General features: G+C 45.7%; 1 protein-coding gene across 1 annotated transcript; it reads left to right on the forward strand.

The window, feature by feature from the left end:
- Positions 1 to 42,362: 42,362 nt before the first annotated feature.
- LDHB (lactate dehydrogenase B) lies at positions 42,363 to 106,051 on the forward strand. Its single transcript, XM_038767632.1, has 8 exons — positions 42,363 to 42,473; positions 56,403 to 56,537; positions 72,011 to 72,128; positions 77,036 to 77,209; positions 83,062 to 83,235; positions 88,957 to 89,074; positions 93,490 to 93,613; positions 105,575 to 106,051. The coding sequence occupies exons 2-8, from the start codon at positions 56,409 to 56,411 to the stop codon at positions 105,740 to 105,742; spliced, it is 1,005 nt and encodes a 334-aa protein (XP_038623560.1). The 5' UTR covers positions 42,363 to 42,473; positions 56,403 to 56,408; the 3' UTR covers positions 105,743 to 106,051.
- Positions 106,052 to 144,179: the final 38,128 nt, after the last annotated feature.

The raw sequence follows: 144,179 nt of genomic DNA on the forward strand, positions 1-144,179 counted from the left end.
CCCCCTTTTCCTGTATATATGTATATATATATATATATATATATATATGTACATATTTATTACTCTATTATTTATTTTACTTGTACCTATTTATTCTACTTATTTTATTTTGTTAGTATGTTTGGTTTTGTTTCTCTGTCTCCCCCTTCTAGACTGTGAGCCCGCTGTTGGGTAGGGACTGTCTCTATGTTGCCAGCTTGGACTTCCCAAGCGCTTAGTACAGTGCTCTGCACACAGTAAGCGCTCAATAAATACGATTGATTGATTGATTCCTCGTCTCCCACTCGCTTCCACATCCCCCTGAATCTCTTCCTTTGCTCTTCCCCCGTCTCTCTGCCTCACGCCACTTATTATGTCCATCTGTCTCATTTTATTTATTTATATTCATGCGTATTTACTTGTATTGATGTCTGTCTCCTTCCACCCACCCCCAAGACTGTGAGCTCATTGTGGAGAAAGATTGTCTCTCTTTATGGCTGTACCATCCTTTCCCAAGCGCTTAGTCCATTGCGCTGCACAGAGTAAGTGCTCAATAAATACGACTGAATGAATGAATGATAATAATAATGGTATTTATTAAGCACTTACAATGTGCAAAGCGGTGTTCTAAGCGCTGGGGGAATACGAGGCGATCAGGTTGTCCCACCTGGGGCTCACAATCTTCATCCCCATTTTCCAGATGAGGTAACTGTGGCACAGAGAAGCTGAGTGTCATAATAATAATAATAATAATAATAATAATAATAATAATAATAATAATGCCATTTATTAAGCGCTTACAATGTGCAAAGCACTGTTCTCAGTGCTGGGGGAATACGAGGCGATCAGTTTGTCCCACGTGGGGTTCACAAACTTCATCCCCATTTTCCAGATGAGGTAACTGTGGCACAGAGAAGCTGAGTGACTTAATAATAATAATAATAATGATGAAGCTGTGACTCAATAATAATAATAATAATGATAATAATGATGACACTTATTAAGCCCTTACTATGTGCAAAGCACTGTTCTAAGCGCTAGTGGAATACGAGGTGATCAGGTTGTCCCACCTGGGGCTCACAATCTTCATCCCCATTTTCCAGATGAGGTAACTGTGGCACAGAGAAGCTGAGTGACATAATAATAATAATAATAATAATAATAATAACAATGGCATTTATTAAGCCCTTCCTATGTGCAAAGCACTGTTCTAAGCGCTGGTGGAATATAAGGCGATCAGGTTGTCCCACGTGGGGCTCACAATCTTCATCCTCATTTTCCAGATGAGGTAACTGTGGCACAGAGAAGCTGAGTGACTTAATAATAATAATAATAATGATGAAGCTGTGACTCATTAATAATAATAATAATGATAATAATGATGACACTTATTAAGCCCTTACTATGTGCAGAGCACTGTTCTAAGCACTGGTGGAATACGAGGTGATCAGGTTGTCCCACCTGGGGCTCACAATCTTCATCCCCATTTTCCAGATGAGGTAACTGTGGCACAGAGAAGCTGAGTGACATAATAATAATAATAATAATAATAATGGCATTTATTAAGCCCTTCCTATGTGCAAAGCACTGTTCTAAGCGCTGGTGGAATATAAGGCGATCAGGTTGTCCCACGTGGGGCTCACAATCTTCGTCCCCATTTTCCAGATGAGGTAACTGTGGCACAGAGAAGATGAGTGACTTAATAATAATAATAATAATAATAATAATAATAATAATAATGGCATTTATTAAGTGCTTACTATGTGCAAAACACTGTTCTAAGCGCTGGTGGAACACCAGGTGATCAGGTTGTCCCAAGTGGGGCTCACAATCTTCATCCCCATTTTCCAGATGAGGTAACTGTGGCACAGAGAAGCTGAGTGACTGAATTATAATAATAGTAATAATAATCATAATAATGGCATTTATTAAGCGCTTACTATGTGTAAAGCACTATTCTCAGCACGGGGGGAATACGAGGCGATCAGGTTGTCGCACGTGGGGCTCACAATCTTCATCCCCATTTTCCGGATGAGGTAACTGTGGCACAGAGAAGCTGACTTAATAATAATAATAATAATAGTCATGGCATTTATTAAGTGCTTACTATGTGCAAAGCACTGTTCTCAGCGCTGGGGGAATACAAGATGATCAGGTTGTCCCATGTGGGGCTCACAATCTTCATCCCCATTTTCCAGATGAGGTAACTGTGGCACAGAGAAGCTGAGTGACTTAATGATAATAATAATGATGATGATGCCATTTATTAAGCCCTTCCTATGTGCAAAGCACTGTTCTAAGCGCTGGTGGACTATAAGGCGATCAGGTTGTCCCACGTGGGGCTCACAATCTTCATCCCCATTTTCCAGATGAGGTAACTGTGGCATAGAGAAGATGAGTGACTTAATTATAACAATAATCAGTCAATCGTATTTATTGAGCGCTTACTGTGTGCAGAGCACTGTACTAAGCGCTTGGGAAGTCCAAGTTGGCAACATATAGAGACGGTCCCTACCCAACAGTGGGCTCACAGTCTAGAAGACTAGATGAGGTCACTGAGGCCCAGAGAAGCTGAGCGACTCGCCCAAAGTCACCCAGCCAACAGGTGGCGGAGCCGGAATTAGAACCCACGACCCGTGAACCCCCCAAGCCCGGGCTCTTTCCACTGAGCCACGCTGCTTCTCATACTCAATCAATCACGCTGCTTCTCATAATCAGCGCTTAGAACAGTGCTTTGCACATAGTAAGCGCTTAACAAATGCCACCATTATTATTATTATCAATCAATCAATCAATCAATCAATCGTATTTATTGAGCGCTTACTGCGTGCAGGGCACTGTACTAAGCGCTTGGGAAGTCCAAGTTGGCAACATATAAGGAATGAATGAGTGACCTGACCTTGTGACTCATCATCATCAATCATGAATCGCATTTATTGAGCGCTTACTGTGTGCAGAGCACTGTACTAAGCGCTTGGGAAGTACATATAGAGTCAGTCCCTACCCAACAGTGGGCTCACAGTCTAAAAGACTCCTAAACTCTCTCCAGCAGGCCATGCTGCCTGCTTCCCGGTAGCTCATGGAGCTGGAGAACAAGAACGAAAGATCATTTTATTTCCTGTTTGGGCTCACCACATATTTCCCACGTTTTTCCCCCTCCTGGGAAACCGGGTCCTTAATTGGGAAGGTTTAGGAGATGACGTGCAGTGGGAATTTTCTTCTACAACGCGATGGCAGAACACTACTGCCCCCTGTTGGACAACTCCCAGAAGCATGCCAGGCCCCGCCATCCCTGATCACTTTTTCTCTTCTTTGTCCTTTTTTGATATTATTTCTCCATAATCATATTAATCCTGGTATCTGTTAATGATAATAATAATATTATTAAGCGCTTACTATGTGCAAAGCACTGTTCTGAGCGCTGGGAAAGTTACCAGGAGATCAGATTGTCCCTCAGCGGGCTCGCAGTCTTAATCCCCATTTTACAGATGAGGCCCAGAGAAGTTACGTGACTTGCCCAAAGTCACACAGCGGACAATTGGCAGAGCCGGGATTCGAACCCCTGACCCCTGACTCCAAAGCCCGGGCTCTTTAAGCTGACCCGCAAACGATGGGATTTGTTAATGACAATGATGGTATTCGTTAAGGGGAAGCAGTGTGGCTCAGTGGAAAGAGCCCGGGCTTTAGAGGCAGAGGTCATGGGTTCAAATCCTGCCTCTGCCGCTTGTCAGCTGGGTGATTTGGGGCAAGTCACGTAACTTCTCTGGGCCTCAGTTCCCTCATCTGGAAAATGGGGATGAAGACTGTGAGCCCCACGTGGGACAACCTGATCACCTTATAACCGCCCCAGCACTTAGAACAGTGCTTTGCACATAGTAAGCACTTAATAAATACCATCATTATTATTATTATTATTATTAAGCACTTACTATCAAGTGCCTTTCATTCATTCATTCATTCATTCAATCGTATTTATTGAGCGCTTACTGTGTGCAGAGCACCGTACTAAGCACTTGGGAAGTCCAACTTGGCAACATTTAGAGGTGCTCCCTACCCAACAGTGGGCTCACTGTCTAGAAGGATCTGGGTTCTAATCCCGGCTCTGCCAATTGTCAGCTGTGTGACTTTGGGCAAGTCACTTCACTTCCCTGGGCCTCAGTTAACTCATCTGGAAAATGGGGATGAAGACTGTGAGCCCCCGTGGGACAACCTGATCACCTTGTAACCTCCCCAGCGCTTACAACAGTGCTCTGCACATAGTAAGTGCTTAATAAATGCCATTATTATTATGATTATCATTTACTTTATCTGTAAATCGGGATTAGCGCAGCGCTTAGTACAGTGCTCTGCACACAGTAAGCGCTCAATAAGTACGATTGAATGAATGAAGCAGTGTGGCTCAGTGGGAAGAGCCCGGGCTTGAGTGTCCCAGGTCGTGGATTCAAATCCCTGCTCCGCCACTTGTCAGCTGTGTGACTTTGGGCAAGTCACTTCACTTCTCTGTGCCTCAGTTCCCTCATCTGGATAATGGGGATGAAGACTGTGAGCCCCACGTGGGACAACCTGATCACCTTGTAACCTCCCCAGCGCTTAGAACAGTGCCTTGCACATAATAAATGTCATTATCATTATTATTATTTTATTATTATTAATGGTATGCAGTGTGGCTCAGTGGAAAGAGCCCGGGCTTGGGAGTCAGAGGTCGTGGGTTCAAATCCAGACTCCGCCGCTTGTCAGCCGTGTGACTTTGGGCAAGTCACTTAATAATAATAATGATGGCATTCGTTAAATGCGTACTGTGTGCGAAGCACTGTTCTAAGCGCTGGGGGGATACAAGGTGATCAGGTTGTCCCACGTGGGGCTCAGTCTTAATCCCCATTTTACGATGAGGTCACTGAGGCCCAGAGAAGTGAAATGACTTGCCCAACGTCACACAGCTGACAAGTGGTGAAGAAGCAGCATGGCTCAGTGGAAAGAGCCCGGGCTTGGGAGTCAGAGGTCATGGGTTCAAATCCCGCCTCCGCCGCTTGTCAGCTGTGTGACTTTGGGCAAGTCACTTCACTTCTCTGTGCCTCATTTACCTCACCTGGAAAACGGGGATGAAGACTGTGAGCCTCCCGTGGGACAACCTGATCACCTTGTAACCTCCCCAGCGCTCAGAACAGTGCTTTGCACATAGTAAGCGCTTAATAAATGCCATTATTATTATTAAGTAGTGGAGCCGGGATTAGAACCCAGGACCTCTGACTCCCAAGCCCGGGCTCTTTCCACTAAGCCTGTAAAGTGTTATGTGTCAAGCACCGTTCTAAGCGCTGGGGGAGTTGCAAGGTGATCGGGTTGTCCCACGTGGGGCTCACAGTCTTTATCCCCATTTGACAGATGAGGGAACTGAGGCACAGAGAAGTGAAGTGGCTTGCCCGAGGTCACACAGCCGATCAGTGGCGGCGTCAGGGTTAGAACCCACGTCCTCTGACTCTCAAGCCTGGGATAATAATAACAATAATGGCATTTGTTAAGCGCTTACTAGGTGCCAAGCACTGTTCTAAGCACTAGGGAGGTTACAAGGTGATCAGGTTGTCCCAAGGGGGGCTCACAGTCTTAATCCCCATTTGACAGATGAGGGAACTGAGGCCCAGAGAAGTGAAATGACTTGCCCAAAGTCACACAGCCGATAAATGGCGGAATCAGGGTTAGAACCCACGTCCTCTGACTCTCAAGCCTGGGATAATAATAATAATAATAATGATGGCATTTGTTAAGCGCTTACTATGTGCAAAGCACTGTTCTAAGCGCTGGGGAGGTTACAAGGTGATCAGGTTGTCCCACGTGGGGGCTCACAGTCTTCATCCCCATTTTACAGATGAGGGAACTGAGGCCCAGAGAAGTGAAGTGACTTGCCCAAAGTCACACAGCTGACGATTGGCAGAGCCGGGATTTGAACTCATGACCCCTGACTCCAAAGCCCGGGCTCTTGCCACGGAGCCACGCTGCTTCTCTGTTAAACACTTACTATGTGTCAAAGTGCTAATTGGGTCGGACACAGTCCCTGTCCCACGTGGGGCTCATGGTCTTCATGTCCATTTTACAGATGAGGGGACTGAGGCCCGGGGAAGTGAAGCAACATGGCTTTGTGAAAAGAGCTCGGGCTTGGAAGTCAGAGGATGTGGGTTCTAATCACGAGAAGCAGCGTGGCTCAGTGGAAAGAGCCCGGGCTTTGGAGTCAGGGGTCATGGGTTCAAATTCCGGCTCTGCCAATTGTCAGCTGTGTGACTTTGGGCAAATCACTTAACTTCTCTGTGCCTCAGTTACCTCATCGGTCAAACGGGGATTAAGACTGTGAGCCCCCCGTGGGACAACCTGCTCTCCTTGTAACCTCCCCAGGGCTTAGAACAGTGCTTTGCACATAGTAAGCGCTTATTAAATGCCATTATTATTATTATTATGGCTCCACCACTTAATAATAATAATTATGGTATTTGATAAGCACTTACTATGTGCCAGGCACTGTACTAAGCGCTGGTGTGGATACAAGCAAATTGGGTTGGACACAGTTCCTGTCCCACTTGGAGTTTGCTGTCTCGATCCCCATTTTCCAGATGAGGGAACTGAGGCCCAGAGAATAATAATAATAATAACAGCATTTATTAGGCGCTTACTATGTGCAAAGCACTGTTCTAAGCGCTGGGGAGGTTACAAGGTGATCAGGTTGTCCCATGGGGAGCTTAAGGAATGAAGACTGTGAGCCCCACGTGGGACAACCTTGATGACCTTGTATTTCCCACCCCACCCCCAGCGCTTAGAACAGTGCTTGGCACATAGTAAGCGCTTAACAAATACCAACATTGTTATTATTATTCTCTGGGCCTCAGTTCCCGCATCTGTAAAGTGGGGATGAAGACTGTGAGCCCCACAGGGAACAACCTGATGAACTTGTACCTAGCCCAACGCTTAGAAGAAGGGAACACAAGAGAAACAGCGTGACTAGTGGAAAGAGCCCGGGCTTTGGAGTCAGAGGTCATGGGTTCAAATCCCGACCCCACCCATTGTCAGCTGTGTGATTTGGGGCAAGTCGCTTAACTTCTCTGGGCCTCAGTTACCTCATCTGTCAAATGGGGATTAAGACTGTGAGCCCCAAGGGGGACAACCTGATGAACTTGTATCCAGCCCAACGCTTAGACGAAGGGAACGCAAGAGAAGCAGCGTGGCTAGTGGAAAGAGCCCGGGCTTTGGAGTCAGAGGTCATGGGTTCAAATCCCGACCCCACCCATTGTCGGCTGCGTGATTTTGGGCAAATCGCTTAACTTCTCTGGGCCTCAGTTACCTCATCTGTCAAATGGGGATTAAGACTGTGAGCCCCACGTGGGACAACCCGATCACCTTGTAACCTCGCCAGCGCTTAGAACAGTGTTTTGCACATGGTAAGCACTTAACAAATGCTATCATTATTATTATTAGAACAGTGCTTGGCACATCGTAAGCGCTTCCCAGACTGAGCCCCTTCCTTCCTCTCCCTCTCGTTCCCTCTCCATCCCCCCATCTTACCTCCTTCCCTTCCCCACAGCACCTGTATATATGTTTGTACATATTTATTACTCTATTTATTTATTTATTTTACTTGTTCATATCTATTCTATTTATTTTATTTTGTTAGTATGTTTGGTTTTGTTCTCTGTCTCCCCCTTTTAGACTGTGAGCCCACTGTTGGGTAGGGACCGTCTCTATATGTTGCCAACTTGGACTTCCCAAGCGCTTAGTACAGTGCCCTGCACACAGTAAGCACTCAATAAATACAATTGATTGATTGATTGATTGATTGAATCCCTATTTTACAGGTGAGGTAACTGAAGCACAGAGAAGTTAAGTGACTTGCCCAAAGTCACACAGCTGACAAGTGGCGGAGCGTCTCTCTATGTTACCGACTTGGACTTCCCAAGCGCTTAGTCCAGTGCTCTGCACACAGTGAGCCCTCAATAGATACGATTGGATGAATGAATGAATATTATTACTATTACTATTCCACCCAACCTCCCACAGCACCCGTATATATGTTTGTACATATTTATTACTCTATTTATTTATTTTACTTGTACATATTTATTCCATTTATTTTATTTGGTTTATATGTTTTGTTTTGTTGTCTGTCTCCCCCTTCTAGACTGTAAAGCCCCTGTTGGGTAGGGACCCTCTCTATATGTTGCCGACTTGTACTTCCCAAGCGCTTAGTCCAGTGCTCTGCACACAGTAAGCGCTCAATAAATACGATTGAATGAATGAATGAATGACCCCAAAGCCCGGGCTCTTTCCACTGAGCCACACTGCTTCTCAGCAAGAAGTGAAGTATTAAATGCACATAGTATGCATTTAATAAATGCCACAGTTATTATTAAGTGACCTACCCAAGGTCTCACGGCAGATTAATAATAATAATAATAATAATAATAATAATAATAATAGTAATAATTCTGCGATTTGTTGAGTGCTTACTGTGTGCCAGGCCCTGTTTTAAGCCCTGGGGGAGATGCAAGATAATCAGGTTGGACACAGTCCCTGTCCCACGGGGGGCTCACAGTCTTATTCCCCATTTTACAGATGAGGGAACTGAAGCTCAGAGAATTTTAGGGACTTGCCCAAATAATAATGATGGCATTTATCATGCGTTTACTATGTGCCAAGCACTGTTCTAAGCGGTGGGGGAGATGCAAGGTCATCAGGTTGTGGGGCTCGCAATCTCCATCCCCATTTTACAGATGAGGCCACTGAGGCCCAGAGAAGTGAAGTGACATGCCCAAGGTCACACAGCTGACAAGCGGCTGAGTCGGGATTAGAACCCACGACCTCTGACTCCCAAGCCCGGGCTCTTTCCACTGAGCCACGCTGCTTCTCACAGCAGACGAATGGCGGAGGCGGGATTTGATTAGAACCTGTTCACTTGATGAGCGATGTGTGGGCATCACTGTTAGATCGTTCTATTCCGTGATTTGATTGCCAAAGAATCTCACCTAATTTATTTAATAATAATAATAATAATAATAATGGCATTTGTTAAGTGCTTACTATGTGCCAAGCACTGTTCTAAACACTGGGGAGGATACAAGGTGCTCAGGTTGTCTCAAGGGGGGGCTCACAGTCTTCATCCCCATTTTCCAGATGAGGGAACTGAGGCCCAGAGAAGTGAAGTGACTTGCCCAAAGTCACACAGCTGACAAGTGGCGGAGCCGGGATTTGAACCCACGACGTTGGACTCCCAAGCCCGGGCTCTTTCAACTGAGCCCTGCTGCTTCTCTAATCTGTAAGCTCATTATGGACAGGGAATATGTTGCCAACTTGTACTTCCCAAGAGCTTAGTACAGTGCTCTGCACACAATAAGCACTCGATAAATATGATTGAATGAATTAATAATAATAATAATAATAATAATGGTATTTGTTAAGTGTATACTATGTGCCAAGCACTGTTCTAAGCACTGGGGAGGTTACAAGGTGATCAGGTTGTCCCACGTGGGGCTCACAGTCTTCATCCCCATTTTACAGATGAGGGAACTGAGGCACAGAGAAGTGAAGTGACTTGCCCAAAGTCACCCAGCTGACAAGTGGCAGAGCCGGAATTTGATCCCACGACTTCGGACTCCCAAGCCCGGACTCTTTCCACTGAGCCGTGCTGCTTCTCTAATCTGTAAGCTCATTATGGACAGGAAATAATAATAATAACAATAATAATGGTATTTGTTAAGTGCTTATTATGTGCAAAGCACTGTTCTAAGTGCTGGGGAGTTTCCAGTGCTTAGTACAGTGCTTTGCACATAGTAAGAGCTTAATGAATGCCATCGTATTATTATTATTATTATTACAAGGTGATCAGGTTGTCCCACGTGGGGCTCACAGTCTTCATCCCCATTTTCCAGATGAGGTCACTGAGGCACAGAGAAGTGAAGCGACTTGCCCAAAGTCACCCAGCCGACGAGTGGCGGAGCCGGGATTTGAACCCATCAATCAATCGATCGTATTTATTGAGCGCTTCCTGTGTGCAGAGCACTGGACTAAGCGCTTGGGAAGTCCAAGTTGGCAACATCTAGAGACGGTCCCGACCCAACAGTGGGCTCACAGTCTAGAACCCATGACCTCTGACTCCAAAGCCCGTGCCCGTGGAATGCCCTCCCTTCTCAAATCCCACTGAAAACTACTCTCCCCCCACTTCAAAGCCTTCCTGAAGGCCCACCTCCTCCTCCCAGAGGCCTTCCCTGACTGCACCCTCCTTTCCTCTTCTCCCACTCAATCAGTCAATCAATCGTATTTATTGAGCGTTTACTGTGTGCAGAGCACTGTACTAAGCGCTTGGGAAGTCCAAGTTGGCCACATATAGAGACAGTCCCTACCCAACAGTGGGCCTCATCCTCATCCTCATCCTCATCCTTCCAAATACTTGCTCCCTTTTCTCTCCCCCTCCCAGCCCCTCACCGTTTATGGACATATCGGTCATTTTATTAATTTGTATCTTTGCCTGTCTCCCCCACCCTAGATTGCTAACTCACTGTGGGCAGGGAATAATAATAATAACGATGGTATTTGTTAAGCGCTTACTAGGTGCCAAGCACTGTTCTAAGCGCTGGGGTTCATTCATTCATCCAATCGTATTTATTGAGCACTTACTGTGTGCAGGGCACTGTTCTAAGCGCTTGAGAAGTACCAGTCGGCAACAAGTCGGTACAAGTTGACACAAGGTGATCAGGTTGTCCCCCGTTGGGCTCACAGTCTTCATCCCCATTTGGCAGATGAGGTAACTGAGGCCCAGAGAAGTTAAGTGGCTTGCCCTAAGTCACACAGCTGATAAGTGGCGGAGCCGGGATTAGAACCCACGACCTCTGACTCCCACGCTCGGGCTCCTTCCGTTAAGCCACGCTGCTTCCCTACGAATGCCGCTGTTTATTGTCGTATTGTACATTCCCAAGTGCTTAGTACAGTGCTCTGCACACAATAAACGCTCAATAAATAGCGGCGTGGCTCAGTGGAAAGAGCACGGGCTTTGGAGTAGAGGGCACGGGTTCGAATGCAGGCTCTGCCAATTGTCAACTGTGTGACTTTGGGCAGGTCACTTCACTTCTCTGGGCCTCTGTTACCTCATCTGTCAAATGGGGATTAAAACTGTGAGCCTCCCATGGGGCAACCTGATCACCTTGTAACCTCCCCAGCGCTTAGAACAGTGCTTGGCACATAGTAAGCGCTTAATAAATGCCATTACTATTATTATTATTAAATACAATTGAATGAATGAATGAATAAACAGACGCATCCCCTGCCCACAGCGAGCTTACAGTCTAGAGCCGAAGGGGCAGGTGAGGTGGTTTGAGGGGCTAGGGGTTATTACCCCCATTTCATAGATGAGGTAACCGAGGCACAGAGAAGTCATTCGACCATTCAATCAATCAATCGTACTTATTGAGCCTGTACCATGTGCAGAGCACAATTTAATGATAATAATGATGGCATTTATTAAGTGCTTACTATGTGCTAAAGCACTGTTCTAAGCGCTGGGGAGGTTACAAGGTGATCAGGTTGTCCCACAGGGGGCTCACAGTCTTCATCCCCATTTTCCAGATGAGGGAACTGAGGCCCAGAGAAGTGAAGTGACTTGCCCAAAGTCTCACAGCTGACAATTGGCAGAGCAGGGATTTGAACCCATGACCTCTGACTCCAAAGCCCATCTTCTTTCAACTGAGTCACGCTGCTTCTCATTTAATAATAATAATGGCATTTATTAAGTGCTTACTATGTGCAAAGCACTCTTCTAAGCACCAAGGAGGTTACAAGGTGATCAGATTGTCCCACAGGGGGCTCACGGTATTAATCCCCATTTTACAGTTGAGGTAACTGAGGCCCAGAGAAGTGAAGTGAGCCCACTGTTGGGTAGGGACCGTCTCTATATCTTGCCAACTTGTACTTCCCAAGCGCTTAGTACAGTGCTCTGCACACAGTAAGTGCTCAATAAATACGATTGAATGAATGAATGAATGAAGTGACTTGCCCAAAGTTTCCCAGCTTACAAACGGCGGAGCCGGGATTTGAACGCATGACCTCTGACTCCAAAGTCCATCCTCTTTCCATCTCGATGGGGATCGAGAAGCAGCGTGGCTCAGTGGAAACAGCCCGGGCTTTGGAGTCAGTGGTCCTGGGTTCAAATCCTGACTCCGCCAATTGTCAGCTGCATGACCTTGGGCAAGCCACTTCACTTCTCTAGGCCTCAGTTACCTCATCTGTAAAACGTGGGTTGACTGTGAGCCCCCCCGTGGGACAACCTGATCACCTTGTATCCCCCCAGCACTTAGAACAGTGCTTTGCACATAGTAAGCACTTAATAAATGCCATTATTATTATTATTATTATTTCCACTGAGCCACGCTGCTCCTCATTTAGCCAATCAGTCAGTCAGTTGTATTTATTGAGCACTTACTGTGTGCAGAGCACTGTACCAAACACTTGGGAGATATATACAAATATCTATATATATGGTTAGGGTGTATATATACACCTGTAAATATGTATATATGTTTGCACGTATTTATTACTCTATTTCACTTGTACATATTTATTCTATTTATTTTATTTTGTTAATATGTTTGGTTTTGTTCTCTGTCTCATCATCAATCGTATTTATTGAGCGCTTACTGTGTGCAGAGCACTGTACTAAGCGCTTATAAGACTAAGAAGTCTCCCCCTTCTAGACTGTGAGCCCACTGTTGGGTAGGGACCGTCTCTAGATGTTGCCAACTTGGACTTCCCAAGCGCTTAGTCCAGTGCTCTGCACATAGTAAGCGCTCAATAAATACGATTGATTGATTGATTGATGATTGATTGATTGATTGAGAGTCCAATCTAACGATATAACAGTCACGCTCCCTGCCAACCACCCCCAGAACGATGGCAGATGGAGAGCGGGACCTTCCGGGAGAGATGCGACCACGGCGTCACTAAGGGTCGGGGACCACTCGACCACATAAGACGCGACCCTGCCCGCAGAAAGCTGACAGTCTAGAGGGGGGGACACATTAATAGAAATCAATAAATGACGGATTTGGAAATTACTGCTGTGGGGCTGAGGGAAAGGTGAAAAAAAAGGGAAAAAATCCAGGTGTAAGGGAGATGCAGAAGGGAGCGGGGAACTCAATCAATCAATCAATCAATCAATCGTATTTATTGAGCGCTTACTGTGTGCTGAGCACTGTACTAAGCACTTGGGAAGTACAATTAAGCGTTAGGTTTGAGGTTTCCTGGGTCATTTAGAATCCCAGACCATCAGCGATGCTTAGTTAGTGGCTAGAGCCCAGGGCTGTGGGTCAGAAGGTCATGGGTTCTAATCCCGTCTCCGCCACTTATCTACTGTCTACTTGTCTACTGTGAAGCAGAGTGACTCAGTGGAAAGAGCCCAGGCTTTGGAGTCCGAGGTCATGGGTTCAAACCCCGGCTCTGCCAACTGTCAGCTGTGTGACTTTGGGCCAGTCGCTTCACTTCTCTGGTCCTCAGTTATCTCATCTGTAAAATGGGGATGAAGACTGTGAGCCCCCCGAGGGACAACCTGATCAGCTTGTAACCTCCCCAGCGCTTAGAACAGTGCTTTGCACATAGTAAGTGCTTAATAAATGCCATTATTATTATTATTATTATTATTACTGTGTGACCCTGGGCTAGTCACTTCACTTCCTTGGGCCTCAGTGACCTCATAATAATAATAATGATGGCACTTATTAAGTGCTTACTATGTGCAAAGCACTGTTCTAAGTGCTGGGGGGGTTACAAGGTGATCAGGCAGTCCCATGTGGGGTTCACAGTCTTAATCCCCATTTTTACAAATGAGGTAACTGAGGCACAGAGAAGTGAAGCGACTTGCCCAAAGTCAAACAGCTGCCAAGTGGCGGAGCCGGGATTTGAACCCAGGACCTCTAACTCCAAAGCCCGGGCTCTTTCTACTGGGCCACGCTGCTTACTCATCTGGAAAGTGGGGATTGAGACTGTGAGCCCCACATGGGACAGGAACTGTGTCCAATCTGATTTGCTTGTATCCCTCCCAGTGCTTAGTATAGTGCCTGGCATATAGTAAGCGCTTAACAAGTACCATAAAAAAGAGCTTATTCATTCAATCATACTTATTGAGTGCTTACTCTGAGCAGAGCACTGTACTAAGAGATTGGGAGAGTACAATACAACAGTACTGTATTGTACTTGGTGGGCTGCTCCTCTGCCTCATTCATTCATTCAATTGTATTTATTGAGTGCTTACTGTGTGCAGTGCACTGTACTAAGCGCTTGGGAAGTACAAGTCGGCAACATATAGAGACGGTCCCTTCCCAACGACGGGCTCACAGTCTAGAAGGGGGAGACAGAGAACAAAACAAAACATGTAGACAGGTGTCAAAATCATCAGAGCAAATAGAATTATGGCTATATGCACATCATTAACAAAATGAATGGAATAGTGAATATTCATTCATTTCATTCAACTCGTTCAATCGTATTTCTTGAGCTCTTACTGTGTGCAGAGCACTGTACTAAGTGCTTGGGAAGTCCAAGTCGGCAACATATAGAGACGATCCCTACCCAACAGCGGGCTCACAGTCTAGAAGGGGGAGACAGAGAACAAAACAAAACATATTAACAAAATAAAATAAATAGAATAAATATGTACACGTAAAATAAATTCATTCATTCATTCAATCACATTTACTGAACGCTTACTGTGTGCAGAGCACTGGACTAAGTGCTTGGGAAGTCCAAGTTGGCAACATCTAGAGACGGTCCCTACCCAACAGCGGGCTCACAGTCTAGAAGGGGGAGACAGATGACAAAACAAAACAAATTAACAAAATAAAATAAATAGAATAAACGTGTACAAGTAAAATAAATTCACTCATTCAATTGTATTTACTGAGTGCTTACTGTGTGCAGAGCACTGTACTAAGTGCTTGGGAAGTCCAAGTCAGCAACACATAGAGATGATCCCTACCCAACAGCGGGCTCAAAGTCTAGAAGGGGGAGACAGATGACAAAACAAAACAAATTAACAAAATAAAATAAATAGAATAAACATGTACAAGTAAAATAAATTCATTCATTCAGTCGTATTTACTGAGTGCTTACTGTGTGCAGAGCACTGTACTAAGCGCTTGGGAAGTCCAAGTTGGCAACATATAGAGACGATCCCTACTCAACAGCGGGCTCACAGTCTAGAAGGGGAAGACAGACGAGAAAAAAAAAACATATTAACAAAATAAAATAAATAGAACAAGTAAAATAAATAGTCATAAATCTGTACAAATATATACAAGTGCCATGGGGAGGGGAAGGAGGTGTGGGGAGGGGGCATAGGGAGGGGGAGAGGAAAAAGGGAGCTCAGTGTGGGAAGGCCTCCTGGAAGAGGTGAGCTCTCAGTAGGGCTTTGAAGGGAGGAAGAGAGCGTGTTTGGCGGATGTGCGGAGGGAAAGAATTCCAGGCCCGGGGAAGGACGCTGGCCGGGGGTAGACGGCAGGATGGGTGAGAAGGAGGCCCAGGGAGGAGGTGAGCGGTGGCAGAGGAGCGGAGGGTGCGGGCTGGGCTGGAGAAGGACAGAAGGGAGGGGAGGGACGAGGGGGCGAGGGGATGGATGGACAGCCTGGAAGCCCAGGGTGAGGAGTTTCTGCCTGATGCGCAGATTGATTGGTAGCCACTGGAGATTTTTGAGGAGGGGAGTGACAGGCCCAGAGCGTTTCTGGACAAAGATAATCCGCGCAGCAGCATGAAGTATGGATTGAAGTGGAGAGAGACATGAGGATGGGAGATCAGAGAGAAGGCTGATACAGTCATCCAGACGGGATAGGATGAGGGATTGAACCAGCAAGGTAGCAGTTTGGATGGAGAGGAAAGAGCGGATCTTGGCGATGTTGTGGAGGTGAGACCGGCAGGTTTTGGTGACGGATTGGAGAACTTATTCACTCCCATGGCTTCAGCAACTACCTCTATGCAGTTGATTCCCAAATCTCCCTCTCCAGCCCTGATCTCTCTCCCTCTCTGCAGTCTCGCATTTCCTCCCGCCTTCAAGACATCTCTCCTTGACTGTCCTCCATCACTTCAAGCTTAACATGTCCAAAACAGAGCTCCTTATCTTCCCACCCAACCCCGGTCCTCCCCATGACTTTCCCATCACTGTAGATGGCACCACCCTCCTTCCTGTCTCACCAGCTCATTCATTCATTCATTCATTCATTCATTCATTCATTCATTCAATTGTATTTATTGAGCGCTTACTGTGTGCAGAGCGCTTGGGAAGTACAAGTTGGCAACATATAGAGAAGGTCCCTACCCAACAGGGGGCTCACAGTCTAGAAGGGGGAGTCTGAGAACAAAACAAAACATATTAACAAAATAAAATAAGTAGAATAAAAATGTACAAGTAAAATAAATAGAGTAATAAATATGTACAAACATATATACATACATATATACATACATATACATATATATATGTGTGTGTGTATATATATATATATATATATATGCATATATATATATATATGTTCTAAACTCTGGGGAGGATACAAGGTGATCAGGTTGTCCCACATGGGGCTCTCAGTCTTCATCCCCATTTTATAGATGAGGTCACTGAGGCTCAGTGAAGTGAAGTGACTTGCCCACAGTCACACAGCAGACATGTGGCGGAGTTGGGATTCGAACCCATTACCTCTGACTCCGAAACCCATGCTCTTTCCACTAAGCCACACTGTCGCTTGTCAGCTGTGTGACTGTGGGCAAGTCACTTCACTTCTCTGAGCCTCAGTGACCTCATCTATAAAATGGGGATGAAGACTGTGAGCCCCATGTGGGACAACCTGATCACCTTGTATCCTCCCCAGAGTTTAGAACATATATATACAATTTAGAACATATATATATAATCCCCATTTTACAGAAGAGGTAACTGAGGCTCAGAGAAGTGAAGTGACTTGCCCAATATCACACAGCAGACATGTGGCGGAGTTGGGATTCGAACTCATTACCTCTGACTCCAAAACCCATGCTCTTTCCACTAAGCCACACTGTCGCTTGTCAGCTGTGTGACTGTGGGCAAGTCACTTCACTTCTCTGAGCCTCAGTTACCTCTTCTGTAAAATGGGGATTAAGACTGTGATTCCCACGTGGGACAACCCGATCCCCTTATATTCCCCCCAGTGCTTAGAACAGTGCCTTGTACATAGTAAGCGCTCAACAAATGCCATCATTATTATTATTATTAAGCGATGAAGCTGGGATTTGAACCCAGTACAGCACCTGGCACATAGTTCAGGGCTCTGCACCCAATAAATGCTCAATAAATACCAAATATGGATTGATCCCTGTCTAAACTGTAAACTACTTAGAGGCAGGGACCGTGTCTTCCTCTCTCAAGCGCTTCGTCCAGTGCTCTGCACACAGAAAGTGCTCAATAAATAGCATTAACAAATACTAGTTATTTTTGATATTATTAGTTTGCCAAAATTTGGTTCTTATTTCAAGTATTCTCTGTGCCTTAAAAAAACAAAAACAAACACCAAAGTTCTTTCCCCTTTTCCATATTTTGTGGCTCAGTGGAAAGAGCACGGGCTTTGGAGTCGGGGGTCATGGGTTCAAATCCCGGCTCTGCCAACTGTCAGCTGTGTGACTTTGAGCCAGTCACTTCACTTCTCTGGGCCTCAGTTACCTCATCTGTAAAATGGGGATGAAAACTGGGAGCCCCCCGTGGGACAACCTCATCACCTTGTATCTACTCCAGCGCTTACAACAGTGCTTGGCACATAATAAGCGCTTAATAAATGCCATTATTATTATGATTATTATTATTATCATTATTCTCTGGGCCTCAGTTACCTCATCTGTAAAATGGGGGTGAAGACTGGGAGCCCCCCCGGGACAACCTGATCACCTTGTAACCTCCCCAGCGCGTAGAGCAGTGCTTTGCGCATAGTAAGCGCTTAATAAATGCCATTATTGTTATTATTATTATTGTTATTCTCTGGGCCTCAGTTACCTCATCTGTAAAATGGGGATGAAGACTGGGAGCCCCCCCGGGACAACCTGATCACCTTGTAACCTCCCCAGCGCGTAGAACAGTGCTTTGAGCATAGTAAGCGCTTAACAAATGCCATCATTATTATGATTATGATTATATTTAAGGAAAAACTTCCTTAAATTCGTTCCCTGAAGGCGGGCCGGGTTAGAGCAAACATTGGCCGCTAGGTGGCGCTGCCTCCAAACGCTTCGCATTCATTCATTCAATCGTATTTATTCATTCATTCAAATGTATTTATTGAGCGCTTACTGTGTGCACAGCACTGTACTAAGCGCTTGGGAAGTACAAGTTGGCAACATCTAGAGACGGTCCCTACCCAACAGCGGGCTCACAGTCTAGAAGTCTAACCTCCCCAGTGCTTAGAACAGTGCTTTGCACATAGTAAGCACTTAATAAAGGCCATTATCATTCCAGCACTTAGAACAGTGCTTTGCTCATTCATTCATTCAATCGTATTTATTGAGCGCTTACTGTGTGCAGAGCACTGTACTAAGCGCTTGGGAAGTACAAGTTGGCAACATATAGAGACAGTCGCTACCCAACAGTGGGCTCACAGACTAAAAAAGGGGGAGGAGGGGGAGAGTCATCCAGCCCTTAGAACAGTGCTTTGCACATAGTAAGCGCTTAATAAATGCCATCATTATTATTATTATTATTATTATTATTATTATTATTATTATTATGTGAGGAGGGAGGGCATTCCAAGCCAGAGGCAAGACATGAGCCAGGGGTTTTGGTGGCCAGATGGGCAAGATGGAGGTATTTGCCCAGAGGCCCAGAGAGGTCACAGGCTGATAAGCTTCAGAGGCCCAGCTGCACATGTTAGCTGGACACCCAAATGTTACATAATAATAAACATTATTGCCCTCATCATTATTATTATTATCTACCCCAGAGCTTAGAACAGTGCTGGCCACATAGTAAGCGCTTAACAAATGCCATCATCGTCATCATCATCATAGTAAGCACTTAGCCAGTACCATCATCGTTATTTTTATTATTATCTACCCCAGTGCTGAGAAATAGTGCTTGCCACATAGTAAGCGCTTAACAAATACCATCATCGTCGTCATCCTAGTAAGCACTTAGCCAATACCATTATTATTATTATTATTATTATCTAGTGCTGAGAAATAGTGTTTGCCACATACAAGTGCTTAGTACAGTGCTCTGCACACAGTAAGTGCTCAATAAATACAATCGATTGATTGATTAACAAATGCCATCATCGTTACCATCATCGAAGTAAGCACTTAGCAAATACCAACATCATCATTATTATTATTATTATTATTATCTACTCTATTGTCTACTCTTATCTATTATCTATTTGGTTATTCAGTAACGATAATAATAATACTGTTGATGGCATTTGTTAAGCACTTACTATGTGAAAAGCACTGTTCTAAGCGCTGGGGAGGTTATAAGGTGATCAGGTTGTCCCGGGGGGGCTCACAGTCTTAATCCCCATTTGACAGATGAGGGAACTGAGGCACAGAGAAGTGAAGTGACTTGCCCACAGTCACACAGCTGACAAGCAGCGAAGCTGGGATTTGAACCCAGTACAGAGCCTGACGCATAGCGTGGGTCAGTGGAACGAACACGGGCTTTGGAGTCAGAGGTTATGGGTTCGATTCCCGGCTCCCCCACCTGTCAGCTGTGTGACTTTGGGCAAGTCACTTCACTTCTCTGTGCCTCAGTGACCTCATCTGTAAAATGGGGATTAAGACTGTGAGCCCCCCATGGGACAACCTGATCACCTTGTAACCTCCCCAGCGCTTAGAACAGTACTTTGCACATAGCAAGCGCTTAATAAATGGCATCATTATTATTATTATTATTATTATTATTACTCCAGCGCTTAGAACAGTGCTTGCCACATAGTAAGCGCTTAACAAATACCCAGACTGAGCCCCCTCCTTCTTCTCCCCCTCCCCAACCCCCCGCCCTACCTCCTTCCCCTCCCCACAGCCCCTGTATATATGTTTGCACAGATGTATTACTTTATTATTTTACTTGTACATATTTACTATTCTATTTATTTTATTTTGTTAATAATTTTTGTTTTGTTGTCTGTCTCCCCCATCTAGACTGTGAGCCCATTGTTGTGTAGGGACCCTCTCTGTATGTTGCCAACTTGTACTTCCCAAGCGCTTAGTACAGTGCTCTGCACACAGTACATGCTCAATAAATACGATTGAATGAATGAAATACCATCATCATTATCATCATCATAGTAAGCGCTTAGCAAATACCATCATCATCATTATTATCATTATTATCTACCCCAGTGTTTAGAACAGTGCTTGCCAAATAGTAAGCACTTAACAAATACCATCTGTGAGCCCATTGCTTGGTAGGGACCATCTCTATATGTTGCTGACTTGTAGTTCCCAAGCGCTTAGTACAGTGCTCTGCACACAGTAAGTGCTCAATAAATACAATTGAATGAATTAATCATCATTATCATCATCATAATGCTTAGGGAAGCAGCGTGGCTCAGTGGGAAAGAGCCCGGGCTTTGGAGTCAGAGGTCATGAGTTCAAATCCCAGCTCCGCCACTTGTCAGCTGTGTGACTTTGGGCAAGTCACTTAACTTCCCTGTGCCTCAGTTCCCTCATCTGTAAAATGGGGATGAAGACTGTGAGCCCCACGTGGGACAACCTCATCACCTTGTATCCCCCAGCACTTAGAACAGTGCTTTGCACATAGTAAGCACTTAATAAATGCCATTATTAATTAATTAATTAATCATAGTAACTGCTTAGCATATCCCATCATCATCATTATTATTATCTACCCCAGTGCTTAGAACAGTGCTTGCCACATAGTAAGTGCTTAACAAATACCAACATCATTATCAGCATCATAGTAAGCACTTAGGAAATACCATCATCATTATTATTATTATTAAATCATTATCTACCCTAGCTTTTAGAACAGTGCTTGCCACATAAGCGCTTAACAAATACCATCATCATTATCATCATCATAGTAAGTGCTTAGCAAATACCATTATTATTATTATTATTACTATCTACCCCAGCTCTTAGAATAGTGCTTGCCACATAGTAAGCGCTTAACAAATACCATCATCGTTATCATCATCATCATAAAACGTTAGCAAATACCATTATTATTATTATTATTATCTACCCCAGTGCTTAGAACAGTGCTTGCCTCATAAGAAGGGCTTAAGAAGTAATAATAATAATAATAATAATAATAATGGCATTTGTTAAGTACTTACTATGTGCAAAGCAGTGTTCTAAGCACTGGGGAGGATACAAGGTAATCAGGTTGTCATTCATTCATTCATTCAATTGTATTTATTGAGCGCTTACTGTGTGCAGAGCACTGTACTAAGCGCTTGGTACCTTGTATGCGTGGCTCTGTGGAAAGAGCATGGGCTTTGGAGTCAGAGATTATGGGTTCAAATCCCTGCTCCGCCAATTGTCAGCTGTGTGACTTTGGGCAAGTCACTTCACTTCTCTGGGCCTCAGTTCCCTCATCTGTAAAATGGGGATTAAGACTGTGAACCCCCCTGTGGGACAACCTGATCACCTTGTATCCCCCCAGGGCTTAGAACAGTGCTTTGCGCATAGTAAGCGCTTAACAAATGCCGTTATTATTATTATTATTATTACAAGTTGGCAACATATAGAGACGGTCCCTACCCAACAGCGGGCTCACAGTCTAGAAGGGGGAGACAGAGAACAAAACAGAACGTATTAACAAAATGAAATAAATAGAATAAATATTTACAAATAAAATTACTAAATAGAGTAATGAATATGTAAAAACATATACAGGTGCTGTGGGTAGGTGAAGGGGTAAGGCGGTGGGGATGGGAAGGAGGAGGAAGAGGAGAAACTGGCTGAAACTTCTAGCCACAATTTCATTCTTCACTCTGGTTTCTGTAGGTGACAAAGGTTTATGTGATCTTGGAACCTGCTTAACTTCTCGGTGCCTCAGTTTCCTCATCTGTAAAATACCTGTTTTCTCTCCCACTGTAGACTATGAGCCCCTCACAGGGTAGGAACTGTATCCAACCTGATTATCTTGTCTCTACCCAGTGCCTAGCAAGGTGCTCGGCACATAGTAAGCACTCAAAAAAAACCCCATCTTTGTAAGCCCTTAGCAAATACCATTATAATAATAATAATGGCATTTGTTAAGCGCTTACTATGCCCAAAGCCCTGTTCTAAGCGCAGGGGGATACAAGGTGATCAGGTTGTCCCACGTGGGGCTCACAGTCTTAATCCCCATTTTGCAGGTGAGGTAACTGAGGCCCAGAGAAGTTACGTGACTTGCCCAAAGTCACCCAGCTGACAGTTGGCGGAGCCGGGATTTGAACCCATGACCTCTGACTCCAAAGCCTGGGCTCTTTCCACTGAGCCCCACTGCTTCTCTGAGCCACGCTGCTTCAGTGCTTGCTTCATAAGAAGGGCTTAAGAAGTAATAATAATAATAATAATAATGATGGCATTTGTTAAGCACTTACTATGTGCAAAGCAGTGCTCTAAGCACTGGGGAGGATACAAGGTAATCAGGTTGTCCCACGTGGGGCTCAAAGTCTTAATCCCCATTTTACAGATGAGGTAACCGAGGCTCAGAGAATCAATCAATCAATGTCGTATTTATTGAGCACTTACTGTGTGCAGAGCGCTGTACTGTACTGAGAAGCAGCGTGGCTCAGTGGAAAGAGCCTGGGCTTTGGAGTCAGAGGTCATGGGTTCAAATCCCGGCTCCGCCAACTGTCAGTTGTGTGACTTTGGGCAAGTCACTTAACTTCTCTGTGCCTCAGTTCCGTCATCTGTAAAATGGGGATTAAAACTGTGAGCCCCCCGTGGGACAACCTGATCACCTTGTAACCTCCCCAGCGCTTAGAACAGTGCTTTGCACATAGTAAGCGCTTAATAAATGCCATTATTATTATTATCATTATTATTACTAAGCGCTTGGGAAGTACAAGTTGGCAACATATAGGGACAGTCCTGGCCCAACAGTGGGCTCACAGTCTAAAAAGTGAATTGACTTGCCCAAGGTCACACACCAGACAAGTGGCGGAGCCGGGATTCAAACCCATAATCTCCGACTCCCAAGCCCGTGCTCTTTCCACTGAGCCACGCTGCTGCTCCAGCGCTTAGAACAGTGCTTTGCACATAGTAAGCGCTTAATAAATGCCATTAAAAAAAAAGTCCCATTGTTGTTATTATTTATTATTCATCAATCGTATTTATTGAGCGCTTAATGTGTGCAGAGCACTGGACTAAGCACTTGGGAAGTCCAAGTTGGCAACATATAGAGGCGGTCCCTACCCAACAGTGGGCTCACAGTCTAAAAGACTATTATTATTATTATAATTACCCAACTGAACAGTGGGCTCACAGTCTAAAAGACTATTATTGTTATTATTATTATTACCCAACTGAACATTATCATCATCGTCAATCGTATTTATTGAGCGCTTGCTATGTGCAGAGCACTGGACTAAGCGCTTGGGAAGTACAAATTGGCAACATCTAGAGACAGTCCCTACCCAACAGTGGGCTCACAGTCTAAAAGGGGGAGACAGAGAACAAAACCAAACATACTAACAAAATAAAATAAATAGAATAGGTATGTACAAATAAAGTAAATAAATAAATAGAGTAAAAAATCTGTACAAACATATATCCATATATACAGGTGCTGTGGGGAAGGGAAGGAGGTAAGATGGGGGGGATGGAGAGGGGGACGAGGGGGAGAGGAAGGAAGGGGTTCAGTCTGGGAAGGCCTCCACTGTGAACAGTGGGCTCACAGTCTAAAAGACTATTATTATTATTATTATTATTATTATTATTATTATTATTACCCAACTGAGGGGATCAGAGAAGCAGAAGCTTGACTCCCTCCACGCCCCTTCACCCCCGGCCTCACCCTGGCCCTGATGCAATGTCAGTTGCCCAACCCTTCGTCGTGGCTATTGGGAAGCCGGACTCCTGGATCCCCCTGGGCCTTCCCGGGGGTGGCCCGGACGGTGCCTCAGTTTCCCCGTGGGGATGCGTGGCTTGGGAGCTCTGAAGAGAGCCATCCCAATCAGACGCGGGGAAACACCTTTTCTCCTCCTCTGCCTTGGAGCCATCCAGGGACCCCCAAACTCCCTCCAAAGGGAGAGGAGACCCACTCATCTCCGGCCTAGACTAGTGGACGGAAGCGGCCACCCGACTACCACTAGCCCCCGGACCGGCCCTGCGACTTGGAGGCGACCGTGGCGGTGCGGACAGAGGCCGGGCCTCCCCGGAGAGGTGAGGAGGCTCGCTTCCTAACAACAATAATAATAATATTGACGACGATGATGGGCCCACTGCTGGGTAGGGACTGTCTCTCTATGTTGCTAACTAGTACTTCCCAAGCGCTTAGTACAGTACTCTGCACACAGTAAGCGCTCAATAGATCCGATTGATGATGATGATAATAATCCACTTATTCACTTATTCATTCAATCGTCTTGGGAAGCAGCGTGGCTCAGTGGAAAGAGCCCGGGCTTTGGAGTCAGAGGCCGGGGGTTCAAATCCCAGCTCCGCCAATTGTCAGCTGTGTGACTTTGGGCAAGTCACTTCACTTCTCTGGGCCTCAGTTCTCTCATCTGTAAAATGGGGATTAAGACTGTGAGCCCCCCGTGGGACAACCTGATCACCTTGTTACCTCCCCAGTGCTTAGAACAGTGCTTTGCACATAGTAAGTGCTTAATAAATGCCATCATCATCAATCGTATTTATTGAGCGCTTACTGTGTGCAGAGCACTGTACTAAGCGCTTGGGAAGTCCAAGTTGGCAACATATAGAGACAGTCCCTACCCAACAGTGGGCTTACAGTCTAAAAGGGGGAGACAGAGAACAAAACGAAACATACTAACAAAATAAAATAAATTGAATAGATATGTACAAGTAAAATAAATAAATAAATAGAGTAACAAATATGTACAAACAGAAGCAGCGTGGCTCAGTGGAAAGAGCCCGGGCTTTGGAGTCAGAGGTCAGGGGTTCAAATCCCAGCTCTGCCAATTGTCAGCTGGGTGACTTTGGACAAATCACTTCTCTAGGCCTCAGTGACCTCATCTGGAAAATGGGGATGAAGACTGGGAGCCCCCCGTGGGACAACCTGATCACCTTGTTACCTCCCCAGTGCTTAGAACAGTGCTTTGCACATAGTAAGCGCTTAATAAATGCCATCATCATCATCATGAGGATGAGGAAAGGAGAGGCTTAGTCAGGGAAGGCCTCTTGGAGGAGATGGGCTTTCAATAAGGCTTTGAAGTAGAGGGAGAGGAGTTGTCTGTGGGATTTGAGGAGGGAGGGCATTCCAGGCCGGAGGCAGGACGGGGGCCAGGGGTCGGCTGCGAGACAGGCGAGATGGAGGCCCAGTCAATCAATCAATCAATCAATCAATCAATCAATCAATCGTATTTATTGAGCGCTTACTGTGTGCAGAGCACTGGACTAAGCGCTTGGGAAGTACAAGTTGGCAACATCTAGAGACGGTCCCTACCCAACAGTGGGCTCACAGTCTAGAAGGGGGAGACGGAGAGCAAAACAAAACATATTAACAAAAGAAAATAAATAGAATAGATATGGACGGAAAAGGTCAGCGGCCCCAGAGGAACGGAGGATGTGGGCTGGCTGGCCTTTTAGACTGTGAGCCCACTGTTGGGTAGGGACTGTCTCTATATGTTGCCAATTTGTACTTCCCAAGCGCTTAGTACAGGGCTCTGCACATAGTAAGCACTCAATAAATACGATCGATGATGATGATGATGAGAAGGAGAGAAGGGAGGTGAGGTAGGAAGGGGCGAGGAGATGGATGGCTTTAAAGCCGATGAAGAGGAGTTTTTGATGCAGAGGTGGGTGGGCATGGATTAATAGGAAGGGGGAAGGACTTACAGGCCAGTGGGAGGATTTGGACAAGGGGTTGGCAGCGGTAAGAGAGACGATATCGGAGTAGAATAAGTAGATTTGTGCTAAACGATTAAACCGTGCAGGTTGGGTTAATAATAGGGGATTAGCAAGGTCTGATAGAACAAGAGCTGATTGAAAACCTTAAAGTGGAGGGTAAGGAGTTTCTGTTCGATGCAGAAGTGGATGGGCAACTATTGGAGGGTCTGGAGGAGGAAGGAGACGTAGACTGAGCTATTTTTTTTCCAGAAAAATGCTCCAGGTCAGCGGAAAGAGCCCGGGCTTTGGAGTTAGAGGTCATGGGTTCAACTCCCGGCTCCACCAATTGTCAGCTGTGTGATTTTGAGCAAGTCACTTCACTTCTCTGGGCCTCAGTTCCCTCATCTGTAAAATGGAGATTAAGACTGTGAGCCTCTAGTGGGACAACCTGATCCCCTTGTAACCTCCCCAGTGCTTAGAGCAGTGCTGTGCACATAGTAAGCGCTTAATAAATGCCATCATTGTTATTGATTATTGTTAAAGGGGAGAGACAGGAGGCAGGAATGTCAGCAAGGAGGCAGGTGAAGTAATGTAGGAAGGGAATGAATGCTTCCATCAGTATCCTCCCCAGCGCTTAGAACAATGCTTTGCACATAGTAAGTGCTTAACAAATAATAATAATAATAATAATGGCATTTGTTAAGCGCTTACTATGTGCAAAGCACTGTTCTAAGCATTGGAAGGATACAAGGTATTCAGGTTGTCCCACGGGGGGCTCACAGTCTTCATTCCCATTTTACAGATGAGGGAACTGAGGCAAAGAGAATTTGATTGACTTGCCCAAAGTCACACAGAAGACAAGCGGTGGAGCCAGGATTAGAACCCATGATCTCTGACTGCCAAGCCCGGGCTCTTTCCACTGAGCCACACAAATGCCATTATTATTATTATTATTATTGTTATTATTATTATTATTATTATTATTATCAGCACAGTAGCATTTTGGATGGAGAGAAAGAACTGGATCCTGGAGATGTCGTTTTACGTTGAACTGACAGGATTTGGCAACAGACTAAACCTGTCGGTCGATTAAGAGAGAGGAGTTGAGGAGAACGCTGAGGTGTTTTTTTTTTATGATGTTTGTTAAGTGCTCACTAGGTGCCAGGCACTGTACTAAACGTTGGGTCAGATGTCTACCTGTTTTGTTTCATTGTCCATCTCCCCCCTTCTAGACCGTGAACCCGTTGTTGGGTAGGGACTGTCTCTAGATGTTTCCAACTTGGACTTCCCATGCGCTTAGTCCGGTGCTCGGCACACAGTAAGCGCTCAATAAATACGATTGAATGAATGAATGAATATAGGGCAATTGGGTCGGATATAATCCCTGTTCAATGGCTCCCAGTACTGAGCACTTTCCAGTAGGCCATCCTGCTTCCCAGCTCCCTTTAACAGCGGGTGCCCCTCATTCCCCGAGACGGGAGCTAATCCAACCCCATCCCGTCACCCACAACTGCCTCCCAAATCTTGCTTCTTGGAGAAACCGTTACTGCTCTTCATGTTTAAATAATAATAATAATAATAATAATAATAATAATAATAATAATAATAATAATAATAATAATGGTGTTTGTTCAGCGCTATGTGCCCAGCACCGTTCTAATAATAATAATAATAATGGCATTTATTAAGCGCTTACTATGGACAGTAAATCTATGTACAGATTTATTACGCTATTCATTCTACTTGTACATATTTACTATTCTATTTATTTTGTCAGTGATGTGCATCTAGACTTCTAGACTGTGAGCCCACTGTTGGGTAGGGACCGTCTCTATATGTTTCCGACTTGGACATCTCAAGCGCTTAGTCCAGTGCTCGGCACACAGTAAGCGCTCAATAAATACGATTGAATGAATGAATGAATATAGGGCAATTGGGTCGGATATAATCCCTGTTCAATGGCTCCCAGTACTGAGCACTTTCCATCCTGCTTCCCAGTTCCCTTTAACAGTGGGTGCCCCTCATTCCCCGAGACGGGAGCTAATCCAACCCCATCTGTTACCCACAACTGCCTCCCAAATCTTGCTTCTTGGAGAAACCATTACTGCTCTTCATGTTTAAATAACAATAATAATAATAATAATAATAATAATAATAATAATAATGGTGTTTGTTCAGCGCTATGTGCCCAGCACCGTTCTAATAATAATAATAATGATGGCATTTATTAAGTGCTTACTATGGACAGTAAATCTATGTACAGATTTATTACACTATTCATTCTACTTGTACATATTTACTATTCTATTTATTTTGTCAGTGATGTGTATCTAGACTTCTAGACTGTGAGCCCACTGTTGGGTAGGGACTGTCTCTATATGTTGCCAACTTGTACTTCCCAAGTGCTTAGTACAGTGCTCTGCACACAGTAAGTGCTCAATAAATATGATTGATTGATTGATTGATTGATCTAGCTTTACTTCTATTGATTCTGATTTGACACCTGACCACATGTTTTGTATTGTTGTCTGTCTCCCCCTTCTAGACTGTGAGCCCGCTGTTGGGTAGGAACCGTCTCAATATTCATTCATTTATTCAATCATATTTACTGAGCGCTTACTGTGTGCAGAGCACTGTACTAAGCGCTTGGGAAGTCCAAGTTGGCAACATATAGAGACGGTCCCTACCCAACAGCGGGCTCACAGTCTAGAAGGGGGAGACAGACGACAAAACAAAACATACTAACAAGATAAAATAAATAGAATAAATATGTACTAAACAAATAAATAAATAAATAAATAGAGTAATAAATACGTACAAACATATACATCTATACAGGTGCTGTGGGAAGGGGAAGGAGGTAAGGTGGGGGGGATGGAAAGGGGGACGAGGGGGAGAGGAAGGAGGGGGCTCAGTCTCAGTCTCTATATGTTGCCAACTTGTACTTCTCAAGCGCTTAGTACAGTGCTCTGCACACAGTAAGCACTCAATAAATACGATTGAATGAATGAATGTGCAAAACACTGTTCTAAGCAGTGGGGTAGATACAAGGTACAAGGTAATCAAATTGTCCCACGTGGGGCTCACAGACTTAATCCCCATTTTCCAGATGAGGTAAAGTGAAGTGAAGTGACTTGCCCAAAGTCACACAGCTGACAAGTGGCGGAGGTGGGATTAGAACCCACGACCTCTGAATCCCAAGCCTGGGCTCTGCATTGGGGTAGATACAAGGTGATCAGGTTGTCCCACGTGGGGCTCACAGTCTTCATCCCCATTTTACAGATGAGCTAACTGAGGCACAGAGAAGTGATTCATTCATTCATTAAATCGTATTTATTGAGCGCTTACTGTGTGCAGAGCACTGGACTAAGCGCTTGGGAAGTCCAAGTTGGCAACATCTAGAGATGGTCCCCACCCAACAACAGTCTAGAAGGGAAGTGATGTCCAGACAGGAGCCTGGGTGGGAAGGCTGAGATTTGGAATTAGCTAATTTCCCCCGGCAGAACTCGGTTTCCTGTTGGGAAACTGAGTCTTCGGGCCTGTGATGTCGTATCCGGATGCAACTTCCTTTGCTTGTTTCTGGCCACCGTATGTGATGGAGAAGGAATGGGGCAATAGGGAGGAGGAGGAGGGGAGAGGAAGAAAGAGGGAAGGGCTACTTCCCTGTCTGCTTCATTCATCCGATCGTACTTATTGAGCGCTTACTGTGTGCAGAGCACTGGACTAAGCTGCCCCCCAGCATCTCCACAACCCCAAATTCATTCAATCGTATTTATTGAGCACTTACTGTGCGCAGAGCACTGTACTTAGCGCTTGGGAAGGACAAGGCGGCAACATTCATTCATTCATTCATTCAATCGTATTTATTGAGCGCTTACTGTGTGCAGAGCACTGTACTAAGCGCTTGGGAAGTACAAATTGGCAACATATAGGGACGGTCCCTACCCAACATTGGGCTCACAGTCTAGAAGGTAGATATAAGGTAATCAGGTTGTCCCACGTGGGGCTCACAGTCTTCATCCCCATTTTACAGATGAGGGAACTGAGTCCCAGAGAAGTTAAGTGACTTGCCCAAAGTCACGCAGCAACACTAAGCCATGCTGCTTCTTCCCATGCTGCTTCTTTATTGAGTGCTTACTGTGTGCAGAACACTGTACTAAATGCTTAGTCCTCCTCCTCTCCACCCTCCATTTTTTTAATTGGCATTTATTAAGCACTTACTATGTGCACAGCACTGTTCTAAGCGCTGGGGAGGTTACAAAGTGATCAGGTTGTTCCACGGGGGGCTCACAGTCTTAATCCCCATTTTCCAGACGAGGGAACTGAGGCCCAGAGAAGTGAAGTGACTTGCCCAAAGTCACCCAGCTGACAATTGGCGGAGCCGGGATTTGAACCCATGACCTCTGACTCCAAAGCCCGGGCTCTTTCCACTGAGGCACGCGTTTTCTAACCAGGGACACCCCACACAGATGGAGAGACAGTGCAGCACAGGGCTCCGAGGCAGGAGACCCACATTCTGCTGTGAGAAGCAGCGTGGCTCAGTGGAAAGAGCCCGGGCTTTGGAGTCAGAGGTCATGGGTTTGAATCCCGACTCCGCCACATGTCTGCTGTGTGACCTTGGGCAAGTCACTTAACTTCTCTGAGCCTCAGTTCCCTCATCTGTAAAATGGGGATTAAGACTGTGAGCCCCACGTGGGACAACTTGATCACCTTGTATCCCCCCGCGCTTAGAACAGTGCTCTGCACATAATAAGCGCTTAACAAATGCCATCATTATTATTTTCATCCCATCTCTGCCTGCCCTGCTGTGTGACCCCAGGAAATCAATCAATCAATCAATCAATCGTATTTATTGAGCGCTTACTATGTGCAGAGCACTGTACTAAGCGCTTGGGAAGTACAAATTGGCATCACAAGGAAAGACACTTAACCTCCTTCCCTTCCCCACAGCCCCTGTATATATGTTTGGACAGATTTATTACTCTATTTATTTGACTTGTACATATTTACTATTCTATTGATTTTGTTACTGATGTGCTTCTTGCTTTACTTTTATTTACTCCGACGACTTGACAGCTGTCCACATGTTTTGTTTTATTGTCTGTCTCCCCCTTCTAGACTGTGAGCCCATTGTTGGGTAGGGATCGTCTCTATATGTTTCCGACTTGTACTTCCCAAGCGCTTAGTCCAGTGCTCAGCACACAGTAAGCGCTCAATAAATACGATTGAATGAATGAAAATGAATGCACTTTACAGTTTTACATTTGAGGAAACTGAGGTACAGGGAAGCGAAGTCACCTGCCCAAGGTTACACATCAGGCAAGCCCCCCATGGGACAACCTGATCACCCTGTAACCTCCCCAGCGCTTAGAACAGTGCTTTGCACATAGTAAGCACTTAATAAATGCCATCCTTATCACCGTAGCTCAGTGGAAAGAGCACGGACTTTGGAGTCAGAGGTCATGGGTTCAAACCCCGGCTCTGCCAACTGTCAGCTGTGTGACTTTGGGCAAGTCACTTCACTTCTCTGTGCTTCAGTTACTTCATCTGTAAAATGGGGATTAAGACTGTGAGCCCCCTGAGGGACAGCCTGATCACCTTGTAACCTCCCCAGCACTTAGAACAGTGCTTTGCACTTAGTAAGTGCTTAATAAATGTCATTTTTATTATTATTATTAAGCCGCGGAGCTGGGATTAGACACAAACACTCTGGCTCCCAGTCCCGGGCTCTATCTACTAGGCCACACAGCAGCCCATGGTTGTTTCATCAGCATGGAGGTAGTGTTTTATACCAATTTCTTGTTATTCATCATCTCAGTACCCAAAGGGCCGTCCACCAAACCACCTCACCTTCCTTTTACATAGACGAAGCGATCACAATGGGTAGCACTTGCTAAAATGGCACTTCTGAGTGGTTGCTATTTTGAAGTGTCCTTTTCAAGAAAAATATCCCATTTCGGCCAATTTTCCTGGTGGTGAAGCGGTGTACTTAATGTAAGCCACGAGTAGAACAACTCACTGGGCAAAATCTCTTTTTTCGCCGGCTTACAACTCAGCGGTGCGTAGGGGAAGAGAGGTATCATCTGGTCACGTCGGAGAGAGATTCCTAGGAAATCTTCTCCCCATTCCCCTGTCCCAACCACGTCTACAGGTAAAGGAGAGGCGGCAGAGTCATTCAAACAAAGCATGTTTTTTTCTACGTGATTCACACGGGCTCACTTTTCCATTTTCATTTCCATTTTCATGCCAACAGACCCCGGTAGGCACAATACTTATTGTATTCGACCCTTATGGTACAGCTCCGGGTTCTTTATTTCCTGCTGAAAGGAAAATGGTCCCCATTACCTGGGCCCAGAAATTGTTGGCTCTGTTCTTCTCCTCAAGTCTCTAATAATAATAATAATAGCATTTGTTAAGCGCTTATTATGTGCAAAGCACTGTTTTAAGCGCTGGGGAGGCTGCAAGCTGATTTTATAACCTCCCCAGCGCTTAGAACAGTGTTTTGCACATAGTAAGCACTTAATAAATGCTATCATTATTATTCTTATTATCAGGTTGTCCCACGGGGGGCTCATAGTCTTAAACCCCATATTTACAGATGAGGTCACTGAGGCACAGAGAAGTTAAGTGACTTGTCAGAGTCACACAGCTGACAAATGGCGGATCCAGTATTTGAACCCATGACCTCTGACTCCAAAACCCATGCTCTTTCCATAGAGCCACGCTGATTCTCTACAATAATGGTATTTGTTTAGTGCTTACTTTGTGCCAAGCACTGTTCTTAGCACTGGGGTAGATACAAGGTAATCAGGTTGTCCCACGGGGGGCTCACAGTCTTAATCCCCATTTTACAGATGAGGTAACTGAGGCCCAGAGAAATGAAGTGACTTGCCCAAAGTCACACAGCTGACAAGTGGAGGAGCTGGGATTAGAACCCACGACCTCTGACTCCCGAGCCCGGCCTCTTTCCACTAAGCCACGCAGCTCCTCCTCTACTCCTCCTTCTCCTTCTCCTGCTCTTCCTCCTCGTCCTCCTCCTCTCCTCCTTTTCTCTCCTCCTCCTCCTCCTCCCCTCCACCTCCTCTTCCTCTTCTCCTTCTTTCCTCCTCCTCTACTGCTCCTCTCCTCCTCCTGCTCCTCCTCCTCCTTCTGCTTCTCCTCCTCCTCCTTCTGCTTCTCCTCCTCCTCCTCCTCTTTTCCTCTTCTCCTCTCCTGTTCCTGCTCCTCCTCTACTCTTCTCCTCCTTTTCTTCTCTTCTCTTTTCCTCCTCTCCTTTGCTCCTCCTCCTCCTCCTCTTTGGTCTTGTCACCTCTCCTCCTCCTCTCCTCCTCTCCTGTTCCTGCTCCTCCTCTTCTCCTGCTTTTCTTATCTTCTCTTTTCCTCCTGTCCTTCACTCCTCTCTTCTTTTCTCTTGTCCTCTCTCTCGCCTCCTCCTCCCCCCTCCTCCTTTTCACCTCTTCCTTTTCCTCCTCTCCTCCTCCTTCTTGCTCTTGTCCTCTCTCCTCCTCTTCCTTTTCTCCTCTTCTCTTTTCCTCCTTTCCTTCGCTCCTGCTCCTCCTCCTCCTTGCTCTTGCCCTCTCCTCCTCCTCTTCTCCTTCTCTCCTCCTTTTCTCCTCTTCTCTTTTCCTCCTCCTCACTCTTGTCCTCTCTCCTCCTCCTTTTCTCCTCTTCTTTTTTCCTCCTCTCCTCTTTTCTTCTCTTTTCCTCCTCTCCTCCTCCTCCTCACTCTTGTCCTCTCTCTCCTCCTCCTCCTCCTTTTCTCCTCTTCTCTTTTCCTCCTCTCCTCCTCCTCACTCTTGTCCTCTCTCTCCTCCTCCTCATCCTTTTCTCCTCTTCTCTTTTCCTCCTCTCCTCTTCTCTTTTTTCCTCCTCTCCTCCTCCTCCTCACTCATCATCTTTCCCCTCTTCCTCCTCCTTTTCTCCTTTTCTCTTTTCCTCCTCTCCTTCGCTCCTGCTCCTCCTTCTCCTTGCTCTTGTCCTCTCTCTCCTTCTCCTCCTCTCCTCCTTTTCTCCTCTTCTCTTCCTCCTCCTCCTTGCCTTGTCCACTCTCTCTCCTCCTCCTCCTCCTTTTCTCCCCTTCTCTTTTCCTCCTCTCCTCCTCCTCCTTTTCTCCTCTTCTCTTTTCCTCCTCTCCTCCTCCTCCTCCTTGCTCTTATCCTCTCTCCTCCTCCTTCTCCCTCTCTTCCCCTGGAGGGTTTGCCAGTAGAGCAGGTGACCTGGGTTATAAATATAAATGGAGATCACAAGTACCAGCCGCCTGCTGGAGCCTTTTCCCTTCCCTCCAGATTAATCTTTCAAGGGCAAAAGCAAACAGCTCCAAAGCTGCTTTTGAAAGCACTCAGGAAGTTGGCCCTGCTCTCATCCGTGCCCCCGAGAACCAGGCCTCAGCAGTTGGCATGAAAGGTGGCACATCTTGGGAAAGTGGTTTTCATTTTCACTTTCTAGTATTTGTTAAGTGCTTCCTCTGCATCAAAAACTGTTCTAAGCTCTGGGGCAGGTTTGAGTTAATTGGATCAGACACTGTCCCTGTCCTGCAAGCGGCTCACAGTCTAAGTAGGAGGGAGAACAGGTAACCCCTTTTACGGTTGAGGAAACTGAGGCCCACAGAAGTGAAGTGACTTCCCCAAGGTCACACAGCAAACACTGGGCAGAGCTAGGATTAGAATAATAAAAATAATGGCATTTATTAAGCACTTACTATGTGCAAAGGACTGTTCTAAGCACTGGAGAGGTTACAAGGTGATCAGGTTGTCCCATGGGGGGCACACAGTCTTCATCCCCATTTTCCAGATGAGGTAACTGAGGCCCAGAGAAGTGAAATGACTAGCCTGAAGTCACACAGCTGACAATTGGCAGAGCCAGGATTTGAACCGCTGACCTCTGACTCCAAAGCCCGAGCTCTTTCCACTGAGCCACGCTGCTTCTCTAATAATAATAATAATGATAGCATTTGTTAAGGGCTTACTATGTGCAAAGCACGGTTCTAAGCGCTGGGGATGATACAAGGTGATGAGATTGTCCCTTGTGGGGCTCACAGTCTTCATCCCCATTTTACAGATGAGGGAACCGAGGCACAGAGAATTGAAGTGACTTGCCCAAAGTCACACAGCTGACAAGCGGTGGAGCGGGGATTTGAACCCATGACCTCTGACTCCCAAGCCCTTGCTCTTTCCACTGAGCCAAATAGTAAGTGCTTAATAAATGCCTTTATTATTACTATTACCTTGACTCTACCCCAGCGTTTAGTACAGTGCTTGGTGCATAGTTAGAGCGTAACACTTCCCGTAGTTCTGGTTATTCTTTATGAAGGGGGTTGTTGGGTGGATGCAAGCAGGGAAGGTGGAACTGAATCAGAGACTACTTCCTGGAAGAGGTGGGCTTTGAGAAGCACTTTGAGGAGAGGGAGAGGTGTGTCTTGGTGGATTTAAGGTGGGAGGGGCTGCCAGGCTTTTTATGACACTCTTTAGGCGCTTACTACAATAATGATGGCATTTATTAAGCGCTTACTATGTGCAAAGCACTGTTCTAAGTGCTGGGGGGGGGTTATAAGGTGATCAGGTTGTCTCATGGGGGCTCACAGTTTTAATCCCCATTTTACAGATGAGGGAACTGAGGCCCAGAGAAGTGAAGTGACTTGCCCAAAGTCACACAGCTAATTGGCAGAGTCGGGATTTGAACCCACGACCTCTGATTCCAAAGCCCGGGCTCTTCCCACTGAGCCAGGCTGCTTCTCTACGTGTCAAGCACTGTCCTAAGTGCTGGGGTAGAGACAAGCTAATCAAGCCGGATATAGCGTGGCTCAGTGGAAAGAGCCCGGGCTTTGGAGTCAGAGGTCATGGGTTCGAATCCCAGCTCTGCCACATGTCTGCTGTGTGACCTTGGGCAAGTCACTTCACTTCTCTGAGCCTCAGTTACCTCATCTGGAAAATGGGGATTATGACTGTGAGCCCCATGTGGGACAACCTGATCACCTTGTATCCCCCCCAGCGCTTAGAACAGGGCTTTGCACATAGTAAGCGCTTAACAAATGCCATTATTGTTATTATTATACTTCACTCGGCTGACCGGATCATTTTTCAACAGACATTAGAATGATGATGGTATTTGTTAAGCGCTTACTCCGTGCCCAGCACTGTTCTAAGCTATGTTACTAAATAAATGATGATGATGATGATGATGATGATGATGATGGCATTTGTTAAGCGCTTACTATGTGCAAAGCACTGTTCTAAGCACTGGGGAGGATACAAGGTGATCAGGTTGTCCCATGGGGGCTCACAGTTTTAATCTCCATTTAACAGATGAGGGAACCGAGGCCCAGAGAAGTGAAGTGACTTGCCCAAAGTCACATAGCTAATTGGCAGAGCCGGAATTTGAACCCACGACCTCTGACTCCAAAGCCCGGGCTCTTCCCACTGAGCCAGGCTGCTTCTCTATGTGTCAAGCCCTGTTCTAAGTGCTGGGGTAGAGACAAGCTAATCAAGCCGGATACAGCGTGGCTCAGTGGAAAGAGCCCGGGCTTTGGAGTCAGAGGTCATGGGTTCGAATCCCAGCTCTACCACATGTCTGCTGTGTGACCTTGGGCAAGTCATTTCACTTCTCTGAGCCTCAGTTACCTCATCTGGAAAATGGGGATTATGACTGTGAGCCCCACCTGATCACCTTGTATCCCCCCCAGCGCTTAGAACAGTGCTTTGCACATAGTAAGCGCTTAACAAATGCCATTATTATTATTATTATACTTCACTCGGCTGACCGGATCATTTTTCAACAGACATTAGAATGATGATGGTATTTGTTAAGCGCTTACTCCGTGCCCAGCACTGTTCTAAGCTATGTTACTAAATAAATGATGATGATGATGATGATGATGATGGCATTTGTTAAGCGCTTACTATGTGCAAAGCGCTGTTCTAAGCACTGGGGAGGATACAAGATGATCAGGTTGTCCCATGTGGGGCAACCTTGATTACCTTGTATCCCCCTCCCAGCACTTAGAACAGCGCTTGGCACATAGTAAGCGCTTAACAAATACCAACAATATTATTATTATTATTTTCCTCTGCTCCTCCTCCCCTCCTGTCGCCTGGACTCACTCCCTTAGCTCTTCCCCGGCCTCCCCACCCACCAGCGCTTATGTATATATGTATACCTATATATTTCTATTCATTTATACTGATGCCTGATTACTTTAATATTTTGAAGTTTTGTTTGGTTTTGAAGCAACATGGCTCAATAGAAAGAGCCCAGGCTTGGGAGTCAGAGGTCATGGGTTCAAATTCCGGCTCCTCCAATTGTCAGCTGTGTGACCTTGAGCAAGTCACCTAGCTTCTCTGGGCCTCAGTTCCCCCATCTGTAAAATGGGGATTCATTCAGTCGTTCGATCGTATTTATTGAGCGCTTACAGTGTGCAGAGCACTGTACTAAGCGCTTGGGAAGTACAAGTTGGCAACATATAGAGACAGTCCCTACCCAACAGTGGGCTCACAGTCTAGAAGGGGGATGAAGACTGTGAGCCCCCCGTGGGACAACCTGATCACCTTGTAACCTCCCCAGCGCTTAGAACAGTGCTTGGCACATAGTAAGCACTTAATAAATCAATCAATCAGTCAATCGTATTTATTGAGCATTTACTGTGTGCAGAGCACTGTACTAAGCACTTGGGAAGTCCGAGTTGGCAACATATAGAGACAGTCCCTACCCAACAGTGGGCTCACAGTCTAAAAAGAGGAGACAGAGAACAAAACCAAACATACTAACAAAATAAAAAATAGAATAGATATGTACAGGCAAAATAAATAAATAAATAAATAAATAGAGTAATAAATGTGTACAAACATATATACATATATACAGGTGCTGTGGGGAAGGGAAGGAGGTAAAATGCCATCATTATTATTATTGTTATTAAGTGACTTGTCCAAGGTCACACAGCAGACAAGGCCCACGTCCTCTGACTCCCACTTGGCACTGAGCCATGCTTCTTCAAAACAAAACAAAACTTCAAAATATGAAGGTAACCAGGCATCAATATAAATAAACAGAAATGTAGAGGTATACATACATACATAAGCGCCAGGGGGTGGGGAGGAGGGAGAAGAACTTCACTTTTCTGGGCCTCAGTTCCCTCATCTGGAAAATGGGGATGAAGACTGTGAGCCCCATTGGGGACAACCTGATTACCTTGTATCTACCCCAGTGCTTAGGACAGAGCTTGGCACATAGGGCATAACAAATACCATTATTATTATTACTATTATCATATCTCCTCCTCTGTCTCCCCCCATCTAGACTGTATGCCCACTGTGGGCAGGGAGCAGCATGGCTTAGTGGAAAGAGCCCGGGCTTTGGAGTCAGAGGTCATGGGTTCAAATCCTGGCTCCGCCACGTGTCTGCTGTGTGACTTTGGGCAAGTCACTTAACTTCTCTGTGCCTCAGTTCCCTTGTCTGTAAAATGGGGATTAAGACTGTGAGCCCCCCGTGGGACAACCTGATCACCTTGTAACCTCCCCAGCTCTTGGAACAGTGCTTGGCACATAGTAAGTGCTTAATAAATGTTATTATTATTATTATTATTATTGTCTCTATTGCTGAATTGTACTTTCCAAGCTCTTAGTATGTGCTCTGCACATAGTAAGTGCTCAATAAATACGATTGAATGAATGCAATACCATAATTATTATAATTGTTATTCATAATAATAATAATGGTGGCATTCTTCAAGTGCTTAACTATGTCCCAGGCACTATACTAAGCGCTGGGGCAGATAATAATAATGATGATAATAATAACGGCATTTGTTAAGCACTTACTATGTGCCAAGCACTGTTCTAAGTACTGGGGGGATACAAGGTAATCAGGTTGTCCCTCGTGGGGTTCACAGCCTTAATCCCCATTTTACAGATGAGGGAACTGAGGCACAGAGAATTGAAGTGACTTGCCCAAAGTCACACAGCTGACAAGCGGCAGAGCCGGGATTAGAACCCCTGACCTCTGACTCCCAAGCCCGGGCTCTTTCCACTGAGCCACGCTGGTAAATTGGGTTGGACACAGTCCCTGTCCCACGTGGGGCTCACAGTCTCCATCCTCATTTCCCAGATGAGGGAATTGAGGCCCAGAGAAGTGAAGCGATTTGCCCAAGGTCACACAGCAGACAAATGGCCAAGCCAGGAGAAGCAGCGTGGCTTAATGGAAAAAGCCCGGGCTTTGGAGTCCGAAGTCAGGGGTTCAAATCCCGGCTCCGCCACTGAGCTGTGTGACTTTGGGCAAATCACTTCACTTCTCTGGGCCTCAGTTACCTCATCTGGAAAATGGGGGTGAAGAATGTGAGCCCCACGGGGGACAACCTAATCACCTTGTAACCTCCCCAGCACTTAGAACAGTGCTTTGCACATAGTAAGCGCTTAATAAATGCCATTATTATTATTATTATTATTATTATAACCTCCCCAGCGCTTAGAACAGCGCTTTGAACGCAGTAAGCACTTAATAAATGCCATCATTATTATTATAACTCATGACTTCTGACTCCCAGTCTTGGGCTCTAATCACTACACCATACTGCTTCTCCTATTCATTCATCCCCCAGCCCAGGCCCACACCACTTATGTCCATATGGGTCGGGAACTGTGTCCACCACAGCATTTAATACCCTGTCTGGAACCTAGGAAGTGCTTAATACACACACCATTGTCTTTATCATTATTATTATTATTAATTATTATCAATTATTTAATAATGATGGCATTTATTAAGTGCTTACTACATGCAAAGCACTGTTCTAAGCACAGGGGCGGTTACAGGGTTACAGGGTGATCAGGTTGTCCCTCTGGAGGCTCATTTTCATTCATTCATTCATTCAATCGTATTTATTGAGAGCTTACTATGTGCAAAGCACTGGTACACTGATTAATAAATGCCATCATTATAATAAAAATTATAACAATTATTATTTATTATTACATAAAAGCACTGATTAATAAATGTCATCATTATTATTACAAGTTGGCAACATATAGCGACGGTCCCTACCCAGCAGCGGGCTCACAGTCTAGAAGCGGGAGACAGAAAAGAAAACAAAACATATTAACAAAATAAAATAAATAGAATGAATATGTACAAATAAAATAAATGAATAAATAAATAGAGTAATAAATCCATACAAACATATATACATATATACAGGTGCTGTGGGAAGGGGAAAGAGGGGGCTCAGTCTGGGAAGGACTCACAATCTTAATCTTACCTCATCTGTAAAATGGGGATTAATTAAGACTGTGAGCCCCCCATGGGACAACCTGATCACCTTGCATCCCCCCAGTGCTTAGAATCAATCAATCAATCAATCGTATTTATTGAGCACTTACTGTGTGCAGACTACTGTCCTAAGCGCTTGGGAAGTACAAGTTGGCAACATATACAGTCCCTACCCAACAGCGGGCTCACAGTCTAGAAGGGGGAGACAGAGAACAAAACCAAACATATTCACAAAATAAAATGAATAGAACAGATATGTACAAGTAAAATAAACAAAAAATAGAGTAATAAATACGTACAAACATATATACATATATAGGACAGTGCCTGGCACATAGTAAGCACTTAATAAATGCCATTATTATTATTAATCTCCATTCTACAGATGAGGTAACTGAGGCCCAGAGAAGTGACTTGCCCAAAGTCACCCAGCTGACAATTGACGGAGCCGGGGGGTCTGAACCCATGACCTCTGACTCCAAAGCCTGGGCTCTTTCCACTGAACCACGCTGCTTCTATTATTATTATTCCGTTATTATTATTGTCTTCTATTATTATTATTATTATTACATAAGTGTTGGCTGCAGGTGTGGGAGGGAAGGAGGGAGGGAGGGAGAGGCTGTGTGGATGCAGGGTTTGGGGGGTCACCTTGAGAGGGGAATGGGGAGATGTGGAGGGGGAGGAGGAGGAGGAGGAGGAGGAGGAGGAGGAGGAGGAGGAGGAGGAGGCTGCAACCTTGAGGTCTTGTCCTTCATGGGGATTGAAGGAGTTTTGGAGGGAGGGGGTTTGAGGGGAGGGGATCAGGGGCAGGGGGCTTTGAGGAGAGGATTTTAGGGGGAGGGGATCATGGAGAAGGAAGGGATCAGGGGGAGGAGGATTTGGGGGAGGGAATCAGGGGGAGGGGATGGTAAGGGGGTTTTGGGGGGAGGAAAGGAGGGGGTTTGGGGAAGGAGACTTTGGGGGAAGGGGCTTTGGAGGAGGGGATTAGGGAAAGGGGATCAGGGGGAGGGGGCTTTGTGGGAAGCTTTGAGGGAGGGGATCAGGCTGGAGGGGATCACGTGGAGAGGGTTTTAGGGGGGATCAGGGAGAAGGGATCAGGGGGAGGGGGTTTGGGGGAGGAGGCTTTGGGGGGAGGAGGCTTTGAGGGGAGGGGGCTTTGAGGAGAGGATTTTAGGGGGAGGGGATCAGGGAGAAGGGACCAGGGGAGGAGGATTTTGGGGTGGGAATCAGGGGGAGGGGATGGGGAGGGGGTTTGGGGGGGAGGAAAGGAGGGGGTTTGGGGGAGGAGACTTTGGGGGAAGAGGGGTTCAGGGAAAGGGGATCAGGGGGAGGGGGCTTTGGGGGAAGCTTTGAGGGAGGGGATCAGGCTGGAGGGGATCGGGGGAGAGGGTTTTAGCGGGGATCAGGGAGAGGGGTTTGAGGGGAGGAGGCTTGGGGGGGCTTTGAGGGAAAGGGGCTTTGGGACAGGAGATCAGGGGGAGAGAATCAGGGAAAGGGGCTTTGGAGGAGGGGATCAGGGAAAGGGGATCAGGGGGAGTGGACTTTGGGGGAAGCTTTGAGGGAGGGGATCAGGCTGGAGGGGATCAGGGGGAGAGGGTTTTGGGGGGGATCAGGGAGAAGGGATCGGGGGAGGGGGTTTGGGGGGAGGAGGCTTGGGGGAGGGGGCTTTGGGGGGAAGGGTATTTGGGACAGGGGAGCAGGGAGAGAGGATCCGGGGAAGGGGATTTGATGGAGGGGATGAGGGGGAGGGGGCTTGGAGGGAAGGGCGTTGGGGGGAGGGGATCAGGGGGAGGGGGCTTGGAGGAGAAGGGCTTTCAGGGAACAGGGGGACGGGGCTTTGGGGGAAGGGGGCTTTGAGGGGGAGGGGACCAATAGCTCTTAGTCTAGTGCTCTGCACACAGTAAGCGCTCAATAAATACGATTGAATGAATGAATGAGGGAGGGGGATTTGGGGGACGGGATGAGGGGGAGGGAATTTGGGGGGGAGGAGGCTTTGGGGGAGGGGCTTTGGAGGAGGGATTTCCAAAGCAGCGAAGGGCGCAGGGGCAGGGCCTGTCTGTCTTCATCCTCCTCCTCCTCCTCCTCATCCTCCTCCTAGTCCTCCTGCTCCTCATCCTCCTCCTCCTCCTCATCCTCCTCATTCTCATCCTCCTCCTGGTCCTCCTGCTCCTCATCCTCCTCCTCCTCCTCATCCTCCTCCTCTTCCTCCTCCTACTCCTGCCCAGACAGACGGATCTCGGCCTCTTCCCCGGCAGGTAATAATAATAATAATAGTAATAATAATAATAATGATAATAATGGTATTTATTAAGCGCTTACTTTGTGCAAAGCACTGTTCTAAACGCTAAGAGCTATGTGCGAAGCACTATTCTAGAGACCAGGCCTGGGGATGGGGGTGTCCGAGAATGGGGGAGAGGGAAGGGATCCAGGGTTTTTTTGGGGGGGTCCCAACCATGCAGGAGGGGACAGTCCGTCAGTCCTATTTATTGAACCCTTACCGTGTGCAAAGCGCTGTGCTGAGCGCTTCGGAGAGGACAGTACAACCATGAACTGGCACAGAGAAAGAAAAATCAATTCCAGTGCCCAAGTCCATTTGTGGGTGTCAATTCTAGATTGTGAGCCCGTTGTTGGGTAGGAACCGTCTCTGCTGCCGACTTGTACTTCCCCAAGCGCTTAGTACAGTGCTCTGCACATAGTAAGCGCTCAATAAATACGATTGAATGAATGAATGAATAATCATTGTGCTATTTGTTAAACGCTTACTATGTGGCAGGCACTGTACTAAGCGCTGGGGTGGATCCAAGCTAATCGGGTCGGACGCAGTCCCTGTCCCCCGGGGGGCTCACGGTCTCCATACCCATTTTCCAGATGGGGGAACTGAGGCACAGGGAAGGGAAGGGACTTGCCCAAGGCCACACAGCAGACATGTGGCAGGGCCGGGGTTAGAGCCTATTTGTTGCTGAATTGTACTTTCCGAGCGCTTAGTACAGTGTTCTGCACACAGTAAACGCTCCATAAATACGACTGAATGACCTTCTTACGACTCCCAGGCCCGGGCTTAATAATAATAATAATAATAATAAATAATAATAATAGTGATATTTGTTAAGCGCTTACTATGTGCCAAGCACTGGCTCTAGCTACTACATCATTAAGCACTTAGTAAGTGCTATTTACTAAGCGCTTACTCCAGTGCTCTGCACACAGTAAGTGCTCAATAAATACGACTGAATTAATGAATGAACCCATGACCTTCTGACTCCCAGGCCCGGGCTTTATAATAATAATAAAATAATAATAATAATAATAATAATAATAATAACGGTATTTGTTAAGTGCTTACTATGTGCAAAGTGCTGCCTCTAGCCACTACGTCATTAAGCACTTACTAAGTGCTATTTAATAATAATAATAATAATGATGATGGCATAATAATAATGGTATTTGTTAAGTGCTTACTATGTGCAAAGCGCTGGCTCTAGCCACTACGTCATCAAGCACTTATTAAGTGCTATTTAATAATAATAATAATGCTGGCATTTATTAAGTGCTTACTATGTGCAAAGCACTGTTCAAAGTGCTGGGGAACTTACAAGGTGATCAGGTTGTCCCACGTGGGGCTCACAGTTTTAACCCCCATTTTACAGATGAGGTAACTGAGGCTCAGAGAAGTTAAGTGACTTGCCCAAAGTCACACTTACTAAACGCTTAGTCCAGTGCTCTGCACCCACTAAGCACTCAGTAAATACGATTGAATGAACGAATGTACCAGGTACTGTCCTAAACGCTGGAGTGGATACAAGCCAATCTCAATCCCAATTTTCTAGACCGTGAGCCCGTTGTGGGCAGGGATTGTCTGTATTTGTTGCCAAATTGTGCTTCCCAAGCGCTTAGTACAGTGCTCTGCATACAGTAAGCACTCAATAACTAGGGGTTGAATGAATTTTCCAGATGAGGGAACTGAGGCCCAGAGAAGTGAGGCGACTGGCCCAAGGTCACCCAGCGGACAAGTAGCAGAGTCAGGATTAGAACCCATGACCTTGTGACTCTCAGGGCCTGGGGTCTAGCCACTAGGCCATGATGGAAAGTGGTTCCATACTCGGGGGGAAGGGGAGGAGAGGACGGGCGTCAAGGTCATCCGGGGAGATCTGGCCTCCCTCCCACCCTTGGTATTTGGGGAGACCCCCGGAGGGTCAAATCTCCACACTCGGGGTACAACCTGATCACTTTGTAACCTCCCCAACGCTTAGAACAGTGCTTTGCACGTAGTAAACGCTTAATAAATGTCATTATTCTTATTAAATCCGGGCCCTGGGAGTGTGGGAGAGGAGAAAACAACACAATAATAATAATAATGTTGGTATTTGTTAAGCGTTTACTATGTGCCAAGCACTGTTCTAAACCCTGGGGTAATAATAATAATAATGATGATGGCATTTATTAAGCGCTTACTATGTGCAAAGCACTGTTCTAAGCGCTGGGGAGTTTACAAGGTGATCAGTTTGTCCCACGTGAGGTTTGTTGTAAACCCTGGGGTAATAATAATAATAATGATGATGGCATTCATTAAGCGCTTACTATGTGCAAAGCACTGTTCTAAGCGCTGGGGAGTTTACAAGGTGATCAGGTTGTCCCACGTGAGGTTTACAGACTTAATCCCCATTTTACAGATGAGGGAACTGAGGCCCAGAGAAGTGAAGTGACTTTCCCAAAGTCACACAGCTGACAAGCAGTGGAGCCAGGATTTGAACCCATGACCTCTGACTCCAAAGCCCGGGCTCTTTCCACTGAGCCACGCTGCTTCCCCAAGGTCATCAGCTTGTCCCATGTGGGGTTCACAGTCTTCATCCCCATTTTACAGATGAGGCCACTGAGGCCCAGAGAAGGGAAGTGACTAGCCCAAGGTCACGCAGCTGACAAGTTTTATTTTGTCATCTGTCTCCCCCTTCAAGACTGTGAGCCCGTTGTGGGGTAGGGACCGTCTCTATCTGTTGCCGACTTGGACTTCCCAAGCGCTTAGTACAGTGCTCTGTATGTAGTAAGCGCTCAATAAATACGATTGAATGAAATAGCATTCATTCAGTCTTTCAGACTGTGAGCCCACTGTTGGGTAGGGACTGTCTCTATATGTTGCCAACTTGTACTTTCCAAGCGCTTAGTCCAGTGCTCTGCACACAGTAAGCGCTCAATAAATATGATTGATTGAAGTAGCAGAGCCGGGATTAGAACCCACGACCTCTGACTCCCAAGCACGGGCTCTTTCCACTGAGCCGCGCTGCTTTTCAAAGCTCGTTGTCTCTAGAGCAGATTGTCCTCTCCCAAGCGCTCAGCACAGTGCCCTGCTCACAGAAAGAGCTCAATAAACCTGATTGAGTGAATGAACACAACGCTGTGTGTTTGTGGTGTGTGTGTGGAGGGGGGCTGGGGATGTGGGGGGAGAGGAAATGTCACAGCATAATAATGATGGTATTTGCTAAGCGCTTACTATATGCCAAGCACTGTTCTGAGGGCTGGATCATACGTATGCATCTGTGTCTGTGTGTGTTTGTGTGTCTCTGTGTATTCATTCAATTGCATTTATTGAGCGCTTACTGTGTGCAGAGCACTGTACTAAGCTCTTATCTGTGTGGGCTGAGGATGCAGGGGAGAGGGACTGTCACAGCATGATGTGTGTGTGCATCTATGTGTGTGTTTGTGTGTCTCCTTGTATTTATGTGGGCTGGGGATGTAGGGGAGAGGGAATGTCACGGCATCATTCCCTTCCCCACAGCACCTGTATATATGTATATATGTTTGTACATATTTGTTACTCTATTTATTTATGTATTTATTTTACTTGTACCTATCTATTCTATTGATTTTATTTTGTTAGTATGTTTGGTTTTGTTCTCCGTCTCCCCCTTTTAGACTGTAAGCCCACTGTTGGGTAGGGACTGTCTCTATATGTTGCCAACTTGGACTTCCCAAGCGCTTAGTACAGTGCTCTGCACACAGTAAGCGCTCAATGAATACGATTGATGATGATGATGATGATCATGTGTGTGTGCATCTTTGTGTGTGTGTGTATCTGTGGGGGCTGGGGATGCTGGGGGAGGAAATGTCACAGCATCGTGTGTGTGTGTGTGTGTGTGTGTGTGTGTGTCTATGTCTCTGTGTGTGTCCGGGCTGGAGAGGCGGGGGAGAGTACGCATTTATTACTCTATTCATGTATTTATTTATTTTATTTGTACATATTTATTCTATTTGTTTTATTTTTTTAATGTGTTTTGTTGTCTGTCTCCCCCTTCTAGACTGTGAGCCCACTGTTGGGTAGGGACCGTCTCTATATGCTGCCGACTTGGACCTCCCAAGCGCTTAGTACAGTGCTCCGCACACAGTAAGCGCTCAGTGAATCCGATTGAATGCATGAATGAATGAAATAAACCTGATTGAGTGAATGAACACAATGCTATGTGTGTGGTGTGTGTGGGGCGGGGAAGGAAATGTCACAGCATAATGATGATGGTATTTGTTAAGCGCTTACTATATGCCAAGCACTGTTCTAAGGGCTGGATCATACGTATGCATCTGTGTCTGTGTGTGTTTGTGTGTCTCTGTGTATCTGTGTGGGCTGGGGATGCGGGAGAGAGGGAATGTCACGGCATCATGTGTGTGTGCATGTGTTTGTGTGTCTCTTTGTATCTGTGTGGGCTGGGGATGCAGGGGAGAGGGAATGCCACGGCATCATGTGTGTGTGCATCTTTGTGTGTTTGTGTATCTGTGGGGGCTGGGGATGCTGGGGAAGGAAATGTCACAGCATCGTGTGTGTGTGTGTGTTTGTGTGTGTCTATGTCTCTGAGTGTGTCCGGGCTGGAGAGGCAGGGGGACAGTACGTATTTATTACTCTATTTATTTATTTATTTATTTGTACATATGTATTCTATTTATTTTATTTTGTTAATGTGTTTTGTTTTGTTCTCTGTCTCCCCCTTCTAGACTGTGAGCCCACAGTTGGGTAGGGACCGTTTCTAGATGTTGTCGACTCGGACTTCCCAAGCGCTTAGTACAGTGCTCCGCACACAGTAAGCGCTCAATAAAAACAATTGATTGATTGATTGATTGATTGATTGACTACTGCATTTATTTATTTATTTTATTTGTACATATGTATTCTATTTATTTCATTTTGTTAATGTGCTTTGTTTTGTTCTCTGTCGCCCCCTTCTAGACTGTGAGCCCACTGTTGGGTAGGGACCGTCTCTATATGTTGTCGACTTGGACTTCCCAAGCGCTTAGTACAGTGCTCCGCACACAGTAAGCGCTCAATAAATACAATTGATTGATTTATTGATTACTGTATTTATTTTATTTGTACATATTTATTCTATTTTGTTAATGTGTTTTGTTTTGTTCTCTGTCTCCCCCTTCTAGACTGTGAGCCCACTGTTGGGTAGGGACCGTCTCCATCTGCTGCCAACTTGGACTTCCCAAGCACTTAGTCCAGTGCTCCGCACACAGTAAGCGCTCAATAAATAGGATTGATTGAATGAATGAATGAGAGGAAATGTCGCAGCCCCATCTGCGCAGGTCTGTGTAGGCGCTGGATCTCTGAGAGACACACACCACAACAACCACAACAACACAAAGACCCAAGGGCCTGCAGTTTTCCCCAGATCCCACAGAGAAAGAGGATCTTTGTGTAGACGTCGGGTGCTTTGGAGTCAGAGGTCATGGGTTCAAATCCCGGCTCTGCCAAATGTCAGCTGTGTGACTTTGGGCAAGTCACGTCACTTCTCTGGGCCTCAGTTCCCTCATCTGGGAAATGAGGATTAAGACTGTGAGCCCCCCATGGGACACCTGATCACCTTGTAACCTCCCCAGCGCTTAGAACAGTGCTTTCCACATAGTAAGTGCTTAATAAATGCCATTATTATTTTTATTATTTATTATTTTTATTGTGAGACTGGCAAATCTCCCTGAGGGACTGAGAAAGGAGCCTGTGTTTTCAGGGAGACAAAATGCCCTTGGCCTGGACATTCCTTTCCTCTCAGTTCGTTCATTCATTCAGTGGTATTTATTGAGCGCTGACCTACGCAGAGCACTGGACTAAGCGCTTGGGAAAGTACAATTCAGCAATAAAGACAATCCCTGCCCACCGTGGGCTTACAGTCTAGAGGGGTTTCCGCTCCTCCTCAAATCCCCCTAGACTACTGCCGTTCTGCATATCCAAGGGCTTAGTAGCATGGCTCAGTGGAAAGTGCCCGGGCTTTGGAGTCAGAGGTAATAATAATAATAATAATAATAATAATAATAATGGCATTTGTTAGCACTTACTATGTGCAAAGCACTATTCTAAGCACTAGGGGGATACAAGGGGGATATTATTACTCTATGATTACTCTATGATTACTCTATTATTACTCTATTTATTATTACTCTATTTATTATTACTCTATTATTACTCTATTATTACTCTTCATTTACTCTATTTACTCTATTACTCTATTTATTTATTATTACTCTATTTATTATTACTCCATTTATTTATTATTACTCTATTATTACTCTATTTTACTTGTACATATTCCATTTATTTTATTTTGTTATGTTTTGTTTTGTTCTCTGTCTCCCCCTTCTAGACTGTGAGCCCGCTGTTGGGTAGGGACCGTCTCTATATGTTGCCAACTTGTACTTCCCAAGTACAAGTGGCAGAGCCAGGATTCGAACCCTTGACCTTTGACTCCCGTGGCCGGGCTCTTTCCACTTGTCAGCTGTGTGACTTTGGGCAAGTCATTTCACTTCTCCGGGCCTCAGTTCCCTCATCTGGAAAATGGGGATTGAAACTGTGAGCCCCAAGTGGGACAACCTGATGACCTTGTATCCTCCCCGGCATTTAGAACAGTGCTTTGCACATACTGCTTAACAAATGCCATTATTATTATTAGTACAGTGCTCTGCATACAGTAAGAGCTCAATAAATACGATTGAATTCCCCTCTCCCGCAGACGCTTTTCACCCCAACATTCCCCTCTCCCCAGCCCCTTTTCACACCCCTATTCCCCTCTTTCCCCAGCCCCTTTTCACACCCCCCCCCAGTCCCCTCTCCCCCTGCCCCCCCCCCCCGTCCTCTCTCCCCCAGCCCCTTTTCCTCGAGGCCTCTTTTCACCCCCCTATTCCCCTCTTTCCCCAGCCCCTTTTCACCCTCCAGGCCCCTTTTCACCCCCCTATTCCCCTCTTTCCCCAGCCCCTTTTCACCCTCCCCCCAGTCCCCTCTCCCCCAACCCCTTTTCACCCTCCAGGCCTCTTTTCATACCCCCATTCCCCTCTTCCCCCAGCCCCTTTTCACACACCCCCATTCCCCTCTTTCCCCAGCCCCGTTTCACCCCCCCCCCCCCCCCCCAGTCCCCTCTCCCCCAGCCCCTTTTCACCCTCCAGGCCCCTTTTCACTCCCCTATTCCCCTCTTTCCCCAGCCCCTTTTCACTCCCCCAGCCCCTTTTCACCCCCCCATTCCCCTCTTTCCCTAGCCCCTTTTCACACACACCCCAGGTCCCCTCTCCCTCAGCTCCTTTTCACCCTCCAGGCCCCTTTTCACCCCCCCATTCCCCTCTTTCCCCAGCCCCTTTTCACCCCCCCTCTTTCCCCAGCCCCTTTTCACCCCCCCATTCCCCTCTTTCCCCAACCCCTTTTCACACCCCCATTCCCCTCTTTCCCCAGCCTCTTTCCACACCCCTATTCCCCTGTCCTCAGCCCCTTTTCCCACCCCCATTCCCCTCTCCCCCAGCTCCTTTTCACACCCTCTTCTTCTCAGTTTTTTTACAACCCATTATTCTTTCACACACCCCTTTCTCCTCTCCCAGACCTTCTATACCCCATTCCTCCTGCCCCTTTTTCACAGCCCCATTCTCCTCCCCTCATCCCTCTAGACTGTGAGCCTGTTGTTGGGTAGGGACCGTCTCTATATGTTGCCAACTTGTACTTCCCAAGCGCTTAGTACAGTGCTCTGCACACAGCAACTGCTCAATAAATACGATTGAATGAATGAATGAATAATTGAATGGATGAATAAATACCATGCCTGGTTACTTGGTTTGATGTCTGTCTCCCCCCTTCTATACTGTGAGCTCGGTATGGGCAGGGATTCTCTCTCTTTTTTACTGAATTGTACTTTCCAAGTGCTTAGTACAATGTTCTGCACACAGTAAGCACGCCTTCCCCTCCCCACAGCACCTGTATATATGTATATATGGTTGTACATATTTATTACTCTGTTTATTTATTTATTTATTTATTTTACTTGTACATTTCTATCCTACTTATTTTATTTTGTTGGTATGTTTGGTTCTGTTCTCTGTCTCCCCCTTTTAGACTGCGAGCCCACTATCGGGTAGGGACTGTCTCTATGTGATGCCAATTTGTACTTCCCAAGCGCTTAGTACAGTGCTCTGCACATAGTAAGCGCTCAATAAATACGATTGATTGATTGATTGATTCCTCCCTTCAAAACCCTACTGACAGCTCACCTCCTCCAGGAGGCCTTCCCAGACTGAGCCCCCTCCTTCCCCTCCCCATTCTTCCCCTCCCCATCCCCCCGCCTTACCTTCTTCCCCTCCCCACACCACCTGTATATATGTATATATGTTTGTACGTATTTATTACTCTATTTATTGATTGATTTTATTTGTACATATTTATTCTATTTATTTTGTTTTGTTAATATGTTTTGTCTTGTTGTCTGTCTCCCCCTTCTAGACTGTGAGCCCACTGTTGGGTAGGGACTGTCTCTATATGTTGCCAACTTGTACTTCCCAAGCGCTTAGTACAGTGCTCTGCACACAGTAAGCGCCCAATAAATACGATTGAATGAATGAATGAATGAATAAATACAATTGAATGAATGAGCATGCAGAGAAGCAGCACGGCCTAGTGAATAGAGCTTGGGAGGCAGAAGGTCATGGGTTCTAATCCCGGCTCCACTATGTGTCTGCTGTGTGACCTTGGGCAAGTCACTTATAATAATAATGATGCGTGGCTTAGTGGAAAGAGCCTGGGCTTGGGAGTCAGAGGTCATGGGTTCAAATCCCAGCTCCATCACTAGTCAGCTGGGTGATTTGGGGCAAGTCACTTCACTTCTCTGGGCCTCAGTTTCCTCATCTGTAAAATGGGGATTAAGACTGTGAGCCCCACGTGGGACAACCTTGATTATCTTGTATCCTCCCCAGCGCTTAGAACAGTGCTTGGCACATAGTAAGCGCTTAACAAATACCAACATTATTATTATTATGGCATTTATTAAGCACTTTGTGCAAAGCACTGTAATAATAATGATGGCATTTATTAAGTGCTTATTATGTGCAAAGCACTGTTCTAAGCATTGGGGAGGTTACAAGTTGATCAGTTTGTCCCACAGGGGGCTCACAGTCTTCATCCCCATTTTCCAGATGAGGTAACTGAGGCACAGAGAAGTTATGTGACTTGCCCAAAGCCACACAGGCGACAATTGCCGGAGCCGGGATTTGAACCCATGACCTCTGACTCCAAAGCCCGGGTTCTTTCCACTGAGCCACGGTGCTTCTAGTCACTCCTTCACTCTCACTTCAGTCCTCAGTTCCCTCATCTGGAAAATGGGGATGAAGACTGTGAGCCCCACGTGGGACAGGGACCATGTCTGATCCAGTTTGCTTGGATCCACCCCAGCGCTTAGTACAGTGCCTGGCACATAGTAAGCGCTTAACAAATACCATTATTATCATTGTTATTACCATTTTTTAAACACCCAAAACCTTCCGACTCGTGCTCAATAAATACCATTTTAAAATGGTAAAATCCTTCTGACGCCCAGGCCTGGGTGCTCTCCCTAAGCAGAGCCCGTTGTTGGGTAGGGATTGTCTCTATCCATTGCTGATTTGTACTTCCCAAGCGCTCAGTACAGTGCTCTGCACACAGTGAGCGCTCAATAAATACGATTGCTATTACCATTTCTTAAAGAAACACCCAAGTCCTTCTGACTGGCGCTTAATAAATACCGTTTTAAAATGGTAAAATCCTTCTGACGCCCAGGCCTGGGTGCTCTCCCTGAGCAGAGCCCATTGTTGGGTAGAGATTGTCCCTACCTGTTGCCGATTTGTACTTCCCAAGCGCTTAGTACAGTGCTCTGCACATAGTAAGCGCTCAATAAATACGATTGATTGATTGATTGATTGATTGATTCCCAAGTGCTCAGTACAGTGCTCTGCACACAGTGAGCGCTCAATAAATACAATTATTACCATTTTTTAAAGAAACACCCAAGTCCTTCTGACTGGCGCTTCATAAATACGGTTTTAAAATGGTAAAATCCTTCTGACGCCCAGGCCTGGGTGCTCTCCCTAAGCAGAGCCCGTTGTTGGGTAGGGATTATCCCTACCTGTTGCCGATTTGTACTTCCCAAGCGCTCAGTACAGTGCTCTGCACACAGTGAGCGCTCAATAAATACGATTGTTATTACCATATTTTAAAGAAACACCCAAGTCCTTCTGACTGGCGCTTAATAAATACCGTTTAAAAATGGTAAAATCCTTCTGACGCCCAGGCCTGGGTGCTCTCCCTAAGCAGAGCCCGCTTTTAGGTAGGGATTGTCTCTATCCGTTGCCACTTTGTACTTCCCAAGAGCTCAGTACAGTGCTCTGCACACAGTGAGCGCTCAATAAATACGATTATTACCATATTTTAAAGAAACACCCAAGTCCTTCTGACTGGCGCTTCATAAATACCATTTTAAAATGGTAAAATCCTTCTGACGCCCAGGCCTGGGTGCTCTCCCTAAGCAGAGCCCGTTGTTGGGTAGGGATTGTCTCTATCCGTTGCTGATTTGTACTTCCCAAGCGCTCAGTACAGTGCTGTGCACACAGTGAGCGCTCAATAAATACGATTATTACCAGTTTTTAAAGAAACACCCAAGTCCTTCTGACTGGCGCTTAATAAATACCGTTTAAAAATGGGAAAATCCTTCTGACGCCCAGGCCTGGATGCTCTCCCTAAGCAGAGCCCGTTGTTGGGTAGGGATTGTCCCTACCTGTTGCCGATTTGTACTTCCCAAGAGCTCAGTACAGTGCTCTGCACACAGTGAGCGCTCAATAAATATGATTATTACCAGTTTTTTAAAGAAACACCCAAGTCCTTCTGACTGGCGCTTAATAAATACCGTTTAAAAATGGTAAAATCCTTCTGACGCCCAGGCCTGGGTGCTCTCCCTAAGCAGAGCCTGTTGTTATGTAGGGATTGTCCCTATCTGTTGCTGATTTGTGCTTCCCAAGCGCTCAGTACAGTGCTCTGCACACAGTGAGTGCTCAATAAATACGATTATTACCAGTTTTGAAAGAAACACCCAAGTCCTTCTGACTGGCGCTTAATAAATACCGTTAAAAAATGGTAAAATCCTTCTGACGTCCAGGTCTGGGTGCTCTCCCTAAGCAGAGCCTGTTGTTATGTAGGGATTGTCCCTATCTGTTGCCGATTTGTGCTTCCCAAGCGCTCAGTACAGTGCTCTGCACACAGTGAGCGCTCAATAAATACGATTATTACCATTTTTTAAAGAAACACCCAAGTCCTTCTGACTGGCGCTTAATAAATACCATTTAAAAATGGTAAAATCCTTCTGACGCCGAGGCCTGGGTGCTCTCCCTAAGCAGAGCCCGCTTTTAGGTAGGGATTGTCCCTATCTGTTGCCGATTTGTACTTCCCAAGCGCTCAGTACAGTGCTCTGCACACAGTGAGCGCTCAATAAATACGATTGAATGAATGAATGACTGTAATAAACTCCCACTCTGGACTGTAAGTGCTTCCTCTGGACTGTAAGCTTGGACTATCAGCTCCTCCTCTAAGAACCAAGCTATTTCAGTTGTCCTCTGGGAGTTTGGAAGGAAAACTGCGGCAGCAAGAGACGCAGTCGTCAAGGGAACCAAGTCCCCTGCTTTCCGAAGGGAGTGGGGCTGATGGGCGGAGAAGCAGCGTGGCTCAGTGGAAAGAGCCCGGGCTTTGGAGTCCGAGGTCGTGGGTTCTAATCCCGGCTCCGCCACTTGTCGGCTGGGTGACCTTGGGCAAGTCGCTTCACTTCTCTGGGCCTCAGTGACCTCATCTGGAAAATGGGGGTTAAGATTGTGAGCCCCACATGGGACAAACTGATCACCGTGTATCCCCCCAGCACTTGCAAAAGTCTCGGCACATAGTAAGCACTTAATAAATGCCATCATTATTATTATTATAAGAGCCCAGGCTTGGTAGTCTAGAGGTCAAGTGCTTAGTACAGTGCTCTGTACACAGTAAGTGCTCAATAAATACAATTGAATGAATGAAAAGGTCATGGGTTCCAATCCCGGCTCCTCCACTTATCAGCTGTGTGACCTTGAGCAAGTCACTTCACTTCTCTGGGCCTCAGGTCCCTCATCTGGAAAATGGGGATGAATAATAATAATGGCATTTATTAAGCGCTTACTATGTGCAAAGCACTGTTCTAAGCACTGGGGAGGTTACAAGGTGATCAGGTTGTCCCATGGGGCACTCACAGTCTTCATTCCCATTTTACTGAGGAGATCATTGAAGCCCAGAGAAGTGAAGTGACTTGCCCAAAGTCAGACAGCTGACAATTGGCAGAGCTGGAATTTGAACCCATGACCAATGACTCCAAAGCCTGTGCTCTTTCCACTGAACCATGCTGTTTCTCTAAGCCACTTCACTTCTCTGCACCTCAGTGACCTCATCTGTAAAGTGGGGATGAAGACTGTGAGCCCCACGGGGGACAACCTGATCACCTTGTAACCTCCCCAGCGCTTAGAACAATGCTTGGCACATAGTAAGCGCTTAATAATAATAATAATAATGATGATGATGGTATTTGTTAAGCGCTTAATATGTGCGAAGCACTGTTCTAAGCGCTGGGAGGGATACAAGGTGATTAGGCTGTCCCACGTGGGGCTCACAGTCTTCATCCCCATTTGACAGATGAGGGAACTGAGGCCCAGAGAAGTGAAGTCTTCTAGACTGTAAGCCCGCTGTTGGGTAGGGACCGTCTCTATATGTTGCCAACTTGTACTTCCCAAGCGCTAAGTACAGTGCTCTGCACACAGTAAGCGCTCAGTAAGTATGATTGAATGAATGAGGGAACTGAGGCCCAGAGAAGTGAAGTCTTCTAGACTGTAAGCCCACTGTTGGGTAGGGACCGTGTCTATATATTGCCAACTTGTACTTCCCAAGCGCTAAGTACAGTGCTCTGCACACAGTAAGCGCTCAATAAGTACAATTGAATGAATGAGGGAACTGAGGCCCAGAGAAGTGAAGTCTTCTAGACTGTAAGCCCACTGTTGGGTAGGGACCGTGTCCATATATTGCCAACTTCTACTTCCCAAGCACTTAGTACAGTGCTCTGCACACAGTAAGCGCTCAATAAATGCAATTGATGATGATGATGATGATGACAGTAAGTGCTCAATAAGTACGATTGAATGAATGAATGAATGAGGGAACTGAGGCCCAGAGAAGTGAAGTGACTTGGCCAAGGTCACACAGCTGCCAAGCGGCGGGGCCGGGCTTAGCGAAGCGTGAGGGAAACCTCCCCGCCCACGCGGAGCCAATGGGCCTTAATAAGTGTCATTATTATTATTATTATTATTATTATTATTATTATTATTATTATTATTATCATCATCATCATCAATCGTATTTATTGAGCGCTTACTATGTGCAGAGCACTGTACTAAGCACTTGGGCAGTACAAATTGGCAACATATAGAGACAGTCCCTACCCAACAGTGGGCTCACAGTCTAAAAGGGGGAGACAGAGAACAAAACCATCATCATTATAATTATTATGTATTGAGCGCTTCCTGTGAGCAGAGCACTGTACTAAGCGGTTTGGAGAGGACAAGAGAACATTCAGAGAAGCAGCGTGGCTCAGTGGAAAGAGCACGGGCTTTGGAGTCAGATGTCATGGGTTCAAACCCCGGTTCTGCCAATTGTCAGCTGTGTGACTTTGGGCAAGTCACTTAACTTCTCTGTGCCTCAGTTACCCTATCTGTAAAATGGGGATTAAGACTGTGAGCCTCATGTGGGACAACCTGATCAACTTGTATCTACCCCAGCGCTTAGAACAGTGCTTTGCACATAGTAAGCGCTTAACAAATACCAACATTATTATTATTATTGTTATTCACCCCTTTGCCTCTCGTTGCAGGGCATAATGGCTTCCCTCAAAGAGAAACTCATCGTCCCCGTGGTGGAGGAGGCTTCTACAGAGCCCAATAATAAGATCACCGTGGTGGGCGTTGGGCAAGTTGGTATGGCCTGTGCCATCAGCATCCTCGGAAAGGTAGGTAGCCCGGCGGCTAGCGCAGGCCACGGCTTCGGCCAACTGGCGCTTGGGGGTAGGGACGAGTGGAGCGGTAATAATAATAAAATAATAATGGCATTTACTAAGCGCTTACTATGTGCAAAGCACTGGTCTAAGCACTGGGGAGGTTACTAAGTAATCAGGGTGTCCCACCGGGGGCTCACAGTCTTCATCCCCATTTTACAGATGAGGTCACTGAAGCACAGAGAAGTTGTGTCTTAATAATAATAATGATAATGGCATTTATTAAGCGCTTACTATGTGCAAAGCACTGTTCGAAGCGCTGGGGAGGTTACAAGGTAATCAGGGTGTCCCACGGGGGGCTCACAGTCTTCATCCCCATTTTACAGATGAGGTCACTGAGGCGCACTAATAATAATAATAATAATAATAATAATAATGGCATTTATTAAGCCCTTACTCTGTGCAAAGCACTGTTCTAAGCGCTGGGGAGGTTATAAGGTAATCAGGGTGTCCCACGGGGGGCTCACAGTCTTCATTCCCATTTCACAGATGAGGTCACTGAGGCACAGAGAATAATAATAATGGTATTTATTAAGCGCTTACTATGTGCAAGGCACTGTTCTAAGCGAAGGGGAGGTTACGAAGTGATCAGGTTGTCCCACTGGGGGCTCACAGTCTTCATCCCCATTTTACAGATGAGGTAACTGAGACACAGAGAAGTTGTGACTTAATAATAATAGTAGTAATAATAATAATGGCATTTATTAAGCGCTCTCTATGTGCAAAGCACTGTTCTAAGCGCTGGGGAGGTTACAAAGTAATCAGGGTGTATCACGGGGGGCTCACAGTCTTCATCCCCATTTTACAGATGAGGTCACTGAGGCACAGAGAATAATAATAATGGCATTTATTAAGCGCTTACTATATGCAAAGCACTGTTCTAAGCACAGGGGAGGTTACAAAATGATCAGGTTGTCCCACGGGGGGCTCACAGTCTTCATCCCCATTTTGCAGATGAGGGAACTGAGGCCCAGAGAAGTGAAGTGACTTGCCCAAAGTCACACAGCTAACAAGTGACAGAGCCGGAATTTGAACCCATGACCTCGGACTCCAAAGCCCGGGCTCTTTCCACTGAGCCACGCTGCTTCTCTAGTCGGAAGAAGCGACTCGCCCATGGTCACGCACCAGATTGGTCGGGAAGGATTCTCTCACAGAGAAGCAGCGTGGCTCAGTGGAAAGAGCCTGGGCTTTGGAGTCTGAGGTCATGGGTTCAAATCCCGGCTCTGCCAATTGTCAGCTGTGTGACTTTGGGCCAGTCACTTCACTTCTCTGGGCCTCAGTTCCCTCATCTGCAAAATGGGGATGAAGACTGTGAACCCCCCGTGGGACAACCTGATCACTTTGTAACCTCCCCAGCGCTTAGAACAGTGCTTTGCACATAGTAAGCGCTTAATAAATGCCATTATTATTTATTATTATTATTATAAACCCAGAACCTTCTGCCTCCCAAGCACGGGGTCTAGCCGCTAAGCCATCCTTTCTCGTCCCACTCTTCAAGATCCTCCAGTGGTTGCCCACCCACCTCTGCATCAAACAGAAACGCCTTACCCTTCCAACTGGCGGAGGCAGGATTGGAACCCATAATAATTTATAATAATGGCATTTATTAAGCGCTTACTATGTGCAAAGCACTGTTCTAAGTGCAGGGGAACTTACTAGGTGATCAGGTTGTCCCACAGGGGGCTCACAGTCTTCATCCCCATTTACAGATAAGGTCACTGAGGCATAGAGAATAATAATGATGGCATTTATTAAGTGCTTACTATGTGCAAAGCACTGTTCTAAGCGCAGGGGAGGTTACAAGGTGATCAGGTTGGCCCACGGGGGGCTCACAGTCTTCATCCCCATTTGACAGATGAGGTCACTGAGGCACAGAGAATAATAATAATGTCATTTATTAAGTGCTTACTATGTGCAAAGGACTGTCCTAAGCGCAGGGGAGGTGACAAGGTGATCAGGCTGTCCCACGGGGGGCTCACAGTCTTCATCCCCATTTTACAGATGAGGTCACTGAGGCATAGAGAATAATAATAATGTCACTTATTAAGTGCTTACTATGTGCAAAGCACTGTTCTAAGCACAGGAGAGGTTACAAGGTGATCAGGTTGGCCCATAGGGGGCTCACAGTCTTCATCCCCATTTTACAGTTGAGGTAACTGAGGCACAGAGAATAATAATGTCATTTATTAAGTGCTTACTATGTGCAAAGAACTGTTCTAAGCTCAGGGGAGGTTACAAGGTGATCAGGCTGTCCCACAGGGGGCTCACAATCTTCATCCCCATTTTACAGATGAGGTCACTGAGGCACAGAGAATAATGATAATGGCATTTATTAAGTGCTTACTATGTGCAAAGGACTGTTCTAAGCACAGGTGAGGTTACAAGGTGATCAGGCTGTCCCACAGGGGGCTCACAGTCTTCATCCCCATTTTACAGATGAGGTCACTGAGGCACAGAGAATAATGATAATGGCATTTATTAAGTGCTTACTATGTGCAAAGGACTGTTCTAAGCACAGGGGAGGTTACAAGGTGATCAGGCTGTCCCACAGGGGGCTCACAGTCTTCATCCCCATTTTACAGATGAGGTCACTGAGGCACAGAGAATAATGATAACGGCATTTATTAAGTGCTTACTATGTGCAAAGGACTGTTCTAAGCACAGGGGAGGTTACAAGGTGATCAGGCTGTCCCACGGGGGGCTCACAGTCTTCATCCCCATTTTACAGATGAGGTCACTGAGGCACAGAGAATAATAATAATGGCATTTATTAAGTGCTTACTATGTGCAAAGGACTGTTCTAAGCGCAGGGGAGGTTACAAGGTGATCAGGCTGTCTCACGGGGGGCTCACAGTCTTCATCCCCATTTTACAGATGAGGGAACTGAGGCCCACAGAAGTGAAGTGTCTTGCCCAGCGTCACACAGCTGACAAGTGGCGGAGCCAGGATTTGAACCCACGACCATTTGTACTTCCCATGCTGATGCATGTACTTCCCATGTATGCTGATTGTGTGAATGTTGCAATAATAGTAAGAAAAAGCCTGAGGGAGTCACTGCTTTCTATCCTAGACTATTTCTCTTGCATTTTATTCTTTTTTTTTTTTTGCATTTATTAAGCGCTTACTACATGCAAAGCACTGTTCTAAGTGGTGAGGAGATTACAAGGTGACCAGGTTGTCCCACGGGGGCCTCCCAGTCTTCATCCCCATTTTACAGATGAGGGAACTGAGGCACAGAGAAGTGACTTACCCAACGTCACACAGCTGACAATTGGCAGAGCGGGGATAAATAAATAATAATAATGGCATTTGTTAAGCACTTACTATGTGCAGAGCACTGTTCTAAGCGCTGGGGGGATACAAGGTGATCAACTTGTCCCATGTGGGGCTCACAGTCTTAATCCCCATTTTACAGATGAGGGAACTGAGGCTCAGAGTAGTTAACTGACTTTCCTAAGGTCACACAGCAGACATGAGGTGGAGTTGGGATTCGAACCCACGACCTCTGACTCCCAAACCCGGGCTCTTTCCACTGAGCCACTTAGTACAGTGCTCTGCACACAGTAAGCGCTCAGTTAATACGATTGATGATAGAAATACGATTGATGATAGCCACGCTGCTTCTTCTGATCATACAAATGTTGTGAGAATAATAATAATGATGAGGATGGTATTTGTTAAGCACTTCCTATGTGCCAGGCACTGTACTAAGCGCTGGGGGGGATACAAGCAAATTGGGTTGGACACAGTCCCTGTCCCATGTGGGGCTCACGGTCTCAATCCCCATTTCACAGATGAGGGGAACTGAGGCCCAGGAAAAGGAAATGACTTACCCAAGGTCACACAGCAGAGAAGTGATGGAGCAAGAAACTCTATCGCTCTCTCCCCCTCGTCCCCCTCTCCGTCCCCCCATCTTACCTCCTTCCCTTCCCCACAGCACCTGTATATATGTATATATGTTTGTACAGATTTATTACTCGATTTATTTATTTTACCTGTACATACCTATTCTATTTATTTTATTTTGTTAGTATGTTTGGTTTTGTTCTCTGTCTCCCCCTTTTAGACCGTGAGCCCACTGTTGGGTAGGGACTGTCTCTATATGTTGCCAACTTGGACTTCCCAAGCGCTTAGTACAGTGCTCTGCACACAGTAAGCGCTCGATAAATACGATTGATTGATTGATTGAAGCTGAGCTGGCCTTGATTAGCAGGAGAATCTCCTCCCGTCGGCCTCCTCTCTCTACTACAGGAATAGTAATGATGGTATTTGTTAAGCGCTTACTATGTGCCAAGCACTGTTCTAAGCACTGGGGGAGATACAAGGTCACCTATTTTGATGCTGTTGACGTCTATCTACTTGTTTGGTTGACATCATCATCATCAATCGTATTTATTGAGCGCTTACTATGTGCAGAGCACTGTACTAAGCGCTTGGGAAGTACAAATTGGCAACATATAGAGACAGTCCCTACCCAACAGTGGGCTTACAGTCTGTCTCCCACCTTCTAGGCTGTGAGCCTGTTGTTGGATAGGGACCGTCTCTATCTTAGAGAAGCAGCATGGCTCAGTGGAAAGAGCCCGGGCTTTGGAGTCAGAGGTCACGGGTTCAAATCCTGGCTCCGCCACTTGTCAGCTGTGTGACTCTGGGCAAGTCACTTCACTTCTCTGAGCCTCAGTTACCTCATCTGTAAAATGGGATTAAAACTGTGAGCCCCCCTGTGGGACAACCTGATCACTTTGTAACCTGAACAGTGCTTTGCACATAGTAAGTGCTTAATAAATGCCATCATTATTATTATTATTATCTGTTGCCAAATTGGACTTTCCAAGCGCTTAGTACAGTGCTCTGCACACGGTAAGCCCTCAATAAATGCGATTGAATGAATGAGTGAATCAGATTGTCCCACTTGGGGCTGTCAGTCTTCACCCCCATTTTCCAGATGAGGGAACTGAGGCACAGAGAAGTGAAGTGACTTGCCCAAGGTCACGCAGCTGACAAGTGGGGGAGCCGGGATTAGAACCCACAACCTCTGACTCCCAAGCCCTCTGGAAGAAGCCCTTGTAGTAAAAAGCAGCGTGGCTCAGTGGAAATCAATCAATCAATCAATCAATCGTATTTATTGAGCGCTTACTGTGTGCAGAGCACTGGACTAAGCGCTTGGGAAGTCCAAGTTGGCAACATCTAGAGACAGTCCCTACCCAACAGTGGGCTCACAGTCTAAAAGGGGGAAACAGAGAACAAAACCAAACATACAAATAAAATAAAATAAAAGAGTACAGGCTTGGGAACCAGAGGTCATGGGTTTGAATTCCGACTCCACCACTTGTCAGCTGTGTGACCTTGGGCAAGCCACTTAACTTCGCTGGGCCTCAGTTACCTCATCTGTAAAATGGGGATTAAGACTGTGAACCCCCCATGGGACCACCTGATCACTTTGTATCCCCCCCAGCACTTAGAACAGTGCTTTCTTCTGACTTCTTCTAGACTGTGAGCCCACTGTTGGGTAGGAACCGTCTCTATATGTCGCCAACTTGGACTTCCCAAGCGCTTAGTACAGTGCTCTGCACACAGTAAGCGCTCAATAAATACGATTGACTGATTGATTGATTGCTTTGCACATAGTAAGCACTTAAGAAATACCGCCATTATTATTACTATTATTAAAAAACCTGTCTCTGACATACCCTTTTTAAACCCAAGGCAGAATCTGGGAAGTTTTTCTTCCACACGCCAGCGCTTTGTTTTCTTTCATTCAGTTGTGTTCACTGAGCGCTTACTGTGTGCAGGGCACTGTACTAAGCGCTTGGAAAGTACAATTCGGCAACATACAGAGACAGTCCTTACTAACCAACGGGCTCACAGCGTGGCTCAGTGGAAAGAGCCCGGGCTTGAGAGTCAGAGGTTGTGGGTTCTAATCCTGGCTCCGCCACTTGTCGGCTGGGTGACTTTGGGCAAGTCTCTTCACTTCTCTGTGCCTCAGTACCTCATCTGTAAAATGGGGATTAAGATTGTGATCCCCACGGGGGACAACCTGATCACCGTGTATCCCCCCCAGCGCTTAGAACAGTGCTTTGCACATAGTAAGCGCTTCACAAATACCATCATTATTGTTATCGTACAGTGGCTGGCACATTTTCTAGACCGTGAGCCCACTGTTGGGTAGGGGCCGTCTCTATATGTTGCCAACTTGTACTTCCCAAGCGCTTAGTACAGTGCTCTGCACATAGTAAGCACTCAATAAATACGATTGATGATGATGATGATTTTCTAGACCGTGAGCCCACTGTTGGGCAGGGACCGTCTCTATATGTTGCCAACTTGTACTTCCCAAGCGCTTAGTACAGTGCTCTGCACACAGTAAGCGCTCAATAAATACGATTGATTGATTCATTCATTCGATCATATTTATTAAGCGCTTACTGTGTGCAGAGCGCTGTACAAAGCACATAGTAAGTGCTTAACGCGTACCACGGTTAATTATTATTACCATCTACCCAGAGCAGGATACTATTCATGGCACGTAATACGCATTTTTAAAAATGCCATTAAAAGAAAAAAGGCTTTGGTCTTCGCCCACACACGTCTCTGAGCTGCTTGGGATGCTCGTGAGCACGAGGGCGTCTAAATTCAGAGCTCCGGAGGGATAAAGACGGATCACGTGGGCCTTTTCCTGGCAGCAAAGAAAAAATTTCTTCCTATTGGCGCATTCTCCGAACAAAGGCCCGGGAGCCGAGCTATCCAAACCCACTCCGGATCCCACATTCCTGCCAAAAATAGCACTGCGACATCAGGGATCACCTTGGTGCCGGCGTTTGGGTCATTGCAAACTCGTTCTCGGCTCTGGTCTTCACCTTAAATGATCGGAATAATAATCATGGCATTTATTGAGGCTTTTCTATAATAATAGTAATAATGGCATTTGTTAAGCGCTTACTGTGTGCACTGTTCTAAGCGCTGGGGAGGACACAAGGTGATTAGGTTGTCCCACGGGGGACTCACAGTCTTCATCCCCATTTTACAGATGAGGGAACTGAAGTACAGAGAATCAATCGATCAATCAATCAGTCGTGTTTATTGAGCGCTTACTGTGTGCAGAGCACTGTACTAAGCGCTTGGCAAGTTAAGCAACTTGCCCAAAGTCACACAGCTGACAAGTGGCAGAGCCGGGATTAGAACCCATGACCTCTGACTCCCAAGCCCGGGCTCTTTCCACTGATCCACACTGCTTCTAATAATAAAAATAATAATAATGATGATGGCATTTATTAAACACTTACTATGTGCAAAGCACTGTTCTAACCACTGGGGAGGATACAAGGTCATTTATTAAGCACTTACTATGTGCAAAGCACTGTTCTAAGCGCTGGGGAGGATACAAGGTGATCAGGTTGTCCCACGTGGGGCTCACAGTCTTCATCCCCATTTTACAGATGAGGTAACTGAGGCCCAGAGAAGTGAAGTGACTTGTCCAAAGTCACACAGCTGACAAGTGGCGGAGCCGGGATTAGAACCCATGACCTCTGACTCCCAAGCCCGGGCTCTTTCCACTGAGCCACACTGCTTCTTTATGCTTACTTTACTATGTTTTGGAATAGAAACAGGATAATCAGGTCAGCACGGTCTCTGTCCCACCAGGGGCTCGGAGTAGGAGGGAGAACAGGCTTTGAATTCCTCTTTACGGATGAGGAAACTGAGGCACCGAGAAGTGAAATGACTTGTCCAAGGTCACCCAGCAGACAACTACCTGTGTTGGGATTAATAATTATGGAATTCCTTAAGCACTTACTAGGTGCCAGACATCGTACTAAGCACTGGAATGGATACAAGCAAATCGGGCTGGACACATCCCTGGCCCACATTCATTCATTCATTCAATCGTATTTATTGAGCGCTTCCTGTGTGCAGAGCACTGTACTAAACGCTTGGGAAGTACAAGTTGGCAACATATAGATACTCAATAGCGGGCTGACAGTCTAGAAGGGGGAGACAGACAAATAGGGTTCACATAGGGTTCGCAGTCCTCTTCCCCATTTTCCAGATGAGGGAACTGAGGCACAGAGAGGTGAAGTGGTTTGCCTAAGGTCACACAGCAGACAAAGTGGAGGAACCAGGATCAGAACCCAGGTCCTCTCACTCCCAAGCCCGTTTCCCATTGGCAAATGTTTACCGACCCCTTTCTCAACATAACCGCTTCCCAAATGATCCTGTAAATTGAATCATCATTTCGGGAGACCTCGCTAGGTCTGGAAACCTATCTCATGCACCTGGGAGATTTAAAAGGAGTCAAACATTCATTCAGTCGTATTTATTGAGCGCTTACTGTGTGCAGAGCACTGTACTAAGCACTTAGCTTAGAAAGCCTCAATTATAGCTCTTGCTCTTCCTCCCTTCAAGGACCTACTGAGAGCTCACCTCCTCCAGGAGGCCTTCCCAGACTGAGCCCCTTCCTTCCTCTCCCCCTCATCCCCCTCTCCATCCCCCCCCATCTTACCTCCTTCCCTTCCCCACAGCACCTGTATATATGTATATATGGTTGTACATATTTATTACTCTATTTATTTATTTATTTATCTTACTTGTACATATCTATTCTATTTATTTTATTTTGTTAGTATGTTTGGTTTTGTTCTCTGTCTCCCCCTTTTAGCCTGTGAGCCCACTGTTGGGTAGGGACTGTCTCTATATGTTGCCAATTTGTACTTCCCAAGCGCTTAGTACAGTGCTCTGCACATAGTAAGCGCTCAATAAATACGATTGATGATGATGATGAAATTAATAATAATAATAATAACGACATTTATTAAGTGCTTACTATGTGCAAAGAACTGTTCTAAGCGCTGGGGCAAGGTGATCAGGTTGTCCCACGGGGGGCTCACAGTCTTCATCCCCATTTTTCAGCGTGGCTCAGTGGAAGGAGCCCGGGCTTTGGAGTCAGAGGTCATGGGTTCAAATCCCAGCTCCACCACTTGTCAGCTGTGTGTCTTTGGGCAAGTCACTTCACTTCTCTGGGCCTCAGTTACCTCATCTGTAAAATGGGGATTAAGACTGTGAGCCCCCCATGGGACAACCTGATCACCTTGTAACCTCCCCAGTGCTTTGCACATAGTAAGCACTTAATAAATGCTATTATTATTATTTTTCAGATGAGGTAACTGAGGCCCAGAGAAGTGAAGTGACTTGTCCAAAGTCAGCCAGCTGACAAGGGGCAGAGCCGGGATTTGAACCCATGACCTGTGACTCCAAAGCCCGGGCTCTTTCCACTGAGCCACGCTGCTTCCCAATTAGCCACCCCTCCCACTATTTAAAAACTTCTAGGCATTCAAGGTCAAAAAAACTTGTGATCGACCAAGGTCAAATCCACTAAGGCCTCCTTTCCTCTTCTCCCACTCCCTTTCTTCATCCCCCCTCCCTCATTTTATTTATTTCTATTCATGTCTGTCTCTCCCTCAAGACAGTAAGCTCATTGTGGGCAGGGAATGGGTCTGTTTATTGTTGTATTGGGTTCTGCAGGGGGGTAAGCGCTCAATAAATACGATGGAATGAAAGAATAGTTGAACGAACTACAGTTGAATGAACTGTATATATATATAACTATATGTATATATATATATATATATATATATAACTATAATTCTATTTATCTATTCTGATGGCATTGACACCTGTCTACTTGTTTTGTTTTATTGTCTGTCTCCCCCTTCTAGACTGTGAGCCTGATGTTGGGTAGGAATTGTCGCCATGCGTTGCCGATTTGTACTTCCCAAGCGCTTAGTACACCGTCTCTATATGTTGCCCTATACATACTATTGCTCTATTTATTTATTTATTTTACTTGTACCTATCTATTCTATTTATTTTATTTTGTTAGTATGTTTGGTTTTGTTCTCTGTCTCCCCCTTCTAGACTGTGAGCCCACTGTTGGGTAGGGACCGTCTCTATATGTTGCCAACTTGGACTTCCCAAGCGCTTAGTACAGTGCTCTGCACACAGTAAGCGCTCAATAAATATGATTGATTGATTGATTGATTGCCGACTTGTACTTCCCAAGTGCTTAGTCCAGTGCTCTGCATATAGTAAGCACTCTATAAATACGATTGAATGAATGAAAGAATGCTCTCTGTTCACAGTAAGTGCTCAATAAATAATAATAATGGCATTTATTAAGCACTTACTATGTGCAAAGCACTAAAGATGATTGTGGTGTCTATTAAACTCCATTCAATCGTATTTACTGAGTGCTTACTGTGTGCAGAACACGGGACTAAGCGCTTGGAAAGCACTCCAAAGACCATGCTCTTTCCACTGAGCCACGCTAAGCGCTTACTATGTGCCAAGCACTGTTCTAAGCGCTGAGGAGGTTACAAGGCGATGAGGTTGTCCCACGGGGGGCTCCGCCAACTGTCAGCTGTGTGACTTTGGGCAAGTCGCTTAACTTCTCTGTGCCTCAGTTCCCTCATGAAGCAGCGTGGCTCAGTGGGAAGAGCACAGGATTTGGAATCAGAGGTCATGGGTTCAAATCCCACTTCTGCCAATTGTCAGCTGTGTGACTTTGGGCAAGTCACTTAGCTTCTCTGGGCCTCAGTTCCCTCATCTGTAAAATGAGAATTAAGACTGTGAGCCCCACGTGGGACAATCTGATCACCTTGTAACCTCCCCAGCGCTTAGAACAGTGCTTTGCACATAGTAAGCGCTTAATAAATGCCATTATTATTATTATTATTAATCCCCATTTTCCAGATGAGGTGATCAAGGCCCAAAGAAGTGAAGTGACTTGCCCAAAGTCACACAGCTGACAAGTGGCAGAGCTGGGATTGGAACCCGTGACCTCGGACTCCAAAGCCCGGGCTGTTTTCACTGAGCCTTCTAGACTGTGAGCCCACTGTTGGGTAGGGACTGTCTCTATATGTTGCCAACTTGGACTTCCCAAGCGCTTAGTACAGTGCTCTGCACACAGTAAGCGCTCAATAAATACGATTGATTGATTGATTGATTGATCGACTGAGCCCCCTCCTTCTTCTCCCCCTCCTCATCAATCAATGGTGATTAGCCCATCCCCACCCCCACTCCTTACCTCCTTCCCCTCCCCACAGCACCTGTATATATGTATAGATGTTTGTACATATTTATTACTCTATTTATTTTACTTGTACATATCTATTCTATTTATTTTATTTTGTTAGTATGTTTGGTTTTGTTCTCTGTCTCCCCCTTCCAGCCCGTGAGCCCGCTGTTGGGTAGGGACCGTCTCTATCTGTTGCCAACTTGTACTTCCCAAGCGCTTAGTCCAGTGCTCCGCACACAGTAAGCGCTCAATAAATACGATTGAATGAATGAATGAATGAATAAATACGATTGATGGATTGATTGATTGAATGAATGAATAGTTGAATAAACAAAAAGGTTTTGACCTTGTGTTGGTGAAAGAGAGTGGAGAAGGGCGGAGAGCAGTTAGCCTGGTATTTATTAGGTGTTCACCCTTCACAAATCTTCAGCTACAAGATAAATAAACAGAAATGCAAAATGAACGAAATAACCAGAGAAACCCTCCCTTCCAAACTGGGATAATGGAGCCTCACCTCAAAACTCCAGAGCACCAGTCAATTATGTAATCAGCAATCATCAATTATGCCCCTTCTAGACTGTGAGCCCACTGTTGGGTAGGGACTGTCTCTATATGTTGCCAACTTGGACTTCCCAAGCGCTTAGTACAGTGCTCTGCACCCAGTAAGCGCTCAATAAATACGATTGATTGATTGATTGATTGATAATCCATGATGTAATCGGCAATCAGAGATAACAAAGAAGCTGGATCGAAGTTCTTGGAGGGAGAAACTGGATCAGGGTTCCAAATGGGAAACCTGCTTCAATCAATGATTGAATCAATGTGAATCAATTGATTGAATTGACTGATTGAATTGATTGAATCAATCAATCAGTGTGAATGAATAAATCAATCAGTCGTATTTATTGAGCGCTTACTGTGTGCAGAGCACTGGACTAAGCGCTTGGGAAGTCCAAGTTGGTAACATCTAGAGACGGTTCCTACCCAACAGCGGGCTCACAGTCTAGAAGGGGGAGACAGACAATAAAACCAAACATATTAACACAATAAAATAAATAGAATAAATATGTACAACTAAAATAAATGAATAAATACGTGGCTCAGTGGAAAGCGCCCGGGCTTGGGGGCCAGAGGTCGTGGGTTCTAATCCCGGCTCCGCCACTTGTCAGCTGGGTGACTTTGGGCAAGTCACTTCATTCATTCATTCATTCAATCGTATTTAATGAGCGCTTACTGTGTGCAGAGCACTATACTAAGCGCTTGGGAAGTCCAAATCGGCAACATCTAGAGACGGTCCCTGCCCAACAGCAGGCTCACAGTCTAGAAGGGGGAGACAGGGAACAAAACAAAACATATTAAAAAAATAAAATAAATAGAATAAATCTGTACAAATAAAAGAAATAAATAGAGTAATAAATATATACAAACATATATACATATATACAGGTGCTGTGGGGAGGGGACAGGTGGGATGGAGGGGGGAGGAGGGGGAGAGGAAGGGGGGGCTTCACTTCTCTGGGCCTCAGTTTCCTCATCTGGAAAATGGGGATCAAGACTGTGAGCTTCAAGTGGGACAACTTGATCACCATGTATCCATCCCAGTGCTTAAAACAGTGTTTGGCACATAATAATAATAATAATAATAATAATAATAACAATAATAATGGCATTTATTAAGCACTTACTATGTGAAAAGCATCATTAATAATAATATTATTAAATAGGGACCTACCTTATCCTTGAGAAGTCAGAGAAACTTTACCATCCCCCCCTATACCTCAGCTCTCAGACAAGGTGATGTCAGGGATAAAGCATTGTCCTGGGAGTCGGAAGGTCCTGGGTTCTAATCCCGGCTCCGCCACTTGTCTGCTGTGTGACCTTGGGAAAGTTGCTTCACTTCTCTGGGCCTCAGGGACCTCAGCTGGAAAATGGGGATGGACACTGTGAGCCCCAAGAGGGACAGGGACTGTGCCCAACTGTGAGCCCACTGTTGGGTAGGGACCGTCTCTATATGTTGCCAACTTGTACTTCCCAAGCGCTTAGTACAGTGCTCTGCACACAGTAAGCGCTCAATAAATACGATTGAATGAATGAAGGATTAGCTTTAATTCATTCATTCATTCAATCGTATTTATTGAGCGCTTACTGTGTGCAAAGCTTACTGCTGTACTAAGCGCTTGGGAAGTACAAGTTGGCAACAGATAGAGACGGTCCCTACCCAACAACCGGCTAACCACTCCAGTGCTTAGTACAGTGCCTGGCATGTAGTAAGCACTTAAAAATTAATAATAATGATGGTATTTGTTAAGTGCTTACTACATGCAAAGTACTGTTCTAAGCGCTGGGGAAGATAAAAGGTGATCAGGTTGTCCCACGTGGGGCTGCCAGTCTTCATCCCCATTTTCCAGATGAGGGAACTGAGGCCCAGAGAGGTTAAGTGACTTGCCCAAGGTCACACAGCTGACACTTGGCGGAGCCGGGATTAGAACCCAGGACCTTCTGACGCCCAGGCCTGGGCTCTATCCACTAGGCCATGCTGCCCCTCAATAATTATGCTATTTGTTAAGTGCTTACTATGTTCCAAGGAACTTTACTAAGCACTGGGATGAATATAGGCAAAGCAGGTTGAACACAGTCCCTGCCCCTCTCAGGGCTCACATTCTCAATCCCCATTTGTCAGATGGGAAGCAGCGTGGCTCAGTGGAAAGAGACCGGGATTGGGAGTCAGAGGTCATGGGTTCGAATCCCGGCTCTGCCACATAATAATAATAATAATGATGGCATTTATTAAGCGGTTACTATCTGCAAAGCACTGTTCTGAGCTCTGGAGAAGTTACAACCATCATCATCATCAATCGTATTTATTGAGCACTTACTGTGTGCAGAGCACTGTACTAAGCGCTTGGGAAGTACAATTTGGCAACATATAGAGACAGTCCCTACCTTGTAAGTTACAAGGTGATCAGGTTGTCCCACGGGCGGCTCACAGTCTTCATCCTCATTTTCCATGTCTGCTGTGTGACCTTGGGCAAGTCACTTAACTTCTCTGAGCCTCAGTTCCCTCATCTGGAAAATGGGGATGAAGACTGTGAGCCCCACGTGGGACAACCTGATCAATCAATCAATCAATCAATCGTATTTATTGAACGCTTACTGTGTGCAGAGCACTGTACTAAGCGCTTGGGAAGTCCAAGTTGGCAACACATAGAGACGGTCCCTACCCAACAATCAATCGATCCATCAATCAATCGTATTTATTGAGCGCTTACTGTGTGCAGAGCACTGTACTAAGCGCTGGGGAAGTACAAGTTGGCAACACATAGAGACAGTCCCTACCCAACAGTGGGCTCACAGTCTTAAAGGGGGAGACAGAGAACAAAATCCCCCCCAGCGCTTAGAACAGTGCTTTGCACATAGTAAGCGCTTAACAAATGCCATTATTACACTATTACATTGCATTAGATGAAGTCACTGAGGTCCAGAGAAGTGAAGCGACTTGCCCAAGGTCACACAGCAGACAAGTGGCGGAGCCGGGATTAGAACCCAGGACCTTCTGACGCCCAGGCCTGGGCTCTACCCACTATACGTTAGTTATACTGCACACAGTAAGCGCTCAATAAATACGATTGATTGATTGATTGATTGATTGATGGATGCGGGCGATTCATTTGTCTTCTATTCATTTGCACATATCTATTCTATTTATTTTATTTTGTTAAAATGTTTTGTTTTGTTGTCTGTCTCCCCCTTCTAAACTGTGAGCCCGCTGTTGGGTCGGGACCGTCTCTATATGTTGCCAACTTGGACTTCCCAAGCGCTTAGTCCAGTGCTCAGCACACAGTAAGCGCTCAATAAATACGATTGATTGATTGATCGATTGATTGTTGGGTAGTGACTGTCTCTATATGTTGCCAACCTGTGCTTCCCAAGCACTTAGTCCAGTGCTCTGCACACAGTAAGCGCTCAATAAATACGATTGATTGATGGATCGATTGATTGTTGGGTAGGGACCGTCTCTATGTGTTGCCAACTTGGACTTCCCAAGCTCTTAGTCCAGTGCTCTGCACACAGTAAGCGCTCAATAAATACGATTGATTGATCGATTGATTGTTGGGTAGGGACTGTCTCTATGTGTTGCCAACTTGGACTTCCCAAGCGCTTAGTCCAGTGCTCTGCACACAGTAAGCGCTCAATAAATACGATTGATTGATGGATCGATTGATTGTTGGGTAGGGGCCGTCTCTATGTGTTGCCAACTTGGACTTCCCAAGCGCTCAGTCCAGTGCTCTGCACACAGTAAGCGCTCAATAAATACAATTGATTGATTGATTGATTAATTGATTGATTGATTGATTGATTCTAGAGCCTCACGGACGAGCTCGCCCTCGTGGATGTGTTAGAAGACAAACTCAAAGGAGAAATGATGGATCTTCAACATGGCAGCTTATTCCTCCAGACGCCTAAGATTGTGGCTGACAAAGGTAACTTCCCTCCTCCCCGTCTCCGCTCCACAGTGATGTCAGCTCCTCTCTAAAAATCATAATAATAATGGTATTTGTCAAGCGCTTACTACATCTAATAATAACTAATAATAATAATAACAATAATGGCATTTGTTAAGCGCTTACTATGTGCAGAGCACTGTTCGGATACAACGTGATAATAATAATAATAATAATGGTATTTGTCAAGTGCTTACTACGACTAATAATAACTAATAATAATAATAACAATAATGGCATTTGTTAAGCGCTTACTATGTGCAGAGCACTGTTCGGATACAACGTGATAATAATAATAATGGTATTCGTCAAGCGCTTACTACAACTAATAATAACTAATAATAATAATAACAATAATGGCATTTGTTAAGTGCTTACTATGTGCAGAGCACTGTTCGGATACAACGTGATAATAATAATAATGGTATTTGTCAAGTGCTTACTACAACTAATAATAACTACTACTAATAATAACAATAATGGCATTTGTTAAGCGCTTACTATGTGCAGGGCACTGTTCGGATACAACGTGATAATAATAATAATGGTATTTGTCAAGTGCTTACTACGACTAATAATAACTAATAATAATAATAACAATAATGGCATTTGTTAAGCGCTTACTATGTGCAGAGCACTGTTCGGATACAACGTGATAATAATAATAATGGTATTTGTCAAGTGCTTACTACGACTAATAATAACTAATAATAATAATAACAATAATGGCATTTGTTAAGCGCTTACTATGTGCAGAGCACTGTTCGGATACAACGTGATAGTAATAATAATAATAATGGTATTTGTCAAGTGCTTACTACAACTAATAATAACTACTAATAATAATAACAATAATGGCATTTGTTAAGCGCTTACTATGTGCAGAGCACTGTTCAGATACAACGTGATAATAATAATAATAATGGTATTTGTCAAGTGCTTACTACAACTAATAATAACTAATAATAATAATAACAATAATGGCATTTGTTAAGCGCTTACTATGTGCAGAGCACTGTTTGGATACAACGTGATAGTAATAATAATAATAACGGTATTCGTCAAGTGCTTACTACAACTAATAATAACTACTACTAATAATAACAATAATGGCATTTGTTAAGCGCTTACTATGTGCAGAGCACTGTTCGGATACAACGTGATAATAATAATAATGGTATTTGTCAAGTGCTTACTACAACTAATAATAACTAATAATAATAATAACAATAATGGCATTTGTTAAGCGCCTACTATGTGCAGAGCACTGTTCGGATGCAACGTGATAGTAATAATAATAATAATGGTATTTGTCAAGTGCTTACTACAACTAATAATAACTAATAATAATAATAACAATAATGGCATTTGTTAAGCGCTTACTATGTGCAGGGCACTGTTCGGATACAACGTGATAATAATAATAATAATAATGGTATTTGTCAAGTGCTTACTACAACTAATAATAACTACTACTAATAATAACAATAATGGCATTTGTTAAGCGCTTACTATGTGCAGAGCACTGTTCGGATACAACATGATAGTAATAATAATAATAATGGTATTTGTCAAGTGCTTACTACAACTAATAATAACTAATAATAATAATAACAATAATGGCATTTGTTAAGTGCTTACTATGTGCAGAGCACTGTTCGGATACAACGTGATAATAATAATAATAATAATGGTATTTGTCAAGTGCTTACTACAACTAATAATAACTAATAATAATAATAATAGCAATAATGGCATTTGTTAAGCGCTTACTATGTGCAGAGCACTGTTCGGATACAACGTGATAGTAATAATAATAATAATGGTATTTGTCAAGTGCTTACTACAACTAATAATAACTACTACTAATAATAACAATAATGGCATTTGTTAAGCGCTTACTATGTGCAGAGCACTGTTCGGATACAACGTGATAATAATAATAGTGGTATTTGTCAAGTGCTTAATACAACTAATGATAACTAATAATAATAATAACAATAATGGCATTTGTTAAGCGCTTACTATGTGCAGGGCACTGTTCGGATACAGCGTGATAATAATAATAATAATAATGGTATTTGTCAAGTGCTTACTACAACTAATAATAACTACTAATAATAATAACAATAATGGCATTTGTTAAGCGCTTACTATGTGCAGGGCACTGTTCGGATACAACGTGATAGTAATAATAATAATAATGGTATTTGTCAAGTGCTTACTACAACTAATAATAACTAATAATAATAATAACAATAATGGCATTTGTTAAGCGCTTACTATGTGCAGAGCACTGTTCGGATACAACGTGATAATAATAATAATAATAATGATGGCATGTTTAGACTGTGAGCCCACTGTTGGGTAGGGACTGTGTCTATATGTTGCCAACTTGTATTTCCCAAGCGCTTAGTCCAGTGCTCTGCACACAGTAAGCGCTCAATAAATACGATTCATGATGATTTGTTAAGCACTTACTATGTGCAAAGCACTGTTCTAGGCGCTGGGGGGGGGATACAATGTGATCAGGTTGTCCCACAGGGGGCTCACAGTCTTAATCCCCATTTTACAGATGAGGGAACTGAGGCTCAGAGAAGTGAAGTGACTTGCCCAAGGTCACACAGCAGACATGTGGCGGAGCCGGGATTCAAACCCATGACCTCTGACTCCAAAGCCCGTGCTCTTTCCACTGAGCCACACTTCTACTACTACTAATAATAATGGCATTTATTAAGTATATAAAGTATATTAAGTATATATTTATTAAGCATAATTATTTATTATAATTATGGCAATTATTTATTGGAGAAGCAGCGTGGCTCAGTGGAAAGAGCCTGGGCTTCGGAGTCAGAGGTCATGGGTTTAAATCCCGGCTCCACCACTTGTCAGCTGTGTGATTTTGGGCAAGTCACTTGACTTCTCTGTGCCTCAGTTACCTCCTCTGTAAAATGGGGATTAAGTTTGTGAGCCCCACATGGGACAACTTGAGTACCTTGTGTCTACCCCAGCACTTAGAACAGTGCTTGGCACATAGTAAGCGCTTAATAAATGCCATTAAAAAAAAGTGCTTACTACGTGCCAAGCACTGTTCTAAGCGCTGGAGGGATACAAGGTGAACAGGTTGTCCCACGTGGGGCTCACAGTCTTCATCCCCATTTTACAGATGAGGGAACTGAGGCCCAGAGAGGTGAAGTGACTTTCCCAAAGTCACAAAGCTGACAAGTGACAGAGCCACGATTAGAACCCATGACCTCTGACTCCCAAGCTCGGGCTCTTTCCACTGAGCCACACTGCTTCTCTTATGTGCCAAGCACTGTTGTAAGTGCCCCCAGTAGATACAAGGTAATCAGTTTGTCCCACTTGGGGTTCACAGTCTTCATCCCCATTTTCCAGATGAGGGAACTGAGGCCCAGAGAAGTTAAGTGACTTGCCCAAGGTCACCCAGCTGACAAGTGGCGGAGCCGGGATTTGAACTCATGACCTCTGATTCCAAAGCCTAGGCTTTTTCCACTAACATATATATGTATGGATCTCTTGATGGGTAAAGATGGATCTATTCATTCAACCGTTTTTATTGAGCGCTTACTCTGTGCAGAGCACTGTACTAAGCGCTTGATGGATATGTATGGCTATATGCTATCTCTTAATGTATATATCTAAAGATATAGATGTATAATAAGGATAATAATGATAGTATTTCATTCATGCATTCATTCAATCATATTTATTGAGCGCTTACTGTGTGCAAAGCACTGTACTAAGCTTTTGGGAAGTACTTGTTAAGCGCTTACTATGTGCCAAGCACTGTGCTAAGCGCTGGGGTAGATTCAAGGTGAACAGGTTGTCCCACTTGAGGCTCACAGTCTCAATCCCCATTTTACAGAGGAGGTTACTGAGGCCCGGAAAAGTTAGGTGACTTGCCTAAGGTCACACAGCAGACAAGTGGCAGAGGTGGGATTAGAACCCACAACCTCTGACCCCTGAGCCCTGGCTCTTGCCACTAGGTCATGCCATAAACATATATCTATCTATAGATAGTATCTATCTATCTATATCTATCTATATCTATCGATCTATCGATCTATCTATCTAGATCGATAGATCGATAGATCGAGATAGAGATAGATAGATAGATAGATAGATAGATAGATAGATAGATAGATAGATAGATGGATAGATGGATGGATGGATGGATGGATGGATGGATGGATGGATGGATAGATCGATCGATCGATGGATGGATGGATGGATGGATGGATGGATGGATAGATAGACAGATAGATAGATCGATAGATCGATAGATAGATAGATAGATAGATAGATAGATAGATAGATAGATAGATAGATCATATATAGCGTGTCTCAGTGGAAAAAGCCCGGGCTTTGGAGTCAGAGGTCATGGGTTCAAATCCCGGCTCTGCCAACTGTCAGATGTGTGACTTTGGGCAAGTCACTTCTCTTCTCTGGGCCTCAGTTCCCTCATCTGGAAAATGGGGGTGAAGACTGTGAGCCCCACGGGGGACAACCTGATCACTTTGTATCCCCCCCAGCACTTAGAACGGTGCTTTGCACATATAGTAAGGGCTTAACAAATACCATCATTATTATTATATATGTATATAGATATAGATATCATCATCATCAATCGTATTTATTGAGCGCTTACTGTGTGCGGAGCACTGTACCAAGTGCTTGGGAAGTACAAGTTGGCAACATATGTATATAGATAGATAGATAGATAGATAGATAGATAGATAGATAAGAGAGCTGTAGACTGGATATCTGGATCTACTGATGGATGTGTCATTCCTCTCCATCCCTTTTCCATCTCTCTCCATCCGTCCATCCGTCCGTCCGTCCGTCCTTCCGCCTCTGGGCCGCAGATTACTCGGTGACGGCCAATTCGAAGATTGTGGTGGTGACGGCGGGCGTCCGGCAGCAGGAGGGGGAGAGCCGCCTCAACCTCGTCCAGAGGAACGTCAACGTCTTCAAATTCATCGTCCCCCAGATCGTCAAGCACAGCCCCGACTGCATCATCATCGTCGTTTCCAACCCAGGTCCGGAGCCGGTCCCTGCCCAACAGCGGGCTCACGGTCTAGAAGGGGGAGACGGATGACAAAATAATAATAATAATAATAATGATGGCATTTGTTAAGCGCTTACTATATGCCGAGCACTGTTCTAAGCGCTGGGGGGAGATATAAGGTGATCAAGTTGTCCCACATGGGGCTCACAGTCTTAATCCCCATTTTACAGATGAGGTAACTGAGGCTCAGAGAAGTTAAGTGACTTGCCCAAGGTCACGCAGCAGACGTGGAGGATCTGGGAAACAAAACAAAACATACGGACAGGTGTCAAGTCTTCTAGACTGTGAGCCCACTGTTGGGTAGGGACCGTCTCTATATGTTGCCAACTTGGACTTCCCAAGCGCTTAGTACAGTGCTCTGCACACAGGAAGCGCTCAATAAATACGATTGAATGAATGAATGAAGTCATCAGAACAAATAGAATTAAAGCTAGGTAATAATGATGATAGCATTTATTAAGTGCTTACTATGTGCAAAGCACTGTTCTAAGCGCTGGGGAGGTTATAAGGTGATCAGGTTGTCCCACTGAGGGGGCTCACAGTCTTAACCCCATTTTACAGATGAGGTAACTGAGGCACGGAGAAGTTGTGACTTGCCCAAAGTCACACAGCTGACAATGGGTGGAGCTGGGATTTGAACCCATGACCTCTGACTCCAAAGCCTGGGCTCTTTCCCCTGAGCCACACTGCTTCTCCACGCACATCATTAACAAAATAAATAGAATAGTAAATACATACCGGTAAATTAAATAGAGTAATAAATCTGTACTAACATAAATACAGGTGCTGTGGGGAGGGGAAGGAGGTTGGGCGGGGGGGGATGGGGAGAAGGAGAGGAGAAAGGGGGCTGAGTGTGGGAAGGCCTCCTGGAGGAGGTGAGCTCTCAGTAGGGCTTTGAAGGGAAGAAGAGAAATAATTTGGCGGATGCGCGGAAGGAGGGAATTCCGGGCCCAGGGGAGGACGTGGGCCGGGGGTTGATGGCGGGATGGGTGAGAAGGAGGCCCAGGGAGGAGGTGAGCGGCCGCAGAGGAGCGGAGGGTGCGGGCTGCGATGGAGAAGGACAGAAGGGAGGGGAGGGAGGAGAGGGCGAGGTGATGGATGGACAGCCTGGAAGCCCAGGGTGAGGAGTTTTTGCTTGATGTGAAGTTTGACAGGCAGCCACTTACTGGGGGCAGGCCGCTGGCCTAAACGCTTGGAAAGTACAATTCATTCAGTCAATCAATCAATCAATCAATCAATCAATCGTATTTACTGAGCGCTGTACTCAATAATAATAATAATAATAATTGGCATTTATTAAGCACTTACTATGTGCAAAGCACTGTTCTAAGCGCTGGGGAGGATACAGGGTGATCAGGTTGTCCCACGTGGGGCTAACAGTCTTAATCCCCATTTTACAAATGAGGTAACTGAGGCCCAGAGAAGTTAAGTGACTTGCCCAGGATCACACAGCAGACATGTGGCGGAGTAGGGATTCGAACCCATGACCTCTGACTCCAAAGCCCGGGCTCTTTCCACTGAGCCACGCTGCTTCTCTGCACTCAACACTTAGGAAGCCCAAGTTGGCAACATCTAGAGACGGTCCCTACCCAACAGTGGGCTCACAATCTAGAAGGGGGAAACAGAGAGCAAAACCAAACATATTGACCAAATAAAATAAATAGGATAGATATGTACAAGTAAAATAAATAAATAAATAGAGTAATAAATATGTACAAACATATATACATATATACAGGTGCTGTGGGGAAGGGAAGGAGGTAAGATGGGGGGAATGGAGAGGGGGACGAGGGGGAGAGGAAGGAGGGGGCTCAGTGTGGGAAGGCCTCCTGGAGGAGGTGAGCTCTCAGTAGGGCCTTGAATGGAGGAAGAGAGCTCAGTCATATTTATTGAGCACTTCGTGGGTGCAGAGCGCTGGACTAAGCTCTTGGAAAGTACAATTGGGCAACAAAGAGAGGCAATCCCTGCCCGCAACGGGCTCACAGTCTAGAAGGGGCTGGCTTCGGCTCTCTTCACCTTCCCTCCCCCGGCCCGTGGACTGTCAATTAATAATAATAATAATAATAATCAATGGGGTATTTGTTAAGCACTTTCATTCATTACATTCATTCATTCTCACGCTGGAGAATCAGCATGGCTCAGTGGAAAGAGCCCGGGCTTTGGAGTCAGAGGTCATGGGTTCAAATCCCACCTCTGCCAATTGTCAGCTGGGTGACTTTGGGCAAGTCACTTCACCTCTCCAGGCCTCAGTTCCCTCATCTGTAAAATGGGGATGGAGACTGTGAGCCACATGTGGGACAACCTGATCACCTAGTAACCTGAACGGTGTTTTGCACATAGTAAGCACTTAATAAATGCCATCGTTATTATTATTCATTCATTCATTCATTCAGTCGTCTTTATTGAGCACTTACCGTGTGCAGAGCACTGTACTAAGCGCTGGGGAAGTACAAATCGGCAACATATAGAGATGGTCCCTACCCAACAAAGGGCTTGCAGTCTAGAAGGGGGAGACAGGCAACAGAACAAAACAAGTAGACAGGTGTCAATACCATCAGAATAAATAGAATTATAGCTATATGCACATCATTAATAAAATAGAATAGTAAATATGTACAAATAAAATAGAGTAATAAATATGTACAAATATATACAAGCACTTAGTATGTAATAATAATAATAACAACGTTGGTATTTGTTCAGCGCTTACTACGTGCCAAGCACTGTTCTAAGTGTTGGGGGGATACAAGGTCATCAGGTTGTACCACGGGGGGCTCTCAGTCTCCATCCCCATTTTGCAGATGAGGGAACTGAGGCCCAGAGAAGTGAAATGACTTGCCCAAAGTCACACAGCAGACATGATAACAGATACACTCCCTTATCTGGAAAATGGGGATGAAGACTGTGAGCCCGCTGTGGTACAGGGACAATGTCCAAACCCATTTGCTTGTACTCATTTAGTGGTATTTATTGAGCTCCTACTGTGTGCAAAGCACTGTACTAAGCACTTGGGAGAGTCCAGTAGAACAAAAAACAGATACAATCCCTGCCCACAGCAAGTTTGCAGTCTAGAGATGAGTATCCAGTCTAGTGTCTGTTAATGCAGAGCGGAGATCCACCCCAGTGTTTAGTCTAAGGCCTGGTACATAGTAAACTCTTAATTTACTGCAGGGGGGAACCCCAGGCCTGGGAGTCAGAAGGTTATGGGTTCTAATTCTGCCTCCACCACTTGACTGCTGCGTGACCTTGGACAAGTCATTTCACTTCCCTGGGCCTCAGTTCCCTCATTGGTAAAATGGGGATGGAGGCAGTGAGCCCCACGTGGGACAGGGACTGGGTCCAACCTGATTTGCTTGGTTCCACCCCAGTGTCTGGCATATCATAAGCACTTAAATACCACAATTATTTATTATTATTATTATTATTATTATTATTATTATTATTATTATCAAATACCATCATCATTAAATGGGGAGGACCAGAATCCCAGGGGCTGGGTGGAGGCCCCCCAGGTTGACCCATGTCAACCACGGAGAAGCAGCGTGGCTCAGTGGAAAGAGCCCGGGCTTTGGAGTCAGAGGTCATGGGTTCAAATCCCAGCTCCGCCAATTCAATCAATCAATCAATCGTATTTATTGAGCGCTTACTGTGTGCAGAGCACTGTACTAAACACTTGGGAAGTACAAGTTGGCAACGTATAGAGACGGTCCCTACCCAACAGTGGCCTCACAGTCTAGAAGGGGGAGACAGAGAACAAAACAAAACATATTAACAAAATAAAATAAATAGAATAGTCAATAAAATAAAATAAATAAACAATAATAATAATAATATAATAATAATAAATAATAAAATAGCCAATTGTCAGCTGTGTAACCTTGGGCAAGTCACATAGCTTCTCTGTGCCTCAGTTACCTCATCTGTCAAATGGGGATGAAGACTGTGAGCCCCACATGGGACAATCTGATCACCTTGTATCCCCCCCCCCCGCCCCCCGATGCTTAGAACAGTACTTTGCACAAAGTAAGTGCTTAACAAATGCCATTATATTATTATTATTATTATTATTATTATTATTATTATTATTATTATTATTATTATTATTATTATTATCTGTGCCTCAGTTCCTCATCTCTAAAATGGAGATGAAAACTGAGCCCCTCGTGGGACAATCTGATCACCTTGTATCCCCCGCACTGATGCTTAGAACAGTACTTTGCACATAGTAAGCACTTAACAAATGCCATTATTATTATTCTTCTCTGTGCCTCAGTTCCTCATCTGTAAAATGGAGATGAAAACTGAGCCCCTCGTGGGACAATCTGATGACCTTGTATTCCCCCGGTGCTTAGAACAGTACTTCGCGTTCATTCAGTCGTATTTATTGAGCGCTTACTGTGTGCAGAGCACTGTACTAAGCGCTTGGGAAGTACAAGTTGGCAACATCTAGAGACGGTCCCTACCCAACAATGGGCTCACAAGTAAGCGATTAACAAATGCCATTAGTAGTAGTAGTAGTAGTAGTAGTAGTAGTAGTAAGGATGACACGCAAATTCGTGAAGCGTTTCATATTTTTCTATTTATTCATTTATTTATTATCTATTCTATTTATTTTATTTTGTTAGTATGCTTGGTTTTGTTCTTTGTCTCCCCCTTCTAGACTGTGAGCCCACTGTTGGGTAGGGACCGTCTCTATACGTTGCCAGCTTGTACTTCCCAAGCGCTTAGTCCAGTGCTCTGCACACAGTAAGTGCTCAATAAATATGATTGATTGATTGATTGATAGTAGTAGTAGTAGTAGTAGTAGTAGTAGTAGTAGTAGTAGTAGTAGTAGTAGTAATAATAATGGCATTTATTAAGTGCTTACTATGTGCAAAGCACTGTTCTAAGCGCTGGGGATGTTACAAGGTGATCAGGTTGTCCCACGTGGGGCTCACAGTCTCAATCCCCATTTTACAGATGAGCTAACTGAGGCCCAGAGAAGTTAAGTGACGTGCCCAAAGTCACCCAGCTGACAATTGGCAGAGCCAGGGTTTGAACCCATGCCCTCTGACTCCAAAGCCCATGCTATTCTCCACTGAGCCATGCTGCTTCTCAGTACTAGTAGTAGTAGTAGTAGTAGTAGTAGTAGTAGTAGTAGTAGTGGTAGTAGTACAGTAGCAGTACAGTGCTCCGCACACAGTAAGCGCTCAATAAATATGATTGATGATGATAGTAGTAGTAGTAGTACCAATAGTAGTAGTAGTAGTAGTACAGTAGTACTACTGTAGCAGTAGCAGTACAGTGCTCCGCACACAGTAAGCGCTCAATAAATATGATTGATGATGATAGTAGTAGTAGTAGTACCAATAGTAGTAGTAGTAGTAGTACAGTAGTAGTACAGTGCTCTGCACACAGTAAGCGCTCAATAAATACAATTGTTGATGATAGTAGTAGTAGTAGTAGTACCAATAGTAGTAGTAGTAGTAGTAGTACAGTAGTAGTACAGTGCTCTGCACACAGTAAGCGCTCAATAAATACGATTGATGATGATAGTAGTAGTAGTAGTACCAATAGTAGTAGTAGTAGTAGTAGTACAGTAGTAGTACAGTGCTCTGCACACAGTAAGCTCTCAATAAATACGATTGATGATGATAGTAGTAGTAGTAGTAGTGCCAATAGTAGTAGTAGTAGTAGTAGTACAGTAGTAGTACAATGCTCTGCACACAGTAAGCGCTCAATAAATACGATTGATGATGATAGTAGTAGTAGTAGTAGTAGTAGTAGTAGTAGTAGTAGTAGTAGTAGTAGTAGTATTAATGATGTCCTGGTTTCCTTTGGCAGTGGACATCTTGACGTACGTGACATGGAAGCTGAGCGGTCTGCCCAAGCATCGGGTCATCGGGAGCGGCTGCAATCTGGATTCCGCCCGTTTCCGCTACCTGATGTCCGAGAAGCTGGGCGTCCATCCCAGCAGCTGCCACGGCTGGATCCTCGGGGAGCACGGAGACTCCAGCGGTAAAGGCCCGGCTTGCTTTTCACTGGTTTTCCCTAGTAATAATCATGATCATCATCAATCATATTTATTGAGCACTTACTGTGTGCAGAGCACCGTACTAAGCGCTTGGGAAGTCCAAGTTGGCAACATATGTGATGCGCTTAGAACAGTGCTTGGCAGCGTGGCTCAGTGGAAAGAGCCCGGGCTTCGGAGTCAGAGGTCATGGGTTCAAATCCCAGCTCTGCCGACTGTCAGCTGTGTGACTTTGGGCAAGTCACTTAACTTCTCTGGGCCTCAGTTACCTCGTCTATAAAATGGGGATGAAGACTGTGAGCCCCCCATGGGACAACCTGATCACCTTGTAACCTCCCCAGCGCTTAGAACAGTGCTTTGCACATAGTAAGCGCTTAACAAATACCATCATTGTTATTATTATTGGCACATAGTAAGCGCTTAATGAATACCATCATGATGGTATTAACAAATGCCATTATTATTATTATTATTCTCTGTGCCTCAGTTCCTCATGTATAAAATGGAGATGAAAACTGAGCCCCACGTGGGACAATCTGATTACCTTGTAGTCCCCTGGTGCTTAGAACAGTACTTTGCATTCATTCAGTCGTATTTATTGAGCGCTTACTGTGTGCAGAGCACTGATTGCCTTGTATTCCCCTGGTGCTTAGAACAGTACTTTACTATGTATCAAGCGGTAATAATAATAATAATGATGGTATTTGTTAAGCACTTACTATGTGCCAAGCAGTAATAATAATAATGGTATTTGTTAAGCACTTACTATGTGCCAAGCGGTAATAATAATAATAATAATGATGGTATTTGTTAAGCGGTAATAATAATTCATTCATTCATTCAGTCATGTTTATTGAGCACTTACTGTGTGCAGAGCACTGTACTAAGCACTTGGGAAGTCCAAGTTGGCAACATATAGAGACGGTCCCTACCCAACAATGGGCTCACAAGTAAGTGATTAATCACCATCACCTTGTATCCCTTGTATCCTTGATTAATTACCATCATGATGGTATTCATTAAGCACTTACTATGTGCCAAGCACTGTTCTAAGCGTTGGAGCCCTGTTCTAATACGAATCACAATAACAGGTGTGGCATCGTTGATATGAACGTGAGCCCGTTGTTGAATAGGGACCGTCTCTATATAATGATGGAATTCATTAAGCACTTACTATGTGCAAAGCACTGTTCTAAGCGCTGGGGAGGTTACAAGGTGATCAGGTTGTCCCACAGGACGCTTACAGTCTTCATCCCCATTTTACAGATGAGGGAACTGAGGCCCAGAAAAGTGAAGTGAATTGCCCAAAGTCACACAGCTGACAGTTGGCAGAGCCGGGATTCGAACCCATGACCTCTGGCTCCTAAGCCCACACTCTTTCCACTGAGCTATGCTGCTTCTCTATACGTTGCTGATTTGTACTTCCCAAGCACTAAGTACAGTGCTCTGCATACAGTAAGCGCTCAGTAAATATGGCTGAATGAATGAATGAATAGTAATTAATAATCATTAATATTAATTAATAATCAGTGGAAAGAGCCTGGGCTTGGAAGTCAGAGGTAGTGGGATTCTAATCCCAGCTTCGCCACTTGTCAGCTGTGTGACTTTGGGCAAGACGCTTCACTTCTCTGGGACTCAGTTATGTCATCAGTTATGCCCAGAGAAGTGAAGTGACATGCCCAAAGTCACACTTTGAGACTTTGTCACACTTTGAGTCCCCTTTGAGATTTGGGTCACATTCTCAGGGTCAGAAGGTGCTTGGATTTTGTGAACTTTAACCCTGCAGTTGATGTTTAGTACAACACTTAGAACAGTGCTTTGCACATAGTAAGCGCTTAACAAATACCACCATCATTATTATTACAACGCCTGGCACATACCACGAGAAGCAGCGTGGCTCAGTGGAAAGAGCACAGGCTTTGGAGTCAGAGGTCATGGGTTCAAATCCCGGCTCCTCTGTCAGCTGTGTGACTTTGGGCAAGTCACTTCACTTCTTTGTGCCTCAGTTCCCTCACCTGTAAAATGGGGATTAAGACTGTGAGCCCCCCCCAGGACAACCTGATCACCTTGTAATGATGGTATTTGTTAAGCGCTTACTATGTTCTAAGCACTGGGGTAGATACAAAGTAATCAGGTTGTCCCACGTGGGGCTCACAGTCTTCATCCCCATTTTACAGATGAGGGAACTGGGGCCCAGAGAAGTGAAGTGACTTGCCCAAAGTCACACAGCTGACAATGGGCAGAGCCGGGATTTGAACCCCTGACCTCTGACTCCAAAGCCTGGGCTCTTTCCACTGAGCCACGCTGCTTCTCAACCTCCCCAGTGCTTGAAACAGTGCTTTGCACATAGTAAGCGCTTAACAAATACCATCATTATTACTGTGAGCCCACTGTGGGGTAGAGACCGTCTCTATATGTTGCCAACTTGGACTTCCCAAGCGTTTAGTACAGTGTTCTTCACACAGTAAGCACTCAATAAATACGATTGAATGAATGAATGCTCTGCACACAGTAAGTGCTCAATAAATACGATTGAATGAATGAATGTGCTACCCCAGCTCTCAGAACGGTGCTTGTCACATAGTAAGCGCTTAATTCATTCATTCATTCATTCAATCGTATTTATTGAGCGCTTACTGTGTGCAGAGCACTTCACTAAGCACTTGGGAAGTCCGAGTTGGCAACTTATAGAGACGGTCCCTACCCAACAGCGGGCTCACGGTCTAGAAGGGGGAGACAGACAACAAAACAAAACATATTAACAAAATAAAATAAATAGAATAAATATGTACAAATAAAATAAATAGAGTAATAAATCTGTACAAACATATATACATATATACAGGTGCTGTGGGGAGGGGAAGGAGGAGCAGAGGAAGGAGGGGGGCTCAGTCACTTATCATTATTAATCAGAACCAGTTCCAATCCAACACAGGCAGAAATCTTATCCCCATTTTACAGAAGAGGAAAGCGAGTCCCTGCAAGATGAAGTGATTTGCCCAGCGTCACATAGCCCTAGCCCACGTCCTGCTGCTGGCCTGGAATGCCCTCCCTCCTCAAATAATAATAATAATAATGATGGCATTTGTTAAGCGCTTACTATGTGCAAAGCACTGTTCTAAGCGCTGGGGGGGATACAACGTGATCAGGTTGTCCCACGTGGGGCTCACAGTCAATCCCCATTTGACAGATGAGGTCACTGAGGCTCAGAGAAGTGATGTGACTTGCCCAAGGTCACACAGCAGACATGTGGCAGAGCTAGGATTCGAACCCATGACCTCTGACTCCAAAGCCCGGGCTCTTTCCACTGAGCCACGCTGCTTCTCAGCCACAGACAATTCCTCTCCTCCCGTTTCAAAGCCTGAAGGCCCATCTCCTCCTCCGGGAAGCCTTCCCTGACTGCGCCCTCCTTTCCTCTTCTCCCGCTCCCTTCCGCGTCCCCCTGACTCGCTCCCTTTCTTCATCCCCCCTCCCAGCCCCTCACCGCTTATGTCCACATCTCTCATTTATCGATTTGTATTGATGCTGATTGATTGTATTGATTAGAGAAGCAGCGTGGCTCAGTGGAAAGAGCCCGGGCTTGGGAGTCAGAGGTCCTGGGTTCAAATCCCGGCTCCGCCAACTGTCAGCTGGGTGATTTGGGGCAAGTCACTTCACTTCTCTGGGCCTCAGTTCCCTCATCTGGAAAATGGGGATTAAGATTGTGAGCCCCCCATGGGACAACCTGATCGCCTTGTATCCCCCCCAGCGCTTAGAACAGTGCTTTGCACATAGTAAGCGCTTAACAAATACCATCATCATCATCATCATGTCTGTCTCCTGCCGCCCTAGACCGTGAGCTCGTTGTGGGCAGGGAATTGTTGTATCGTCCTCTCCCAGGCACTTACTACAGTGCTCCTCACATGGTAAGCGCTCAATAAACAATAAATTGAGAAGTAGCGTGGCTCAGTGGAAAGAGCCTGGGCTTTGGAGCCAGAGGTCCTGGGTTCAAATCCCAGCTCCGCCAATTGTGAGCTGTGTGACTTTGGGCAAGTCGCTTCACTTCTCTGGGCCTCAGTTACCTCATCTGGAAAATGGGGATGAAGACTGTGAGCCTCCCGTGGGACAACCTGGTCACCTTGTAACCTCCCCAGCGCTTAGAACAGTGCTTGGCACATAGTAAGTGCTTAACAAATACCATCAAGCGTGGCTCAATGGGAAGAGCACGGGCTTGGGAGTGAGAGATCATGGGTTCAAATCCCAGCTCTGCCAATTAGCTGTGTGACTTTGGGCAAGTCACTTGACTTCTCTGTGCCTCAGTTACCTCATCTGTAAAATGGGGATTGAGACTGTGAGCCCCATGTGGGACAACCTGATCACCCTGTAACCTTCCCAGTGCTTAGAACAGTGCTTTGCACATAGTAAACACTTAATAAATGCTATCATAAATGATCATCTTCTATCCTCCCCAGCACTTAGAACAGTGCTTTGCACATAGTAAGTGCTTAACAAATGCCATCATTATTATTATTATTATTACTATTATTATTATCACCATCATCATCATCATTGTCATCAATAAACACGATTGAATGATTGAAAATGGCAGTGCTGGGATCGATCAGAACCCAGAGGTCTGGTCTCCCGGGCTCAGGGTCCATCCACTATAGTGCTCTGCATGCAGTAAGCGCTCAATAAGTACAAATGAATAAAGCCAGTAATAATAATCAAAATAATGATGGCATTTATTAAGCTCTTACTATGTGCAAAGCACTGTTCTAAGCGCTGGGGAGGTTACAAGGTGATCAAGTTGTCCCACGGGAGGCTCACAGTCTTAATCTCCATTTTACAGATGAGGGAACTGAGGCCCGAACCAATTGTCAGCTGTGTGACTTTGGGCAAGTCACTTAACTTCTCTGTGCCTCAGCTACCTCATCTAATAATAATAATCATAATAATAATGGCATTTATTAAGCGCTTTCTATGTGCAAAGCACTGTTCTAAGCGCTGGGAAGGTTACAAGGTGATCAGGTCGTCTCATGGGGGGCTCACAGTCTTAATCCCCATTTTCCAGATGAGGCAACTGAGGCACAGAGACGTTAAGTGACTTGCCCAAAGTCACACAGCTGACATCTGTAGAATGGGGATTGACTGCCTGTGGGACAACCCGGTCACTATGTATCTCCGCCAGCGCTTAGAACAGTGCTTTGCACATAGTAAGTGCTTAATAAATGCCATCATTATTATTATTCCTATTATCAAGTGACTTGCCCAGAGTCACACAGCTGACAATCAATCAATCAATCAATCGCATTTATTGAGCGCTTACTGTGTGCAGAGCACTGTACTAAGTGCTTGGGAAGTCCAAGTCAATCAATCGTATTTATTGAGCGCTTACTGTGTGCAGAGCACTGTACTAAATCGGCAACAGATAGAGACGGTCCCTACCCAACGCCGGGCTCACAGTCTAGAAGGGGGAGACAGAGAACAAAACCAAACACATTCACAAAATAAAATAAATAGAATAGACATGTACAAGTGAAATAATTTGGCAGAGCCGGGATTTGAACCCATGACCTCTGACTCCAAAGCCTGGGCTCTTTCCACTGAGCCACGCTGCTTCTCTGAGAGGGAGCAGAGTGGGCGGGAAGGTGGGATGGCAGGGGGAAGAGGGACTCAGTGCCTCCCAAACTCACGCCAACTTGTTGGATATTTTCCCCCCGTGTCAGTGGCTGTGTGGAGTGGTGTGAACGTCGCCGGGGTTTCCCTCCAGGAGCTGAATCCCGCCATGGGGGCTGAAGGAGACGACGAGAACTGGAAGGAGGTCCATAAAATGGTGGTCGAAAGGTCGGTGCCGTTGGGGCGTCAAGGCCCCGGGAAGACCCTTGAGTGGGAGGAGGAGGAAAAAGAAGAATTGAAAAAGGCATAATCATAATAACGATGGCGTTTGTTAGGCGCTTACTACGTGCCAAGCACTGTCCTAAGCGCTGGGGGAGATACAAGGTCATCAGGTTGTCCCACGTGGGGCTCACAGGGTTTGTTCTCTGTCTCCCTCTTCTAGACTGTGAGCCCACTGTTAGGGTAGGGACCGTCTCTAGATCAATCAATATCAATCAATCAATCAATCGTATTTATTGAGCGCTTACTATGTGCAGAGCACTGTACTAAGCGCTTGGGAAGTACAAATTGGCAATACATAGAGACAGTCCCTACTCAACAGTGGGCTCACAGTCTAAAAGGGGGAGACAGAGAACAGAACCAAACATACCAACAAAATAAAATAAATAGGATAGAAATGTACAAGCAAAAGAAATAAATAAATAGAGTAATAAATATGTACAACCATATATCCATATATACAGGTGCTGTGGGGAAGGGAAGGAGGTAAGATGGGGGGATGGAGAGGGGGACGAGGAGGAGAGGAAGCTCTTGGGAAGTACATTATTGGCAACAATAGATAGATAACAAACAATAGATGTTGCCAACTTGTACTTCCCAAGCGCTTAGTACAGTGCTCTGCACACAGGAAGCGCTCCATAAATACGATTGATTGATTGATTCATCCCCGTTTGACAGGTGAGGCAACCGAGGCCCAGAGAAGTGAAGCGGCTTGCCCAAGGTCACAGTCCCTTCTAGGCTGCTGCTTCTAGAGCCCGGGCTTTGGAGTCAGAGATTGTGGGTTCAAATCCCGGCTCCGCCAACTGTCAGCTGTGTGACTTTGGGCAAGTCACTTCACTTCTCTGGGCCTCAGTGGCCTCATCTGGAAAATGGGGATTAAGACTGTGAGCCCCCCCATGGGACAATCTGATCATCTTGTAACCTCTCCAGCGCTTAGAACAGTGCTTTGCACATAGTAAGTGCTTAATAAATGCCATCATTATTATTATTATTATTATTAGACTGAGGTCACTGTTGGGTAGGGACCGTCTCTACATGTTGCCGACTTGTACTTCCCAAGCGCTTAGTCCAGTGCTCTGCACACAGTAAGCGCTCAATAAATACGATTGAATGAATGAATGAATGAACACAGCAGATGAGTAGAGGAGCCGGGATTAGAACCCACGTCCTCTGACTCCAAGACTCGGTCTGTGGCCACTGAGCCACCTTGCTTTGATAATAATAATAATGATGGCATTTATTAAGCGCTTACTATGTGCCAAGCACTGTTCTAAGCACTGGGGAGGTTACAAGGTGATCAGGTTGTCCCATGGGGGGCTCACAGTCTTCATCCCCGTTTTCCAGATGAGGGAACTGAGGCCCAGAGAAGTGAAGTGACTGGCCCAAAGTCACACAGCTGACAGTTGGCAGAGCCAGGATTTGAACCCACAACCTCTGACTCCAAAGCCCGGCCTCTTTCCAGTGAGCCACGCTGCTTCCCCCATAGTATTTGTTAAGCGACTGTGGCAGAAGACAGGACGTTCTGGAGAAAATATAAATATAATAATGGTATTTGTTAAACTCTATGTGCCAGGCACTGTTCATTCAATTCAATCGTATTTATTGAGCGCTTACTGTGTTCTAAGCCCTGGGGCGGTTACAAGGTGATCAGGTTGTCCCATGGGGGGCTCACAATCTTCATCCCCATTTTAATAATAATAATAATAATAATAATAATATTGGCATTTATTAAGAGCTTACTATGTGCAAAGCACTGTTCTCAGCGCTGGGGAGGTTACAAGGTGATCAGGTTGTTCCACGTGGGGCTCCCAGTCTTCATCCCCATTTTCCAGATGAGGGAACTGAGGCCCAGAGAAGTGAAGTGACTCGCCCAAAGCCACCCAGCTGACAATTGGCAGAGGCAGGATTCGAACCCATGACCTCTGACTCCAAAGCCCAGGCTTTTTCCACTGAGCCGCGCTGCTTCCCAAGTAGGGGGGATTCATCGTCTGTCGGATATACTGTGCTTTGCACATAGTAAGCGCTTAACAAATACCATCATTATTATTATCATATGCGAGCGCTTAGTATAGTGCTCTGCACACAATAAGCGCTTAGTAAATATGATTGAATGAATACGAGGAGGGAGGGTGTTCCAGGCCAGAGTCAAGATCCATGTGCCAGGGACTGTACTAAGCGCTGGGGTGAATCCTAGTAAGTCGAGTTGGATACAGCCTCTGTCCCAAATGCGGCTCACAGTCTCAATCCCCATTTTATAGATGAGGTCACTGAGGCCCAGAGAAAGGAAGTGACTTGCCCAAGGTCACCCAGCAGATAAGCGCTTACTTTTGAGGCAGCGTGACTTGAGCTTGGGAGTCAGAGTTTGTGGGTTCGAATCCCGGCTCCGCCACTTGTCAGCTGTGTGACTTTGGGCAAGTCGCTTCACTTCTCTGAGCCTCAGTGACCTCAACTTTAAAATGCATTCATTCATTCAATCGGATTTATTGAGCACTTACTGTGTGCAGAGCACTGTACTAAGCGCTCGGGTAGTACAAAGTCGGCAACGTATTGAGACGGTCCCTACCCAACAACGGGCTCACAGTCTAGGAGGGATAACGATGGCATTTATTAAGCAGTTACTATGTGCAAAGCACTGTTCTAAGCGCTGGGGAGGTTACAAGATGATCAGGTTGTCCCATGGGGAGCTCACAGTCTTCATCCCCATTTTACAGATGAGGCAATTGAAGCACAGAGAAGCGAAGTGACTTGCCCGAAGTCACACAGCTGACAATTGGCGGAGCCAGGATTAGAACCGATGCCATCTGACTCCAAATAATAATAATAATAATAATAACAGCTCCATGTTGGGTAGGGACTGTCTCTATATGTTGCCAATTTGTACTTCCCAAGCGCTTAGTACAGTGCTCTGCACATAGTAAGCACTCAATAAATATGATTGATTGATTGATTGATTAATAATAATAATAATAATAATGGTATTTATTAAGCGCTTACTATGTGCAAAGCACTGTTCTAAGCGCTGGGGAGGTTACAAGTGATCAAGTTGTCCCACGGGGGGCTCACAGTCTTAATCCCCATTTTCCAGATGAGGTAACTGAGGCCCAGACCAGTTGTCAGCTGTGTGACTTTAGGCAAGTCACTTAACTTCTCTGTGCCTCAGTTACCTCATCTAATAATAATAATGGCATTTATTAAGCGCTTGCTATGTGCAAAGCACTGTTCTAAGCGCTGGGGAGGTTACAAAGCAGGTTAAGAAGCAGCATGGCTCAGTGGAAAGAGCCCGGGCTTTGGAGTCAGAGGTCATGGGTTCGAATCCCAGCTCCGCCACATGTCTGCTGTGTGACCTTGGACAAGTCACTTAACTTCTCTGAGCCTCAGTTACCTCATCTGTAAAATGGGGATTGACTGTGAGCCCAACGTGGGACAACCTGATCATCTTGTATCCCCTCCAGCGCTTAGAACAGTGCTTTGCACATAGTAAGCGCTTAACAATGCCATCATTATTATTGTGATTATTATTACAAGTGATCAAGTTGTCCCACGGGGGGCTCACAGTCTTAATCCCCATTTTCCAGATGAGGTAACTGAGGCCCAGAGAAGTGAAGTCACTTGCCCAAAGTCACACAGCTGACAATTAGTGGAGCCGGGATTTGAACCCATGACCCCTGACTCCAAAGCCCGGGCTCTTTCCACTGGGCCACATAAAATGGGGATGAAGACTGCGGGCCCCACATGGGACAACCTGATGACCTTGTATCCACTCCAGCGCTTAGAACAGTGCTTGGCACATAGTGAGCGCTTACCAAATACCATTATTATTATGAAATACCATAATGATAATGGCTGTTATTATTAGATGTGATAATTATGGTAACAATGGTGTGCTTACGATGATCAGCTATTGTAATAACAGTGCTCAGCGCTTAGAACAGTGCTTTGCACATAGTAAGCGCTTAACAAATGCCATCATTATTATTATTATTATTAATAAGCATTGTTAGTGCTTAGAACAGTGCTTGGCACCTAGTAAGCGCTTAACAAATCAGCAAGAAGCAGCGTGGCTCAGTGGAAAGAGCCCGGGCTTTGGAGTCAGAGGTCAGGGGTTCGAATCCCGGCTCCGCCAAGTGTCTGCTGTGTGACCTTGGGCAAGTCACTTAACTTCTCTGAGCCTCACTTACCACATCTGTAAAGTGGAGATTGACTGTGAGCCCCACGTGGGACAACCTAATCACCTTGTATCCTCCCCAGCGCTTAGAACAGTGCTTTGCACATAGTAAGCGCTTAACAAATGCCATTATTAATGAAATACCATCTTTATTATTATAAAAAGGGTTTTTATCGATCTGTTTGTCAATTTCACCTAGTGCGTATGAAGTGATCAAGCTGAAAGGCTACACCAACTGGGCGATCGGATTAAGCGTCGCCGATCTGATCGAGTCTCTCCTGAAGAATCTGTCCAGGGTCCACCCCGTGTCTACCATGGTCCAGGTAAGATCAATCAATCAATCAATCAATTGTATTTATTGAGCGTTCTGTGTGCAGAGCACTGTACTAAGCGCTTGGGAAGTACAAGTTGGCAAGAACGAGCACTGTTCTAAGCGCTGGGGAGGTTACAAGGCGATCAGGTTGTCCCACCAGGGGCTCACAGTCTTCATCCCCATTTTCCAGATGAAGTAACTGAGGCCCAGAGAAGTGAAGTGACTTGCCCAAAGTCACACAGCTGACAACTGCAGCGTGGCTCAGTGGAAAGAGCCCGGGCTTTGGAGTCGGAGGACTTGGGTTCAAATCCCGGCTCTGCCATCTGTCAGCTGTGTGACTTTGGGCAAGTCACTTCACTTCTCTGGGCCTCAGTTACCTCATCTGGAAAATGGGAATTCATTCATTCATTCAATCATATTTATTGAGCGCTTACTGTGTGCAGAGCACTGTACCAAGCACTTGGGAAGTACAAGTCGGCAAGATGGCGGAGACCCGTCTATGTTGCCAATTTGTAATAATAATTTAATAATCTGGGTATTTGCCGTGCGCCGAGCACTGTTCTAAGCGCTGGGGAGGATACAGGGTGACCAGGTGGTCCCCACGTGGGGCTCACAGTCTTCATCCCCATTTGACAGATGAGGGAACTGAGGCCCAGAGAAGTGAATCCATTACTTGTACACCACAGCACTGTTATCCTATCAAGCTACCAGAATCAATCAATCAATTGTATTTATTGAGCGCTTACTGTGTGCAGCGGACGAGTGGAGGAGCCGGGATTAGAACCCACGTCCTCTGACTCCAAGATTCGGGCTCTGGCCACTGAGCCACGTTGCTTTGATAAGAACAGTATTTGTTAAGCGATTGTGGCGGAAGACAGGACGTTCTGGAGAAAATACAAATAGAATAATGGTATTTGTTAATCAATCAATCAATCAATCGTATTTATTGAGTGCTTACTGCGTGCAGAGCACTGTACTAAGCGCTTGGGAAGTACAAGTTGGCAACATATAGAGATAGTCCCTACCCAACAGTGGGCTCACAGTCCTCATCATCAATCGTATTTATTGAGCGCTTACTGTGTGCAGAGCACTGTACTAAGCGCTTGGGAAGTACAAGTTGGCAACATATAGAGACAGTCCCTATCCAACAGTGGGCTCACAGTCATCATCATCAATCGTATTTATTGAGCGCTTACTGTGTGCAGAGCACTGTACTAAGCGCTTGGGAAGTACAAGTTGGCAACATATAGAGACAGTCCCTACCCAACAGTGGGCTCATACTCTATGTTCTAATCAATCAATCAGTCGTATTTATTGAGCGCTTACTGTGTGCAGAGCACTGTACTAAGCGCTTGGGAAGTACAAGTTGGCAACATATAGAGACAGTCCCTACCCAACAGTGGGCTCATACTCTATGTTCTAATCAATCAATCAGTCGTATTTATTGAGCGCTTACTGTGTGCAGAGCACTGTACTAAGCGCTTGGGAAGTACAAATTGGCAACATATAGAAACAGTCCCTACCCAACAGTGGGTTCACAGTCTAAGCGCTGGGGTAGATACAAGACACAGTTGGGCTGGACACAGTCGATCAATCAGTCAATCAATCGTATTTACTGAGCGCTTACTGTGTGCAGAGCACTGTACTAAGCGCTTGGGAAGTACAAATTGGCAACACATAGACACGGTCCCTACCGAACAGCGGGCTCACAGTCTAGAAGGGGGAGACAGACAACAAAACAAAACATATTAACAAAATAAAATAAATAGAATAGATATGGACAAGTACAGGGGCTCAGAGGTCACTGAGGCACAGAGAAGTTAAGTGACTGTGTTAAGCGCTTACTATGTGCCAAGCAACGTTCTAAGCGCTGGAACTGTGGGGCTCACAATCAATCAATCAATCAATCGTATTTATTGAGCACTTACTGTGTGCAGAGCACTGTACTAAGCGCTTGGGAAGTACAAGTTGGCAACATATAGAGACAGTCCCTACCCAACAGCGGGCTTACAGTCTCAGAACAGTGCAGCGCTTAGAACAGTTCCAGCGCTTAGAACGGTGCTTGGCACATAGTAAGCGCTTAACAAAGTCACTTAACTTCTCTGTGCCTCAGTGGCCTCATTATTATTATTATTATTACTCCATTTATTTTGCTTGTACATATTCATTCTACTTATTTCATCTTGTTAATATGTTTTGTTTTGTTCTCTGTCTCCCCCTTCTAGACTGTGAGCCCACTGTTCGGTAGGGACAGTCTCTATATGTTGCCGACTTGTACTTCCCAAGCGCTCAGTACAGTGCTCTGCACACAGTAAGCGCTCAATAATTACGATTGAATGAATTAATGAATTATTATTATTATTATTATTATTATTATTATTACGATTTGACAACATACAGAGATGGTCCCTATCCAGCAGCGGGTTCACATTCTAGAAGAGGGACACAGACAACAAACCAAAAAAACCAAGGAGACAGGGATCAATAGAATCAATATGAATTCATTCATTCATGCAATCAATCGTATTTATTGAGCGCTGACTATGTGCAGAGCACTGTACTAAGCGCTTGGGAATTATAAGTCGGTAACATATAGAGATAGTCCGGCTCATGGTCTTCATCCCCATTTGACAGATGAGGGGACTGAGGCTCATTCATTCATTCATTCAATAGTATTTATTGAGCGCTTAGTGTGTGCAGAGCACTGGACTAATCAATCAATCAATCAATCGTATTTATTGAGCACTTACTGTGTGCAGAGCACTGGACTAAGCGCTTGGGAAGTACAAATAGGCAACATAGAGAGACGGTCCCTACCCGACAACGGGCTCACAGTCTAGAAGGGGGAGACGGACAACAAAACCAAACATGGAGACAGGTGGAAATGAAGCCCAGAGAAGTGAAGCAACTTGCCCAAGGTCACACAGCAGACAAGTGGCAGAGCCGGGATTAGAACCCAGGCCCAGGCTCTACCCACTAGCCCACACTGCTTCTACAAGGGCTTGGAGGAGGGGGTGTTAATCAGTCAATCAATTAATCAATAGTAATAATAATATTAATAATAATAATAATGATGGCATTTATTAAGCGCTTACTATGTGTAAAGCAATCAATCAATCAATCATATTTATTGAGTGCTTACTGTGTGCAGAGCACTGTACTAAGCACTTGGGAAGTACAAGTTGGCAAGAACAAGCACTGTTCTAAGCGCTGGGGAGATTACAAGGTGATCAGGTTGTCCCACCGGGGGCTCACGGTCTTCATCCCCATTTTCCAGATGAGGTCACTGAGGCCCGGGGAAGTGAAGTGACTTGCCCAAAGTCACACAGCTGACAATTGCAGCGTGGCTCAGTGGAAAGAGCCCGGGCTTTGGAGTCAGAGGACATGGGTTCAAATCCCGGCTCTGCCACCTGTCAGCTGTGTGACTTTGGGCAAGTCACTTCACTTCTCTGGGCCTCAGTTACCTCATCTGGAAAATGGGGATTCATTCATTCATTCATATTTATTGAGGGCTTACTGTGTGCAGAGCACTGTACTAAGTGCTTGGGAAGTCCAAGTTGGCAACATATAGAGACGCTCCCTACCCAACAGTGGGCTCACAGTCTAGAAGGGAATTAAGACTGTGAGCCCGCCGTGGGACAACCTGATCACCTTGTAACCTCCCCAGCGCTTAGAACAGTGCTTTGCACATAGTAAACACTTAATAAATGCCATTAATCATCATTATTATTATTATTATTAATTTTCAGAGCCAGGTTTCGACCCATGACCTCGGACTCCAAAGCCCGGACTCTTTCCACTGAGCCACGCTTCTTCTCTAGAAGTATTGTTGACCTTCTATGTGCAGAGCACTGTAGTATACTCTTTGGAGAGCACAATGGAGGGGTTGTTTTCTGGTTTTTGTGGAGCATTTATTATGTACTAGATGCTGTTCTAAGCCCTAGGGTTCATAGAAGTTAATCAGATTGGACACAGTCCCTGTCACTCATCATCATCAATCGTATTTATTGAGCACTTACTATGTGCAGAGCACTGTACTCATATATTCTTTCATTCAGTCATACTTGGTGAGCACTTACTGTTTGAGGAGCACTGTATTGCAGTAATGGGGATGAAGACCGTGAGCCCGTTGTTGGGTAGGGACCGTCTCTATATGTTGCCAACTTGGACTTCCCAAGCGCTTAGTACAGTGCTCTGCACACAGTAAGCACTCAATAAATACGATTGAATGGATGAATGAATGAAGACTTGTGAGCCCCACGTGGGATAACCTGATTACCTTATAATGATATAATGATGGTATTAGGTGCTTACTATGTGCCAAGCACTGTTCTAAGCGCTGAGGGGATACAAGGTGATCAGGTTGTCCCACGGGGGACTCACAGTCTTAATCCCCATTTTCCAGATGAGGGAACTGAGGCCCAGAGAAGTACAGTGACTTGCTCAAAGTCACCCAGCTGATAAGTGGTGGAGCGGGATTAGAACCCACAACCTCTGACTCCCAAGCCCGGGCTCTTTCCATTGAGCCACGGTGTCCCAGTGCTTAGAACAGTGCTTGGCACCTAGTAAGCGCTTCACAGATGTCATCATCACGAGAAGCAGCGTGGCTCAGTGGAAAGAGCCTGGGCTTCGGAGTCAGAGGTTGTGGGTTCTAATCCCGGCTCAGCCGCTTGTCAGCTCTGTGACTTGGGGCAAGTCACTTGGTTCATTCAGTCAATCGTATTTACTAAGCACTTACTGTGTGCAGAGCACTGTACTAAGCGCTTGGAAAGTACAATTTGGTAAAATATAGATACGGTCCCTACCCAACAATGGGCTCACAGTCTAGAAGGGGAAGACAGACGACAAAACAGAACATGGAGACACTTCACTTCTCTGTGCCTCAGTTCCCTCATCTGTAAAATGGGGATTAAGACTGTGAGCCTCACGTGGGACAACCTGATCAATCAATCAATCAATCAGTCAATCGTATTTATTGAGCGCTTACTGTGTGCAGAGCACTGTACTAAGTGCTTGGGAAGTACAAATTGGCAGCATATAGAGACAGTTCCTACCCAACAGTGGGCTCACAGTCTAGAAGGGGGAGACAGACAACAAAACAAAACATATTAACAAAATAAAATAAATAGAATAGATATGTACAAGTAAAATAAATCAATAAATAGAGTAATAAATATGTACAAACATATATACATATATACAGGTGCTGTGGGGAAGGGAAGGAGGTAAGACGGGGGGATGGAGAGGGGGATGAGGGGGAGAGAAACCGTGTATTCCCCCCAGCGCTTAGAACAGTGCTTTGCACATGGTAAGCGCTTAACAAATACCATTATTATTATTACTAAGCACTTGGGCGAGTACAATACAACAATTAAAAGACACAGCCCGCACCCACAACGAGTTTATAGTCAGGGCTCACAGTCTTCATCCCCATTTTACAGATGAAGAAACTGAGGCCCAAAGAAGTGAAGCGACTTGCCCGAGGTCACACGGCAGATAAAGGGCAGAGCCGGAATTAGAACCCAGCTCCTTCTGACTTCCGAGCCTGGATTTTATCCACTAGGCCAGTCTGCTCTTCCCTGCCTTCGAGGAGTTTATGCAGAGTATTGGATTGAGCGCTGGGAAGAAGAGAAGCAGTGTGGCTCAGTGGAAAGAGCCCAGGCTTGGGAGTCAGAGGTCATGGGTTCAAATCCCGGCTCCATCAATTGTCAGCTTTGTGACCTTGGGCAAGTCACTTCACTTCTCTGGCCTCAGTGACCTCATCTGTAAAATGGGGATGAAGATTGTGAGACCCCTGTGGGACAACCTGATCACCTTGTAACCTCCCCAGCGCTTAGAACAGTGCTTTGCACATAGTAAGCGCTTAAAAACGCCATCATCATTATTATTATTATTATCCTCTGGGCCTCAGTTACCTCATCTGGAAAATGGGGATTAAGACTGTGAGCCCCACATGGGACAACCTGATCGCCTTGTATCCCCCCAGTGCTTAGAACAGTGCTTGGCACATAGTAAGCGCTTAACAAATGCCACCGTTATTATTAGCATTATTATTAAGACAATAGAGTTAGTTGACTGGATATATGTCCAGCGCTTAGAACAGTGCTTTGCACATAGTAAGCGCTTAACAAATGCCATTATTATTATTATTATTATTATTATTATGTTAGTTACCTGTATATATGTATATATGTTTGTACATATTTATTACTCTATTTACTCTATTACTCTGTTTATTTATGTATTTATTTTACTTGTACATATCTATTCTATTTATTTTATTTAGTTAGTATGTTTGGTTTTGTTGTCTGTCTCCCCCTTCTAGACTGTGAGCCCACTGTTGGGTAGGGACCGTCTCTAGAGGTTGCCAACTTGTACTTCCCAAGCGCTTAGTACAGTGCTCTGCACACAGTAAGCGCTCAATAAATACGATTGATTGATTGATTGACAAGATCCCTGCCCTCAAGGAGTTTACAGATTACCGTGTGCAGAGCACTGTGCTGAGCGTTTGGGAGGGACAAATAGAGTTAGTAAATGTGATCCCTGCCCTCAAGGAGTTTATAATAATAATGATGGCATTTGTTAAGTGCTTATTATTTCTAGACTGTGAGCCCACTGTTGGGTAGGGACTGTCTCTATATGTTGCCAACTTGGACTTCCCAAGCGCTTAGTACAGTGCTCTGCACACAGTAAGCGTTCAATAAATATGATTGATTGATTGATTGATTAAGCACACAATAAGCACTCAATAAATATGATTGATTGATCGATTGATTGATTATTATGTGCCAAGCACAGTTCTAAGCACCGGGGAGGATACAAGGTGATCAGGTTGTCCCCCGTGGGGCTCACAGTCTTAGTCCCCATTTTCCAGATGAGGTCACTGAGGCCCAGAGAAGTGAAACGACTTGCCCAAGGCCACACAGCAGACGAGTGGCGGAGCCGGGATTAGAACCCACATCCTCTGACTCACAAGCCTGGGTTTTTGTCGCTTACTACTGGATCCAGAATAGTGTAGTGACTACTCGGGTGAGGATAATAGAGTCTGTAGACATGATTCTCCAAACATGAGCAGCGGGGCTCAGTGGAAAGAGCCCGGGCTCAGGATTCAGAGGTCGTGGGTTCTAATCCCGCCTCCGCCACTTATCAACTGTGTGACTTTGGGCGAATCACTTCACTTTTCTGTCCCTTGGTTCCCTCATCTGGAAAATGGGGATGAAGACAGCGAACCCCAGGTGGGACAACCCGATGACCTTGTATCTCCCCCAGTGCTTAGAACGGTGCTTGGCACCTATTGAGCGCTTAACAAATACCATCATTATTATCATTATCAATTATGATTCCCGCTTGGGCAAGACACTTTTAACTTCTCTGGGCCTCAGTTCCCTCATCTGGAAAAGGCGGCCACTGTCCGCCTCCTTCGCTCTTATGCTCGAGCTGCCGAACGCTGCTGGCGAAAGTCTAAACACCATGCCAACCTCGTTCACTTCAAGTTTATCCTTTCCTGCCTTAACTCAGCCCTCTCTTCTGCCAGACAAAACTATTTCTCCTCCCTTATTGACACCCATGCCCATCACCCCCGCCAGCTCTTCCGTACATTCAACTCCCTTCTCAGGCCCCCGGTTCCTCCCCCTCCTCCTTCCCTCACCCCCAACGATCTGGCCTCCTACTTCATTAACAAAATTAAATCCATCAGGTCCGACCTCCCCAAAGTCTCTTCCCCCCTTTCTCCAACCCCCCGGCTCTCAACACTCTCTGCTACTCTCCCATCCTTCCCAGCGGTATCCTCAGAGGAACTCTCCTCCCTCCTCTCAAGTGCTACTCCGGCCACCTGTGCTTCTGACCCCATTCCCTCTCATCTTATGAAATCTCTCGCTCCATCCCTTCTCCCCTCCTTAACTTCCATCTTCAACCGCTCACTCTCCACTGGTTCCTTCCCCTCTGCCTTCAAACATGCCCATGTCTCTCCCATCCTAAAAAAACCCTCTCTTGACCCCACCTCACCTTCTAGTTATCGTCCCATATCCCTCCTACCATTCCTTTCCAAACTCCTTGAACGAGTTGTCTACACGCGCTGCCTAGAATTCCTCAACAACAACTCTCTCCTCGACCCCCTCCAGTCTGGCTTCCGTCCCCTTCATTCCACGGAAACTGCGCTCTCAAAGGTCACCAATGACCTCCTGCTTGCCAAATCCAACGGCTCATACTCTGTCCTAATCCTCCTCGACCTCTCAGCTGCCTTTGACACTGTGGACCACCCCCTTCTCCTCAACACGTTATCTGACCTTGGCTTCACAGACTCCGTCCTCTCCTGGTTCTCCTCTTATCTCTCCGGTCGTTCCTTCTCAGTCTCTTTTGCAGGCTCCTCCTCCCCCTCCCATCCTCTTACTGTGGGGGTTCCCCAAGGTTCAGTGCTTGGTCCCCTTCTGTTCTCAATCTACACTCACTCCCTTGGTGACCTCATTCGCTCCCACGGCTTCAACTATCATCTCTACGCTGATGACACCCAGATCTACATCTCTGCCCCTGCTCTCTCCCCCTCCCTCCAGGCTCGCATCTCCTCCTGCCTTCAGGACATCTCCATCTGGATGTCCGCCCACCACCTAAAGCTCAACATGTCGAAGACTGAGCTCCTTGTCTTCCCTCCCAAACCTTGTCCTCTCCCTGACTTTCCCATCTCTGTTGACGGCACTACCATCCTTCCCGTCTCACAAGCCCGCAACCTTGGTGTCATCCTCGACTCCGCTCTCTCATTCACCCCTCACATCCAAGCCGTCACCAAAACCTGCCAGTCTCAGCTCCGCAACATTGCCAAGATCCGCCCTTTCCTCTCCATCCAAACCGCTACCCTGCTAATTCAAGCTCTCATCCTATCCCGTCTGGACTACTGCACTAGCCTTCTCTCTGATCTCCCATCCTCGTGTCTCTCTCCACTTCAATCCATACTTCATGCTGCTGCCCGGATTATCTTTGTCCAGAAACGCTCTGGACATATTACTCCCCTCCTCAAAAACCTCCAATGGCTACCGATCAATCTGCGCATCAAGCAGAAACTCCTCACCCTGGGCTTCAAGGCTCTCCATCACCTCGCCCCCTCCTACCTCACCTCCCTTCTCTCCTTCTACTGCCCAGCCCGCACCCTCCGCTCCTCCACCGCTAATCTCCTCACTGTACCTCGCTCTCGCCTGTCCCGCCATCGACCCCCGGCCCACGTCATCCCCCGGGCCTGGAATGCCCTCCCTCTGCCCATCCGCCAAGCTAGCTCTCTTCCTCCCTTCAAGGCCCTGCTGAGAGCTCACCTCCTCCAGGAGGCCTTCCCAGACTGAGCCCCTTCTTTCCTCTCCCCCTCGTCCCCCTCTCCATCCCCCCGTCTTACCTCCTTCCCTTCCCCACAGCACCTGTATATATGTATATATGGTTGTACATATTTATTACTCTATTTATCTATTTATTTATTTATTTTACTTGTACATTTCTATCCTACTTATTTTATTTTGTTGGTATGTTTGGTTCTGTTCTGTCTCCCCCTTTTAGACTGTGAGCCCACTGTTGGGTAGGGACTGTCTCTATGTGATGCCAATTTGTACTTCCCAAGCGCTTAGTACAGTGCTCTGCACATAGTAAGCGCTCAATAAATACGATTGATTGATTGATTGATTGGAAAATGGGGATCAAAACTGTGAGCTCCACATGGAACAACCTGTTAACCTTGTATCTCCCACAGCGCTTAGAACAGTGCTTAGCACATATTGAGCGCTTAACAAATACCATCATTATTATCATTATCAATTATGATTCCCGCTTGGGCAAGTCACTTTTAACTTCTCTGGGCCTCAGTTCCCTCATCTGGAAAATGGGGTTTAAAACTGTGAGCTCCACATGGAACAACCTGGTAACCTTGTATCTCCCCCAGTGCTTAGAACGGTGCTTGGCATTCATTGAGCGCTTAACAAATACCATCATTATTAGCATTATCAATTATGATTCCTGCTTGGGCAAGTCACTTTTAACTTCTCTGGGCCTCAGTTCCCTCATCTGGAAAATGGGAATTAAAACTGTGAGCTCCACTTGGAACAACCTGTCAACGTTGTATCTCCCCCAGCGCTCAGAACAGTGCTCGGCACATAGTAAGCGCTTAACAAATACCATCATGATTATTATTATTGGATCCACCCCAGTGCTTAGTAATAATGATAGTAATAATAATTATGGTAACTGTTAAGCACTTACTATGTGCCAAGCACTGTTCTAAGCACTGAGCACTGTTCTAAGCGCTTAGTAGCAGCGTGGCTCAGTGGAAAGAGCCCGGGCTTTGGAGTCAGAGGTCATGGGTTCAAACCCCGGCTCTGCCAATTGTCAGCTGTGTGACTTTGGGCAAGTCACTTCACTTCTCTGGGCCTCAGTTCCCTCATCTGCAGCGCTTAGAACAGTGCTTCCAGCGCTTAGAACAGTGCTATGCACATAGTAAGTGTTTAATAAATGACATTATTACTATTATTATTATTATTAAAGTGGGGATTAAGACTGTGAGCCCCCCACCCCACCATGGGACAACCTGATCACCTTGTAACCTCTCCAGCGCTTAGAACAGTGCTTTGCACAGAGTAAGCGCTTAATAAATTCATTCATTCATTCAATGGTATTTATTGAGCGCTTACTGTGTGCAGAGCACTGTACTAAGCGCTTGGGAAGTACAAGTTGGCAATATATAGAGACAGTTCCTAATAAATGCCATTATTATTATTATTATTATTAAAGTGGGGATTAAGACTGTGAGCCCCCCCCCCATGGGACAACCTGATCACCTTGTAACCTCTCCAACGCTTAGAACAGTGCTTTGCACATAGTAAGTGCTTAATAAATGCCATTATTATTATTATTATTATTAAAGTGGGGATTAAGACTGTGAGCCTCCCTCAGTGGGACAGCCTGATCACCTTGTAACCTCTCCCGCGCTTAGAAAAGTGCTTTGCACATAGTAAGCACTTAATAAATGCCAATATTATTATTATTAAAGTGGGGATTAAGACTGTGAGCCCCCCCCCCCCCCCGCCCCCGTGGGACAACCTGGTCACCTTGTAACCTCTCCAGCGCTTAGAACAGTGCTTTGCACATAGTAAGCGCTTAATGAATGCCATTATTATTATTATTATTATTATTAAAGTTGGGATTAAGACTGTGACCCCCCCCCACCCATGGGACAACCTGATCACCTTGTAACCTCTCCAGCGCTTAGAACAGTGCTTTGCACATAGTAAGCGCTTAATAAATGCCATTATTATTATTATTATTATTATCCCTTCTAGACTGTGAGCCCGTTGTTGGGTAGGGACCCTGTTGCCGACTTGCAGTTTCCAAGCGCTTAGTCCAGCACCCCGCACACAGTAAGCGCTCAATAAATACGATTGAACGAACGACTGAATGAATCATCGATCGGTCCGGTCCCGGTGAGCCAGTCATCATCATCATCATCATCATCATCAATCGTATTTATCGAGCGCTTAGTGTGTGCAGAGCACTGTACTAAGCGCTTGGGAAGTCCAAGTTGGCAACATATAGAGACGGTCCCTACCCAACAGTGGGCTCACAGTCTAAAAGGGGGAGACAGAGAACAAAACCAAACATACTAACAAAATAAAATAGAATAGATATGGACGAGTAAAATTAATATATAAATAAATAGAGTAACAAATATGTCCAAACATATATACAGGTCGTTGGGTGGGGACCGCCTCTACATCAATCAATCAATCAATTGTATTTATTGAGCGCCTACTGCATGCAGAGCACTGTACTAAGCGCTTGGGAAGTCCAAGCTGGCAACATATAAAGACGGTCCCTACCCAACAACGGGCTCACACTCTCCACATGTTGCCGACCGGTCCTTCCCAAGCGCTTTGTCCGGGAAGCGCCCAATAAATGCGCCCGAATGATGTAATGGACCCCGACGGGGTTGGTTTCTTTTCGGCAGGGCATGTACGGCATCGACAACGAAGTCTTCCTGAGCCTCCCTTGCGTCCTCAACGCCCGGGGCCTAACGAGCGTCGTCCATCAGAAGCTGAAGGACGAGGAGGTGGCCCAGCTGAGGAAGAGCGCGGAGACCCTGTGGGCCATCCAAAAAGATCTCAAAGACCTCTAAAACCTCCCGCGCTACGACGAGAGAACCGCCAGGCCGCCGCACGTGGAGGCTACTCGGTAGTCGCCACCCGGAGAAGCGGGTGGCCTTAGATTTCTCTCATTTCGGCCCGGATAAAATGCTTGCACCGTGAATAAATAAAATCATTTTCTGCACTGGGCGGCCCGCCTGCACGCCCAGCGCAGGCCGGACAAAACGCTTGCACCGTGAATAAATAAAATCATTTTCTGCAGTGGGCTTCGGTGGTGGAGAACGCTTAGTACAGTGCTCTGCACACAGTAAGCGCTCAATAAATACGATTGATTGATTGGAGAAGATGTTCTGGCGTCGAGTGCTTACGGGGTGCGGGACGCGGGGCTGGGCGCGAGAAGCGGCGTGGCTCAGTGGACAGTCTTTTAGACTGTGAGCCCACTGTTGGGTAGAGACTGTCTCTGTACGTTGCCAATTTGTACTTCCCAAGCACTTAGTACAGTGCTCTGCACATAGTAAGCGCTCAATAAATACGATTGATGATGATGATGATGATGAAAGAGCCCGGGGGTCGTGGGTTCTAATCCTGGCTCCGCCACTGGTCAGCTGTGTGACTTTGGGCAAGTAACTTCACTTCTCTGGGCCTCAGTGACCTCATCTGTCAAATGGGGATGAAGACTGTGAGCCCCCCGTCGGACAACCTGATCACCTTGTAACCTCCCCACAGCTTAGAACAGTGCTCTGCACATAGTAAGCGCTTAATAAATACTATTATTATTATTATTATAGAAGGGATGGCATCTTAATAATAAAATAAAAATTGGGCTTTTGTTAAGCGCGTTCTGCGTGGCAGGCGCTGTACTAAGCGCTGGGGTGGATACAAGCAGACTGGGTTGGATACAGTCCCTGCCCCATATGGGGCTCACAGTCTTAATCCCCATTTGACAGATGAGGGAACTGAGGCCCAGAGAAGTGAAGCGACTTGCCTAAGGTCATTCAGCAGACAAGTCACAGAGCCGGGATTAATGATAATAATAATAATAATGGTATGTGTTAAGCACTTTTTTTAACATTTATTAAGCGCTTACTATGTGCTAAGCACTGCTGTAAGCACTGGGGAGGTTACAAGGTGAACAGGTTGTCCAATGGGGGTCTCACAGTCTTAATTCCTATTTTGCAGGTGAGGTAACTGAGGCCCAGAGAAGTGAAGTGACTTGCCCAGAATCACACTGCTCACAAGTGGCGGAGCCAGGATTTGAACCCATGACTGCTGACTCCAAAGCCCGGGCTCTTTCCACTGAGCCACGCTGCTCCTTACGCACTTATTACATGCGAGGCACTGTACTAAGCACTGGAGTGGATACAAGCAAACCAGGCTGGACACAATCTCTGTCCCACGCGGGGCTCGCGGTCTCAATCCCCATTTTCCAGATGAGGGAACTGAGGCCCGGAGAAGTGAAGTGACTCACCCAAGGTCACCCAGCAGACAAGTGGCAGAGCCGGTATTGGAACCCAGGACCTTCTGACTCCCAGGACCCTGCTCTATCCACTACGCCGTGCTGCTTCTCGAGTCACAAACGCTACAATATTATGAAATTTTAATGTTTTTTTCCACTCATTCATTCATTCATATTTATTGAGGACTTACTGTGTGTAGAGCACTGTACTAAGCGCTTGGAAAATACAATTCAGCAACAAATAGAGACAATCCCTGCCCACAACGGGCTCACAGTCTAGAATGGGGGAGACAGACAACAAAGCGTGGCTCACTGGAAAGAGTCTGGGCTTTGGAGTCAGAGGTCATGGGTTCGAATTCCACCTCTGCCAGTCGTTAGCTGTGTGACTTTGGGCAAGTCACTTCACTTCTCCGGGCCTCCGCGTCCTCATCTGTCAAATGGGGATGAAGACCGTGAGCCCCTCGGGGGACAACAACCTGATCACCTTGTAACCTCCCCAGCACTTAGAACAGTGCTTTGCACATAGTAAGCGCTTAATAAATGCCATCACCATTATTATTATTATCATTATCATTATTATTATTATTATTATTAAGTCACTTCACCTCTCCGGGCCTCAGTTCCCTCATCTGTCAAATGGGGAGGAACACTGTGAGCCCCCCGTGGGATAACCTGATGAGCTTGTAATCGCCCCAGTGCTTAGAACAGGGCTTTGCACATAGTAAGCGCTTAATAAATACCATCATCATCATTACTGGGAGAGAACGATTTAATAATAGACACGTTCCCTGCCCACCGTGAGCTGACTGTGTAGAGGGGGAGAGGGACATTAATAGAAATAATTGAGCAGCGTGGCTCAGGGGAAAGAGCCCGGGCTCGGGAGTCAGAGGTCGTGGGTTCAAATCCCGACTCCGCCACTTGTCAGCTGTGTGACCTTGGGCAAGTCACTTAACTTCCCTGTGCCTCAGTGACCTCATCTGTAAAATGGGGATGAAGGCTGTGAGCCCTACCTGGGACAACCCGATTACCAAGCAGCGTGGCTCAGTGGAAAGAGCCCGGGCTCGGGAGTCAGAGGTCATGGGTTCAAATCCCGACTCCGCAACTTGTCAGCTGTGTGACCTTGGGCAACTCACTTAACTTCCCGGTGCCTCAGTGACCTCATCTGTAAAATGGGGATGAAGGCCGTGAGCCCTACCTGGGACAACCCGATTACCAAGCAGCGTGGCTCAGTGGAAAGAGCCCGGGCTCGGGAGTCAGAGGTCACGGGTTCAAATCCCGTCTCCGCCACTTGTCAGCTGTGTGACCTTGGGCAACTCACTTAACTTCCCTGTGCCTCAGTGACCTCTTCTGTAAAATGGGGATGAAGACTGTGAGCCCCCCGTGGGACAACCTCATCCCCTTGTAACCTCCCCAGCGCTTAGAACAGTGCTTTGCACATAGTAAGAGCTTAACAAATGCCACCGTTATTATCATTATTATTAAGACAATAGAGTTAGTTGACAAAATCCCTGCCCTCAAGGAGTTTACAGTTTACCGTGTGCAGACCACTGTGCTGAGCGTTTGGGAGGGAAAAAGGGAGTTAGTAAGTGTAATATTATTATTATTATTACTCCAGCGGTTAGAACAGTGCTTGGCATCTAGTAAGCGCTTAACAAATACCACCATTCTTATTATTAAATAAATCAATAAATGAGATACGTGGACGTAAGCGGTGTGGGGCTGGGAGGGGGGGATGAAGACTGTCTCTATATGTTGCCAATTTGTACTTCCCAAGCGCTTAGTACAGTGCTCTGCACGTAGTAAGCGCTCAATAAATGCGATTGATGATGAAGAGTGGGAGCGAGTCAGGGCGACGCAGAAGAGAGTGGGAGAAGAGGAAAGGAGGGCGCAGTCAGGGAAGGCCTCTTGGAGGAGATATGCCTTAAATAATAATAATAATAATGATAATAATGATAATAATGATGATGGTATTCGTTAAGCGCTTACTATGTGCCAGGCACTGTATTAGAGCTCAGCGCTTTGAATAGCGCTTGGCACATAGTAAGCGCTGAACGAATCCCATCATTATCATTCCTAAGCAGATCGGGTTGGACACGGTCCCTGCCCTGCATGGGGCTCACGGTCTCCACCCCATTTGACAGATGAGGTGACTGAGGCACAGGGGAGTTAAGCGGCTTGCCCAAGGTCACCCAGCAGACGAGGGGTGGGGACAGGATCAATTAGAACCCAGGACCTTCGGGCTCCGAAGCCGAAGCGATCCAGGCCGGAGGCAGGCCGGGGGCCGGGGGCGCAGGCGAGACGGGCGAGATGGAGGCCCAGGGAGGAGGTGAGCGGCGGCGGAGGAGCCGAGGGTGCGGGCTGGGCTGGACGATGCTAATGGTGGCATTTGTTAGGCGCTTACTATGTGCCAGGCACTGGTCTAAGCGTTGGGAGGGATACAAGGTGATCAGGTTGTCCCACACGGTCTTAATCCCCACTTTCCGGATGAGGTCCCTGAGGCCCAGAGAAGTGAAGTGACTTGCCCAAAGTCTCACGGCTGACGAGTGGCAGAGCCGGGCTGAGAATTCATTAATTGATTAATGACGGCATTTGTTAAGCGCTCACTATGTGCCAAGCACTGTTCTAAGCGCTGGGGGGGATACAAGGTGATGAGGTCGTCCCACGTGGGGCTCACGGTCAATCCCCATTTTCCAGATGAGGGAAGTGAGGCTCAGAGAAGTTAAGTGGCTCAGTGGAAAGAGCCCGGGCTTTGGGGTCAGGGGTCAGGGGTTCGAATCCTGGCCCCCGCCCCGTGTCTGCTGTGTGACCTTGGGCAAGTCGCTTCACGTCTCTGTGCCTCTGTGACCTCATCTGGAAAATGGGGATTAAGACTGTGAGCCCCATGGGGGACAACCTGATCACTTTGGATCCCCCCCAGCGCTTAGAACAGGGCTTCGCGCGTAGCACATAGAGAAGCAGTAGGAAAGAGCCCGGGCTTTGGAGTCAGAGGTCATGGGTTCGAATCCCGGCTCCCCCAAGTGTCAGCTGGGTGACTTTGGGCAAGTCACTTCACTTCTCCGGGCCTCAGTTCCCTCATCTGGAAAATGGGGATTAAGACTGGGAGACCCACGAGGGACAACCTGATCACCTTGTAACCTCCCCAGCGCTTAGAACAGTGCTTTGCACATAGTAAGCACTTAATAAATGCCATCATTAAATTAAATTAGCGCTTAACAAATGCCAACAGTAGTAGTAGTAGTAGTAGTAGTAGTAGTAGTAGTAGTAGTAGTAGCAGTAGTAAGTGACTTGCCCAAGGTCACACAGCAGCCATGTGGCAGAGCTGGGATTCGAACCCATGACCTCTGACTCCGAAGCCCGGGCTCGTTCCACTGAGCCAGGCTGCTTCTCTGGACGGATTAGAACCCATGACCGGGCTCTTTCCTCTGAGCCAAGCTGCTCCTTCTGGAGAAGGAGAGAAGGGAGCTGAGGTAGGAGGCGGCGAGGGGATGGCCGGCTTTAAAGCCAACGGGGATGATGATGACGATGATGATGATGATGGCATTTAGTAAGCGCTTACTATGTGCCAAGCACTGTCCTAAGCGCTGGGGAGATGACAAGGCGATCAGGTTGTCCCACGGGGGGCTCACGGTCTTCATCCCCATTTTACAGATGGGGTCACTGAGGCCCAGAGGAGGGAAGTGACTTGCCCAAAGTCACCCAGCTGACAATTGGCGGAGGCGGGATTTGAACCCATGACCTCTGACTCCAGAGCCCGGGCTCTTTCCAGGGAGCCACGCTGCTTCTCAAGGGAGGAGGTTCTGTTTGATGCGGAGGTGGGTGGGCAACCCCTGGAGTTTCTTGAGGAGGGGGGAGACGTGGACTGAACGTTTCTGTAGAAAAATGATATAATAAGAATAATAATAATAATGATAATGGCATTTGTTAAGCGCTTACTACGGGCAAAGCACCGTTCTAAGCGCTGGGGAGGGGAAACCAGGTAATGAGGTTGTCCCATGTGGGCTCACCGTCTTCACCCCCATTTTCCAGATGAGGGAACTGAGGCTCGGAGAAGTTAAGTGACTTACCCAAGGTCGCACGGCAGACATAATAATGATAGCATTTATTAAGCGCTTACTATGTGCAAAGCACCGTTCTAAGCGCTGGGGAGGTTACAAGGCGATGAGGTTGTCCCACGGCGGGGGCTCACAGTCTTCATCCCCATTTTCCTGATGAGGTAACTGAGGCCCAGAGAAGGGAAGTGACTGACTTGCCCAAAGTCACCCAGCTGGCAATGGGCGGAGCCGGGATTTGAACCCGTGACCTCTGACTCCAAAGCCCGGGCTCTCTCCACCGAGTCTCGAAATGATCCGGGCAGCAGAGGGAAGAATGGACTGGAGCGGGGAGAGGCAGGAGGCTGGGAGGTCAGCGAGGAGGGACTGGAGGAGTCAGTCATTCATTCAATTCCTTCAATCGTATTTATTGAGCGCTTACTGTGTGCAGAGCACTGGACTAAGCGTTCGGCAACATAAAGAGACGGTCCCTACCCAACACCGGGCTAGAAGACTGTTTAGACACAAGATAACGACGTCCCGCTTGGGTCTCCCAGTCTGACCAGGAAGGACCACAGGGATTGAATCTCCGTTTCGCGGATGAGGGAACTAAACCACAGAGAATCAATCAATCAATCAATCAATCAATCAATCGTATTTATTGAGCGCTTACTGTGTGCAGAGCACTGGACTAAGCGCTTGGGAAGTCCAAGTTGGCAACATCGAGAGACGGTCCCTACCCAACAGCGGGCTCACGATCTAAAAGGAGAAGTGAAGTGACAGGCCCAAGGTCATACAGCAGGTAAGCGGCGGAGCCGGGATGGCTCTACTGAGAGCCCTACTGAGCGCTCACCTCCTCCAGGAGGCCTTCCCGGACTGAGCCCCCTCCTTCCTCTCCCCCTCCTCCCCCTCCGCATCCCCCCCGCCTTCCCTCCTTCCCTTCCCCACGGCACCTGGATATATGGGTAGATGTTTGTACGGATTTATTACTCTATTTATTCATTTATTTTATTTGTACGTATCTATTCTATTTATTTTATTTGGTTAATATGTTTTGTTTTGTTCTCTGTCTCCTCCTTCTAGACCGTGAGCCCGCTGTTGGGTAGGGACCGTCTCTATGTGTTGCCGACTTGGACTTCCCCAGCGCTTAGTCCAGTGCTCTGCACACGGTAAGCGCTCAATAAATACGATTGATTGACTGATTGATTGATTGATGGGAATCCAGGTTCTCTGACTCCCAAACGGGTGTCCCTTCCACAAGGCCCAGCTGCTTCTCTAGAGAAGGAGAAGAAGCTGCTCTAGAGAAGCAGCGTGGCTCAGTGGAAAGAGCCTGGGCTTTGGAGTCACAGGTCACGGGTTCGAATCCCGCCTCCGCCAACCGTCAGCTGGGTGACTCTGGGCGAGTCACTTCTCTGGGCCTCAGTGACCTCACCTGTAAAACGGGGATGAAGACTATGAGGGTCCCCATGGGACAACCTGATCACCTTGTAACCTCCCTAGTGCTTAGAACAGTGCTTTGCACATAGTAAGCGCTTAAGAAATACAATCAATCAATCAATCGTATTTATTGAGTGCTTACCGTGTGGAGAGCACTGTACTAAGCGCTTGGGAAGTACAATTGGGAAACATACAGAGACGGTCCCTACCCAACAGTGGGCTCACAGTCTAGAGCCCACTTATAGAAGGGATGGCATCTTCATAATAAAATAATTAAGCGTGTTCTGCGTGGCAGGCGCTGTACTAAGCGCTGGGCTGGATACAAGCAGACTGGGTTGGATACAGTCCCTGCCCCATATGGGGCTCACGGCTTAATCCCCATTTGACAGGTGAGGGAACTGAGGCCCAGAGAAGCGAAGCAGCTTGCCTAAGGTCATTCAGCAGACAAAGTCACAGAGCTGGGATTAATGATAATAATTATAATAATGGTATGTGTTAACCACTTTTTTTAGCATTTATTACGCGCTTACTATGTGCCAAGCAGTGTTCTAAGCACCGGGGAGGTTACAAGCTGAACAGGTTGTCCCACGTGAGGTCACAGTCTTCATCCCCATTTTCCAGATGAGGTCACTGAGGCCCAGAGAAGTGAAGCGACTTGCCCAAGGTCACCCAGCTGACAAGTGGCCGAGCCAGGATTTGAACCCGTGACCTCTGACTCCAAAGCCCGGGCTCTTTCCACTGAGCCACGCTGCTCCTTACGCACTTATTACATGCGAGGCACTGTACTAAGCACTGGAGTGGATACAAGCAAACCAGGCTGGACACAATCTCTGTCCCACGCGGGGCTCGCGGTCTCAATCCCCATTTTCCAGATGAGGGAACTGAGGCCCGGAGAAGTGAAGTGACTCACCCAAGGTCACCCAGCAGACACGTGGCAGAGCCGGGATTGGAACCCAGGACCTTCTGACTCCCAGGACCCTGCTCTATCCACTACGCCGTGCTGCTTCTCGAGTCACAAACGCTAGCAATATTATGAAATTTTAATAATTTTTTCCACTCATTCATTCAATCGTATTTATTGAGGACTTACTGTGTGTAGAGCACTGTACTAAGCGCTTGGAAAACACAATTCAGCAACAAATAGAGACAATCCCTGCCCACAACGGGCTCACAGTCTAGAATGGGGGAGACAGACAACAAAGCGTGGCTCACTGGAAAGAGTCCGGGCTCTGGAGTCAGAGGTCATGGGTTCGAATCCCGGCTCTGCTGTTTGTCAGCTCTGTGACTTTGGGCAAGTCACTTCACTTCTCCGGGCCTCAGTGGCCTCATCTGTCAAATGGGGATGAAGACTGTGAGCCCACTCTGTCAAATGGGGATGAAGACTGTGAGCCCACTGTTGGGTAGGGACCATCTCTATATGTTGCCGACTTAGTTCCCAAGTGCTTAGTACAGTGCTCTGCATACAGTAAACTCTCAATAAATTCAATTGAATGAATGAATGAATGAATGAATGAATGACTGTGAGCCCCCCGTGGGACAACCAGATCACCTTGGGACCTCCCCGGCGCTTAGAACAGTGCTTTGCACCTAGTAAGCGCTTAATAGATGCCATCATTAAGGCTGTGAGCCCCATATGGGACGGGGATCTGATTAACTTGTATCTACCCTAGTACTTAGAACAGTGTTTCGCACATAATCAGCGTGGCTCAGTGGAAAGAGCCCGGGTTTTGGAGTCAGTGGTCGTGGGTTCAAATCCTGCCTCTGCCAACTGTCAGCTATGTGACTTTGGGCAAGTCACTTCACTTCTCTGGGCCTCAGTGACCTCATCTGTCAAATGGGGATGAAGACTGTGAGCCCCCCGTGGGACAACCTGTTCACCTTGTCACCTCCCCAGTGCTTAGAACAGTGCTTGGCACATAGTAAGTGCTTAACAAATACCATCATTATTATTATTACGTAAAAGTGCCATTATCATCATTATTATTATTATTATTATTAACCTGTTCACCTTGTAACCTCCCCAGTGCTTAGAACAGTGCTTGGCACATAGTAAGTGCTTAACAAATACCATCATTATTATTATTATGTAAAAGTGCCATTATTATTATTATTATTCTATTTATTAAGCACTTACTCTAGGCCAACGTACTAAGCACTGGGGTAGAGACAAGCTAATCGGGTCAGACACAATCCCCAACCCTCATGGGGCTCACCGTCTTAAATAGAAGAGAGACGTATAGAATCCCCATTTCACGGCTGAGGAAACTGAGGCTCAGAGAAGTGAAGCGACTTGCCCAAGGTCACACAGAAGACCAAATGGAGGAGACGGGATTAGAACCCAGGTCCTCTGACCCCCAGAAAAGACCCAAAAGAAGACCCAAGCTCTTTCCTGAAGTTACGTCCAATTGCTGCCCTTCCCTTTCATTCACTCAATCATTCAATCGTATTTATTGAGCGCTTATTGTGTGCGGAGCACTGTACTAAGCGCTTGGGAAGTACAAGTCGGCAACATATAGAGACGGTCCCTGCCCAACAGCGGGCTCACAGTCTAGAAGGGAGAGACAGACGACAAAACAAAACATGTGGACAGGGGTCAAGTCATCAGAATAAATAGAAGTAAAGCTAGATGCACATCATTAACCAAATAAATAGAATAGGAAATATGGACAAGGGTATTCCCACACCCTGAAGTGGGCCTGGGACTCAGAAGGTCGTGGGTTCTAATCCCGGCTCCGCCACTTGCCTGCCGGTGTGACCTTGGGCAAGTCATTTCTTGACTTTAGAGAATCAATCAATCGTATTTATTGAGCGCTTACTATGTGCAGAGCACTGTACTAAGTGCTTGGGAAGTACAAATTGGCATCACATGGAGACAGTCCCTACCCAACAGTGGGCTCACAGTCTAAAAGGGGGAGACAGAGAACAGAACCAAACATACCAACAAAATAAAATAAATAGGATAGAAATGTACAAGTAAAATAAATAAATAAATAAATAAACAGAGTAATAAATATGTACAAACATATATACATATATACAGGTGCTGTGGGGAAGGGAAGGAGGTAAGATGGGGGGATGGAGAGGGGGACGAGGGGGAGAGGAAGGAGGGGGCTCAGTCTGGGAGGAAGGGGCTCAGTCTGGGAAGCAGCGTGGCTCAGTGGAAAGAGCCCGGGCTTTGGAGTCAGAGGTCATGGGTTCGGATCCCGACTCCGCCACATGTCTGCTGTGTGATCTTGGGCAAGTCACTTCACTTCTCTGGGCCTCAGTTCCCTCATCTGGAAAATGGGGATTAATCAATCAATCAATCTTTGTGCCTCAGTTACCTCATCTGTAAAATGAGGATTAGGGGTGTGAGCCCCACGTGGGACAACCTGATCACCCTGTATCTTCCCCAGCGTTTAGAACAGAGCTTTGCACATAGTAAGTGCTTAACAAATGCCAAGTATTATTATTATTATTATTATTATTGTTGAAGCAGTGTGGCTCAGTGGAAAGAGCCCGGGCTTTGGAGCCAGAGGTCATGGGTTCAAATCCCGGCTCCGCCACTTGTCAGCTGTGTGACTTTGGGCAAGTCACTTAACTTCTCTGGGCCTCAGTTCCCTCATCTGTAAAATGGGGATTAAGATTGTGAGCCCCCCGTGGGACAACCTGATCACCTTGTATCTCCCCAGCGCTTAGAACAGTGCTTTGCACATAGTAAGCGCTTAACAAATACCATCATTATTATTATTATTATTATTTCACTTCTCTGGGCCTCGCTTCCCTCATCTGTAAAATGGGGATGGAGACTGTGAGCCCTCTGTGGGACAGGGACTGTGTCCAACCTGATTAGTTTGTTTCTACCCCAGCGCTTAGTACAGTGCCTGGCACATAGCAAGTGCTTAAGACCTACCACAATTTATTTATTTATCTTTTTAATTTCTGATTTCTCCCTCCCCCCCACCCGCCACTGAGGAGATTCTGCTGAAATGGCCTCCTTCTCTCCTTTAACCACATCTTCCTGGATAATAATAATGGCATTTATTAAGCACTTACTATGCGCAAAGCACTGTTCTAAGCGCTGGGGAGGTTACAAGGTGGTCAGGTTGTCCCACGGGGGGCTCACAGTCTTCATCCCCATTTTCGAGAGGAGGGAACTGAGGCCCAGAGAAATGAAGTGACTTGCCCAAAGTCACACAGCTGACAGTTGGCAGAGCCGGGATTTGAACCCATGACCTCTGACTCCAAAGGCCGGGCTCTTTCCACTGAGCCACGCTACTTCCTTCCTCCATCAGAGCTGGGGCTGGAGGCAGGGGAGGAGCAGGGGCAGAGATCAACCCGGCAGGATGAGGGAGGAGGGAAGGAAGATTTCTCCCCCTCCCCTCCATCGCCTTCCCAGGCTGGGAAGGAGAGACTCTGGACCAAAAATAATAATAATCAAAACTAATTATGGTATTTATTAAGCGCATATTCTGTGCCAAGCGCTGTACTAAGCACTGCGGTGGACACAAGCAAATCAGGGAAGACACAGCTCCTGTCCCACGTGGGGCTCGCGGTCTCAATCCCTATTTTCCAGATGAGGTCACTGAGGTCTAGAGAAGTGAAGTGACTTGCCCAAACTCACACAGCCGACAATTGGGGGAGCCGGGATTCGAACCCATGACCTCTGACTCCAAAGCCCTGGAAGTTCAAGGTGGATGTGAGTGCCAGGGAAAGAGGGGACGGGAGGATCACTGGGAAGAGCAGAAAGGCCGGGAAGGGATTTTACCCTTCATTCGTTCATTCAAGCGTATTTATCGAGCGCTTACTGTGTGCAGAGCACTGTACTAAGCACTTGGGAGAGTACAATACTGAGAGCTCTACTGAGAGCTCACCTCCTCCAAGAGGCCTTCCCAGACTGAGCCCCCTTCTTCCTCTCCTCTTCCCCATCCCCCCAGCCCTACCTCCTTCCCCTCCCCACAGCCCCTGTATATATGTTTGTACAGATTTATTACTCTATTAATTTTATTTGTCCATATTTACTATTCTATTTATTTTGTTAATGATGGGCATTTAGCTTTAATTCTATTTATTCTGACGACTTGACACCCGTCCACCTATTTGGTTTTGTTGTCTGTCTCCCCCTTCTAGACTTTGAGCCCGTTGTTGGGTAGGGACCGTCCCTAGATGTTGCCGACTTGGACTTTCCAAGCGCTTAGTCCAGTGCTCTGCACACAGTAAGCGCTCAATAAATATGATTGAATGATTGAATGAATACCATAGAACAATAAACAGACGCATTCCCTGCCCACCACGAGCTTATTGTCTAGAGAAGCAGCGTGGCTCAGTGGAAAGAGCCCGGGCTTTGGAGTCAGAGGTCATGGGTTCGAATCCCAGCTCTGCCACATGTCTGCTGTGTGACCTTGGGCAAGTCACTTCACTTCTCTGAGCCTCAGTTCCCTCATCTGGGAAATGGGGATTGACTGTTGAGCCCCACGTGGGACAACCTGATCACGTTGTATCCCCCCCAGTGCTTAGAACAGTGCTTTGCACATAGTAAGCGCTTAACAAATGCCATTATTATTATTAGAGGGGGAGGCAGGCAGTCATTCATTCATTCATTCAATCATATTTATTGAGCGCTTACTGTGTGCAGAGCACTGTACTAAGAGCTTGGGCAACACCTAGAGACGGTTCCTACCCAATAATCATTCATTCATTCAATCATATTTATTGAGCGCTTACTGTGTGCAGAGCACTGTACTAAGCACTTGGGCAACACATAGAGACGGTTCCTACCCAACAACGGGCTCACAGTCTAGAAGGGAGAGACAGACAACCAAACAAAACGTGTAGACAGGTGTCAAAATCGTCAGAACAAATAGAATTAAAGCTAGATGCACATCATTAACAAAATAAAAAGAATAGTAAATATGTACTAAACGTTTTCCAGTGGCTGTTAACGCTGTCCAAATATTTCCTAACGTAGTGTTGCGATGACCCAGCCAAGAGGAAAAAAGCCTCAATTGTATTTTCAACAGTCTTATAGACGTCTCTTAAATAGCTGATGCAGAAAGAAATATTTGATACCACCAGCATCTGAATCTTCCTTGCCCCATAGCAGGGCGTTGGAGAATTTTGTGGTTTGGAGAAAGTCTTGTAAACAGTTAACATAGTCAATGAGTAATAAATATCCTATTAATTATACATACCAGTGTAAAAAAACACACAAGCAAACAAACACTCCGCAGGGAGGGGCAGGGGGTTGGTGAAGAATTTACACTTCATCATCATCATCAATCGTATTTATTGAGCGCTTACTATGTGCAGAGCACTGTACTAAGCGCTTGGGAAGTACAAACTGGCAACGTATAGAGACAGTCCCTACCCAACAGTGGGCTCACAGTCTAAAAGGGGGAGACAGAGAACAAAACCAAACATACTAACAAAATAAAATAAATAGAATAGATATGTACAAGTAAAATAAATAGAGTAATAAATATGTACAAACATATATACATATATACAGGTGCTGTGGGGAAGGGAAGGAGGTAAGATGGGGGGGATGGAGAGGGGGAAATTACACTTAATTACAAAGCTCTGGTACCACATTTGCTCTCACACAGACTTGTTTTCGAAAAAAGAATTAAGCTCAAAAATGAATCTGAATTGCACCCCAGGTGAACGGGATCTGCACCAATTGGAAGATTGAATGGCTCAGTGGGAAAAGCCCGGGCTCTGGAGTCCGAGGTCATGGGTTCAAATCCCGGCTGCGCCCATTGTCAGCTGGGTGACTTTGGGCAATTCACTCAACTTCTCTGAGCCTCAGTCACCTCACCTGCGTGAATAGAAATCAATAAATAAGGGACGCGGATGGAATTGGTGCTGGGCTGGGAGGGGGGAATGGAGAAAGGGAGCGAGCCGGGGGGATGCAGACGGGAGTGGGAGAAGAGGAAAGGGGGGGATTAGTCAGGGAAGGCCTCTGGGAGGAGGTGGGATGAAAATAAGGCTTTGAAGAGCGGAGAGAGGAATTGTCTGTGGGATTTGAGGAGGGAGGGCATTCCAGAGGCGGGACGCGGGCCAGGGGTCGGCCGCCAGATAGAGGAGATGGAAACCCAAAGAGAAGCTTGCCATTACAGGAGCAAAGTACACAGGCCGGACTGTAGTAGATGTTGTCCTCCAGCGGGCTTGGCGTGACTGACTCCATTTTGTGCACCCCGACGGTAACCCTCCATTTTGTGCAGGCCCGAGAGCAACTCCTTTTTGGATTTCACGCAAGGCTCAGCAGCAGAATCATCATCGTTCTCATCATCAGTCGTATTTATTGAGCGCTTACTGTGTGCAGAGCACTGTACTAAGCGCTTGGGAAGTACAGATTGGCAACATATAGAGACGGTCCCTACCCAACAGTGGGCTCACAGTCTAAAGAGGGGAGAATGTCTTCAAGGCAAGTAATAATAATAATAATGTTGGTATTTGTTAAGCGCTTACTATGTGCAAAGCACTGTTCTAAGCGCCGGGGTAGATACAAGGCAATCAGGTTGTCCCACGAGGGGCTCACAGTCTTCATCCCCATTTTACAGATGAGGGAACTGAGGTCCAGAGAAGTGAAGTGACTTGCCCAAAGTCACCCAGCTGACAAGTGGCGGAGCCGGGATTTGAACCCACGACCTCTGACTCCAAAGCCCGGGCTCTTTCCACTGAGCCACGCCGCTTCCCCTATAATAATGGCATTTGTTAAGCGCTTACTATGTGCAAAGCACTGTTCTAAGTGCTAAAGGGGATACAAGGCGATCAGGTTGTCCCACGTGGGGCTCACAGTCATCATCCCCATTTTCCAGATGAGGGAACTGAGGCTCAGAGAAGTGAAGTGACTTGCCCAAGGTCACACAGCAGACATGTGGCGGAGCCGGGATTCGAACCCATGACCTCTGACTCCAAATCCTGTGCTCTTTCCATTGAGCCACGCTGCTTCAAGTAAACAAGCAACACCCGTCTACGCAAGGTCGTAGGGCCGATAATAAGTAAGTCCCGTCTGGTCGGCCGGGTTGGAAGGCCTATAACGGGTAACTTTTGTCCGTACAAATCTGTGATAACGGAGACCGGTGGAAATTCCCAACCATCCCGTCGGTCCTCACTGATTCCCTGAAGTTTCCCATCGCTCGCTCCCACGTTGCTTTAACTCAATAAAAGGACAGTGGGAACGGAACCCGGGGCTGCTTGTCACTCGCACCTCTCTCGGTAGTCGTGGGGCAGCGTGGCTCAGCGGAAAGAGCCCGGGCTTTGGAGTCAGAGGTCACGGGTTCAAATCCCGGCTCCGCCAATTGTCAGTTGGGTGACTTTGGGCAAGTCACTTCACTTATCTGGGCTTCAGTTCCCTCATCTGGAAAATGGGGATGAAGACTGTGAGTCCCTGGTGGGACAACCTGATCACCTTGTAATAATAATAATGATGGCATTTGCTAAGCGCTTACTATGTGCAAAGCACTGTTCTAAGCACTGGGGGGGATGCAAGGTGATCAGGTTGTCCCGTGTGGGGGCTCACAGTCATCATCCCCATTTTACAGATAAGGTAACTGAGGCTCCGAGAAGTTAAGTGACTTGCCCAAGGTCACATAGCAGACATGTGGTGGAGCCGGGATTCGAACCCATGACCTCTGACTTCAAAGCCTGTGCTCTTTCCACTGAGCCACGCTGCTTCTCTAATAATAATGGCATTTATTAAACGCTTACCTTGTGCAAGGCACTGTTCTAAGCCCTGGGGAGTTTACAAGGTGATCAGGTTGTCCCACAGGGGGCTCACAGTCTTCATCCCCATTTTCCAGATGAGGGAACTGAGGCCCAGAGAAGTGAAGTGACTTGCCCAGAGTCACACAGCTGACGTGGCAGAGTCAGGATTCGAACCCATGACCTCTGACTCCAAAGTCAGGGCTCTTTCCACTGAGCCACACTGCAACCTCCTCAGCGCTTAGAACAGTGCTTTGCACATAGTAAGCACTTAATAAATGCCATTATTATTATTATTATTAGTCAACCTTCCTCGTTTACTGCTGTATCTGAACTCATGTTCAGATAACAGAAGCAGCATGGCTCAGTGGAAAGAGCACGGGCTTTGGAGTCGGAGGTCATGGGTTCGAATCCTGGCTCCGCCACATGTCTGCTGTGTGACCTTGAGCAAGTCACTTCACTTCTCTGAGCCTCAATTGCCTCATCTGGAAAATGGGGATTAAAACTGTGAGCCCCCCGTGGGACAACATGATCACCTTGTAACCTCCCCAGCGCTTAGAACAGTGCTTTGCACATGGTAAGCGCTTAACAAACACCATCATCATCATTATTTTTATTATGTCTCCGAGTCATTTTTCTTATCTGCGTCACCACCTTGGGTTCTCGAACCCTGCGGCCGACTTCCACCGGTGAACCTGTTGTCGGGTAGGGACCGTCTCTAGATGTTGCCAACATGGACTCCCAAGCGCTTAGTACAGTGCTCTGCACACAGTAAGCGCTCGATAAATACGATTGAATGAATGAATGAACCTATTTTGCACCCTACTTTTCGATAACAGTAGACAATCGGCAAGGTGAGGCAGGAGGGGAGAGAGAAGGTTGGAGAGAGCAGTAGAAGCAGCGTGGCTCAGTGGAAAGAGCATGGGCTCTGGAGTCAGAGGTCATGGGTTCGAATCCCGGCTCTGCCACATGTCGGCTCTGTGACTTTGGGCAAGTCACTTTACTTCTCTGTGCCTCAGCTACCTCATCTGTAAAATGGGGATTAAGACTGTGAGCCCCCTGTGGGACAACCTGTTCACCTTGTAACCTCCCTAGCGCTTAGAACAGTGCTTGGCACATAGTAAGTGCTTAATAAATGCCATCATTATTGTTATTATTATTAGCATTATTAGAACAAACAAAAAGACGTATTGCCTTCCCACAACGAGGTGACCAGTCTAGACGGGGAAACGGACACGAATAGAAAGAAATAAATGAATGGCAGATCCGGACAGAAGTGGTGTGGGGCTGGGAGGGGAAGATGAATAAGGGGAGCGTGTCGGGGGGACGCAGAAGGGAGTGGGGAGAGAGGAAATGGGGGGCTTAGTCAGGGAAGGCCTCCTGGAGGAGGTGGGTCTTCAGTAAGGCTTTGACTGGGGGAGGAGTCATTGTCTGGAGGATAATAATAATAATAATAGCATTTATTAAGTGCTTACTATGTGCAAAGCACTGTTCTAAGCGCTGGGGAGGTTACAAGGTGATCAGGTTGTCCCACGTGGGGCTCACAGTCTTCATCCCCATTTTCCAGATGAGGGAACTGAGGTACAGAGAAGTTAAGTGACTTGCCCAAAGTCACACAGCTGACGGTTGGCGGAGCCGGGATTTGAACCCATGACCTCTGACTCCAAAGCCCGGGGTCTTTCCACTGAGCAGGACGGCATTGCAGGCCAGAGGCAGGACGGGGGCCAGAGACCGCAGAGTGTAGCCTCTCCCTTCCTCTAGACCATCAGCGCCTTGTGGGCAGGGAAATAATAATCATAATAATGATGGTATTTGTTAAGTGCTTACTATGGGAAAAGCACTGTTCTAATCAATCAGTCAATCAATCGTATTTATTGAGCACTAACTGTGTGCAGAGCACTGTACTAAGCGCTTGGGAAGTCCAAGTTGGCAACATATAGAGATGGTCCCTACCCCACAGAGGGCTCACAGTCTAAAAGGGGGAGATAAGTGTTCTCAGCACTGGGGAGGTTACAGGGTGATCAGGTTGTCCCACGGGTGCTCACGGTTTTAATCCCCATTTTACAGATGAGGTCAATGAGGCACAGAGAAGTGAAGTGACATGCCCAAAGTCACACAGCTGACAGTTGGCGGAGCCGGGATTTGAACCCACAATCTCTGACTCCAAAGCCGGGGCTCTTTCCACTGAGCCACGCTGCTTCTGTTCATTCTTCTATTGCCTCTCCCCGGTGCTTAGTACAGTGCTCTGCACACAGTAAGCACTCAATAAACTCCCCTTCCTCCCCTCCATGCCCCCAGCCTTACCTCCTTCCCCTCCCCACAGTACCTGTATATATGTATATATGTTTGTATGGATTTATTACTCTATTTATTTTATTTGTACATATTTATTCTATTTATTTTATTTTGTTAATGTTTTGTTTTGTTCTCTGTGTCCCCCTTCTAGACTGTGAGCCCACTGGTGGGTAGGGACCGTCTCTATATGTTGCCAACTTGGACTTCCAAAGCGCTTAGTGCAGTGCTCTGCACACAGTAAGCGCTCAATAAATACAATTGAATAAACACGAGTGAATGCATGAAGAAGGCTTTGAAGGCAGGGAGAGGAATTATCTCAGATTTTACTTACTCAGAGGGCTTGGCTGTCACGTCTGGACCAGTTCTGGACCATCTTACCTCCTTCCCTTCCCCACAGCACCTGTATATATGTATATATGTTTGTACATATTTATTACTCCATTTATTTTTTTTATCTTACTTTACATATCTATTCTACTTATTTTATTTTGTTAGTATGTTTGGTTTTGTTCTCTGTTTCCCCCTTCTAGACTGTGAGCCCACTGTTGGGTAGGGACCGTCTCTATATGTTGCCAACTTGTATTTCCCAAGCACTTAGTCCAGTGCTCTGCACACAGTAAGCGCTCAATAAATACGATTGATTGATTGATTCTGGTGAGCCGCGTATCATTTTAAGGGAAAATACCCCCCGCGATAGAAGCACTCTCTACGTAGCTACCAATTATTGTCCGTCTCTCCCTCTTTCTTAAGCTTGTTGTGGCCAGAGAACGTCTCTGCTCGTTCTGTTGTATTGCACTCTCCCAAGCAGTTAGTACAGTGCTCTGCACCAAGTTAGTGCTCAATAAACACCAATCAATCAATCGTATTTATTGAGCGCTTTCTGTGTGCAGAGCACATGACTAAGCGCTTGGGAAGTACAAGTTGGCAACACCCGTGATTGATTGCTTGACTGATCAATTTTCCAGGCCTATAAAATGGTTTCATCAAGAAATCATGAATAGTAGCCCCTGCTGTCCTTGAGGGCAATAATGATAATAATGATAATGATGTTAATAATAATGATGATGTTAATGATAATAATGATGTTGGTATTTATAATAATAATGTTGGTATTTATAATAATAATAATAATAATGGCATTTGTTAAGCGCTTACTATGTGCCGGGCACTGTTCTAAGCACTGGGGTCGATACACGATAATCAGTTTGTCCCAGTGGAGCATTTGTTAAGTGCTTACTATGTACCATGGTATTTATAATAATAATAATAATGGCATTTGTTAAGCACTTACTATGTGCAAAGCACTGTTCTAAACGCTGGGGAGGTAACAAGGTGATCAGGTTGTCCCACGGGGGGCTCACAGTCTTAATCCCCATTTAACAGATGAGGGAACTGAGGCCCAGAGAAGTGAAGTGACTGGCCCAAAGTCACACAGCTGGCAATTGGCGGAGCTGGGATTTGAACCCATGACCTCTGACTCCAAAGCCCGGGCTTTTTCCACTAAGCCACGCTGCTTCTCTATTGAGCACTTACTGTGTGCAGAGCACTGTACAAAGAGCTTGGGAACTACAAGTCGGTGACATATAGAGGCGGTCCCTACCTACTGGGCGCTCACTGTGTGCTGATTGTGGACTCGACTTAGATGAGCAGAATTGGGACACATGATCAGGAGGACGGATTCTTCGGAGAAGACACTGATGCTAGGAAAAGTCCGGGAAAAATGAGGAAAAGTTTAGATCGGCTACTGGACGGAGAGAGACCGGAACAACGGTAACGGAAGAACCGTTAGCGAGGTTATGGATAATAATAATAATAACGATGGCATTTGTTAAGCGCTTACTACGTGCCAAGCACTATTCTAAGCGCTGGGGAAGATATAAGATGATCAGGTTATCCCACGGGGGGGCTCACAGTCTTCACCCCCATTTTACAGATAAGAATAATAATAATAATAATGGCATTTATTAAGTACTTACTTTGTGCAAAGCACTGTTCTAAGCGCAAGGGAGGTTACAAGGTGATCAGGTTGTCCCACAGGGGGCTCACAGTCTTAATCCCCATTTTACAGATGAGGGAACTGAGGCCCAGAGAAGTGAAGTGACTTGCCCAAAGTCACGCAGCTGACAGTTGGCAGAGCAGAGATTTGAACCCCTGACCTCTGACTCCAAAGCCCGGGCTCTTTCCCCTGAGCCACGCTGCTTCTCCAACGGAAGAACCGTTAGCGAGGTTACGGATAATAATACTAATAATAATAATGGCATTTGTTAAGCGCTTACTACGTGCCAAGCACTGTTCTAAGCACTGGGGAGGATATAAGGTGAGCAGGTTGTCCCACGGGGGGCTCACAGTCTTCACCTGCATTTTACAGATAATAATAATAATGGTATTTATTAAGCACTTACTATGTGCAAAGCACTGTTCTAAGCGCTAGGGAGGTTACAAGGTGATCAGGTTGTCCCACGGGGGGCTCACAGTCTTCACCCCCATTTTACAGATGAGGTCACTGAGGCACAGAGAAGGTAAGTGACTTGCCCACAGTCACACAGCTGACAAGCGGCAAAGCCAGGATTTGAACCCACAATCTCTGGCTCCCAAGCCCAGGCTCTTTCCGCTATGTGACAGGCACTGTTGTAAGCACTGGGGTAGAAACAAAGTAATCAGGTTGTCCCACGTGGGGCTCACAGTCTTCATCCCCATTTGACAGATGAGGTCACTGAGGCCCAGAGAAGTGAAGTGACTTGCCCAAAGTCACACAGCTGACAAGTGGCAGCGTCGGGATTAGACTATATCTGTTTATTGTTATATTGTACTCTTCCAAGCACTTAGTATGGTGCTCTGCATATACTAAGCGCTCAATACACACAATTGAATGAATGAATGAATATGTCCAGCTTGATTTGCTTGTCTCTACCCCGGTGCTTAGTACAGTGCCTGGCACATAGTAAGCACTTAATAACCAATATCATATCTCTCTCGCTCATCTCCCTCTCTCTCTCTCCTCTCCCTCTTCTCTCTCTCTCTCTCTCTCTCTCTATATATATACAGTTATCTATATATAGAGAGAAAGAGAGAATATCTAGATAGATATAGATCTATATAGATATATAGATATAGTTATCGATATATATATATAGAGAGAAATCTCCCTCTCTCTCTTCTCTCTCTCTCTCTATATAGATACAGATATATAGGTATAGATATCTATAGAGGGAGAAAAAGAGAGAAGAGAGAGAGGGAGAGGGAGAGGTATATAAGCACTTAGTTCAGTGCTTTGCACACAGTAAGCACTCAATAAATGATTGATTGAATGAATGAATAAAGAGTGGGGGGAGAGAGATACAAATGCCATGTATACATCTATACATGCATATATACACAAATACCATGTATATATGTACACTATATATACATACATATATATACATATATACATATGAAATTTAGATATTTGTTATATGAATATATATGCACATATATACATATATACATATCATATATATTTGTTATATGTATATATGTGCACACATATACATACATATATGCACATATGCATATCATATATATATGTTATATGTATATATGTACATGTATATACATATGTATATATGTGTGTGTGTACATATATGTGTGTGTGTATATATGTGTGTATGTTTACATATATAGATAGATGATAGATAGATAGATAGATGGATAGATAGAGAGATAGATAGATAGATACAGATAGATAGAGAGAGAGAGAGAGATAGATAGATAGATAGATAGATAGATAGACAGATAGATAGATAGATAGGTAGGTAGATATAGATGGATAGATAGATAGATAGATAGATGATAGATAGATAGATAGAGAGAGAGAGAGAGAGATGATAGAGAGAGAGAGAGAAATAGATAGATAGATATAGATGATAGATAGATAGATCGATAGATAGATAGATAGATAGATAGATCGATTGATGGATAGATAGATAGAGATAGAGAGATAGAGAGATAGATAGAGAGATAGAGAGATGATAGATAGATAGATAGATAGATAGATAGATAGATAGATAGATAGATAGATGATAGATAGATAGATAAAATGCATCACCCCTGGATTTCCTTCGGCCGCTTTTCAGAGTCTGAAAAGAGAGCACAGGACTCCATTCTCTTTATTTGGAACTGCAGCTCCTTCGCAACAAACCTCATTGTTTGGCAAAGAATCGGAGCATCCTCCCCCAACTCAGAAAAACCTCCTCTCCCCAGCCCCCGCCTCCAAGAGCCCGCCGACAGAGAAAAGACAAATGTCAAAATGCTCCCCGAAGACCGCGCAGCGGGAAAATAAATTTACAATTTCAGAAAATGTGGGAGATGCATTTCGCCTCCTTTTGTCTCCCTGTGAGTCTCCCTCTACATTGCACCGAAATCAGCCGGAGTCATTTCCTCCCTCTTCCATCCACCGAGTAGCCAAGAAGTTTTGGGGGAATGGATTTTCGATGGGGGTTTCTTTGTGGCTTCTTTTTGACACCCCCGCTTCTCCGACAAAGGAGCAACTCACGCCATTGAGGTTCTAAGATGGTAGAGCTATTTGCTATTGTTGCTGAAATCATTTGTTCTGGGTGTCTTGTCATTTTCTCCGAAGAAAGCGGAACGCATTCTTCGGAGAGCCTTCTGAGGGTCTTTTTCCTGGTGGGTGAGCTCTGATTGATTGCTTGGTGCTTTCCAAGCGCTTAGTACAGTGCTGGAGAGCCTTATGAGAGTCGTTTTCCTGGTGGGTGAGCTCCAAGGTGCTTTCCAAGCGTTTAGTACAGTGCTGGAGAGCCTTCTGAGAGGCGTTTTCCTGGTGGGTGAGCTCTGATTGTTCGCTTGGTGCTTTCCAAGCGCTTAGTACAGTGCTGGAGAGCCTTATGAGAGTCGTTTTCCTGGTGGGTGAGCTCCAAGGTGCTTTCCAAGCGTTTAGTACAGTGCTGGAGAGCCTTCTGAGAGGCGTTTTCCTGGTGGGTGAGCTCTGATTGTTCGCTTGGTGCTTTCCAAGCATTTAGTACAGTGCTGGAGAGCCTTCTGAGAGGCGTTTTCCTGGTGGGTGAGCTCTGATTGTTCGCTTGGTGCTTTCCAAGCACTTAGTACAGTGCTGGAGAGCCTTATGAGAGTCGTTTTCCTGGTGGGTGAGCTCCAAGGTGCTTTCCAAGCGTTTAGTACAGTGCTGGAGAGCCTTCTGAGCGTCGTTTTCCTGGTGGGTGAGCTCTGATTGATCGCTTGGTGCTTTCCAAGCATTTAGTACAGTGCTGGAGAGCCTTCTGAGAGTCTTTTTCCTGGTGGGTGAGTTCTGATTGATCGCTTGGTACTTTCCAAGCGCTTAGTACAGTGCTGGATAGCCTTCTGAGAGTCGTTTTCCTGGTGGGTGAGCTCTGCTTGTTCGCTTGGTGCTTTCCAAGCATTTAGTACAGTGCTGGAGAGCCTTCTGAGAGTCGTTTTCCTGGTGGGTGAGCTCTGATTGATCACTTAGTGCTTTCCAAGCGTTTAGTACAGTGCTGGAGACCCTTCTGAGAGTCTTTTTCCTGGTGGGTGAGCTCTGATTGATCACTTGGCACTTTCCAAGCGCTTAGTACAGTGCTGGAGAGCCTTCTGAGAGTCGTGTTCCTGGTGGGTGAGCTCTGATTGATCGCTTGGTGCTTTCCAAGCGTTCAGTACAGTGCTGGATAGCCTTCTGAGAGTCGTTTTCCTGGTGGGTGAGCTCTGATTGATCGCTTGGCGCTTTCCAAGCACTTAGTACAGTGCTGGAGAGCCTTATGAGAGTCGTTTTCCTGGTGGGTGAGCTCCAAGGTGCTTTCCAAGCGTTTAGTACAGTGCTGGAGAGCCTTCTGAGAGTCGTTTTCCTGGTGGGTGAGCTCTGATTGTTCGCTTGGTGCTTTCCAAGCGCTTAGTACAGTGCTGGAGAGCCTTCTGAGAGTCGTTTTCCTGGTGGGTGAGCTCCAAGGTGCTTTCCAAGCGTTTAGTACAGTGCTGGAGAGCCTTCTGAGAGTCGTTTTCCTGGTGGGTGAGCTCCAAGGTGCTTTCCAAGCGTTTAGTACAGTGCTGGAGAGCCTTCTGAGAGTCGTTTTCCTGGTGGGTGAGCTCTGATTGTTCGCTTGGTGCTTTCCAAGTGCTTAGTACAGTGCTGGAGAGCCTTCTGAGAGTCGTTTTCCTGGTGGGTGAGCTCTGGTTGATCGCTTGGTACTTTCCAAGCGTTTAGTACAGTGCTGGAGAGCCTTCTGAGCGTCGTTTTCCTGGTGGGTGAGCTCTGATTGATCGCTTGGTGCTTTCCAAGTACTTAGTACAGTGCTGGAGAGCCTTCTGAGAGTCGTTTTCCTGGTGGGTGAGCTCTGATTGATCGCTTCGTACTTTCCAAGCACTTAGTACAGTGCCCTGCACACCATAAGCGCTCAATAAATACGATTGAATAAATGAATGATTGGCTGAGGAAATGTGGGTTCTTGCGGAGAATCAGTTCATTCATTCATTCATTCAATTGTATTTATTGAGCGCCTACTGTGTGCAGAGCACTGGACTAAGCGCTTGGGAAGTCCAAGTTGGCAACATATAATGGTAATAATGATAACGACGGCATTTATTAAGCGCTTACTATGTGCAAAGCACTGTTCTAAGTGCTGGGGAGGTTACAATAATAATAATAATAATAATGATGGCATTTATTAAGCGCTTACTATGTGCAAAGCACTGTTCTAAACACTGGGGAGTTTACAAATTAATCAATCCATCAATCAATCATATTTATTGAGCGCTTACTGTGTGCAGAGCACTGTACTAAGCGCTTGGGAAGTACAGGTTGGCAACATGTAGAGACAGTCCCTACCCAACAGTGGGCTCACAGTCTAGAAGGGGAATCAATCAATCAGTGAATCAATCAATCTATCATTGCTATTTAAAGAGCACCTAAAAAACATATCAGGGAAGGAGCACGGCGTAATGGACAGAGCACGGGCCTGGGAATCAGATGGTCATGGGTTCTAATCCCGGCTCCGCTGCCTGTCTGCTGAGTGACATTGGGGAAGTCGCTTCACTCCTCTGCAATCATCCAGTGCTTCGAACAGTGCTTGCCCAAAGTGAAGTGACTTGCCCAAAGTCACACAGCTGACGGTTGGCAGAGCCGGGATTCGAACCCATGACCCCTGACTCCAAAGCCTGTGCTCTTTCCACTGAGCCACGACTGCGATTTGGAACTTTTTATTGCGTTTAATAAATAGCACAACACACTAAGACAATCCAGAGGATTTATTACACCGAGAAATGTGAAGCCGAAGATAACTATAAAACAGACAAATATATAACCCCAAAAGGTGACTGTTTATTCATTCATTCATTCATTCATTCAATCGTACTTATTGAGAGCTTACAGTGTGCAGAGCACTGGACTAAGCGCTTGAGAAGCCCAAGTTGGATTTATGGGCCGTCACATTGGCTTGGGACATCCTGACCAGGACAGGCCCGAGGAAGTGAGGACTTAAGCGCTTAGTACAGTGCCCTGCACATAGTAAGCACTCAATAATATGATTAAATGACTACTAAGTGCTCCAAAGCTGTGCATCCCCTCTATTTATTGCTCTATTTATTTATTTATTTATTTTACTGGTACACATCTATTCTATTTATTTTATTTTGTTAGTATGTTTGGTTTTGTTCTCTGTCTCCCCCTTTTAGACTGTGAGCCCACTGTTGGGTAGCGACTGTCTCTGTATGTTGCCAATTTGTACTTCCCAAGCGCTTAGTACAGTGCTCTGCACATAGTAAGCGCTCAATAAATACGATTGATGATGATGATCCCCTCGCCCCCTTCTCCCTCCCGTCCCTTCTGTCCTTCTCCAGCCCATCCCACACCCTCCGCTCCTCTGCCGCCGCTCACCTCCTCCCTGGGCCTCCTTCTCACCCGTCCCGCCGTCGACCTCTGGCCCGCGTCCTTCCCTTGGCCTGGAATTCCCTCCCTCCGCACATCTGCCAAACTCTCTCTCTTCCTCCCTTCAAATCCCAACTGAGAGCTCACCTCCTCCAGGAAGCCTTCCCAGACCGAGCCCCCCTTACCCTCTCCTCCTCCTCCCCTCCCCATCGCTCCCACTCCCTCCCTCTGCTCTATCCCCTTCCCTACCCCACCCACTCATGTATATTTGTACCTATTTATTATTCTACTTATTTTATTAACGATGTGTATACATCTCTAATCCTATATATCTATTTTGCTGCTATCGACGCCTGTCAATTTGTTCCGTTTTGTCGTCTGTCTCCCCCTTCTATAATAATGTTGATATTTGTTAAGCCCACTGTTGGGTAGGGACCATCTCTATATGTTGCCAACTTGCACTTCCCAAGCGCTTAGTACAGTGCTCAAAATACAGTAAGTGCTCAATAAATTTTGGTAAGGACCGTCTCTATATGTTGCCAGCTTGTACTTCCCAAGCGCTTAGTCCAGTGCTCTGCACACAGTAAGCGCTCAATAAACAAGATTGAATGAATGAATGAATGAATTTATTTATTTTACTTGGACCTATTTACTTCTAGACTGTGAGCCCACTGCTTGGTAGGGACCGTCTCTGTATGTTGGACATATTTAGTCTATTTATTTTATTTTGTTAATATGTTTTGTTTTGTAGTGGAATTGTACTTTCCAAGTGTTTAATCCAGTGCTCCGCACACAGTAAGCGCTCAATAAATACGACTGAGTGAATGAATGAATAAATATAATTGGCGAAATGAATGAAGAGCGGCATCTCTCCGTCCCCAGCCCGTTGTTGGGTAGGGACCGTCTCTATCTGTTGCCAATTTGTACTTCCCAAGTGTTTAATACAGCACTCCACATGCAGTAAGCGCTCCCAGACTGAGCCCCCTTTTTCCTCTCCTCCTCCCCATCCCCCCCCGCCCTACCTCCTTCCCCTTCCCACAGCACCTGTATATATGTTTGTACAGATTTATTACTCTATTCATTTTACTTGTCCATATTTACTATTCTTTTTATTTTACTATTCTTATTCATATTTACTATTCTTTAATTTTGTTAATGTTGTGCATCTAGCTTTATCTCTATTTATTCTGATGACTTGACCCCTGTCCCCATGTTTTGTTTTGTTGTCTGTCTCCCCCTTCTAGACCGTGAGCCGGTTGTTGGGTCGGGACCGTCCCTAGATGTTGCCGACTTGGACTTCCCAAGCGCTTAGTACAGTGCTCTGCACACAGTAAGCGCTCAATAAATGCTATTGAATGAATGAATGAATCTAGCTATATCTCTATTAAAACCTCCTTCCCCTCCCCACAGCACCTGTATCTATGTTTGTACAGATTTATTACTCTATTTATTTTACTTGTACATATTTACTATTCTATTTATTTTGTTAATATGTATCTAGCTTCATCTTTATTTATTCTGATGACTTGACACCTGTCCACATGTTTTGTTTTGTTGTCCGTCTCCCCCTTCTAGACTGTGAGCCCGTTGTTGGGTAGGGACTGTCTCTGTATGTTGCTGACTTGGACTTCCCAAGCACTTAGTACAGTGCTCTGCACACAGTAAGCACTCAATAAGTACTGTTTAATGAATGAATGAATCTAGCTTTATCTCTATTTATTCTGATGACTTGACAACTGTCCCGATGTTTTGTTCTGTTGTCTATCTCCCCCTTCTAGCCTGTGAGCCCGTTGTTGGGTAGGGACCGTCTCTGTATGTTGCCGACTTGGACTTCCCAAGTGCTTAGTACAGTGCTCTGCACACAGTAAGCGCTCAATGAATACTGTGGAATGAATGAGTGAATCTAGCTTTATCTCTATTTATTCTGATGACTTGACACCTGTCCATATGTTTTGTTTTGTTGTGAGTCTCCCCCTTCCAGACTGTGAGCCTGTTGTTGGGTCGGGACCGTCTCTATATGTTGCCAACCTGGACTTCCCAAGCACTTAGTACAGTGCTGTGCACACAGGAAGCGCTCAAAAAATATGATCGAAGGAATGAATGAATCTAGCTTTATCTCTATTTCATTCATTCAATCGTATTTATTGAGCGCTTACTGTGTGCACAGCACTGTACTAAGTGCTTATTCTGATCAATCAATCAATCAGTCATATTTATTGAGCGCTTACTGTGTGCAGAGCACTGTACTAAGCGCTTGGGAAGTACAAGTTGGCAACATATAGAGACAGCCCCTACCCAACAGTGGGCTCACAGTCTAGAAGGGGGAGACAGATGACTTGACACCTGTCTCCATGTTTTGTTTTGTTGTCTGTCTCCCCCTTCTAGACCGTGAGCCCATTGTTGGGTCGGGACCGTCTCTATATGTTGCCAACTTGTACTTCCCAAGCGCTTAGTACAGCGCTCTGCACACAGTAAGTGCTCAGTAAATACGATTGAATGAATGAATGAATCTAGCTTTATCTCTATTTATTCTGATGACTTGACACCTGTCCACATGTTCTGTTTTGTTGTCTGTCTTCCCCTTCTAGACCATGAGCCCATTGTTGGGTCAGGATCGTCTCTATATGTTGCCGACTTGGACTTCCCAAGCGCTTAGTACAGTGCTCTGCACACAGTAAGCGCTCAATAAATAGGATTGAATGAATGAATAACAATAATAATAATAATAATTGCATTTATTAAGCGCTTATTATGTGAAAAGCACTGTGAATAAATACAATCGAACGTGAATTACAGAAGCGATGAGAATTCCCCTCGGATCCCAGAGAGTGTGAACGTAGGGAGGCCCCGGTATCATCCCCTCTCAACATCTGCCTCCTCGAGCATCCCCACATGGGATCCATCCTCTGGACTTGGAATTCCCGGTGGCGGGAAGCACCTGGGCCCAAGCCGGGAGAGGAGCGGGCTTCCTGGGATCCCGCTTCCCGAAGCGGAGTCCGAAGGGGTTGAAGTTGAACTTGCCCCTGGTGAAGCGAAGACGGCAGGAAATCAGGACGCGGCTTCCTTGGACGAGGTAACAGAGACCCGGCCTGGCCGCGGCCTCTTGACCCGACGACTGCCAATCTCTCTTGGCTTCCATGTGGACAACGGGGACATCTGTGTTGGAAGAAAGATGATTGTGGTGTCTATTAAGCTCCATTCAATCACATTTATTGAGCACTTACTGTGTGCAGAGCACGGGACTTAGCGCTTGGAAAGTACAATTCAACAGATGGAGACAATCCCTACCCAAGAACGGGCTCACAGTCTAGGAAGATAATAATAATAATAATAATAATAATACAATAATAATAATAATAGCCTTTGTTAAGCACTTACTATGTGCAAAGCCCTGAAGATGATTGTGGTATCTATTAAACTCCATTCAATCATTTTTATTGAACGCTTACTGTGTGCAGAGCACGGGACTGAGCTCTTGGAAAGTACAATTCAACGGATAGAGACAATCCCTACCCAACAACGGGCTCACAGTCTAGAAAGATAATAATAATAATAATAATAGCATTTGTTAGGCATTTACTACGTGCAGAGCCCTGAAGATGATTGTGGTGTCTATTAAACTCTATTTAATCATTTTTATTGAGTGCTTACTGTGTGCAGAGCACGGGACTAAGTGCTTGGGAAGTACAATTCAATGGATAGAGACAATCCCTACCCAACAACAGGCTCACCGTCTAGGAAGATAATAACAATAATAATAATAAGAAGAAGAAGAAGAAGAATAGTAATAATAGCATTTGTTAAGCACTTACTATGTGCAAAGCCCTGAAGATGATTGTGGTGTCTATTAAACTCCATTCAATCATTTTTATTGAGCACTTACTGTGTGCAGAGCACGGGACTAAGCACTTGGAAAGTACAATTCAATGGATAGAGACAATCCCTACCCAACAACGGGCTCACAGTCTAGAAAGATAATAATAATGATAATAATCGCATTTGTTAAGCACTTACTATGTGCAAAGCCCTGAAGATGATTGTGGTGTCTATTAAACTCCATTCAATCATTTTTATTGAGCGCTTACTGTGTGCAGAGCACGGGACTAAGCACTTGGAAAGTACAATTCAACGGGTAGAGACAATCCCTACTTAACAACGGGCTCATAGTCTAGAAAGATAATTATAATAACAATAATAAAATTTGTTAGGCACTTACTATGTGCAAAGCACTGAATATGATTGTGGTATCTATTAAACTCCATTCAATCGTTTTTATTGGGCGCTTACTGTGTGCAGAGCACGGGACTAAGCACTTGGAAAGTACAATTCAATGGATAGAGACAATCCCTACACAACAACGGGCTCACAGTCTAGAAAGATAATAATAATAATAATAGCATTTGTTAAGCGCTTACTATGTGCAAAGCCCTGAAGATGATTGTGGTGTCTATTAAACTCCATTCAATTGTTTTTATTGAGAGGTTACTGTGTGCAGAGCACGGGACTAAGAGCTTGGGAAGTACAATTCAATGGATAGAGACAATCCCTACCCAACAACGGGCTCATAGTCTAGAAAGATAATAATAATAATAATAATAATAATAATAATAATAGCATTTGTTAAGCGCTTACTATGTGCAAAGCAGTGAGGATGATTGTGGTGTCTATTAAACTCCATTCAGTCACTTTTATTGAGTGCTTACTGTGTGCAGAGCACGGGACTAAGTGCTTGGAAAGTATAATTCAATGGATAGAGACAATCCCTACCCAACAACAGGCTCACAGTCTAGAAAGATAATAATAATAATAATAATAATAATAATAATAGCATTTGTTAAGCACTTACTATGTGTAAAGCCCTGAAGATGATTGTGGTGTCTATTAAACTCCATTCAATCATTTTTATTGAGCGCTTACTGTGTACAGAGCATGGGACTAAGCTCTTGGAAAGTACAATTCAATGGGTAGAGACAATCCCTACCCAACAATGGGCTCACAGTCTAGAAGGATAATAATAATAATAATAATAATAATAATAATAATAATAATAATGGCATTTGTTAAGCACTTACTATGTGCAAAGCCCTGAAGATGATTATAGTGTCTATTAAACTCCATTCAATCATTTTTATTGAGCGCTTACTGTGTGCAGAGCACGGGACTAAGAACTTGGAAAGTACAATTCAACGGATAGAGACAATCCCTACCCAACAAGGGGCTCACAGTCTAGAAAGATAATAATAATAATAATAGCATTTGTTAAGCACTTACTATGTGCAAAGCACTGAATACGATTGTGGTGTCTATTAAACTCCATTCAATTGTTTTTATTGAGCACTTACAGTGTACAGAGCACGGGACTAAGTGCTTGGAAAGTATAATTCAATGGATAGAGATAATCCCTACCCAACAACAGGCTCACAGTCTAGGAAGATAATAATAATAATAATAATAATAATAATAATAATAATAGCATTTGTTAAGTACTTACTATGTGCAAAGCACTGAAGACGATTGTGGTGTCTATTAAACTCCATTCAATCATTTTTATTGAGCACTTACTGTGTGCAGAGCACGGGACTAAGCACTTGGAAAGTACAATTCAATGGATAGAGACAATCCCTACCCAACGGGCTCACAGTCTAGAAAGATGATTGTGGCGTCTATTAAGCTCCATTCAATTGTATTTACTGAGTGCTTACTGTGCGCAGAGCACTGTACTAAGCGATTGGCAAGTGCAATTTGGCAACAGATAGAGATGATCCCTACCCAACAACAGGCTCACAGTTTAGAAAGATGATTGTGGTGTCTATCAAGCTCCATTCAATTGTATTTACTGAGCGCTTACTGTGTGCAGAGCACTGGACTAAGCGCTTGGAAAGTCCAATTTGATAACAAGTAGAGACAATCCCTGTCCAACAATGGGCTCACAGTCTAGAAAGATGATTGTGGTGTCTATTAAACTCCATTCAATCATATTTATTGAGCGCTTACTGTGTGCAGAGCATGGGACTAAGAACTTGGAAAGTACAATTCGACAGATAGAGACAATCCCTACCCAACAATGGGCTCACTTTCTAGAAAGATGATTGTGGCATCTATTAAGCTCCATTCAATTGTATTTACTGAGCGCGCAGAGCACTGTACTAAGCAATTGGAAAGTGCAGTTCGGCAACAGATAGAGACAATCCCTACCCAACAATGGGCTCACAGACTATCACAGTCTAGAAAGCTGATTGTGGTGTCTATTAAGCTCCATTCAATTGTATTTACTGAGCGCTTACTGTGTGCAGAGCACTGGACTAAGCGCTTGGAAAGTCCAATTTGGTAACAAATAGAGACAATCCCTACCCAACAATGGGCTCACAGTCTAGAAAGGTGATTTGTGATGTCTATTAAACTCCATTCAGTTATATCTATTGAGCACTTACTGTGCGCAGAGCACTGTACTAAGCCATTGGAAAGTGCAGTTCGGCAACAGATAGAGACAATCCCTACCCAACAATGGGCTCACAGTCTATCACAGTCTAGAAAGATGACTGTGGTGTCTATTAAGCTCCATTCAATTGTATTTACTGAGCGCTTACTTTGCACAGAGCACTGTACTAAGTGCTTGGAAAGTACAATTCGGTAACAAACAGAGACAATCCCTACCCAACAATGGGCACACAGTCTAGAAAGATGATTGCGGTGTCTATTAAACTCCATTCAATCGTATTTATTGAGCGCTTACTGTGCACAGAGCATGGGACTAAGCACTTGGAAAGTACAATTCAACAGATAGAGACAATCTCTACCCAACAACAGGCTCACAGTCTATCACAGTCTAGAAAGATGATTGTGGTGTCTATTAAGCTCCATTCAATTGTATTTACTGAGCGCTTACTGTGCACAGAGCACTGGACTAAGCGATTGGAAAGTGCAATTTGACAACAGTTAGAGACAGTCCCTACCCAACAATGGGCTCACAGTCTAGAAAGGTGATTGTGGTGTCTATTAAGCTCCATTCAATTGTATTTACTGAGCGCTTACTGTGTGCAGAGCACTGTACTAAGTGCTTGGGAAGTCCAAGTTCGCAACCTATAGAGACGGTCCCTACCCAACAGCAGGCTCACAGTTGAGTAGGGAGAGACAGACAACAAAACAAAACATATTAACAAAATAATAATAATAATAATGGCATTTGTTAAGCGCTTACTATGTGCAAAGCACTGTTCTAAGCGCTGGGGGGATACAATGGGATCAAGTTGTCCCACGTGGGGCTCACAGTCTTAATCCTCATTTTACAGATGAGGTATCTGAGGCTCAGAGAAGTTAAGTGACTTGCCCCAGGTCACACAGTAGACATGTGGCGAAGCCGGGATTCGAACCCACGACATCTGACTCCAAAGCCCGGACTCTTTCTACTGAGCTATGCTGCTTCTCAAGCCACTTCTCTGGGCCTCGGTTCCCTCATCTGTAAAATGGGGATGGAGACTGTAAACCCCACGTGGGTCAGAGACTGTGTCCAATCCCATTTTCTTGTAACCACCCCAGAGCTTTTGCACAGTGCCTGACACATAGTAATCAATGAACAATTACCAGAATTACTATTATAATAATTATTATTTTTATTATTCTCTGTGCCTCAGTTCCCTCAGCTATATAATGGGGATGGAGACTGTGAGCCCCACGTGGGACCTTGTCAAACCCGATCTGCTCGGATCCACCCCGGCGTTTAGTATAGTGCCTGGCACATATAAGTGCTGAACAAATACCATCATTATTATTATTATTATTATTTTATAATAATAATGATGGCATTTCTGAAGCACTTACTATGTATGAAGCACTGTTCTAAGCGCCGGGGGGTTACCAGGTGATCAGGTTGTCCCGCGTGGGGCTCACAATCTTCATCCCCATTTTACAGATGAGGTCACTGAGGCTCAGAGAATAATAAAAATAATTATGATGGCATTTATTAAGCATTTACTATGTGCAAAGCACTGTTGTAAGCGCTCGGGAGGCTGCAAAGTGATCCAGTTGTCCCACAGGGGGCTTACAGTCTTAATCCCCATTTTCCAGACGAGGGAACTGAGGCCCAGAGAAGTGAGGTGACTTGCCCAAAGTCACACAGCCGACAACTGGTGGAGCTGGGATTTGAACCCATCACCTCTGACTCCAAAGCCCGTGCTCTTTCCACTGAGCCCCGCAGAGAAGTGAAGTGACTTGCCCAAGGTCACACAGCATTCATTCATTCATCAATCGCATTTATTGAGCGCTTACTGTGTGCAGAGCACAGGACTAAGTGCTTGGGAAGTACAACTTGGCAACATATAGAGACAATCCCTACCCAACTGTGGGCTCACAGTCTAGAAGGGGGAGACAGAGAACAAAACAAAACATATGAACAAAATAAAATAAATAGAATAAATATGTACAAATAAAATAAATAGAGTAATAAATCCGTACAAACATATATCCATATATACAGGTGCTGTGGGGAGGGGAAGGAGGGAAGGCGGGGGGGATGCAGAGAGGGAGGAGTAGCTGGGAATCACCAGAATTAAGGGCAGGGCTAAAAGCCATCAATCAATCAATTAATCAATCAATCGTATTTATTGAGTGCTTACTGTGGGCAGAGCACTGTACTAAGCGCTTGGGAAGTCCAAGTTGGCAACATATAGAGACAGTCCCTACCCAACAGTGGGCTCACAGTCTAAAAGGGGGAGACAGAGAACAAAACCAAACATACTAACAAAATAAAATAAATAGAATAGATATGGACAAGTAAAATAAATAAATAAATAGAGTAATAAATATGTACAAACATATATACATATGTACAGGTAATAAACAGTATTACTTATTACAATAATAAGTAATAAACAGTATTTACTGAGCACCTACTGTATGCTAAGCGCTGTACTTTTCATTTTGAGTAGGACAGTTCCTTTTTTTATTTTGAGGTACTTGTTGAGCCCTTATGCACCAAGGGACTGTACTAAATGCTGGGATAAAGGATGATGAGGTTGGACCCATTCCCTATCCCATTTTCAGAGAAGAAGCGTGGCTCAGGGGAAAGAGCCCGGGCTTTGGAGTCAGAGGTCATGGGTTCGAATCCCGGCCCCCGCCACTTGTCAGCTGGGTGACTTTGGGCAAGTCACTTCACTTCTCTGGTTCTCAGTTCCCTCGTCTAGTAAAGTGGGGATTAAGACATTGTACTTCCCAAGCGCTTAGAACAGTGCTCTGCACACAGTAAGCGCTCAGTAAATACGATTGATTGATGATTGATTGTGGCGGAGCCGGAATTAGAACCCATGACCTCCAGCTCCCAAGGCCGTCCCAAGGGGACTGTTAGCAACTCCCCTCCTCACCTCCCCACCCCGGACAACTGGACTCTGTCTGATGTTCCACGGAATAAATGGGAATCAATCAATCAATCAATCAATCGTATTTATTGAGCACTTACTGTGTGCAGAGCACTGGACTAAGCGCTTGGGAAGTACAGGTTGGCAACATATAGCACCATAAATAAATAATGATGGTGTTCGTTAAGCGCTTATTATGTGCAAAGCACTGTTCTAAGCGCTGGGGTAAATACAAGGTCATCAGCCAAGCAGCGTGGCTCAGTGGAAAGAGCACGGGCTTGGGAGTCAGAGGTCATGGGTTCGAATCCCGGCTCCGCCACTTAGCTTTGTGACCTTGAGCAAGCCACTTAACTTTGCCGTGCCTCAGTTACCACATCTGTAAAATGGGGATTAAGACTGAGAGCCCCACGTGGGACAACCTGACCACCTTGTATTCCCCCCCCCCCAGTGCTTAGAACAGTGCTTTGCATATAGTAAGCGCTTAACAAATATCATCATTATTATTATTATCAGGTTGGCCCACGTGGGGCTCACAGTCTTTAATCCCCATTTTATCTATTTTATTCTGTTAATATGTTTTGTTTCGTTCTCTGTCTCCCCCTTCTAGACTGTGAGTCCACTGCTGGGTAGGGACCGTCCCTATATGTTGCCAAATTGTACTTCCCAAGCGCTTAGTACAGTGCTCAGCACACAGTAAGCGTGCAATAAAGATGATTGAATGAATTTTACAGATGAGGGAAGTGAGGCACAGAGAAGTGAAGTGACTTAATAGTGATAATAATCATAATAATGATGGCATTTGTTACCACTGAGCCACGCTGCTTTTTCTTTTTTTTTGTTCAGCACTTACTATGTGTCGGGCACTGTAATTGTCAGCTGTGTGACTTTGGGCAAGTCACTTCACTTCTCTGTGCCTCAGTGACCTCATCTGTAAAATGGGGATTAAGACTGTGAGCCCCCCGTGGGACAATCTGATCACCTTGTAACCTCCCCAGAGCTTAGAACAGTGCTTTGCACATAGTAATCACTTAATAAATGCCATCATTATTATTATTATTATTATTACTAAGTGCCAGGATGGATCCAAGGTCATCAGGTTGCCCCACGTGGGGCTCACAGTCTTTAATCCCCATTTTATCTATTTTATTATGTTAATATGTTTTGTTTTGTTCTCTGTCTCCCCCTTCTAGACTGTGAGCCCACTGTTGGGTAGGGACCGTCCCTAGATGTTGCCAAATTGTACTTCCCAAGCGCTTAGTACAGTGCTCTGCACACAGTAAGCGCTCAATAAATACAATTGAATGAATTTTACAGGTGAGGGAAGTGAGGCACAGAGAAGTGAAGTGACTTAATAGTGATAATAATCATAATAATAATGGCATTTGTGACCACTGAGCCACGCTGCTTTTTTTTTGTTCAACGCTTCCTATGTGTCGGGCACTGTAATTGTCAGCTGTGTGACTTTGGGCAAGGCACTTAACTTCTCTGTGCCTCAGTTACCTCATCTGTAAAATGGGGATTAAGACCGTGAACCCCACGTGGGACAACCTGATCACCTTGTAACCTCCCCAGTACTTAGAACAGTGCTTTGCACATAGTAAGCGCTTAATAAATGCCATCATTATTATTATTATTACTAAGCGCCGGGATGGGTCCAAGTTCATCAGGTTGCCCCACATGGGGCTCACAGTCTTTAATCCCCATTCTACTTATTTTATTCTGTTAATATGTTTTGTTTTGTTCTCCGTCTCCCCCTTCTAGACTGGGAGCCCACTGTTGGGTAGGGACCGTCCCTATATGCTGCCAAATTGTACTTCCCAAGCGCTTAGTACAGTGTTCTGCACACCAAAAGTGCTCAATAAATATGACTGAATGAATTTTACAGATGAGGGAACTAAGGCAAAGAGAAGTGAAGTGACCTAATAGTGATAATAATCATAATAATGATGGCATTTGTGAACACTGAGCCATGCTGCTTTTTTTTTTGTTCAGTGCTTACTATGTGTCGGGCACCGTACTAAGCGCCGGGATGGATCCAAGGTCATCAGGTTGCCCCACGTGGGGCTCACAGTCTTTAATCCCCATTTTATCTATTTAATTCTGTTAATATGTTTTGTTTTGTTCTCTGTCTCCCCCTTTTAGACTGTGAGACCACTGTTGGGTAGGGACCGTCCCTATATGCTGCCAAATTGTACTTCCCAAGCGCTTAGTACACTGCTCTGCACACAGTAAGCGCTCAATAAATACAATTGAATGAATTTTACAGATGAGGGAACTGAGGCACAGAGAAGTGAAGTGACTTAATAGTGATAATAATCATAATAATGATGGCATTTGTGACCACCGAGCCACTCTGCTTTTTTTTTGTTCAGCGCTTACTATGTGTCGGGCACCGTACTAAGCGTCGGGATGGATCCAAGGGAATTATTATAAGAACAGATGACTCTACCTGCAAATTCCAGGCGCTTAATGGCGTTCCGGTCTCCAAAGAGGGGGCTACCAATTGCTCCATTTTGGCAAATCAACCCCATGACTAAAAAGGGCAAGATTCTCATCGTGGCCCCGATTCGTCCTTGGAAAAGAAGAGAAAAAGAGAGAGAGAAATGTTACAGGTCAAACCTTTCCTGGACCCCCCACCCCTGATTTAATTCTAGATTTCTTCTAGACTGTGAGCCCACTGTTGGGTAGGGACGGTCTCCATATGTTGGCAACTTGGACTTCCCAAGCGCTTAGTACAGTGCTCTGCACACAGGAAGCGCTCAATAAACATGAATGAATGAATTTATTTATTTTACTTGTCCGTATTTATTCTATTTATTTGATTTCGTTAATATGTTTTGTTTTGTCATCTGTCTCCCCCTTCTAGACTGTGAGCCCGCTGTCGGGCAGGAGCCGTCTCTATACGTTGCCAATTTGTGCTTCCCAAGCGCTTAGTCCAGTGCTGTGTACACAGTAAGCACTCAATAAATACGATTGATTGATTGATTACTCTATTTTATTTGCACATATTTATTCTATTTATTTGATTTCGTTAATATGTTTTGTTTTGTCATCTGTCCCCCCTCTTCTAGACTGTGAGCCCGCTGTCGGTAGGAACCGTCTCTATGTGTTGCCAACTTGTGCTTCCCAAGCGCTTAGTCCAGTGCTCTGCACACAGTAAGCGCTCAATAAATAGGATTGAATGAATGAATGAATAAATATGATTGATTGATTGATTTAATAATAATAATAATGATGGCATTTGTTAAGTGCTTACTATGTGCAGAGCACTGTTCTAAGCGCTGGGCACTGCTCTAAGCACTGGATTTGCCTTCGTGGGCAGGGAATACGTCTTTTTATTGTTCCGTTGAC

This window comes from Tachyglossus aculeatus, chromosome 2, assembly GCF_015852505.1.
Source record: "Tachyglossus aculeatus isolate mTacAcu1 chromosome 2, mTacAcu1.pri, whole genome shotgun sequence".
Classification (NCBI taxonomy): domain Eukaryota; kingdom Metazoa; phylum Chordata; class Mammalia; order Monotremata; family Tachyglossidae; genus Tachyglossus; species Tachyglossus aculeatus.

Bases quoted from the DNA above. Each gene is read 5' to 3' on its own strand.
- LDHB (XM_038767632.1), top strand. From the start codon at position 56,409: ATGGCTTCCCTCAAAGAGAAACTCATCGTCCCCGTGGTGGAGGAGGCT. The intron at 72,129-77,035 runs GTAACTTCCCTC...TCTGGGCCGCAG, and splicing joins TAAGATTGTGGCTGACAAAG to ATTACTCGGTGACGGCCAAT. The intron at 89,075-93,489 runs GTCGGTGCCGTT...AATTTCACCTAG, and splicing joins CATAAAATGGTGGTCGAAAG to TGCGTATGAAGTGATCAAGC.